This window comes from Citrus sinensis, chromosome 5 (assembly GCF_022201045.2).
Source record: "Citrus sinensis cultivar Valencia sweet orange chromosome 5, DVS_A1.0, whole genome shotgun sequence".
In the NCBI taxonomy this organism is placed as follows: domain Eukaryota; kingdom Viridiplantae; phylum Streptophyta; class Magnoliopsida; order Sapindales; family Rutaceae; genus Citrus; species Citrus sinensis.
In genome coordinates this window covers 36,752,024-36,875,738 of record NC_068560.1, presented here as the reverse complement: position 1 = coordinate 36,875,738, position 123,715 = coordinate 36,752,024, and the positions used below count along the sequence as shown (strand labels likewise).

The following is a 123,715-nucleotide window of genomic DNA, read 5'->3' as shown; positions in this document are numbered from 1 at the left end:
TTTATTCTAGATTATAATAAAATTTAATTAAAACTGTAGTGTAATTTTTTTGTCCTTTTTTTTTGCAATTTTCATCAAGAAAGAGTTCTAAATATAAAGAATGCCGTTTTGTAAAAATTTTAAAGGAGTGTTAGAGGGGAAAAAAAAAAAGCTACAACGAGACAAAAAAAAAAATCATCTGTTATAATTTTGAATTTTTTTTTGGGATATCATTATTATGTAAAAATAGCATTTTCATACTGGTTTTCATGGATAAAGCTTGTATAGATGATACTATTATTATTAGGGAAATTATCAGTCATATACCATTAAATGACACCAGTATCAAACATACTATAACATTTTTTAAGTGTATCACTCATATACCCTAAGTTGACAAAACACTTCTGCCGTCCAATAATCCGTTAACTGCCGTTTGCGAGCGCTGACATCATAAGGGTAATCTAATCTTTTTAAAAAACGACATGTCATCCCATTTACTTAGTAAAAAATGACATGTCATATAATATATTTTGATAAAAATGACATGTCATCCCGTTTATCGGATAATTGTTAATAATTACTAAAAAAAAAAACTACTTTACAATTGAATCTACTTCTCCAAAATTTAACCTAAATTATTGAAGATCTACTCCTCCAAGATCAAACTTGAATTTTTTATGGTATAATATGTATAATTGTAAATAATATGTTGTTAATAATTTTTTATGGTATAAGATGAATATTTTTTATGGATAATTGTTAATAATATGTACCATTAATAATTCATATTTTTTAATAAAAAAATGTATTGTTAATAACAAAATAAAAAAATTGTGTATTGAAAGTTTACATTAATTTTCAAGGTAAATTTATTTATTTGACCTCATTTTGAGTTTAAAGGGTAAAATAATCATTTTGCTCAAATTCTGTTAAGTTATTAATGGTAGTAAACGAAAAAGTGGACGCCAAAACTCTTTTGTCAATTTAAGGTATACGAGTGATATAAGCGAAGTGTTGTAACACGTTTGATACTGGTGTCATTTAAGGGTATATGGCTGATAATTTTCCTTATTATTATAATAAATAAAATTGAAAGCATGGTTTTTTAATCAAATAACGAAAAAGGATTTTGGCATGATCGAGATTAGAAAAGAGCAGAATATCAGGAGTTTTCTGTGTGTGCTTAGATTATTGGGCTGTTCGAGGTTGGAGTTAGGCAGGATTTTACCTAATTCATACTTGTCAATTTATTGAGTTCGGTCTGCATTGCTTTTAATGACATACCCTTAAGCTAAGGTCAAAATTAAAGCAGTCCGGTTTAGCAAGTTCCTAACTGATCTGTTATAATTTCTTGTTAAATCATATACATAATAATTTAAATTTTTTTAAAAATACTAGTGTTAAGTATGATGTGGTATTCATCTTTTGGATAATACATGTTAATTAATTAATTATATATGTATAGCTTTGTTTGATCATATAATTGTTTGAGTCCACAACGGAAGCATCCTTACAATTAATATTAATCCGTCCACCGATGCCCGTCTACATAAATTAATAATATATGAAGTATTTTTCTGTCTGCCAAGAAATCCAAAAACAAAGAATCAACTATTATCGCGGAATGTGGACACACACATCAATAGGCAAACGACAACACGTACCACAAATTCTCGCTTCTCGCACAGTGCATCTTCTATTTTAAATAAGCCAATATTAGTAATACACAATTTTTAAATATTAATTGTCATGCTGTGTCAAGAAATATTTTCGTAACCCAGTGGTCACCCTTCCTCCACAAAGAATAAAAGCAGCTCAATGACACCTTGGTGCCGTGCGGTTGGACCATGCAAATTTGCGTGCAGTAATTGCAAACAATTAGAGACTTACTAAACCAATGGATATGATTGCCGTTGTAGCACGGTTCAAATATCTATTTCTATGATAAAGAGAAAACTAATAATTCTTTTTTTTTTTCAGGGAGAAAATTATTTCTATTTTAGAGAGACTTATAGAATTAATCCCTACAGTTACAGAAAGAAAACTGTTACCACTGGGTTACGAGGCTCAGTGTGCAAACATTGTCTAGTTTTATCTTAACAAAATTCGCTGCCATATGCCGACCCCTTGCCTTGAGCTTCAAACTTTTAGTAGCAGATGGCACAACAACCACCCCAGAAAAGAATTAAATCTCACATCTTATACCAGTCTCATAATTTTGCATAATGTAGTAGAAGTTAGGTATCTGCCTGACACCACATTTTTTCCATTTCATTTTATTAGGTTCGTCAAACTTCCTTATCCTCATTGGCCTTTTCTACTTTTTGTATATATTGCTGCAGTCGGTTCTCATTATTTGTTGGGCGATCGAGTGTAATCATTAGATTAGCTTCGCTTTTATTTGAATCGATACTCATTGGTGACATAATCTAATATAACTCTTGTGCTTGATTTATCATTAACGTAACATTTAGGTGGTCTATATATATCTATATATATATATATAGCAGCATCGAGTGTTGCACTGCATCACAGAACGAAATTAATTGAAGAAAAACGAAATGGACTTTATTGGATATTTCTCGATCGAGAGCTCATTGTGCTGAATTGAAAAGAGGAAGGAAGCCAGCAGACAAGACACATCAGCAATGCCACGTCAACAATGCTGAGTCGGCCAATTCTATTAAGCAGTGATGAAAGTAGTTAGTTAGACTTAAATTCTTGATGAATTGCTTGAATATGCAAGCAGCAGAGAAACAAACATACCTTTGTTTTATTAAAGGAAGCTTAAAAATGAAATACAATTGTTTCAAATATTTATACATAAACTAAAAACAACGGTTGCTGGCTCAAGGTGCAGCTGAAAATGAATAAGACAAAGAGTGACAGCTGCACAACCAATCATTGAAAACATTCTAGAAATTTCCAGCTTGCAGAGTTCACATGTTGATATTCCTCACCATAACAGTTTTGCCAGCTCATAGGATACACCTCACCTTCCTCATCAGCTGCTCTTTGGAAATGGTTGCTCAGGTGGCATGCCAGCAGGGCCTTGGGATCAAATGCTGGTTCTTCACAACCTGAATTCTCAACACCCTCTCTCAAACTTAAGGTCTTGTCAAAGACATTGAGTTTGCTTCGAAATTGACTGAACTTGTAGTAAGGCAGTGGTTTGGTCAAGACATCTGCAATTTGGTCTCTGCTGGCCACAAAGTTTATATCCAGCTCTCCTTGAGTAACTTTATCTCTAATGAAGTGTAAATCTATTTCAAAGTGTTTTGTTTTTGAGTGATACACAGGATTTGTGGCTATTGCTGCTGCACTTGTGCTATCACTCAGAATCATTGGAGTTCTCTGCATTTCAATCTTCAGCTCATCAAACAGAGAGTTAATCCAAGTGATTTCAGTGGTGCATAGAGCCATGGCTCTGTACTCTGACTCTGCTGTAGATCTTGCCACCATTCCTTGTTTCCTTGAGCTCCAAGCTACCAAATTATCTCCTAGGAACACACAATACCCACTTATTGATCTTCTGTCATCTGGATCACTTGCCCAGTCAGCATCTGTGTAGGCTACTAAATCAAGATGTTCTGATTTTTTGAATTGTAAACACATGTTACCAGTGTTCTTTAGATATCTCAACACTCGTTTGCAGGCTATCCAGTGAGGCTGTCTTGGGTCAGACATGTATTGGCTCAGCTTGTTGACAGAGTAGGCAAGTTCTGGTCTCGTTAGAACAGCATACTGCAGGCTTCCAATAACACTTCTGTAGAATGAAGGGTTATCGAGCTTGGCACCTTCTCCTTTCTTCAGCTTTTCTGATGTGCTGAATGGAGACTCTATTCCTTTGCAGCTCTCCATCTCAGTTTTAGTTAATAGGTCTTGGACATATTTAGCTTGAGAAAGCAGAATAGAATTCTGATTTCTTATGACCTGTATCCCAAGGAAGTAGCTCAGATTTCCTAGATCTTTCAATGCAAAAGCTTCACTTAGCTTTCCTATCACACCCTCAATTCCTTTGTTATCACTTCCAGTGACAATTATGTCATCTACATACACAAGTATAATGACCATCTCAGCATTGTTCTTTCTAAAAAACAGTGAGGTATCACACTTTGAATTGTTGAACCCCCAAGAGTACAGAGCACTCTTTAACTTGTCAAACCAAGCTCTAGGTGCCTGTCTCAAGCCATAAAGAGCCTTCTTGAGTTTGCAAATGTGATTTGGCTTTCTTTTGTCTTCAAACCCTTCAGGTTGTGGCATGTACACTGTTTCTGTCAACTCCCCATTCAGAAAAGCATTATTTATATCAACTTGCCTTAACATCCAATCATTATTCACAGCCAAAGTCAGAATGATTCTAATGGTTGCAGCTTTGACCACAGGGCTGAAAGTCTCATTAAAATCAAGTCCTGGTGTCTGTAGAAAGCCTTTCACGACAAGTCTGGCTTTGTATCTATTTATGGTACCATATGGATTCTCCTTCACTTTGTACACCCACTTGTTTCCAATAAGTTTGTAGTTCTGGTCATGTGGTATTAAGGTCCAGGTTTGGTTTTTGATTAAGGCATTGTATTCATCTTCCATGGCTCTTCTCCACTTAGGGTCCTTCAATGCCACAATTGAGTCTTGGGGTAAAGAGGTTTCAGGTTGAGTAGATGTTTGGTAGACTTTTGGTTTAAAGATTCCTGCCTTTGATCTTGTGATCATAGGATGTAAAGGTAATTCCTTTTGAGTGTTGGAGGCTTGAGTGTTTGGTTCTGTTATTGCTGGCAGGTTGCAGTTTTCTTCTGTGGAGTTTGATGGGAGTTGAGCAGGGGATTGGTTGGCTGACATATTGTTGAGGTTCAAATTCTCACATGCTTCATCTTGAACAGGATTTGAGAGCTGTTCTGAGTTTCCAGCAGTGGCCTGAGATTGACTATGAGCTGATTTTTGCTGTGCTGACTCAGAGGGGACACTTGTGGAAAAAGACACAACTTGAAACTTTTCAAGGACTGTGGGGGACACATTTTGGTCAGTGAGCCTGTACTTGCAGAAATTTGAGTCATTTTGAAAAGGGAATGAGCTTTCATTAAACTTGACACTAGCTGAAATGTAGACTCTTCCTGAATGATGCATGCAAACATAGCCTTTATGACTGATACTAATACCCAGCAATATGCATTTGGATGTATGGAAGTCAAACTTATGCTTGTTGTAGGGTCTCAAGTATGGATAACATTCACAACCAAAAACTTTGATTTGTGAGTAATCTGGTTTGGTGAGATATAGTAGCTCAAAAGGAGTTTTGTTTTCGAGTGTAGGTGAGGTCAGTCTGTTTATGAGATATGTGGCATGGCTGAAGGCTTCTTGCCAATACTTTAAAGGCATTTTTGCTTGAGCTAACAATGCTAGACCAGTTTCCACAATATGTCTGTGTTTTCTTTCCACCTTTCCATTTTGTTCATGTAAATATGGGCATGAATGTCTTAGAGCTATTCCTTCTCCTTTTAGATATGGTTCAAATGTTTTAAACTCTCCACCCATGTCTGTCTGTAAGGCTTTGATTTTCAGATTTAACTGATTTTCTATTTGATTTTTGAACACAATGAATGTGTCAAGGGCCTGTGATTTTGCTGTTATAGGAAACAGCCATGTGTATCTAGTTCTATCATCCACAAAGGATATGTAATATTTATGTCCATGGGTTGATGGGATAGGTGCTGGTCCCCAGAGGTCACTGTGAACCAATTCTAAGGCTGTGCTGGTTTTGGTTTCTATGCTTTTGAAGCTTTGTTTAGCTTGCTTTCCATACTGACAGGCATTGCAAAATGAAGGAAAAATGTTTTTATTGATATTGAGCTGATTACATGAAAGTAGAGTGTTTCTTAGGACTGACAAATTTGGATGCCCCAGCCTATAGTGCCAAAGATCCATATCATTGGTTCTAAGGTTCCTACTACTTGCTTTATCAGCCTCACTAGACTCAGCTATACTGGTACTGACAGACTCATTACTACCAACACTGAAATTGAAACACATCATTGACATAGGATTGCTAATGTAGCTTATTGACTCAGACTCTGAAAAGGAAGATAACTCAGCAGCATATGTGACCTTGTTGCCACTCAAATGAGTAGGCATGCATAGTAGCTCGTATAGTCCATCTCTAGCCACTCCTTTCACCAGAATTTTCCCTTGGCTCTTGTCCTTGATGAAGCAAACAGATTTATGAAATTCAACATTAATATCATTATCAAGAAGCAATTTGGAAACACTAATAAGGTTCTTTGCAATATCAGGTACACAGAGAATATGGTTTAGTTTGATGTGCTTGTGTGGGTTGTAAGTAGGTAACATAGAGTAACCAATGTGAGAGATGTGAAGTTTATTACCATTACCAACAGTGAGCTTGTCATTACCTTGGTATTCTGAGTTCAAGTTCATGTTCCCAATGGCATTGGTTACATGGTTTGTTGCACCACTGTCAAGGTACCAGGCATTGCTGCTCTGTCCTTCTGCTGAAGCCATGTATGCCCCTCTTCTCCTATTTGGTTGTGGCACATAATTTTTCTTGAACCTATGCCAGCATTCAGCAGCTGTGTGACCCATTTTGAAGCAAATCTGGCATGGACCCTTTGACTCAGAGCCCTCATTTTCAGCAACAGCCTTGCCTTTCCCTTTGTCTTGAGCATTTTGGTTTGTCTGACCAGGACCACCACTTCCACCATTTCCAGAGCTACTACCAGGGGTTCTAAAGACTATTCCAGGTTGCTGTTGATTACCAAATCTTTCACCATACCCCCAGTTCCTTCTACCATTTCTCATTTGTGTGAAGTTGGCCTCAAGTGACCCTGTGCTGAGGTTCTGTTCAGTTCTAGTTTCTTGGCTGAGGAGCATTCCATACACTTCTGATAATGAAGGAGTTTCTGGCATGGAGTTAATATTAGTGACTACAGAATCATATTCAGGTCCTACTCCAGCTAAAACACACATAATGAAGTCCTCATCAGTCATGTTATTTCCAGCTGCTCTAAGAGTGTTTAGGATAGTTTTCATTCTGGAATAATAGTCATGAATTGTAAGGGACCCCTTTTTGGTGGTTTGAATCTGTGTTCTCAGGTATAGAACTCTAGCTCTTGTTCTTGCACCATATTGATTGGCAAGGGTTGTCCATACTTCACATGAAGTAGAACAATCCACCACAGTGCCAAGCACTCCTTCACTGAGTGATGAGAGCAACCAGCTCAGAAGAATGTGGTCTTGTTTCTTCCAGATTTGGTATTCTGGATTTGTGGTGGTGATAGTAGTTTGATTAGGTCCAGGATTAGTGAAGCATCTGGGGGGACAAATATGGCTCCCATTTATGAAGCCTTCGAGCTCATTTGCTCTTATGCTGGAAATCACTTGTGATTTCCAGAGCATAAAATTGTTCTGTGTTAGCTTGATAGGATTGGTGAACACATATGTGTTGCTGGTGATGTGTTGGGTAGGAGATGCATTCACTAGGGTCATATTTCTGGTGTTGTTGTTTGGATTCTGGTCATCAACATTTTCTGGTTGATTCAAGTTTTGGTCGTCTGGATTTTCCAGTGTTTGATTCATGTTTGTTTGTGAATTTCTGCTGCTTTCCATAGCTTAAAGTTGCTCTGATACCAACTTAAATTCTTGATGAATTGCTTGAATATGCAAGCAGCAGAGAAACAAACATACCTTTGTTTTATTAAAGGAAGCTTAAAAATGAAATACAATTGTTTCAAATATTTATACATAAACTAAAAACAACGGTTGCTGGCTCAAGGTGCAGCTGAAAATGAATAAGACAAAGAGTGACAGCTGCACAGCCAATCATTGAAAACATTCTAGAAATTTCCAGCTTGCAGAGTTCACATGTTGATATTCCTCACCATAACAGTTTTGCCAGCTCATAGGATACACCTCACCTTCCTCATCAGCTGCTCTTTGGAAATGGTTGCTCAGGTGGCATGCCAGCAGGGCCTTGGGATCAAATGCTGGTTCTTCACAACCTGAATTCTCAACAGTTAGTATCAGTTAGTCATTTACTGGTTTGATTGGTTAATTTTTTATGTAAATGCAAAATTAGTTAGTCGTAGCTCTTACTAATCATCATGTATATATATAAAGTCTGTTATGAGACAATTACGATTGAATGAATTGAAAAATAGATATAGAATGTTCATCAATTTTCTCTGAGTAGTTTCTCAGCAACCAAACAACCAAATTCAACTCTATTGCAGTTTCTTTTCATATGTTAATGAGAAAAATCATATCTTTAAATATGGTATAAAAGTTAAATATTAAAGGAAGCTCCGCTTGACTGCTTCTGCATCATCAGCTTCACCATCACAATGCTGGCATCCTTTTCCCCGTTCAACTTGTCTTAAAATTATAGAAAAAGTTGCTCAAGCTTCCGGCCGTGACACTACTAAATAGTGCCTGTCCTGTCTAATTAAGTCATTCCACAGATATACATTAAATATCTTGACACTAAAAATTAAAAAAACATTAAAAGACTCCACGTACGATTATCTTTATAAACAAGTGTGGGGACAATTATTTCGTTGTGATTTAAGATTTGCTGCAATTTCAGGATGCAACATGGATTAAACTTTCTTTCTTCAACTAAAATCTACTAAACTTGATGTTGACTTGTCGAATCAAACACCTTCTTATTTGATTATAGATTTTAGTCCTCTTTATGTTTTCACCAACTCTGTAATCTATCTAGCTAGCTAGATACCATCTCAAATATGCTTATCCGGTGTTTGCGTTTCTAAGATTTAATGGTTTATAACTTTACACCCCCCCCCCAAAAAAAAAAAACAAATTCTGAATTAATCCCAAGTATAAATCCTGTACCGTTAGAGAGATTTTAATGTAATATCCACTCAACTGGTTTTATTTTTGCCCAGCCCTAAATGTTAAAGGCTGCTTATGATGAACAGCAAAGCAGGCCAATGGTTTGCGCCTTTGTGAGAAGAATGAGAAGAAACAATTCGGTTGTTCCTTGTTGAAAGAGAAAATTGGTGGCAAGTGCTTTTGGACAAATGACAGCTAGTGAGCATATAAAAGAATTGAAAATTCTGAGGGTCAAGTATGGTAGCTGACTAGCTATTATTTGCTCCAATATGCGACAGCTACTGTGATATAATATATGTTATTTGTTCTGTTTTATTAGTTTATCTTTTCACTTCTTTTCAATCTATAATAGTGTTATTATTTACTAAAATAGTGTCAACTCACATTGGACTTGAACCAGCCTCCTATCAGAATAACAGAAGTCTTCATCGCCACATAAACACAACTTTTAATTTAAGCCAGCAACTACATAAGCAAATACAAATATCGACAAAGATAGTTGTTTTAAACTGCTAACAAAGAGGGGTACAGGTTTTTCAATATATAAGTAATTTTTAAAGATCAGATCACTTGGTTTTGTACAACTATACATTTTAAACAATTTTACTTAATCTTCATACGCTCTCCTTCTTTATTTACTCTTTCTTTTTTTGGTTCTCAGTTTGACATCACAATTGACTTATGGGAAGTCTAAATAATAATAAGAAGAAGAAGAAACCGCAGGCATTCACCCACGAAAATTTAAATTTCATGTATCTATCTATCCACACGTACTGATGACGCTGTTGTAGGGCTAAGAAAGACAGAGAAGGTAATATAAATATTTCTGCATTATAAACAAAGGCTATGTAAGAAATAGTGGCATGAAGTGAAGGGGTCGGATAAAACAATGAAAGCCAGCTGAAAAGTTAGCATGCATATTAAAACCCTACCCTGCTAAAGGGCCAAAGGACTATTTGTACGATCTGCTAAACAAATTATTGAGTTGTTATTGTATTGAACAATTAATTGTTGGTGCAAAGCTGCAAGTGCCAAAGGAGAAACAACAAAAGAGAAAAAAACTGCTGGTGCTCATATACAAGAGAAACCCTTTATACCTTTTGTATTAGTACTGGCACAACAAGTGGGTAAACGCAAAGCTGCTTCATCATTAGGGATGGCAATGGGGAGGGGAGGGGAGGGGACCAATTCTCCATGTACCCAGTTCTGATATTTTGCGTATGTCTCCGTCCTCTCCCCATCCCCGTCAAAATTATTTAAGAGAATCTCCATCCCCTCCGCCCCGAATAATAACAGGGGATCCCCGAGGGTCCCCGATCCCCGAATAACTAATACATTTTTTTTGTTTTCGATTTTGAGTTAATTATATTAAAATAAAAAATTCAAATAAAAGTAAAGTTCAAAATATATCTTACATTAATATCCATTACAAAAGTCACATACATTAAATTAATAAGTAACGCAGCATGCAAGGGATACAAACTATCATGAACAAATTAATAGCCTAATACAAAATTGTTACAAATAAAATCAAATTTAAATTCAAAATTAACTTTTCAATGGTGGCGTGGGCACTTTATAAATGTGGACTATTCTCTTTACAGCACAATAGTTAAGTCGAAGTAAATCAAGAGCAAATATTATATTAGATTAGATACTAAAATTGTGATTTGCTGTGGGCAATTATAACATCTAAAAATAAATAAAAAATAAATTTAAGATAAATAAAAAATAAATTTAAGTTTAAAATATTTAATGAATATTAAAATTAAAACAAAAGTTTTGGGCTAATAGAATCTGTTCGGTCTTTTTAATGTCCTAAATAAAAATTTAGGACTTTAATTAGTTAATTAGGCCTAAAAGTTTAATAATATAAATATTTTGATATTTTTTTATTTTTACCAGTACTTATAATTTTATAATTCAAATTTTATAATTTATTTACTAGTAATTTTAAAAATTAAAAATTAAAATGGGGAAATGGGTAGGGAATGAGGATTCCACCTCATCCCCGTCCCCTCCTCGAATAAAAAATTGGGTAAAAAAAATTTTCCGTCCCTTCCCCGAATAAAAAATTAGGTATGAAATTATCCTCATACCCTCCTCAAATGGAAAAAATCCCCGAGGGTATCCGTCCCCGTGGGGATTTTTGCCATCCCTAATCATCATAAAGAAGTCACTACAAATTACAAAATACTAATAGGCCAAGGCCCCACCACAATTATATATATATATATATATGCATGTATATATAAAATGTAACAAACACTACTGGCCATTCCCTTAAAACTTTCTTGGCCACCCCCACAACTCTTTTTTCCCTTCAAAATGGGTCGCCGGAAAAGCAGAAAATAAGTTGAAAGAAAGAAATAATGGGAAAATGAAAAGAAGAATGGTAATTGGAATGTAATTTTTGACATGTCGCTACCAGAGAGGCAGATCGAGACAGCGGAAGTGGTAACCTTGATTTGCATGCGTAGAATATCATTTTCTTTTCTGAATCCAGAGTAAAATAAATTAAAAGTTTCTCAAACAACCCACTTAGTGTAGCTAATTATGACTGTGGCCCAGTAAAGGTATTAAGACAAAAGCTTTCTAATTGCTTTAAGTTAGTCTAATGCTCCAGAGAGTAGCATGCCTAAACAGACAGAGCAATAGTGGCTTTTTCTTATAAGATGATCAGAAGATTACCATAACTTTCATTAAATTAAAAAATAAAAAATAAAAATCACATCCTTTCTGCATCGTTAAAAGATAGGTTCTATTAGCACTTGAAAAAAGCCAGAAATTTTGGGTCATAAGGAGAGGCAATCAATCGTGTTGAAATCAAAATGATTGTGTAGTAATTAATAAGCTCTCGTGCCTTGATTTCACTATGTTACGGAGTCTTTTCACGTTCCGAGGACTACAAAGCTGAAACAGCAATTGAATGAATCTCATTAAGGGGTAAACGAAAATGAAGCTAAGAAAAATAAATTAGTAAAATTCGGGGAGACAAAGCAAATACTCCACAAACTAACCGTGGCAAATAGATAAGGACAGGACAACGCGAACAGTCCTAGTACACCCAAAATCTCGAATCTGCTTTCAAGATACATATATGTTATCCTCTATATACCTTATTACCATGCAACGAACAAGTAAAAGATCCTGCAAATGAACCCCATATGCATGAGTCGTGAGTGGACCTGACCAATCAACTCACCTCAGTATCGCACACCACCCACGAAAATGCGTGTCAGATTTCAAAACAGCACAAAAATAGAAGACACAAAATGATATTGGAAAAAAAAGCCAGAAATTGGATAACGTCTTTTTTGCCTCTAATTCCTCGTAAAGGGGAATTATACCATATCACTGTACATCCCATGATCATAAAAGAACAGTTTTAAAAATAAAAAAAAAGGAAAAAAAGAAAAGGAAAGCACCGTAAAAATATTTGGTTTTTTCCACGATATTGTTATGCACTTGATCCATCCTTCCTTAATTAGTTAACAGCACTCAAAGTGAGAGCCAAGCTTTGTTTATTTTCAAGCTTAAGATCAAGCGTGTTCTCTTCAATTAAAGTTTTTCTCTTGGAAGCAATGAAAGTCTCAATGGTCATCCTGAACTCTTCACTGCTCAAATCATCCATCTCACTCGATCTCCTCCCCTCATTATCTTGATCCGCACGCTTGATCAACGTCTCTGATCTTCTCAACACCTCCCGCCTATTCCCCTTCCTATCAAGCCTCTCAGATCGAGTCCTCCTGTACTCCTTCGCCTCAGTCACTGTACCAACCGCAGAAACCGCACGCTTCGGCAGTTCACAATCCTCCAGTGGTTCTGGAGCAGCAGCCTTGGCCTCAACTGGTGAATTTACCACATTATCCACGCAAGCAATTTGATTGTCCGAGACAGTTACTTCCGGGGCCGGTTTTTGGTCGTCTTTGGCTGAGGTGGCGGTGGAGCTCCGGTTGGTGATGCTGACGTACTCGTCGTAGAAATCTTGTTTCGCGGGTTTCTGAAGGGACAAAACGGAGATGATTACAATGAGCATGTTGACGGCGATGAACACGTAGAGAGGCTGGCCGAAAACGGCGACGTTGTGGCGGAGGAAATCGGCTGAGATTTTAACGGCGACGGGGATGTAATTATAAGAAGACCAAGCCATCAGAGCCAAAGCCGTGAAAACTTCTAGTTTTTTGAGGATTTTTTGACGGTTAAAGTTTCTCATGGCTTTGGCTTTCTCGGCTTTGACGTTGTTGAATTTGAAGGGATCCATGACTAAGATAGAAAAATGAACGAAACTTGAGCGGCAGGAAAGATTAAAAGAGGTGGAGGAGGATTTTCCGAGAAAATAATCGGCGAGAAACTCAGGAAATTAATGAGCTTATGGGTAAGTTTTTATGCGCTTGTCATTTTTAGGTGGGTTTTCGAATGGAAACTGAAGATTTCAATAGACGTGTTGCGCCTTTTTATAGAACTTTAAAAGAGATTCCTTTTCTGTTTTATAAAAATAGACTAAATAAGCAGGATAATAAAATTATTATAAATAAATTTTTGAAAATGAGGCTGTCGGAGTAAGTGAGCGTACGAAGCCCCCGGCGCACGCTTGGACCGAACCCGGCCCGGACCAGGACGAGCACACGTGGTTGCAGTGACTGACAGAGGCCAAACCCCAACAGCTCTGCCAACGTGGATTAACGGACATGTCTTCTTTTAGGTATGTTCTTGGCTTCTTTCTCTCTCTCTCTCTCTCTCTCCCCACCTACAGTTAAAATAAATAATTTTCCCCCTTTTTTATATTTTAATATTTTCTTGAAATGGAAAGGGGCCCACTTTCTGTCTCTGTTACTTACATTTTTAATTAATTGTTTAATTTCTCAAATTTGTTGAATGTGAAAAAAAAAAAGTGAAACTTGTTTTATCATTTATGATGGCCCATTAGAACTAATTATAATTCTGATTACTTAAAAACTTCCCATTGGCTATAATTAATTTGGAGAATTTAATTATATTTTGTCGGCAAGACTTTCAGGTCTCTTCGGCTATGTCTTGGGTATTGATATCACTCATCAATATTGGTTTTTGGAGTGATGATCTATCTGCACGTTCCATGATCAGTACGCAAGAAGCTACTGTAGTTTTGAATTGTCTTGGACAATTTTTGTAACCTTAGGCTAAAGAAACTTATAATAATTTTGTATTATTTGGTCAAAATTTGTGTACACCCACCACGTGATGTGGAAATTCACTGAGTAATAAGTAGTTTGTAACTAGCTAGCTTCTTAGGACAATTGATTGATTGATTATGATTATGATTACACTTGATTGATTATGATTATGATTATGATTATACTTTCTTCTCTCGTTTTTTAACATGACTTATGTGATGGTCTTTTCGTTACCAAAACGATGTTTTGAAATCAATATAATTGCACCTCCAAAGAGTAAACTTTCCGTGGTTATTATCATGCTGTTGAAAATGGTTACTTCGAAAGCAATAATTAATTAATGCTGAAAATTTTAAAGTATATCATATAATTCACACCCTTTATTAATATTAAAGTGATTAATCTTTCACGTGGAGCCCTTTGGCTCTTTATCCAGTATTCCCCCCCCCCCCCCAAAAAAAAAAAAACCAATTTCATACTCTCAACTACTCAAATCCCTTTAATTAATCGGGTTCGAACCACAAATTCACGAGTGCCATTTGGGAAAATTAATCATCCTACTTCTAATTGCCAAAACTTTACAACACAGCAAAGCAAATTGGTTGGTGTGAACTGTTAAGGACGTGAATCTTTGCTACTGTTTTTTCTTTGCATGGGAAAATCATGAGCTTACAAGAAAAAGGCTCAGGCACTGAAGTCTGAACTGATAGTAAAATTAAGATATATGCTAATTGCTCAAATGGCACTGTTGTGATTAATGATGAACCCATGAAAGTTGAAACATTCTTTGATCGATTCAAGAAAGCTAGTAAAATCGACTTGCCCAGTACTGAGTCTGAGACCAAATTTTCACGCCCAGCTCCTGCCCTTGCCCTGCTGTGCGTACGGAAGAAAGAGATTTCACGTGACCCTGAACTAACGACACCAAAGCAACTTTAGAAAGAGAGTTTGCTTTCACTGTGGGAAAATCATTATATATATATATATATATATATTTTTTTTTTTTCTTTCGAATTAGAATTAAGACTGTCTTCTTCAGTACTGACCATAGGGCAATTCGATTTCCAGGCTCCGTCAGACACGCGATATAGCCTGTTCTTCATTCAGATTGCGCATATTGCACGTATTTACATTTGGTGAATAATTATATCTGTCTACTGATTTTCGTGCCTAATGACCCATTAAACGAAAGCTGGATAATCTCTTTAAATCTTTTTTTAGAGTATAACATCATTAATTGGAGATTTAGAACGATAGTGTGATGTAGGTTGAGCGTCCGTATCATGTTTCATGATTCTTTAAATCTTTTTAATTGTTTCAGAAACGGCAGGTTCTCTTTTATGAATAGTTATTAAACCTTTAAAACTCCATTTTTAAATGGTTAAAGTAAATCCATAGACGTTAGATGAGAATCATGAGCCAACTTAGGCTGATCTCATCTTCCAATTGCAAACTCCCTCCAGAATATATATTGTTCGTAAGTGGCATACATGCTGCATAAATTGCCTCAAGCCTAAGTATATTACATGGTATGTAATATGAACTAACAGGAGTGAAACACTAAATTGATGTGCGCTGGCCTCAAAGTAAAAAAAAGATTAGTTACTAATCTGCTTTAATCTCTCTGGGCTCTGCATAACTTTCTGCTCCCATAATATGAATAATGATATAATTAAGATTAGGTAAAGGTGATGTTTGATTGTTAAAAGTTACAATTTGCTTTAAAAAAAAAAAAAAAAAGAATAGAAAACTTACAATCAACTTGGGTCCCGGAGAAAGTAAAGGCGATAATAATGCACCTCTCTGGGATTTATTTGGATTGAGCGAGTGCCTACCCAACCTATTAACTTTGATCAAACCCTTTTCTCAAGCCAACATTTCTGGAGGATTTTAATCTCAATCGTGGTTATGCAATCATTTTGCTTCCCACTTTGGACCTTTTCGCTTAGTTTTTTTTTTTTTTTTTAATATCTAAAACACTAGTGGCCTTGCACTAATATTATTTACATGCTACTGGGTACTTATTAATCACCCATTTGGTTAGAAAAATTAAGCGGATAGGGTTAAGTTTAAGCAAACTTTTTCCTGTTATTTCCTTTTATTTGTCCTGATACTACAACATTTGATGCTTCATGTGATCATGTCTCTGTTTTTATGCACATACACTTGCCAATTTGATCACTTCATATCACTGTCTTGACTTGTGCACAGTGTGATCTCAAAGAAGATTGCATTAGATATTTTCAGATTATTTTATCGTTAGTGAAAGGACTATATATCAACTTATAGTATATATAAATCAAGGCATATTATGTCAGTAAACAAAAAGCAGGGTTAAAATTTACGAGATGCCATATAAATAAATTGTTACGATGAATCTTATCCAAAGCATATCTGACTTGTGTCAATATTAAGAGGCTTGCCTCCCCTAAGAAGAAAAGCGAAAAGTTCATGACTCGTGTCAATTAACTGATAACGGACAAGAACACATATTACGCACGCACAGTGCATATGGATTACCAGAATTTATGGGTTTTTTTTTCTTATACATGAAGCAAATCAACCACATCAACGAAGGAAAGTAATAAAATGATCGCGTTTTAGCCCAAAAGAAAGGATGGATAAGGACAAATAGGATCCTAAACCTTTATTTTTTTTTTTAACGTATTTTTAAAAGTATTTGAAACATGTTGCTTTGTACAAAGTTATCTCATATGCACCATTTCGACTAACACTTCAATGTCATTTTTATATCATATTGAGGACATAAGTTCGAAATGAACAGGGCTTTTCTTTTTCTTTTTTTCTTTTTTTATAAATAAAAGTAGATTTCTCTCCTTATATTACGAATAGTAGTGGTGGACTTTTAAATCTAATGCTCTGTAGATCTTTGGACAACAGTAGAAACAAATATCTATATCCAGTCCCTGGTTGTATATAGCAATGAAACAAAAATAAAAAGGTTACCCCCCATTAGCGATGTCCCTGTGCCCTCTCAACTTTGGAAGTGTAAACTATTGCCATTTGTTAATTGCGAGTGGTTTTAAACAGAGCCACGAAAAGTTGGAACAAGAAAGCGTTACTTTTGCTGGGCCAAAGTTTTAAAACCCAGCGCAATAAAACAGAAGCCAATCTTTTTCATTTGAAGCCACGTGTGCACTGGTTTCCCTTTGTCCTTCGATGCCAGAGATTCTAGTCCAGTGCCAACCGCAGCCAGCATCATTGTCGCCTATTAACGCCAATTCTCATGCATCCAGTTCTCAGATCAATCATGTTATTGTTTTTTTTTTTTTGGCTTTCAACAAACCATTAAGGTATATAAGTTTGATGTAAAGGGGAAACTGGTGTTCCAATTGCTGGGTCCATCTCATTCGGGTGGTTTAAATTTAAAGTTTAATAAATTTGAACAATTAAATAATTAAAGAAATTTGAAAGAGATAAATGAAATTTGCCATGAAATTTGTTTATAAAAACAAGTGAAAGCCGCTGCCCTGGAGAGCGTCTGCGTGAAAAAGAAAGTGGGGGGGGGGGGGGGGGGGGGGAAAAAAACAGTAGAGGTTACAATTTAGGAATAATAAATTCAATTTTTAATTAGATACTCGGAAGGTGAAATTAAATTTGTTTTCTCTTAAATTTTGAGGGTAAATTTCTAACATCATCCTTTATAATTTTATTGGTCTTAAATTTAATTTTATCTCTCTTTGGCTATTATTTAAGATATCTACTTGTTAGAGCGACAATTATGAGACTGTTACTGTAAAGTGTAAACTAATAATATTGAGATTCTTGATGTTGGTAGCATATGGTATTATCTAGAGAAAAATTAATGCTGTAATCTCATTAATATAGTAAAAGATTATATCGGACTATGGTCCCATAATTTATTTCACTTTGAGTTTTCTATATAAAATTTGTATCTCTTATGATTGATTTTTACTTTAAATTTATTATTTTATTTTTATAACTATTTATTTAGAGTACACATCCTATTTTAATCACAAAAAAAAAATTATTTTCGTTTAACTTACAACTGTTTGTGATAGTCACTTTCGCAACACTAAATTTAGAATCTTGTATAATCTTGAATCACTTTAAATAATTGTACTGTCAATACCGCAATTATTGTATCGCTTCTTCTTGGTTTACGATAAAACAAAACAACAAATGCTCCTGTCATTTGCCATGTTGAAGGTGAACCAGTCACATGACCCAACAGCGAGCAGAGCAACTCCTCTATCCATTCAAGCAATTGACGAACAGATAAAGATCGAGACTGTACTTTAACAACTCTAACATATACAAGGGGCCACTTGTTTATTTTGGAGACAATCAAATTCAAGATTTTGCTTTGAGGGTAATTATGCGTTTATATTTAAAGGAGGTGGGCATATATAAGGGGCTGGGCGCCATTGGCTGTTGAATTTATGCCGTCCACATTTATTATTTTGGGTCCGACTATATTAGAATTGCTCGGAGCATTATTGATGATCATATAATCATTAAGATAAATAATAAATATGTATCTATTTTTATAATCCGATGTAAAACAGCTCCACCGTAATTACTGCTATTACTTTTCGATACATTATATAGCTATCAAAAATTTCCTTGGTAACAAGAAATGTATAGATAAAGAGTAATGATACAGCCACAAACTCTTGTACAAATTTATTTTGTACAAACTGACGTGGAATTAATTCATTGGTTGAATGAAAATATAAATTAATAAAAACAAATCATGTGGGCCAAGTGATATTTAATTCAAGCAATCTTATTATGCCACATCAGTTTGTACAAAATAAATTTATACAAGAGTTTGTGACTGTATCATTACTCATAGATAAAACGGAGTGCCAAAAAATATGCCCGACAACCAGAAGTGAATATTAATTAAATAACTCAAAGATTCTGGTAAGGATCAATGTTGCATAGCTTTCTAAAGAAAACAGTTCGAACGTGGCAGCCAGACAGTATACGGAGGTTTCTTTTTTTTTTTTTCCCCTCTTTATTCTTTATTCTTTTTTATTCTCGGGCAGGGTAATTCAAATTTGTTGATGTAAAGATGTTGAAATACTGATGGGTGGATGACGATGTGCATTAAATAGTGAATTTACTTTGCATAGATAAAATTTTTCTAGCTGGTCCGATTTTGAGCAAGTGTGATTTTCAATAGGAGACGTTGCCATGGATTTTTGGAGCCATGTGATTTAACTTATTATCATGATATTTCTCTTGCCATTAATTACCACACCGACTTTCATCTTTATAATGACACGTAACAGCATTTAGACAAATTTTCTTTAATTAATTAATGCAGAGAACTAGAAAATGTCAATAAAGTGTACAGTTCTAAATATTTGCTGTCCAAGCAAATTGCAAACAGGGAATTGTGTTTAAATGAATTTGGTTGAAATTACGGATGGTAAAAATCCTTACGCGGACGGGTATTTTTAGAGATTTTTCTCATTTGAGAAAGGTATGAGAATAATTTTATATTCAATTTTTTATTTGGGAAAGAGATGGAGAAATTTTTTACCAAATTTCTTATTCAGGAAGGAGACGGAGATGAGGTGGAATCCCCATCCCCTACCCATTTCTCCATTTTATTTTTTAATTTAATTTTTATTTTTTAAAATTATTAATAAATAAATAATAAAATTATAAGTATTGGTAAAAATAAAAAATATCAAAATATTTATATTATTAAACTTTTAGGCCTAATTAACTAATTAAAGTCCTAAATTTTTATTTAGGACATTAAAAAGACCGGACATATTTTATTAGCTCAAAACTTTATTTTAATTTTAATATTCATTAAATATTTTAAACTTAAATCTATTTTTTATTTATCTTAAACCTATTTTTTATTTATTTTTAAATGTTATAATTGCCCACAACAAATCACAATTTTAATATCTAATCTAATCTAATATTTGCTCTTGATTTGCTTCGACTTAACTATTGTGTTGTAAAAGGGAATAGTCCACATTTATAAAGTGTCCACGCCACCATTGAAAAGTTAATTTTGAATCTAAATTTGATTTTATTTGTAATAATTTTGTATTAGGCTATTAATTTGTTCATGATAGTTTGTATCCTTTGCATGCTGCATTACTTACTAATTTAACGTATGTGACATTTGTAATGGATATTAATGTAAGATATATTTTGAACTTTACTTTTATTTTAATATGATTAACTTAAAATCGAAAATAAAAAAAATGTATTAGTTATTCGAGAATCGGGGACTCTCGAGGATCCCCTGTTATTATTCGGAGAGGAAATGAGAATTCTCTTAAATAATTTTGACGGGGATGGAGAGGGGACAGAAACATACATAAAATATCGGGGATGGGTACAGAGAGATTGGTCCCCTCCCCTCCCCTCCCCTCTCCATTGCCATCCCTAGTTGAAATTCACCAAAACAATGTACATGGGTCGAACTCGAGGCTCAAAGAGATCAGTCAAAATGCAAAGGCCCATTCTGGCTCAGGTCCTTGGACCTGTCATATTGGGAGGATTAAAAAAATAGCGCCATGAGAGGATGACGAGCACAATTTGTTTTGCACGGCGAGTCACACAGCCATTTTAGTTGAACATGTTCATGTTCATCATCTTTTAGAAGAAGCATTGTCCAACTTATTGACTTGGTTCTCGTTTTTTCTTCAATTTGAGCTTACTGACATACTACCAACAGGAAATTCATCTAATCATCCAGACGAGTGATATCATCAACTAAAACAAAGGATAACAATGGTGAATTGAGCTATAAATAACAATGAACTACCGGTCCAAAAGGGAGACCCTACTTATGATTTTCAAGAAAGAGAGAGATATGGCTAAACTTATCAGTCATCCAGCTAGTTACACCCTCTTGTTCATTTTCTTCTTTCTCTTTGTTTCCACTGGTATGCCATAGCATCTTTCTTATGTATCTTCATATGATTCCACCTCCAGAGAGGTCTGTGCATTGTAATACATGTGTGTGTGAAATAATTCACACAACTGTGGAAGCAAAAATCTGCGAGAGGCGAAGCAAAACGTGGTCAGGATTTTGTGCATTGTGCAAACTCAGGAAACTGTAATCATCAGTGCAGGAACTGGGAAGGTGCAAGTCATGGAGCTTGTCATGCACAATTCCCTGGATTTGCATGTTTCTGTTATTTCAACTGTTGATCCAATTATCAAGCACAACTGCATCAGTCTTGACTGAGAAAACCATCTTTATTATATCTACAACATTACTGCTTCGACTGTCCGTTTATTGTCTACTAAATAGATCCTCTATATACTAAGTGTCTGCGCCCAGATTTGTGTGTAAACATGTTACTGGCTGTTGCCCTCTGCCGGGCTACGAAATAAGCCATCCATGACTGGCGAGTAGCACTTATGTGCACAGCATCATGTACTAGGGTGGTCTACTAAATAAGCCATCAAGGCATTCTCAGGTTGCAACCATGTGCCTGCTTTAAATGTAATCTATGTCCATGAAAAATTAATCTGAGTAGAATACAGCAACTTGATTTTGGATGAACTTGCTACACCACAAGAAACACGCAATCATCACTCAGCATTATAGAAGTCCTTCCACTGTAAGCTTTCTCAAGCCACTAATACCATATGGATAAGGGGTTAAGGATGAATCATAGCGAATAGTATCATCATGCTAGAGTCATTTCTCAGTATGAATAAAATCAGCGTCAAACTGGCAGAGAGATAATTTCAGAGCAACCAAACGCATGAAAAATATAATTTGATAATAATGTTTGTCGTTCAAATATCAACACATCATTCGATCAAATAAAATCCATCCACTCACAAACATTCCCCAATTACCTCAAAACAACGCCGTACCAAATTTCTACTTCTTCTTGCCACCTTTAGCGGCCGCGGACTTGCGCTTAGGCGGCAACACAATCTCTCCTTTAAGCACGGGAATTTCCATAATCTCAGACAATCCTCCGAACTTCTGACGGAACTTCTCGACTTGGTCGGCGTCGACGACAACAGCAGAGCGGCCGCCGAGGTAAAACGCATGGTTTCCCGACCAGACATCCACCACGTACTCCTTCTGGGTCCCACCCGTCGTCATTACGAGCTCACCGTTACAGTACACTTTTGCATCCTCGTAGAATTGAGGGTGTATGTCCTTCTTTCGACACGTCACCGCCCGGGTCCTGTAACCACTGCCCGTTGCTGCACAGTTCTTCACCTGAATAACAGTCAAGTAGAATTAATCAATTTAAAAAATTGGGGTAATTTCAGATGAAGAAAAATAAAGTACCTTTCTGGTGGGGAGAATTGGAGCAGAGGGTTTGATTTGGAAGAATGTGTTGGGTAAAGTCTGCGCCATTTTCAGTACTGTGCGTTTATTGCGAGGGCGAGTGTGAGGATTAGAATTGTTGTCGTCGATCAAGGATAAGCGAGGGACATGACTGTGAATCTGATGATTGGATCCAAGTATTGGGCTTTCAATTTTTGGGCTAAAATGGCCCAGTTTTTGAATCAATGATTGCCAAAAATGGGCTTCAAAAGAATTGCACTTCACACTCTGCCTAGTGCCTATGCCTCTCAATTTGTGATAAAGATTCTCTTTTAATATGAGTTCTTATGAGTTTTAAAAAATTTTATGTTATGTGTTTTTAACTGATAATGTATAGATAAAATTTAATTTCTTTATCTTCTTTATCTATTAACTACCAATCATACACATGTATTTTTTTTTTTATCAAAAAGAAATCAGATTAGGAGATAATCCTAATCCCTAATTTTGAGATTTTTTTCATTAATAATGTCCTTTGCCCGTGCCGTCCTCGACCAATAATAAATCAAAAGAAAAGGACCCGTGCATCGTAATCCCATTTAATTTTAGTCTATTTTGTGCAATTTGTTTTTTCAAATGTAAGTTCCGTTAAAATTGCCAAGGTTCAACAATAATATATCAAAGTCACATCGAGATCACATACAGTAGACGACATCTGACTCAAATAATATTGATATTTATCGTAAAGGTGACTCAAATTTTTTATTAGAATAACACTCGAGAATTTAAAAAAATAAAATAAAATAAAGCAGAAAAATGTAACTCAATGTGTACATTTAAAAAAAGAAAAAAGAAAAAAAGACTCCACATAATGAAAACGTTTATTTTGTCCACTTGCCTAAGTTCTTTCTTGACAACTTGACTCTTTTCTCGTTGGATGTCACTTGTCTAAGGGCTGCGTTAGTGTTTGGCAATGAATTTCAACATTCAAGCGCTTCACCCTTTCTTGTCCACACACGTGTATAATTGCACGAACGAAGTAACTTTTTGCGGTTCGTTGTCACCCATCTGTAACCGTCACTTTAAACTCAAAATATTCAACGGTTATCGCAATGACTCACTTCCTAGCTTGCCCCAAATAATAACATCCTCGTTAAGTTCCTTACAAATCAATCATGGCCGTTGATCGGCTGTCTCTGAAGCTCCCTCTTGGTACACGTATGGTTGATTTTTCCTTATTACGATCGAGTAGTAACTAACAAGGTAGTAACGCACGCTGATTTGGTTACAGAATCCAAAAGGCTAAGCAAAAAGTAGAAAATTTGAAAAAACTGTTATCATTTTCATTTTATTTGCCATATTATTAAATTTGATACTATTGCTAAAAAATTGCAAAATCTTCATCATTAAATTGAGCTTTATTTATTTATTTATTTATTTATTTTTTCCCTCTTGAGTACAAAATTTGAATTTGATATGACTTGCCATCGTAGCATCTGATGTACTAATTGGTTTTAAGCGAAGGTGTACGCTGACTAAATTAGTAAAAATTTGCATAAAATTTTTACAACTAATCTTTGACGTATTTGAACAAATAGGGGGGCTAGCGGATCCCGGTTGCTAGGGCCTTTTCCTATTTTAAATTATTTAAAATAAAAGAAAGACTAATTCAAATTTCAAAATAATCACAAGTTTGTAGCAACTACAGACCCGGAGACACCCAGATTCAGATTGAAAGTCAAATAAATGGGAAAACATTGCTGAAACAAGACCAAGTGCCTTCCCGTGACGCTCAGTAGCCAATAAAACCAACCACGTCACTCTGTTTCTTCTCTTCTAGTTCATTTTCCCTTCTCAGCTTCCTTCCGTAATCCATTCTACTGGTTACATTTCTTCACTACCCATTTCGTTATCTTTCTTTTCTCAAAGATCTTGCCGATCGAATTGCATACTAGGATTTTCAAAAGAAAAAGTTGATCTTTTTTTAAAAAAAATTTCTTGTCTGGGTACTTTTGATTTCTTTGATCCTGGTGCAATTCCTTGTGATACTTGCTAATGTTACTTTTGGTGACGTTTCAAAATTGAGACATTAGTTTGACTTGAGTTTAGTTTCATGGTATCACAGTGCCACTGGCTTTACAAGGTTCAAGATTCCTTAAATTTCAGATTCTAGATTCACCTTTCAAGTAGAACCTCCGCAGGCTCTTTGTCTTTTTAGCCAAAAAAAGAAGAGGTTTTTTTCGAGAATGGATTCTTGTTGTGCTGCTGCATTGAAGGCCAATGCTCATCCAGCTGTTAGCAATAGAAATACTGGATTTTGGGGTGGAAGTGTCAAGGGGAGTCTTAAGAGCGGGGACTTGAACTTTGGTTCCCGTGTGTGGAAGAATCTGAGAACTGAAAAAATAAATAAAAATGTTACCAAGCCTGGAGTTGCCTACTCAATTCTTACATCGGATACTAACAAGGAGACTGTGGTAAGTACCCGTCACGCCTTCAACTGATCTTTTTCTTTTCTTGGTTTTGTAAGAAATAAGCCCTGCTTTTCTAATCCACTGATGATCTGAAATTTAATTCAGACGTTTCAGGCTCCAATGTTTGAGACTCCACAAGCAGATCCCAAAAATGTGGCTGCAATCATATTGGGCGGAGGTGCTGGGACTCGCTTGTTTCCTCTTACCAACAGAAGGGCAAAGCCAGCGGTAAAGTAACAAATCACTAACATGTGTTTACTCAGCTTGATTGTACAACTTCTCTTAAATCCAGGAAATGAAATTGAATCTTATGTTAATTTGGTTTGATCTTCAGGTTCCCATCGGAGGCAATTACAGGTTGATCGACATCCCGATGAGTAATTGTATCAACAGCGGTTTCAATAAGATATTTATTATGACACAGTTTAACTCCTTTTCCCTCAATCGTCACTTGGCTCGGTCGTATAATCTTGGAAATGGTGTGAATTTTGGGGATGGGTTTGTAGAGGTAAGATGATTGTGCTGAAACAAGTATTCTGACATGTGCATAATTGATAATTTGATATCGCTGATGGTTAACTGAAATGCATTGCTTGAATTGAAGTTATTCTATTGAGAATTGGGATTTTTCATGAAATGCATATTGCTATCAGAGTCACAAACTGCTAAGAGTTGCCATGGTAATTTAAATGACTTTCATGAAGGTTTTTGATGAATCCATATTTGCCCAATAAGCAGGTTCTGGCTGCTACTCAAACTCCTGGAGAAGCAGGAAAGAAGTGGTTCCAAGGGACAGCAGATGCTGTGAGGCAATTTATATGGGTCTTTGAGGTGAGTAGAGTTTTTAGTTTGCGATGATATTATCTGAGTGACTGGACTAAGTGGGTTTATAATGTGATTCACGCAGGACGCCAAGAATAAGAATGTGGAGAATGTTTTGATCTTGTCTGGTGATCACCTTTACCGGATGGACTATACAGAGTTTCTGCAGGTATGCATTTGAAACCTTATTGACTGAGTTTCTCACCCACTAGCCTTATTTACATGCTCATAATATGGATTTAAAAAAAAAGTGTTTGGTGATTGGTACCATTGTGCTTGCAGAAGCATATCGACACAAAAGCTGATATTACAGTCTCATGTGTACCAATGGATGACAGGTATATCTCACATATTTTATTTTTCATTATTGGATGTCACATGGAAAGCATTTTAAATAGTTACCGATAATTTTACTTGTACTACAAAATTGCCAATGCATTGTTAAGAATTTATATTTATTTCCTAATTTTTCAATCAGGATCCTCTGTTTTGTTACTTCTAATCCACAAAGTAATCCTTCATTTTGTGGAACCAAAAACATTTTTTGTTCCTTCCATTATTATTAGGTTATTATAGATTTTTTGATTACTTTTTCTAATTTATCTCAATCTTGTAATCTCACAGCCGTGCATCAGATTATGGACTAATGAAGATTGACCGCTCAGGGCAAATCATCCAATTCGCTGAGAAACCTAAGGGCCCTGATCTGAAAGGAATGGTAAATACTGTTGCTTGATCTAGATCTCCTTTGCTGGTAGATTTCTGTCTAATACTGGTTTTGTTGTTATGCATTTGACTGCAGCAATGTGATACTACTCTTCTTGGTCTATCTATGCCAGATGCTGTCAAATTTCCTTACATTGCATCAATGGGTGTTTACTTGTTTAGAACTGATGTCCTACTAAATCTCTTGAGATCTAGCTATCCCTTATCCAATGACTTTGGCTCTGAAATTATTCCAGCTTCTGTGAAGGATCACAATGTCCAAGTAAGATAGCTAAGATAGCTGCCCAAACGTGGATGATTCCACCCTTTTTGTTCCTTGAATTTTCTATTCTGTGGTTTTGGTTATGTTTATGTTGCATTTAATCTGATGATCAAGCTGCTAAGCTTTTGAGTGTTTCTTGTTGTAAGGCCTTTTTATTCAATGACTACTGGGAGGACATTGGAACAATAAAGTCCTTTTTTGATGCCAATTTGGCCCTCACAGAACAGGTTGGCATTACCGTCACTATAATTTTATTAGTTAATTGCTGTTTACTCTATTTTACATTGTTAAATCAATTAACTGGAAAAAAAAATTAATTTTTTTGGGGCAGCCTGCGAAGTTTGAATTTTATGATCCCAAGACACCTTTCTATACGTCTGCTAGATTCTTGCCACCCACTAAAGTTGATCGATGCAAGGTATGAGCATGTGCTTATATTACTACGACTTCTCATTTGGCTGTTTCTCACATCTCCTGAGTCATAGCTCAATTGTTCATGCAGATAGTGGATGCCATAATTTCACACGGTTGCTTCTTGCGAGAATGTTCGGTGCAACATTCCATAGTAGGCGTGCGCTCACGTTTAGAGTCTGGTGTTGAGTTTCAGGTAACCCTTATGATTTTCTTTTTCCCCCAAGTTTCCTAAGAGTCAATTACGTGCCTGGGAAAATCACTCGTTGGACGTGGAACTAAGACTATGCAAGCAGATGCTTAGGGCCATTGTCTTGTACATATTGGTATATTTTATGGTAGCTATTCAGATTTTTGCTTCACTGTTAAATTCTAACTATGTCTATACTATGTCTATATATAAAATCCAGGATACTATGATGATGGGTGCAGACTACTATCAAACTGAATCTGAAATTGCATCTCTACTTGCGGAAGGAAAGGTTCCAATTGGTGTTGGACAGAATACAAAAATCAAGTGAGTGCCCTCTCTCTCACTGACACACATTGTACAGCGAAAGAATAATTTTCACTTACTTCCCCATCAAGGCAATCATACATGTGTATTTGATATTCGTATAGACTTTCATAAAACAATGCTCAACCGAAGTTTTACAATTTTTGTTTTTTTCTTTTTCGAAGGAATTGCATCATTGACAAGAATGCCAAGATTGGAAAGAATGTGATCATTGCAAATGCTGAAGTGAGTATACCCTATATGTGCGCAAAAGTCAATTGATGCTCTTGGAAACTTTCTAGCAACTCAAAATACTATTTCATTTTTGTCTACTCCCATCTGCTTATTAAATGCTTTGATTTCTCAGGGTGTTCAAGAAGCAGACAGACCAAATGAAGGATTTTATATTCGGTCAGGGATCACAGTCATTCTGAAGAATGCAACAATTAATGATGGAACTGTTATTTAACTCTTCCAAGTCAATTCTTCTGGGTCACACTATGTAGTTTATAGAACTGAGAGAATCTGGGCTGCTGCCTTTCACTAGTTTGCCGCGATAACGTAGCATTACTTTCACTAGTTTGCCGCGATAACGTAGCATTAACACTTATGTGTAAATTAACAGGTTGCTTCGATGTAAGAGGGGTCTTCCAAGAATGTTATTTGTAGTTCTTAAATAAATGCAAGTGCTTTTATTATCTGGTATGAAGCTCCATTTTATCATTCTGAACAGCGTCAGCTAAAATAAAAAAAAAAATGGGTAAACTCGCATACAATTTATAAATAACACAATCCAATTAATCGTACTTTCGATAAACTCGCATAGAATTTATAAATAACACAATCCAAATCCATCTCTAAGAGAGAATTCACTTCCTCAGGACACTGAAATTTCAGTAGCATTCAAGTTGGAAACATCAAATTATCAAGCCTATTTGTTTTGTCAGTTGCCGGTGCCATTGCTGCCGTTCCCAGCCCACCATTGAGCTCTTCTGATATCCCTGGCTCTCTTCCATTTCTGAACGTTTCTCAGTCTGACATACATCTTTCGAAGTCGATTGAGCTTCTGAGATTGGTCAGTGATGATGGTTGCAGTCGAGGGGTTCTCACTGAAGATCACCTCATACCCATCACGGTAAGAGTCTAATCCTTCGGTAAAAAGTTGCCAGAACATGCCACCAACAGCTGCACCGCCACTCCTGGCTGACAAATAAATTGCCGAGTAGACCGTATCAAACAGCTGGTCCCTTTGGTTGGCACCAGAGGTTTTCAAAGATTTTCCAAACTCCGCTAAGAGAATTGGCTTCCGAAGAATGTCCTGTGCATCTTGGATATGATTGTCGAGCCAATTGTTCAAGAATGAAGTTTGGCTTTCATCACTGGAGCTGGGAAGCCTGCACATCAAGCAATTGTCTTATCTTTAAGCAAAGGTGGTGATATCAATGTGGCAATCTTTTAAGAGAGAATTTTCTGCTGATAAATTACCATTGATCTGGATAAGAATGAAGTGTAGCAAAATCAATGCCGGGAATTTGATTGTTTGCAATGAAATCTGTTCCTACTTGAAAATTTGGATTGTATTGCTGCTTCTCAGATGACGATGGTCCATAGAACCCTTCTAAACCAGCTTCTAATAAGTGATTTCCATCAATTGATTTTACATAAGAAGCCATCTCTGTAATCCAAGCCTGTAGTACAATCACAACCAAATCAAACCAAGTGATTGTTTTATTCTAGTTAATATTATGGGAGCTTATAGAACCAAAGTTGTGAAGTAGGTAAAGACTAGTTGAGTAATTAAAATGACCTGCTATGTACAAAAGTCAAATTTCACTTTTATAGCTCATAGGTGAGGGATTATAGCAGGCCAGGCTAGCTGAACCTATCATATACATAATTAAATTTACAGGTAACAGAACCACCAACTCCATTTTCAATGAACATTGAACAAGATTGGTAACGGAGCTGAAAAAGGAAATTGAGGTAGCGTGACAAATAATTATGGCAGAAATTTGCAAAGCCAATAGTGGAACAAAATGCAACTATCAAATCAAAAGAGATGGTGAAGTTGCTCTGCTCTGAGTCTGACCTGAATGGTTTTTCCCGATGGATCTGCATAACATCTTGGCTCATTCATAAGCTCCCAAGCCATAATCGTTGGTTCATCTTTGTAAGCAACTCCGGTCACAGTGTTTATTCTCGTAAGAACAGTCTGTTACGCCAGATTTTTTTTTTTTTGAAAAAAAAAAGAAACAAACTCAAAAGTTTAATAGAAAAATTTGATCTCGGACCAGATCAATGTCGTATGAAGAAAAATAAAACAACAAACGGCAAGAACAGGACTGATGAGTGCGAGGGGTTAAAAGTGATCACCTTGATATGATTCTTGTAGTATTGCTTCACCACAGAGTTGGTAAAGAAGTCATCATCACTTGAAATAGACTGCCCCTGACCTCTTGCCCAATTCACATACTGCTTCTTCCCTCCAAATTGATCATAATTATTCACCATACTCAGTACTAGCTTAATCCCATATTTCCTTGCTTCAGATATTACAAAATCCAATCCCTTGGAGACACAAAATGAAACAAAAATCATCAAAAAATAAATTAAGATAATAATAAACAAACTGAAAGAAAACAGAAATATAAAAATTTGTCACCTGGAACATTTGCTCGTTATATGACCCTGGAGAGTACTGCAGGGGGCTGTCACCACCATCACTAAAAGCCCAAGTTCTTGCCATTGAGAGGCCATGCTCTTTTGCTTGTTGAAACACGGAAGAAACTTTGTCTTTCAGATATGGATTAGCCCCAGTGTTCATGAGCCAGTAAGCATTGAATCCATTTGCATAAAATGGACTTCCATTTAACATTAGGTGCACTCCTTTGGCTGTGATGAACCCATCATCTGCTTTCACTTGGATCAACAAAAAGATGAAGAAAACCAGACTCCACTTCTTGATCATTTCTTTCTTCTTCTTCTTTTTTGCTCCCTTTTTTCCTCTCTTCTTCTTCCCACAAACAAACTAACAAAGATTTTCAGATGCTTAGCTTGTGTAGGCTTGTATAAATGGCTGTACTTTTTAACTTATTTAACTACAAGAATAGTAAATGTAGATAGGTGATGCTGCTTCGATGGTAGTTTCTTTATTTTCCATTCGTTTATTGCCCAATATTTGGTGCATGGGGGTGACTACTTTCGGTAAGGAGCATTGAAATGCCAAATTTGGCCTTGCTTTTGTGGTTCGAATGCATTACTCCAGCTATAGTATAGGGGTCTTATTGTCTAAGTACAATAAACAGGGACACAAAAGCTAACGCATTTACAACATGGCTGTCCATATCACCGTTGCAATCCAGATTCTCCCTGCAGGGTGAAAAAAAAAAGAGAAGGAAAATGGGATGAGGTAGAATATAATTTAAAGTTTTTACTTTAAGCCGCAAAAGCACTGTAGAAACAACATAGGTATAAGTAATTTTTTCACGACAATTTAAGTTCGTATTTTTTATTATTATTATTATTTTTTTTTTTCCCCGAGAGAGACTAAATAAGTTCGTATTGATCTGAACGTGAAGGCATATTTTTTGGTTCTGGGGTGCACAGACCGACAGCATCATAGCATTCTGTGTTTAGTTCTTCAACAAAGAAATTGAAATTACTATTATTACTCTTCTGTCGGGACTCAGGACTCAGGACTCGGAGGGGGATAAATTTGCCCACATTCCCATAACATTTTCTTTTTCCTTTTCCAAGGTGAGAGTGCAAATATCTGAGTACGGATAAATTTTAGTATATATCTATTGCATTATAATTAATTAATACATACATGACATGAATAATTGAGTTTAATACAATAACTATTTATATGATAGTTTACAAAATAAATATACACATATCATGATATTATTTATTGTTATATGACTGATATAGTACAACAGATGTATTCTAAAATTTCCCATGCGTATGACTCTGTGAGTGGAACATTTTTTTCTAATTTAGAACAGATTTTTGGGCTGAATTTTAAATGAGCTATATGATTACATGTTTTGACAAACTTCTAATTTGTAATATTAATAGGGTATGATTATATTTTTATAAAAGAAAATAGGGCAGCTGCACACGACAATATGAAGTTTCAATTTTAAATTGTAACATACAAGAAAGTAAAGCGAGCTAAAAGCCTTAAATCATTCCAATATTTAGCGCACATCACGGCGAAACATTAGATTAGAGGTAAGGTTTCATTTGGGATGTGACTATGTGAAGCAATTTCCTCGGAATACGCTGAGGATTCAACACATTTGCATTGAAAATGAGTAGGGATGGCAAAATCATCCACGGGACCCATGGAACCCCACCTTAAATGAGGAAAATTTTTAATAATTTTTTGGGAATGGTATGGGGAGTGGGGGAAAAATAATCCCCAATTTGTTAACAGGGTGGGGTTTGGTATTGCACTCCCCACCCCACCCCCACCCCAATCCCCATTATATATAAATATGTTTTTAATTCTTATTTAATAATTATTATTTTATCAACTATAATGTTAATTAATAATTTTTTTTTAATTTTTATGTAATATAAATAGAATATGAATAAAAGAAAACACTACAATATTTTTTAACTTTAAAACATTATTATATTTTTTTTCTCTTTTAAGGAGCTGCTCTCTTTAAATATTTTTCACTTTTAATATTATTTTAAGATATTGTTTCAAATTTTTAGAGATTTTTTAAAAAAATTTCAATATTTTATAATATCGTAATGATTTTATTTTAAGTCTCTAATTTTTCATTTACTAAAATCATATTTTTATATCAACTATAAAATAAGTAAATGGGGAATGAGGTGGGGATGGGGGAATCATTCTCCACGTGGAGATTTCCCATCCCCAACCCACTAAATTTATTAGAAAATGAGGTGGAAAATAGAGGTAAAAATTTTTAATAGGGTGGGAAATAGGGTAAGCATTCCCACCCCCACCCCGCTCCATTGCCATCCCTAAAAATGAGAAACGAAGCTTGAGAAAGAAGCCTTCTGATTTGAGCAATAGTGATCCAATAGCATCAGGTTGTTCCACGTGGAAGTCTCATGTAAGCTACGTTGGCATTGCCTTTTGTTTCTTATTAATGGAGACAAACCTAAGATTCAAAAGTGCAATGCGAAGTGAGAACCCAACAAAGCAAAGAATAAAGAGGAAGCTTGGAGAGCGCATAGACCACCACAAGTAAACCAACAAATGATTCAGATATGAGAGTTAGGAGGACCACAAAAAAGAATAGATATAACTGCATAAAAAAAATGGAAAATACATATATAAATGATAGGTACCACGTCAATGAACTCTAGTTTAAACCTACCTATTAAGATGTAAAATGTGTTGGGTACATTTTAGAGGACATAATTTAAGTTACATATGTTTATTTTAGACGTATAATATATAGTTTAGAAATTTGAGATGAGACGGACAAAAAAATATGTATATCACTCTAAAAAAATGTCTATTTTAGTGCTGCACTTGTTGCACTAAAAGATAATTTCAGTGTGATTGTCTTTTAGTGTTACATGTGTGTGCACTCTAATTCAAAAGTGAGTCAACTTTATTATTAGTTCAACTTTTACTTACTCTTGTGTGGGGTTGAGACGGGGTTTAGAGTGAATTCTCTTTGTTATTACTTTTAGACACTGTCTATTTGGTTTTGAATTTGGATAATTATAACTTAGAAAGATATAACGCTAAAGTATTTTATAAACATTAGTTGTTGACGTTTGACTTGTATGATGAAAAACAAATAACGTTGTTACTATTTTTGTCACAATTATTATTTAAAAGTCATATTTACTATATATTATTAATTTTTATATATTAATTACAACATTTTCACTAACTTAGAAATTATAAAATTTTAATATTAAATAGGACCTTATATGTCAAAAATAAATTTTAACCCTAAAAAGAAGTCATAAAAAAAACTTGAAAAAGGTAAGTGATGCCACATGGCCGAAAAGAAAAATGTAGAGTAGCGTCAAAATCCTCTCCGAGTGCTCGCTTAAAAGAAAAACCATAAATTTATAAAAATTAGACCAAAATTAAGATACTACCAACCCATTAAATACAGACATAATTTCAAGTGTGACTATGGTATATCAGTTGCACCCTTTATTTGGACTCTTTTTTTTTTTTTGTTGTTATTGAATATTGATAATAATTTTTTCATCATTGATAATAAGTTTTTCCTTGTACATACAGTTTATCAATTTTTGACATGTGTATAACGAAATATTATTACATATAATTTTGATATAGTGGCTATGAACGAAAAAATTGTTACGGTTGCACGTTGCAACTGATGCACCGTAGCAAGACCCCCTTCCATGTGCATATATGATAAATTAATAAAAATAAATAATCTGTCTTTAAAAAAAAAAGAAAGAAAAAAATTGCAACCAGTCACGGAAAGCCCGGCTCCACTGTCACATATATTTGTTGCCATAGATGTTGTCAAGACTGAAGAGCGAAGGAGTCATATGATTCTCAGTTTGCAATGCAACAGCTTGTTTATTGTCATTCATTTTCGGCCACTGATCTCTTAATATAAACAGTGACCCTGAAAGTAATATTTATCTTTTCTTGATGATGACAGATAAGCAATGCCATACGCACCGACGCGTTTAGCGTAATTTGTGCCAATTGTTGTAATCTTTAAAGGACGGCCAAAGGGTGTCGGGTGGGTCTCATGCATGCTATGCCATGTCTCCTCCTTTTAACGACAACGCGTAATTCAATTGATTTTAATTTCATGCTTGCACATACGACGTTTACTGCATTGCCATCTGTTTCTGAATCGGACTGCCTTCAATTGATTTGAATTATTGAGATTTGAGAAGGATACGTTTCTTTAGCTGACCACATTGATCTTGTATACTGAATGAGATAGATTTATTATTATTATTTTTTTTACCCCAACCCAACGACCCAGAAATATTGAAGATGAGACAGCTGAAACCTGAGACCCTGACTCTGGAAGCACTGTTTTCTTTTGATTTGGGGGCCATGGTGTCATTATCATGTCTCGTTAATTCACAAGTTCACCATTAATTGCTCAATGTCTGTCACCGTGAGAGGGCGGAGTTACAAGAATTAACAACCGGCTCAGGCGATTAACAACTGTATACAACGGACGTTGATCTATTCTTTTGGACTTATAGAGTATAGACTAGTGAATAACAATCGCTCGTCTAAAGGGTTTTGGGTTTGGGTTTGGAAAGTAAACTGTGTGAGCTGAGCTTTTAACACCCCTTAAAATTCTTATGGAACCCCTTTCAAATATTTTTGTTTTAATACCAAAAGTACCCCTGCTGTATTAAACCTCATCTGCTGCTGTTCATAGATTTGTTCTCTACCCTTACCAAGACCAAAATTTTTGAAGTTAGTATATTAATGATTTTGTAAAGAAAATGAAAGAAACAAAGTTATCTCAACTGAAAAGCAGCGATTCAAAATTTTCAAGTCACAGTAACTAGTATTTATCAAAATTTTCGAATCATAATAACAAATATTTATCACAAACACTTTAATATTGTAACTTAAACGTTACAGTTCTCTAATCTCAATACTAAGTATGTTTTTACAATATAAGTTTGAATCAATTTTTTTTAGTTTTCACTTCTATAGCCTAATAATCATTGATTCAATACTCAACAAAAGATAAGTTTAATATTGAATTATTGTCTACTCAACTAACTTGTACACTTATCTCTTATCTACATTAATTTGAGAGATAATCTCACAAGTAAATGATAGAACTACAAATTATTTTTGATAATTTAATGTGGCATAATCATTTTGGTTAGATGAACAAAAATATTCTTAAACGGCATCGATATTTACGAAAAGTTTGTGAATAATACAAACTCTCTTTGATTCAATAGCTCGCTCTTTTATCTAGCTCTTCCGCAAGTTTTGCAAGTAAGGCCTTATTCTTTTTGTTATTAAGATCGAAGGACTGAACTTCCGATGTGATCAGAATCATGATTGAGCGTTCATAAGAATGACAAGTAAAGGAAATTGGGTTGTTGTGCTTCATAATAATAAAGGACGTTTGTGTTAGAATTAGTGGGGAAACGAGTTTGGAATTTACGTGTGCTGCAAGATTTTCTCCCTAATAGTAACACAAGCAACCCAAAAGTAGGCCCAAGTCATATACCGTCCGTCGAGGGTCAAATATTTTCGGCATGTGGGCAGATGACAACTACCACGCACGTGCAAAAACGGTCAGTTGATCACGTGGAGGGTAATTGGAGCTAAAAGGGGGCGTGTTAGTCTGTTAGATGAAACTACAACATCTACTATTATATACATAAACAAGCCCGGCAACGAATGAACTTCAACTGCAAGAGTTTCGAAATTCCTTGATCAAACATTTAGTATCAGTAGTCCGAATTTTTTTTTTTTTTAAAAAAAAGGTCATGGGCTCTATAGCTGAGACTGTGTGCGTGACTGGCGCTTCTGGGTTTATCGGTTCATGGCTCATCATGAGATTGCTCGAGCGTGGCTATGCTGTTCGTGCTACTGTTCGCGATCCTGGTCTGGTTCATTTGCTGATCTTAATTAATTTTTGTTAAACATTATCATAAATTTGCAAGTTCAACAGAATTTTAAAATGACTGTGGGCTATACGACAGATAACAAAAAGAAAGTGAAACATTTGCTGGAGTTGCCGAAGGCAAGCACTCACCTGACTTTATGGAAAGCCGATTTAGCCGAAGAGGGAAACTTTGATGAAGCGATTCGAGGCTGCACTGGAGTTTTTCATCTGGCCACGCCTATGGACTTTGAGTCCAAGGATCCTGAGGTATCGGTATCATCGTTACTCTTTAGTCTTTAGTTTCTTTTGAATAATACCAATAAATATTTATCCCGTTCATCGCAGATTTTTTTTTTTTTTTTTTTAATATTGAATGAAATGGACTCAACTCAAAATGAAGAACAGCCGCATAACATTGATCCCTGCCTATTTATACATTAAAAAAGAATGAAATGTGCGGAATTGGGTTTCACAAAGAATCACGATTAAGGAACAATGCTAGGTGCTGAGCATTTTGCAAAAATATAAAATTGATAATTATTGTGTTGTTAACCCTTCACAGAATGAAGTGATAAGGCCGACAATAAATGGGATGGTAAGCATCATGAGAGCGTGTAAAAATGCGAAGACTGTGAGGAGGTTAGTGTTCACATCATCAGCGGGAACTTTGGATGTTGAGGAGCACCGAAAGCCAGTTTATGATGAAACCTCCTGGAGTGACTTGGATTTTGTTCGGTCTGTTAAGATGACTGGATGGGTTAGTGTTACGTTAGTTCCGTTAATTGCAAGCTCCGTCTCTTTAGTTTCTCTAACATTCCTGTAACCTGTTACACTTTCAATTAATTTATCAGTTTCTTGATGCGACCAGATGTATTTTGTGTCCAAGACACTGGCAGAGCAAGCTGCGTGGAAGTTTGCTGAAGAAAATAACATTGATTTTATCAGTATAATCCCAAGTCTTGTTGTTGGTCCATTCCTTACGTCGTCAATGCCACCCAGTCTCATAACTGCACTCTCGCCCATTACAAGTTCGTTGATCTGTGCCCGCCCTTGCTTTATTCTGTTTCTTATTAGTTAGTACTGCTGCATAAGTCTTCAGCAAATAAATATGTAAAGACTAGAATCTGATGTTTTTTCCTTTTTCAAATTCGTAACTAAATGCAGGAAATGAAGCGCATTATCCAATTATAAAGCAAGGCCAATTTGTGCATTTGGATGATCTCTGCAGTGCTCATATATTTTTGTTTGAGCATCCTAACGCGAAGGGCCGCTACATTTGCTCTTCTCACCCGGCAACCATTCTTGAGCTTGCAAAATTCCTCAGGGAAAAATACCCCGAATTCAATGTGCCCACAGAGTAAGCCCTGCATTAAAATTCGGTGTCTTACTACAATTTTCATTTGCTGGATTAACTAAACTAACTGTTGTTGCTTAGGTTCGAAGATGTTGATGAGAATATGAAAAATATGCTCTTCTCTTCTAAGAAGCTGACAGATTTGGGATTTAAGTTCAAGTACAGCCTAGATGACATGTTCACAGGTGCTGTGGATACTTGCAGAGCCAAGGGATTGCTTCCTCTTCTTTGTGAAAATCATGTCAGCGAAGTATCCATATAAATGTGCGATTTTGTGGGTGCTGAACTTTATCGGCTCACTCTGTGACATGTAAAAGTTCTATCTTCCTTGTTTCAGCAACTATTTAAGAAGTGTGCCTTATTTTCGTTTTCGCTTTTGTTACTAGAAATGAAAATTAACGCAGGTAGAATTATTGTGTTACACCCCCACCATTTTTTAATACAATCACGCGTAAACTTATTAAATTTAAAAATACTCATTAAAGCATTATGTACTTATAGTGGCATGCAACTGTTTAGTGGATTGATGACGTGGTGGCATCAACAACACCTTAGATTTTCTCATAGTTTGATCCTGAGTGATGAGAGAATAAGAGCCCAATTCAACGTGGATGCGCCTCACGCAAATTTACCGTTGTTGTTAAATGACATCGCCAGTGGGTTAATAACAAGGAAGGTAAGTGTGTAATAAATGAAATATCAAACATGCCATCTCACCTGATTATTAATTTTCACTGAAGGGGTGTCAAAAAAGCTCGCCTGAATCGGACAAAACCCGGACCGCATACACAAAAAATGAATTCGAGTTTAAAAGTCTTAAACTTAGACATTTTCGGACCTGGGTCCGGGCTCAACACTAAGAACCCAGACCCGATTTTTTAATAAATTTTTTTTAAAAAGAAAATATAAATATATTATATATTATATATAAATATATAATTATGAATTTATAATATGTTGAATGTTATTTAGATTTATTTTATGATTGTTGTGTTGTTAAATTTAATTTCTTTTTATATAAATTGAATGAGTTTATGTTAGAAATTGGATGAATTTGGGTATTAGAAAGTAAATTGAAATAATTTTTATTTATTATTTGTGTAAAATTTGCATTCTTAGTATGTTATATATTTGTATTTGACTATTTTCTTTTTTAAAGCTTGAGATTGAATGTATTGTTCTTATTAATAGTTTTTAATTTACATAATTAAAATTAAAATTAACAAAAATTATGATTTACAAAATTAAGAATTTTAATAATTATTATTAATAAAAATTTATATTTCAAATATATATTTTTATTAATTTTATAATTAAAACTTATAATTCTTTAAATAATGATAAAATCATAATTTAAAACCATTTATTCTTGATATAAGACAAAATAAAAACATAAATTAAATTTTTATTTCGATTCCTTACCCCCTCTAAGTAAACAACGTTACGTAACTAGAGAGTAACTAATATTCCACAGCGAGCGGTCCCCACAGCAGGGGCATTTACGTCAACTGGGCCTTACTAATTAATTAGTTTAGCCCCCAAAACAACAAGAGTCTAGTCTCAACTCTCAAAGGAAGAAGGGGCTTGTTACCAGTTCCCACCAAAATCAATGGCGGCGATTTCAAGTTGCTGTACATATCGATCGGGCAAAATGCCTCTATCCGCTTCTTCTTCTTCTTCTTTCTCCGGAAAGTTTCTCCCGAAACAATCGCGATTTCCTGCCACGTCGGCGTCTGCTGCCCTGACATTTCCGGTCCTCCGAAGAAGCATCACGTGCCAGGCATCCTCGGCCACGTCAGCTCCTAATTCCATCCACGGCAAACGTCTGTCTTCACTTTCGATTTTTAATGTGCTTTATTTCATGCATCTTTAAGTGCTCTTGTTCTTAATTACAAATTCAATGTGAGGTCTGTAGATGGTTCCTTCAAATGTTGAGTCGCTACGAAATTAGGGATTATAATTTGGTGTGATATTTAACTGGCACTGATCATATGAGTGATAATTTTTATGATTATCTCTTTACATAATCATAAAAAGTATGATTTGAAAAATGAACGTTTGTAGTCATGACTATGGATTTGTTTGTCAAATGAGTGGCGAACTCTGATTTATAGAAAATTATTCTTCTTGAAGGTTGTAAACGAAAAATTATAATCCCTTTTCAGATTGGATATTGCAAGTTCAAAACATCAAACGCTAATAAACATTCACATCATAGCATTTCTCAATGGAAATGCAAATGTTGTAACCAAAGAACTGGTGAACAACCCTACAACTAATTTGTCTTCTTTATTTTACAGCAAAAGCAGAGCAGACGGATTTTCTGCACATCAGCGATTTTGACAAAGCTACCATAATGAAGATTTTAGACCGAGCTGCTGAGGTCAAGGCACTACTTAAGTCAGGGGATAGGTCATTTTTGCCGTTTAAAGGGAAGACAATGTCTATGATCTTTGCAAAGCCATCCATGAGAACTCGGGTTTCATTTGAAACAGGGTTTTCCTTGTTGGGAGGCCATGCTATATACTTAGGACCTGATGATATCCAGATGGGAAAGAGAGAGGAAACACGTGACGCTGCTCGTGTTCTATGTCGCTACAATGATATTATTATGGCACGTGTTTTTGGTCATCAGGTACGCTGGTGAGTTTCTTATGTCAGGGTCAGTATTGTTGTATGCTTGATTAAAGATGTTAAACAAATGAAACAATTTAAGAAAATAAGTCTATGTATACTGTCATCTCACAATTGCTTGTGAAGTTTCTTGTTCTTGTTTCTTACGATCATGTTGCCCAAGACATCCAATGTCAATGTCCAGATTTAATTTCTTGATGTTTATCTTGGTCAACCTCCTTGGCATAGATCCCTGGTTCTCACCCACTTTAGGTTCAATGGGAGCTCCGTGAACTAGCAAATTCTTGACAATGAATTGACTACCAAGTGTGCCTAGTTATCTTTTACCGAGCTTTGATATCTCAGCTTGATTCTGATTTTGAGTATTATCTTAATTTTAACATCTAAGTTTTATAGAGCACAGTCTAGTTAATGATTCAACAATTTTACATTTTCTGTTGCAGGACATTCTTGATCTCGCTAAATTTGCAACTGTACCAGTTATCAATGGCTTGACAGACTACAACCATCCTTGCCAAATAATGGCTGATGCCCTCACCATTATTGAACACGTTGGTCGTCTGGAAGGAACCAAGGTTTGCCCATCATTCAGCCAGTTTCATTTTATTTTTACTTTATATATTTACATTTTTTTTGCCTGTAATCTTGTGACAGCCATGGCTAAATATTTGGTTGTACCACAGTCTAACTGTTTTGATCTCCGTTGCAAAATTCAGGTTGTCTATGTTGGAGATGGAAATAACGTAGTGCACTCTTGGCTTTTGATGGCATCAGTTATTCCTTTCCACTTTGTTTGTGCCTGCCCCAAAGGTTTTGAACCAGATAAAGAAACAGTTGAAAAGGCACGAAAAGCAGGAATTAGCAAGATTGAAATTACAAATGACCCAAAAGAAGTTGTTCAAGGTGCTGATGTTGTGTACTCAGATGTGTGGGCCAGTATGGGGCAAAAAGAGGAGGCTGCATACCGCAAACAAGCATTTCAAGGCTTTCAGGTAATTTGCTGGCATAACTTATTATTTCAGTAAGTCGATTGTGCATATGTTACACTGAAATAATGTATACCTCAGTGTATCTCAGAGCTGCTATATTCATAAGATATTGCCGTGGCCTGCTGTCTCGCAAAATCTCTGCAATATTATTTGGTACTGATGGATACCATCCAAGCTGTTCTTGGTTGATAATGATGCCCTGAAATTTTGGCTTATGATTTTTTGCAGGTGGATGAATTTCTCATGAAGTTGGCTGGCCCTAAAGCTTATTTCATGCATTGTTTGCCGGCTGAGAGGGGAGTTGAGGTTACTGAGGGTGTTATTGAAGCTCCTTATTCTATTGTCTTCCCACAAGCAGAGAATCGTATGCATGCACAGAATGCTATTATGCTTCATGCGCTTGGGTTATAATCGTGTCAAATCCCTTGACTAGAGCCCACAGAATGGAAGCCATTCAATCTGCGACTGTCTTAGACGTTAGATTTACAATTTCGTATTCAATTGAGTTAAAAATTTGTGGGTTGAGCCGTTTTCTTTATCCAGCTTAAGATGTCCTCTTTTCGCAGTTTAAGATTGCAGACATTTGGTCTTGGGTTGATGTTTTTATTTTAACTTTTTTTTGGGGATAAGGTCTTGGTTTGAAGTTGAATCATGACATTATTTTCCTGGACTTTATCGTATTACCTAACAAACACGGATTAAAACTTTTATCGCATTACCTAACATACACTGGTGGTAGGAATTGTTAAAGCTTACTTCCGACTCGTAATCAGAATAAAGTTAAATACAAATAATGTTCTAAGAGTACAGAAAATGTTTTGTTACGTACAAATGGGTCTGAAAAGAATGGTTGGTGAAGCTTCGATTCCTACTTTTAGTTACAGGATACGGTAATAACCTAAGAAAATGCTTGGCTGAAGGAAACCTGTTTATCGTTCCTCTGCATTGAATCTGTTCCAAGCCTCCTGCAGCCAACAAAATAATGAGATTCAGGGGACCATGATCAAGAATGAAAGAGAAGGGAGCCTCTAAACACAGAAAAAGTAATGGCCCAATAAGATACGGACCGAGTGTTGTAAAACCCAATTGCAGTATCGTATATTAATGGTGACTGAGACTCTCAACCGTTAAGATTACTTTCTCATTTTAATAAACACTATTATTTGAATTATATAGAGCAGTATTATCATCACCAGGCTAAGACCCAATCAATTTGCTAGTATATCATTTAGAAACCAATTAATTGTCATGAGATCCCAAGTTCCTTTAGAAACTAATTATACCAAATTTATAAAATGCTAATTTAAAAAAGAAAGAAAGTTGCACAACACACCTTTAGAAGATCAAAAACCTTTTCACATGTGTACTTCTGCTGTATACTTGCACCTCGCTGCTGTAACTTGTCGGGATGAACAACAAGTGTGGCCTTCTTGTATGCTTTCTTCACAGCAGCAGTTGCTATAAGATCTGTTAGTGGAATTGGCTGCCAACCACTATCAGGCCCAAGGATCTGCAAGTGTAAAAAACCAGTTAATACCAAGTGCGGGAGAGCAGTTATGCAAAATTTATCTCATTGGAAGGTAACATCTCTTTATAAAGAAATTGTGACTGGGAAGGAGGGGACCAGTAGTGGCAGATAAAGATCAGCTGATCTATGATAATTCACATGAATAGAGCTATACACCCTTTTGTTATCTGATTTCTGGTATTACAATGTTTTCTAGTAGCATGAAGGCAGGTGTTAATAGTTGGTCTCATCTTATCACTTTAGAATTTTTCTTGGATGCAAAACCATAAGTCAATCTAGGGTCTAGTCCAGACTATCTACATATAATACTAAAACTTGATTTCTGGAAGCAATGAGAAGCATGAAGACAGAAATTCATGAAGAAACATGCTCAGTACGGTCACACATACATATTGTAGCGTTGAAAGCAGCGCACGCAAGTTTCCAGCCTTCCCACGTGACCACCTTTTGACATCAGCATCTAGAGCTTCTGCTAATCTCTGTCAAGGATAAAAGAGTAAGAACAGTAAGAACAATATTTCAAGCCCTTATTGAATTGCAGAAAATTTCCACCAGCATATTTGCTTTATTTTTACATTTCTCTCAGCTTGTTCTTTCTGAGCAAGTAGATCACGCATGTTCTTCTCTGCAAGAGCTTTTGCCTGAAAGAGACCATAAAGAAGCATGAAGCAACCTTTACAAGTTGAAAAAGTTCATAACCTCACATCACCAAAATGAAGAGGCATACCGCGCGCTCTGCTATCCGCTGATGACTCTCCAACCTAGCTTTATGTCTTTGAACTGGTTCACCATTAACTCCATCAAATTTCTCTGTGGAATGAGGAACTACATGAATACCAACAAAATTGTTCCAGTAAAGCAGTAAGAGCAGTCTAATCTCCTCGATAAAACAATAATGATATTAAATGCCATTGTTACCATCATGACTAGAATAATTAGAAGATCTTGAACCTTTGGTAGGACCTGAGCGCTTGGACAGTGAATCCTGCAGGAGATTCTTTGAATTATTAATTTGCATGCCACTAAACATAAGAATAGTAAAGACTAACAAGGGGTGGAAAAACTCACATTGGAAGCAGAGCCATTTCTCATTCCATTTTCTCTGTAAGGACCAGAGGATTTTACAGCCTGATTTCTTCCCTTGGAGGCAGCCTTATCAGAGATTGCTTTTTCTAGGGCACGCATCCTGGCCTCTGCAGTTGCCCTCTCCACAGCAGCACGCTCAGCTTTAAGTCTGGCTTCCACGGAAGTTTTATCTGTTGATGACTTGTGATTCACCTCTCCAGAAGCCTTCTCTAACATTTCTCTGGCCTCAGTCATTGCCCTTCGACGTGCTTCCGCATTAGCTTTCTGTACAGCAACCCTTTCTGCCTTTTCTCGGGCTTCAGTAAATGCCCTTTCACGAGCTTCACGAATGGCACGTTCCACAGCTATTCTCTCCTTCTCTCTTTCTATTTCCTTCTCTTTTGCAAGATCTATTTTCTCCACCCATTCCTTCTGTAGCTCCACTTCTTTCTGCATGGTTCCTTCAACTTCCATCCCTTCGGTTTTCAGGGATTCAGAATGATTCTCCTCGTACTGCTCCGTACTTTGGCTTGTTTGGGTATTCTGTGTCATTTCTGTGCTTTCCATATTCTCCCCATTGTCAACCAACCTCTCCTGATTGGAAGATTCAGAGTCACTCTCATCTTTTCCCAGATTAATTGAACCTTCAACCTCCTCGGCATCCTCAAATTTTTCTTCTGATTCTGAAGCCAGCTCTTCAACACCCATACCAGATACTCCTACATTTAACCCAATATATTCAAAAGCCTGAGCCTCAGTTGCATCTTTCACTTGCTTCTCTATCACATCATGTTCAAATAAAACTTGAGCAATATCAGCTGTTTCAACCTCAAATATCCCTTCTTCTTCCTGGTCATTTGCCAAATCAACTACGATTGCTTCTGTTTCCATCTCTTTATATTCAGATGAAGCTTGAATTCCTTCCATAACCCTGCCGCTCTCTTCATGGGAGGGTACCTCCAGACATTCATTATTTACATCATCTATGGAAGCTTCCAGGGTCTCACTTTGAATTTCAATTTTATCCTGCGTATATATATCATAAGCTGCCTCAAGATTGTTCTTGAAGTGGTCACAAGCCTCTTGGGTTACTTTCATTTTCACATCTTCTTCTCTCTGATCAATCTCTGTTTGTAAATTTTCAGTTTCCCCCACTTCACAACTCTCTCTTAGTCTCTTTTCAATTTCTCCCATCTGATTAGCCTGTTTAAGCATTGGCTCATTTTCTTCAGCCTCTAAAAGCCTCTCTTTTGCTCCTAACCCTACATGCTCTTCCAATTTCTTCCCACTTTGTTCCACGCTAAGGAATTCATTAATTCTCACCTTAACAGTTTCCTGCTCCAGAGCTTCAGCAGATGTCTTCTCAGCACCTTCTCTACCATTGACGCCTTCTTGTTCTTCGTCATTTACTTCCAACCCGCAACCTTCTTTTTGTTGCTTCTCAGATTCTACATTGTCACAAGTTACTCCACTTCTTTTCCCATTTTCTTCATAATCAGAAGTTTCTGATAGTTCTGCCCCATTCTCTTCCCTCTCAAGAACATCTTCAGATCTGATAACAGTTTCTTTTTGCTCAAGTACCTCTTTCTGTTTCTTCTCATTTTCCAACCACACCTGCTCATCTTTTAACAACCTAATCTTCATATGCTCATTGTCTTTCAGTTCTTGCATCAATAGCTTATTCTCATTTGCATTAGGTGCCCAAAGCCTTCTCTGTTTCTTTTGATGAGCTTCTACCCCGAGGGTTGCTTTAAATGTCACCTCTTTTTCTTCCTGCAGCACAGCAACCATCGGTTTCATTCTACCTTCTTCCTGCTCCTCCAGTAGGATTTTCAGCTTAGTTTCATTTGCGTTCCGTTCCCACTGCTTTCTCTGTTTCTTTTCACAAGCTTCTACTCCATGGACTGCTTTAAATGTCACCTCTTTTTCATCCTGAAGCCCAGTGACCAATAATTTCTTTCCATATTCTCCCTGATCATGGGCCCCTTGACCTGACTTCTGTTCGTAGGCACCTTCTTTAAACTCGCAAGCTCCTTGCACTGTGTTCAACTTCTTCTCAACCTCTTCCTGAGTGAAATTCCTCTCAACCTCCTCCTGAATGTGAGGCTCTTCAAAAGCTTTAAAGTTCTCACTATTTTCATCTGGCTGCTCAAACATTTTCATAGTCAAAATTCTCTCTTTCAATTCAAAATTTTTTGCTGATTGCACCTTTGTCTCGATGCCTTCCCCTTTGTCTGCTTTCAAATCCTTCATCTCTTCTTGCCCATGATCCATTAGTGTTGAATTATGTTTGTCCCCTTGTGTTCCAGCTGGAGCTTCTATGGCAACAAAAAGATCATCCCTTTCTCTGAAGTCTGGGGGAATTTCGCCTGCCTTCTTTGCATTTTGCATTCTTGAGCTGCCAAAAACTTGCATTGGAGCATCATCTTTTGCACATTTCCGCCGCACCTCCTCACTGAATTTGTTTGTTTTATCTGTCAACTTACCTTCTCTTCTCTCCTCAGTCTTTGGACCATCATTAAATCTCATTTTCACATGATCTTGAAGACCATCCTTTTTCCTTTCCATTATTTCTTTTGCCATTTTTATCCTTGCTTGGGCCTCCTCTATTGCCTTTAGCACAGCAGCTGCAGAGGCAGCAGCAACTGAATTTGTGTCTACTTCCTCTTCAAAATAAGGTGGTGAGCAAAATCCAGCAGCATCTTCAAAAGAATTACTCTTGGAAGCCCGCATCTTCGAACCCATTGATGTGTTGAAAGCCCCCCTGTTATTGCCATAGCTGTCTGACAGACTTGAAGGCAGTGGCACTTTTGAAGGGTGAGTCCTAGGGCCAGATTCACATTCTTCAAATAACATATCATTTGAACTGGATCTACTGTGATTGTATTTGCTTTGGAATTTAACACCATCTCTAGAACCCTGTTTCCTAGCACCACCGGGTGAAGGGACTGGTGAAGCTTTCCTGCTATGTTTGCCTTCCCTTAACTCCCCGCTGAAGTTATTATTAAGATGAGTTCCATTTAATGCTGATGACAATGGCTTGTCACCCTCAGTCATCCGGGAGGGAGAAAATCCATCGATTAAACAAGTATAGCCTGGAACAGCATGGAGCTGAGTTACATGTGTTGTCCCAGTTGTCTCATTTCTTCTTTCTTGGTTGGCTTTATGATAAGACATTTTGAACTCCTTCACACCATCAATTGACTGGTAAGAAGCTTCACGAGGCAAAACTTTATTTTCCACTGAAAAGTTAGGGGGATATGATCCTGTCTCAGCTGCAGTCCTAATTAAAAAAAAAAAGAAGAAAAAAAATATATATATATATATATATCAAATGCAGGAAAAAGGCACATCAATTTACTAGTTTTTGTAACTAAAAAACGGCTTAGCAGGAAGCACTTTCCTGTCAAGCATTAAACAGCCTACTAAGTTCTCATTTTTATGAAAAAGACACCATTTTCCATCACCAGTTGAAGAACCCCCCCCCCCCCCCACCAAAAAAAATCACACTAACATGAAGAGGGAAATTAAGCAACTAACTCACCGAGCTTCTTGAACAAAACTGTCTTTTTTCTTTGATTTACCAGAGAGCTCCTCATGGGAAACTGCAAAATCAAATTCTCGAAAACCGCCAAAAATCTTCGAGTAATCAAGCTTGGAGCTTTTAACATCAACCGTAATCTTTCTCTCATTCAGCTCAGGAACATCAAGGACCGGAATCGAAGAACTACGTGAGCCACCAAATATCTCACCGTAGTCTTCCTCTATATAAGAGGCAACCTTCATTGGACCACTGAAAACGCCGTCGTAAATACTCGTTCCACTGAAGCTGTGGCTATGCCTCTTCGTGAACTTCTTAGAGAACGAAGCAGAGGAGACTTTCTGGTATTCCATATTAAGTTTTTTTTTTTTTTTTTGGGTTATATTCTCTTTCTTCTCTTCAAATGTGTTCTTTCTTTTCTGTCCTTTCCTTTCCTTTGCAGGAGTCAAGGACACGGAGGAGAGAAGAAGAAAAGTCTGAGAAACTGAGAGAGGAGAAATTGGAGATACAAAACCAAAAAATAATAATTTTTATTTTGTTTTTATATGAGTAGTGTTCCAGAGTACGGTAGTAAAAAGGGTGAATCAGCGATTTGACGCTAGCGGTTAAACGGATCTGCCGATGAGTGACCGGCGAAGCCGGTGACCGTGAGATATGAGCTTTGGCTTTGGCCATCGCCTTTATCGAACGGGCAAAAAAAAAAAAAATCGGCTTCTCTGCTGTCGTTTCGCTGTATGTTTTTTCATGTCCAAGCTGTCACCAATCAGCGATGCCGACGCGGCTGCCTTCCAGGGGTAGTTTAGGCAGTTCGCGGCATCGTGTAGGAAGTACGGATGGTTGTAATTGGTGAGTCAGCGTTTCAAAGTTACAGCTGTGGGCTTAGTGCCGTTGCTAGTTGCTACGATACGCCACACGTGAAGGGGTGAAGCGACACTACCCTTTTTCTGAAATGGGACGGTAACATTTGGAGTACGTAAAAAAAATTGTTTTAAGGAAAGACACAGTTAGTTTATTATTAATATGAAACAGACCCCTAACTTGCATCTCCTAATAAATGACTTATTAGGGAGAAATGCTCAACTAGGAAAAATATTAGGGACCCGCCGTGGGTGGACAAGTAGTTGAACTTGGTCAATTTCAGTCTTCTTTCTATAAGCTATGCCTGTGTGGGCCTTACATGATTATATTATACATACATGAATGAATTGGATTTGTGATATCGTGCTAGTTTGATGGAAAGGACTTTGAAGCACTCGGCAGCAGCAGTACCATCAGATATCTTACTTGTAATGATTTCCGAATTAGATTATAACTGGCTCCAGTTGGGTGAAGTTTGAAGCTGTCATTTGACAAAGTTCAAAAAGAATATATTATATTTCTCTCGTTTCCTTTTTTTTTTTTGTTTTTGATGATTATAGCTAGGGATTGTCTAAAGCAAAGGATTTGGAGCTGGAGGGGCCTTCGTGGTTGATTATTAAGTAAAAGTAAGGAATTATGCATGGCTTTTACTCTTTGTCGTGATCATTAGTGTCTTTGTCTCAATTATTTTTTTATTGGAGAAAACTTTTATTTGAGGGACACAACGTTCCCCTCCTTTAGATTCTCCTTTGATTAGGTCCCACAAAATTATAGCTGCACGTCTTTCCCGGCTTCCCTAGCTATATATTATTCTACTAACAAACTTAATTATTCTTGTCACAAAAAAAAAAAACTTAATTATTGAAAAATTAAATTAAAAAAATGAGCCCGATTATACATATGCTAAATGTTATATTTCTCTATAAGTACTCACAAAATATTAAGTTGCCTACTGACGATCTTTTTCGGTTTTAATTTCATGGCCTTTAGCTTTCCAGCTTTGGTGTGAGATCAACCTTTATAGAAAGCTTGGTAAATAATATGGAACAGGAAAACTTTTAACTGCAAAATATATCAAGTGTCCGTTGGAAATTAAACTACTCGTGAATCTACTAAAGCAGATTTGATCTAAGAAGACTAGCTTTTTTTTTTTTTTTGTGTGCAAAGCAATCAGAGCTCTTTTGATCTAATCTAATGACTGGTGAATCTGATCTAATAATACCCTCCAAAGCAAGCATAAAAGCAGATGGGCTAATTTATACTTGTCCTTTTGCACGACCTTTTCTTTTTCCTTTTCTCACTTCTTTAGAAGACTCACTTTTTTCTTAGTGACTACCAACGCAGCCCACTCAGCAGCCTTAACCTTCCGATGAAGCTTTCACAGCTTACCCTTTGAAGCCAGCTGACTTTCATCTAAAATTCCTGTTGTAGCTTTCGGAACAGACCATCTGCTACAAATTTTTTCACGTAGCCCGTAAAAGGAAAGCGAAATAAAGGATGATGATCTGCCCCAAACGGCCAAACCAAACCACGAAGGCAAATGCATTGAGATTGACGTAATCAACATCGTCATCACTGTTTTTTTCATAAATAGAGGAGCAGCAACATGTGCCGCTATATGTCTAGTATTTGATGCACGACTTTAATACTATTCACATAATATCAGAGGACGACATAAAAACCTTAACCAAAAAGAGTAAGATTCGGATTGAAAACCAAATTATAAAGCACTACTAGCAAGGACATATCCCATCCTATCTTGGAAATGAATGCTATTGATCTCAAAGGGAGTACGATTCATCATAATATATGGCCTAAATTGATTTGATCGAAGCCGCTAATTTTAGATACAAAACTTATATGCTTTTTTCTAAACGGGAAGGATAATTGTTTGAATAGAGGCTCGAGAGGCAGAGCTATTCAATCCCAGCATCGCCCATTAAGTAATAAAAAAACTTATAAACGTCGGGGTTAGATTCAATGACCTAAAGGCCCATCACTTCTGGGAGTCAAATTAAGGCCCATATCTTGAATCCAAAAGCCCAATTTCATGTTTAGAAGTCTTGAAGCGGATCGATTGACCACTATTTATTCAGTGCTTTAGAAATAACGTACAACCGGTTGCGCCCAATCACTCCACGCCTGAAGTAAGTGATCACACTTCCAAAACCCCCCTCCTTGGCTTGAAGAAAAAGAAAACACTTTCTACTATTATTATTATTATTATTATTATTATTATTATTAAGACGGCTTTTGGTTGCAGTAGATTTACTTGCAGCGTTTGTTTCATCGCGAAATTAATACGGCACGAAAGATTAAACCCTAAAAATGTTTAGGAACCAATACGACACCGACGTGACAACATGGAGCCCCGCGGGCCGATTATTTCAAGTGGAGTACGCGATGGAGGCCGTCAAGCAAGGCTCCGCCGCAATTGGGCTCCGATCTAAGACTCACGTGGTCTTGGGCTGCGTTAACAAGGCCAACTCCGAGCTCTCGTCTCACCAGAAGAAGATCTTCAAGGTCGACGACCACATCGGCGTCGCTATCGCCGGTCTCACCGCCGACGGCCGTGTTCTGTCTCGGTACATGCGATCCGAGTGTATTAACTACAGTTACACTTACGAGTCGCCGCTTCCTGTCGGCCGCCTTGTTGTCCAGCTCGCTGACAAGGCTCAGGTCCGTCACTTTCAAAACCATACTTTGTTTCAGTTAATGTAATTTTTTTTTTCTACTTGAACTGAGTTCGTTAAGTGAATTTAGTTTAAAATTGTGTCTGTCGAAGAAATTAGGTGTCCAGTTTAGGATTTTCCAATTTGTGAGTTAACTTTCTGGATTTTTGGAAGGTGACTGTTCAGGTTAATTGATTTAATTCGACATTTTTTTATTTTATTTGGCTGAAGTAATTGCAACGTATGTTAAACAGAAAATAATTATCGGCTGCAAATTTTTTATTTGAAGGATTTATTTTTCTAATAGATGCAGCTATAGCTATTGCTTGTGTTCATGTTTCTTCATCTATGTCAAGCACATTGTCTGTCACTGGAATTCAGGCATTCTATTTGTGATGTCACCAATTCGTTGGAGCCAAGGTTTCTGCAATTGTTTTACTTGTCATTCTTTGTGAGTTGTGATGTTCACCAGATTTTGTTAATGATTGGCAATAATAAATCAAGTTCATAACCATTGTTGTAAACGGAGGTTTAGAGGAGAGTGTAGTCATGTGCTTGTGATTGACCTTGCATAGGACAGGCTTAACCATAAATATTTCATTTGTGGTCCATGGACAACTTGCCAATGTCTTTAAGGAGTTGCTTTGGATAAAATCACTTTGTAGATTGCAGAACCCATTAATATTTGAATCTTGTCGAGGTTGAGATAATTGAGATAGACCTCTTAGAACTTTAACTTCATAATCCCAGTTGAGTTATTAGGAAAGATTTGGTATAGAAATTAAAGTTTGTTACTATAATTGAGTTGTGCTCTGGAGCTTTACCATCTTTTCGTATTAGTTTAGAATGTTTTGTAAATTGAAGTCGTGAATTACTACGTAGGTTTTTAGTTTCTCCGAATAAGCATGCACAGGATAAATTTAGTCTAGTAGATGTTTTGTTAAATTTTATTGGTTAATGAAATTTTTAATTGGGGTTGGAGGAAAGATCCCATCACACGTGCTAGTCAGCTAATTGGACATAGATACGTTGAATAATGAAAACTGTATCATGGATGCAGTTGGTAACTGAGCTTTGATAGTCCACTCTCTGTGGATTTTAAATATATTTCTCCATGTTGTTTATTTCATAATTGGCGGCCCTCTTCTCTCACAGTTCTGGTTATTGGACTTAGTTATGTTGAATTATGAAACTGTATCATGAATGCTGGTAGTAGATGAGTTTTGTTAACACCAGTCCATGTGCATTTTAAAAATATTCTATGTTGTTTATTTCATGATTGACATCTCTCTCCTCTCACTATTCTGGTTATTGGTCTTGGTTGTTTGATGATGACACTGTATCATAGCAGGCAGTAACTAAGTGAGCCTTATTAATGCCACCCTCTGTGGATTCTCTCTCTCTCTCTGTCTCTCTCTATCTATCTATCTATCTATCTCTCTTTCTTCTTTCTCCTTTCTTTTTGTATTCACCTATAATTGGCAGTTCGTGTTAGTTTTGTTTTGTATGGAGTATGTGATCGTGGTTTAATTATTATCTAGTTTTGTTTGGTTGTTACACATTAATCCTTATTTTTCCGGTTTTTCCACTTACAATTTTCTGTTTATTGCCTTATATGTGCATGTTTTTCAAATATTAGCATGTAACTGTATCAAGTTGAAACCCCTACCTTCCTGTCTCTGTACACACACATATTTTATATTGTCCTTGATTGCACTGCAAAGCCACGCTGTTAATTCAGCATAATTGCGTGCCTTGCCTCATTCTCAAAATGTTAATTGTCTGTGTATAATTTCAAATTCTGTAGAAAATTTAAATATTTGAATCAGTTGCTGAAAATTTTGTTATTCAGCTTTTAGATGTCTCAATGAAAGTCATAAAATGATGAGTGGATTGCTTTAAAGTAATGGTAAGGTTAAATTAGTTGGCATTTTTTGTTTAGTCTTAACTCTTAATGATACCATGTTTTGTTGCTTGTGTGAAGCAACTCTGTTATTTAGTATGTGCTTGGTTGCTTAATACATTCCAATCTTGTTTGAGACTTTTCAAACATTACAACAAACGAGAGCTAGAAGGGAAAAGCAACTTAACATCTGTGAATTTTCATCTGTCGTTATATGTAATACATATTTGTGTGACAGGTCTGTACCCAGCGCTCATGGAAACGGCCATATGGTGTTGGCCTGCTGGTTGCTGGCTTGGATGAAAAAGGAGCCCACCTTTATTATAACTGCCCAAGTGGGAACTATTTTGAGTATCAAGCATTTGCCATTGGGTCCCGATCTCAAGCTGCAAAGACATACTTGGAACGCAGGTTTGAGAACTTTTCAGAATCTACAAGAGAAGATCTGATCAAGGACGCTCTCATGGCAATAAGGGAAACCTTACAAGGAGAAACACTAAAGAGTTCTATTTGCACAGTTGCTGTGGTAGGAGCTGGGGAGCCATTTCATATTTTAGATCAAGAAACCGTACAAAAGTTAATTGATTCATTTGAGATTGCTGGCACTGAAGAGGGTCCTGCTGCTGCACCAGATAGTGCTGCAGAAGGAGGCAGTGCTGCAGAAGGAGGCGCAGCTTCAGAACAAGGTGCTCCAGCAGGCGAGGGTGTAGCTCCAATGGACATTTGAGGATGCAAGGACCAGAAGTCAGCTTCTTCGTCTTCGTCTTTAGATGAGGAGTTTAAGCATGTGTTTGATGGGTTCCATGGAATATGGGTTGCACTTCGGGAAATCATTCTGTTGGACAATTTATTTTTCCGCTTATGGTGCAAATTATCTTGCCTTATCAGTACAAACATTTTAATAGTATCCTTTCCTAAACTCCAAACATCTTGCTTTAACACTTTAGATACAGTGAGCGAACCCGAAAATGACATTTTGTCTTGTGTTATTTAGTTCTATTTCTGCTACATTTGGTGTTTGTTTCACTTCTGTACACATAGCTAACTGGCATAGACTGATATGAACGATTTACGTGCCAAAGGTTGCTATTGAATTTTGCATGTCATCATGAGAAACTAGATGAAGATTAGCATGCATCATTTTATCCCAAAAAAAAAAAATTACATCAATTCAAAATTAGTAATTAGTATTGTTTTTGTACGACTCAATTTCGGTTCAAACAATCAAGGATCGTGGGAAACAACTCAAAATTAATTATTTTTTTTATGACTTGATTATCAAACAAGGAGCTTACTGTGTTACAGATTCTGTAACATACAGCACCTAATGCATGCACCACAGGTGTCCTGCTTATGGATAGAAAAAGGGGCAAATGCTTTTGTCTGGTAGCTGATTAAGCAAAATCTGTAAGTTACAGATTCTGTAACTTAGCCTGCTCCATCAAGCAATTATGGGCTTATTGGAGACTGATTTTGTGTTAGGAGTCGCAGATAATGTAACTTAGCAGCTGTCATGTTCGCAAACTGAAGTTGAAAATCTTCTGGGTTCTTATTTAGTACAAGGAAAATGGGGCAGTAGCATGGTTAAAATCATCCTACCACAATTGCTTTCATTTTAAAGCTTTGGGACTTGCCCATTAAGAGTCTGTGAAGTGTAAGCACTAAGCAATATCACTCTCTGTTTGAATTTTGAAGAGAGTAATTTACTCAAATAATGTCCTGCAATTAAGACAAAGATACACTTTTGCATGGGCTATCCGTTTTTGTTGCGTCAATGTGGATAAATCCACCAGTGGTCTAAAATCTAAAAAGACACTACATTTCTTGGAAATAAATTTAGCGGCTCGACAATATTAATTTGTTTTTCCTTTTTCCTTCCGTGGAGGTGGAGGTTCCAGCCACTTCAGAATGCAAGTCGAAACAGCCCTAAAATGCAACCACAGCTACCCTTTGTTGCAATGAGAAAAATAATTGCGATAGATGAAAAAACAATCGCCTCAACAAATATCAGGTACGGGTATCAGGAATAGGCAGACCCCTGATCTGCATCTGCTTACGCATCCATTGCCAATTCTCTGGGGTGACCTCACCCCCAAGTGATCGAATAACAGACCCCCCACTGCATGAACCTACTTTGCAACATTCTTCCAGGGATAATCCCTTCACTAATCCATACAAAAACCCACTTGCAAATAAGTCCCCAGCACCAGTCGCATCAATTGCCTTTGCCTCTCCTATGGCTGGTACTTTGACAATCTGAAACAGTAAAGACATTTAAGACGATGGGCAATAGAAGGAAACTATAAGAGAGTAAACATTCTTCTGGTTCCACATGTCCAGCTTAAAACTTAAGAGTAAATCAAGGTAGTAGGTATTACAGCAAGTGGGATGACGAATCAGATAATATGCCACCAGAAGGAAAGACACAAACAAGGATATATCTAACCAACCTCTTTTCCATGCTTTGCAATGCATCCATTAGGACCTAATGTAACCACGGCCCATTGGCAGCGTTTGGCCAGGAATTCAAGTGCAGCCTCTGGATCTGCATTTTCTTCACCTCTACAAATATTGAAAGAGAAATAAATGCCAGCAACTAGAAACTGCTCCAAATGTTGAAAAATAAAAGTGAAAATCTTCACAACTCAATTGTATTGTCTCCAATTATTGTTTTGACAAGTTTAGCTTATGATTTACAACCAAATTACAGTTACCTCACTAACTCTGCTGCTTCGTCCTCATTGGCAAAGCAGAGATCCACATCCCCCGACTCCAATAACTGTAGAAGAGGAGTTCTAAAATTCCGAACCATCTGGCCAAAGGTAAAGACTATATAAGATAACACAATCACACCTGAAAAATTGATGCATTAACAAACAAGTGCCAATTAGAAATGATACACTTCCACTCTGCTTACGCATCAATGCACAAGTCTACAGCTCTACTTTCACATAATCAATGGTAGAAACTCTAAACATCATTACTTTCACATAATCAATGGTAGAAACTCTAAACATCATTGTTTCAGTAACATAAAAGACCACTGCACACGTTAACACACACTCCGTTGCATCAAACAACAAGAAAATGAAACGGTTTTAAAAGATATACCTCAAAACTTGCTAAATCCATGGAAACAGAAAGACCCTCTTGTTTGGCAATCCGAATAGCTGCTTGAATAACTTCAAAATTGAACATCCCAAATCTTAGAACCAACCACTGTAACGAAAGATACATTAGTAACCACATCCACAATGTATCAGTAACCACATCCATAATGCATCAGTCTTTAGAAAGCTACAAAACTCTGACAGGTGACAAGACTGAGGAAGTTGACGGTTTGAATGATATTGTGTTGTAAACCAATCATAATTTCTAAATTTACATCAAAGAGAGTGTCATACACGACAATCTGTAGTGAGTTTGATACAAATTACCGCAATTTTAAATACAAATTACAGCTTTTTCCAACTTAAGGGAAAAAAGAGAAAAAAGTAATAATAATACTGTAAAATGAAAAAGAAGAAAGACTACCACGAGCAAAGATTAAACAACAATTTTTTTTAATATAGTGCAAGATGCATAACCTTAGAGCCTTTAACGTCCTCTGCGATTAGTTCATCTGCCTAAAACACAAGAAATTCACACCATAAGGGCAAAGGCTAAAAGCCAAATGCGGTCAAAAATCAAAGGAATGCAAGTATAACACAAGCACCTGAATCTTGACGGCATTTGAGAGGCAGGGCCGCATGGTCCGATTGCCAGAAGCATCAACTAGGCAAACACACTGCGGGCATAGCATTTTACTGATGAAATTTTGGCACTTAGCCACAGACAGTATAGATCAAAGAATAACCATTCAAATAAAGAATCATAAGTAATCACCTGGCCAGTTGGTCCCCTCTTCATTCTTAATCTAGAAACATCGACTCCACTGAACTTCATGTTACTAACAAATAATTGGCCTTGTTGATCGTCTCCATACGCCCCAATCAGCCCACAAGAAACTCCAAAGCCTACGCTAAGCCCTCGAATAGTATTGGTGACACTACCTCCAGCTATGGTCTTTATAGGAGAAGGCTCATCCAGAATGTGGGTTTTCACTTCACTCAATATATGCTCGAGCTCGTCAATTGCAACCTACACAACATTTTTAATTTGGATTTTTCCTTTCTAGCCACGAAGAATTGCGTGTGAAAAAAAAAAAAAAAACAAAACAAAAATCGTTAAATTTGAGGATTACGGGAATGGAGCCACCGCGTTCACCGGGAATTTGATCAAGCAGGGACCAATCGACACGTGCCACGTGATCAATGAGGGCGGCAGGTTGAAGTCCGAGAATTAGAGCAGCCTGAGAAGCTTCCCGGTTGATGATCAAATGTTCTGCTCCCATCTGTTGCCCTGCAGTGGCAAAAGTTCTCTGTTTTTTTATTTGTTTATTTTTAAACAAACAAATTAAGCGCAAGTTGCCCCCTGCCTGCCCTCTCTTTACTTTGTATTTATAGACTTCAGCACACCAGCTGCACCGTAACAAGAGCGGACTTTTCCAAATTTTTATTTATTTTTACTGTTTACCCCAAATTCCCAAAAAAAAAAAAAAATGATTTTATGGCTATATCTTGAAATTTTCAAATTGTTCGATTATTGCGTTATCGGAATCGATTGTAGTTGTATCAGAAACCACACTATTGTTTACTGTTCTGAAATTTCCAACCCTCAAAGCTACTCGAATGATCCAAAGAATGTGATGTATTCTTTAAAAAAAGAAAAAAGCTGAACATTACATAATGAATTACCCATTTTGGAGACATAGCCACTACTTCATTAAATAAAAATGATCAGATTTTACAATTTAAAGCCAGTGCTTTCCAAAATTGGCTGCAATTTCTATCTAATAAGTATCCATAAGTTTAATTAGCATCGTTTTCTGGCGTGAATGTGAACAGAATGCTTCAGAAAAATGGTTCACGTACTTGGCCCTACCTTTGATTTAGCTAGATATATAGCACAAACAGGTAGCTCCAATCGTGGCCGTATGCTTCCACTAGAGGCTTCAAAAATATATCAACGAATTATGAATTCCACAACCGAACACTTATATCCATGATTCTTTTCAAAAGCAGTGAATAACTTTTTCTTGTTCCATTATCTATTCTTCATTTAAAATTCCCGGACAAATCCTCTGCTCTTGAGTGCTTGCAAATTGCAACCTTTGATTTGCTTTAAGCCAAATGTATCTATCTCCTCAGCTTTTGCTCATTAATTAGAATAACGTTATCTTTTTAATAAAAAGTTGGTTGAGAGAGGGAAACAAACAAGGGATGAAACAGCAATGGAAACCAATTGAAAAGTACATAAAAACAAGAGTACAACATAACGAATATATGGGGATATAACAAACATGATTAGAGAGAGGTGACCCTTCTTGTCGTTTCAACCATAAGGCAAAGTCAGCAGCTGAAATCACGGATAAATGCATCTTTGGCTTCTGTAGATTCCGACTCAGCCTACAAATAAAGTTGCAAAATAGATCTGACAATGTGGCACCATTTTTAAAAGACGAGTAGCTCTGTTTATTAAAACTTGCCTAGGGTTCTGATTGAGGATTTGGCACGTGGGTTAGGTTCCAATAGGTTGGCATAATTGCGCTTACGTTCACCATTCAACAATTACAGCGCCTGCAAATTTTTTTCTTTTTAAATTATGCAAAGAACATGCAAGGAGATTCAACTTCGACGGTAGTGTGAAGCACCCGGCAAGAAGCAACAGAGTATAAAACATCAAGAAAAGAATCCAAGTTTCGTCTTCATATGCAAGGTCCCCAGAAAATTCTGATTCAAGTCATGCCCAGTAATGTCCTGAAACTCAAAGGAAGGTGGCTTGAACAAAATCCAGAATCTTAAATTCATGGATGAGAAAACACCAACATACATGATGCTGGTGGCATTAGTTTCGGGCAGAGAAGAAAATAGAGTTCTTAAACAGTCACAAGAAGGGCGGAGCTGAAAGCTAAAAAGGAGCCACGAATCTATTCTACATGTCTGGTATTATTGGGAACAAGGATGACCCCCTTCTTCATGTATTTGCACGTAACAACAAATATTCCTTGATTTCAAATCTCCAGATTCCAACTCAGAAAAAACTACCTAGGAAAAATATTATTTCTGCAACGACTTTGGATCTTTGATGCTATCAGGAACAATAATTTCTTGAGGAGTTTCACGAACAACACCGAGCATTGAGTCGTATTCCTCATCCCGACGTGCAAACTTCTTGCGAAGAACTTTCTCAAATTCAATCTCATCGAAGGACTTCGCATTCTCAGCTGCATGAACTTGTGCCAAGTTGGAATAATTGGTGGCTGACTGGGAAATAAAGGCTATTTCTTCATCAGTGAGCTTTCTCAGGAACTTTGCTGGATTGCCTCCCCATACCTGTGACAGAGAGATTACAAATAAGACAGGCAAAGGATTCCTGTTCCAAGTTATACTATCGGGAAAAGCAACAATCAAGGAACGGTTGAGAATCTCAACTCCAATCTGAAATTCACCCACCTGGGAGAGAGAATTTATAGGACTTCTACTTGCCCAGAAAAGATTGAAAAAACTCACTTTTTTAACAAGAATTAATCAACTAGATGCTACCCTACTGAATTATACATGATGAACTCATTTGAGCTCTGAAAAAGAAGTAACTATATGACATTTTAACATTTTGCCAATTTTTTCTAAAAGAAAACACAGTTACGAAATCCCTTGCTTCACCTTGTTTGAACTTCAGGTATTGGTAAGGAGTCAGGATCATTTCACATGAGCAGGAACTCAGCAGCAGCATCCCATCTAATCCACTAATCAAGATCTCATGCCTATCATAATTACAATTTGATTTATTTCCAACTTCACCCACTATGCAAATAACTAACAGCAACAGGTTCAACCTCCACTTGTTTCAATGACTTCGTTCTAATCTTTGATAGATCTCAGATCCTAATTACTCCATGCGTACTTCAAAAAGCATGAAGTTTTTCCACAACAAGGAGAATCTGCCTAAACTATCTTGAGAACATTGTACATAACACCAAGAAATATGAAAAAGAAAATGAAAATAAAATGGTTGAAAGCTAAATTTAATCATTTTGACGTGAATGATAGATGGACAGTCAAAAATTGTCATAAAAAAAAAAAAAAACACTACCTCAGTATCTTTCCAGGGTGAGAGAGAGAGTGAAAGTGTGCTAATATACCTCTCCAGAAGGGATCCTGGTATTCTGCCTCACAAGAGATCCAGCAGCAACCATGCCATGTCTCTCAACAACAACACCATCAAGTAGTGTTGCTCCCATGCCAACAAAGGCCTCGTCCTCAACAGTACAGCCATGTAAAACAGCACTATGGCCTGCTCGGTTCAAATACTAATCATAATCCAGAAAATGGAAGGACCTACGTCAGCTGGCGCTTATAAAGTAAATGACCAATATGAGACCACTCACCTACAGTAACATTGTCCCCAATAGTAGTCGGTAGCACCTTCCCACTTAGATTAGACTTCGCAACATGCACAAGGGAGTTGTCCTGTATATTTGTTCCTGATCCAACACTGATGCTATTCACATCCCCTATGCACAAGGAACATACACAAGATTATTAGCAATATACTAACACTAGTAGGACCTTGATAAATTAATAGAAATATAGCAGTGAGACCAAGAAAAATTTGCTAATTTTGTGAATATTAATTAATTGAATTACAATATAGCAGATTGCCGCCAAGTCAGGACGGGCAAAACATATTATTTAATCGGGGTTTTAATTCATTAAGGTACTACTGTATAACCTCCCAAAGAGTTTCCATCAATAAACCTAAATTTCCTATTGAGTGGACCAAATGGCAATGAAGAAGAATCTAAAATGCCTGTACATATGGAAGAAAGGGAAGTGCTCAAACTGAATGGAGCTTGCAAATGACTCGAAGATAAGGTTGTAACTCAATAATAAACCCGATTTATGAAGATTGACAAAGGTTTTCATAGCTGGTTTCCCATATTTACATTTTATGAGTTTTAAGGAAGCAGTGTAGAAAATTAGCAGACTACTTAGAAACTAAACCACAGAACAAGAAAGTCATAAAAATCCAGCTGAGAAAAATTGGCTATAAAAATCACAGCTCAGCAATTTTGGAGATTAAGTTATATGATTTCTGGCATTCCCAGAAACAACACTATGATCATAATGCATCAGTACAATTGGCATAGAAGTCAAAACCTAGCATTGCAATTTCTTAAGTACAGAACTGCAGTAACTGTATTTTCATAACCGAGAGAGAAAGAGAAGGAAAGAAAGAGTTGGACGGGCATCAGTAGGCCTCAAGTATTTTCATTCTTAAACAAAAATCCATTTTTTGAATTCTCTCAATCAATTAAAAAAAAACATATGAAAGAATATATTCTTGATTCAGAGAAAATGCAATAGCAGATTTTAGGTTAAATGCATCTTAAAAACATTAAGTCTTATAAAATCACCTTACCTCTCAAAACACATCCATACCAAATAGATGACCCTCTTCCCACTTGAACATCACCAATGATAGAGGCACTTGGAGCAACAAATGCATCCTTGTCGACTGCGGGAGCTTTATCAAATATGTTCATCAGAGTTCGATGCCTAGACACTAAAACAAGAAAATAAATTAATTAGATTGTTAGATAGACAAAAAGAAGATAGAGCAGAGCAGCAAATCTAATTGTGAATTACAACTAGCAAGTCATGCATTAACATGAAATGCAAAAATCAAAATAGGAACATTTTAGAAAGGTAAGAAAACCCTTAGCATTCAGCTATTCTTCCTTAAAGAATTGATGCATCATGTTCCATTAGACCTCACTGATTAAGCACACTTGATGTTTAGTCCTCTGTTTAAAATTAAGTCCATCAATTATGATTCCCACATCTTCTCATCATAGTCATATAAAAATTCTAACATCCAGGAGCGATCAAAAAAAGAATTACTAGCAATGCCATAGCTTCAATTGTTTATCATAATCACAAATCAACTAACTCAATATCTGCACAAACACGGCTCTCTTTTCAAATGTTTACACGCTATCTACATATCATCGTTTTGAACCTGTGCACATTTTGACCTAACGTAAGCTAAAAGTTCATCCAATGTTCACGAAAATCAAACGCCAGATTATATTAATCAAACACATAATCCACCAATCCATATCGACCAGGAAAATTAAAAAACAAGCATTAATAAATTTTCTACTCTTAATGCTTCAAGCAAAACGTTATCTGCTCGTCATTTCTTAAAAAAAAAAAACCAAATCATTTTCAGAAAATTAACCTAAAAATAAAGTCTACAATTGTAAGAGGAAACGGGTTTTTAAAATTATTAGAATAAAGAGGAAAAGAGATCTAGGATTAAATAGGAGCTCACGTTGCTCTTGGAAGTAGTAGTTGCCTTGGAGACGGCAGCCGAGGCGATCAAGGGCCTGACCGGTTTCGCGAATCCAGAAGCCAACGGTGTAAACTGCTCGCCCTAGGGTTCCCATCTCTTGTTGGCTTTGGGGATCGGTGACTGAGTGTCGATACTTTTGGAGCTCAAGTTCAGTGAGGTTTTGGGTTTCTTAAGTTTGAGCGAGGTGTGTCGTGTGTGTGATGACTGACTGATGAGGAAAAGAAGCTGGAGCCAGAACGGTACCGTTCGGTTAGGGCTGAGAATAATCCCAGTCCGTTGGAAGGGCAAAATCGGGTTTTAGTTCCGGCTTTGTTTGCTGTTGATGTTGTTGTTATTATTATTATTATTTAAGAAAATTACAAGATAAAAATTTGTACTCCTTTTAAAACCAAAATGTTCTTATTCTTGTACTTTCGAAATAGCAGTATGCATATATTTTATTGTGATAAAATATGAGGATTGGGGTCTTGGTTTATATTACTTAATTTACGCATGATATAACAACTTTAAAATTTTCTTTTAAAGGAATAACTAACATTTCATTCATCCATAAGTAAAAATTAATATATACCAACAATCTTAACAAAATATCTATTACAAATATACAATTGGTTGAACCAATGTATTTTCACATAGAAAAAATGAAATTCACTGGTTGAAACTCTTTCATAATACCCTCCATATGCAAACTTAGATAGGTAAGGGGACATGGAATCCAAATTCTAGCACAATTGAATAATGGTACTATATCCACATTATATAATCTACATAGCATACAATCAGATTAATCAGACATTATAGATTTATAATTATGGTGGACTCCAGATACATAAATATTAGACATAGAGAGAAAATCTCTCACCTTATAAATAAAAACCATGTTCAACCCACATAGGTGGATTAAGAATATGGCAAGGATTTGTTTCAAAGAATCGCTCAATGTTTCCATCTTCCATGTTATAGATTCTCATATCTGCACCTCCACCTCCACCTCCACTTCCTGTCTGTTTGTTAATGATATCCATGTACGAATAAGACTTAGGAAAATCATCAGTAAAATATATGCAATTGGATTTACAATGAAAATTAGTCGATGCGTCAATAGACATGGAAGAATTATGACCCAAAAAGAGCGATCTAGTACCCAAACTCTTGATAGGGGTCCAATTACCAATGCTTATATTGAGCTCCAAAGCAACAAATTCATTAGTTCCATAAAAGCACTCATCTTCAGCCCCATGTTTAGTATTTGGTCGCAAATCCAATTTCGACCCCCCTTCGTGAAGCCACCAATAACGCTCCATCTGACTCTACCAAATAAAAGAGTTGGACTATTGGCACCCCTCTAATTTTCTGATAAAATCCCTCTTCTAAAAGAACTTTATTGCTGATGGAAAGAATTCATTATTTATAAGCACATTTATATTCTTCCAAAGTTACCCCTGAATCAATTTCAGTAAATCGCTTCTTTCACTTTGTGAACAAATTCAATTTTTTTTTGAATTAATACTTCATCAAAAAAACAAAAAGAACATTATATGAAAACTAAAATTTCCAATGAATGATCCAGTCAATTAGAAAGTCATCATTTCAACGTATACTCAATTTTATCAAGGTTTAGAGGAGATTTCAAATATTCATGCCAACATTTTAATAAATGTCGGTGACTCAACTTCTAGAGGCATGCTTAATCTCATTGCTTTTGTTAAGTAAAAGGTTGATCAGAAATTTGGGTATTTGAAATGATGGCTAGTCGTATATTTGGTTGAGGGATGAGCTTATACAAATTGCAGTTCTTTCTTGAAATGTTTTCTGTTAATGCAGCATTAACTTTTTTCTTTTCTCGAAAGACATCTTTCATAAAGAAAGAAGTTGGAAAAAGATTGAATTAGGGATAATTTTGGAAGAACATAGATATTCTTATAAATAATGAATTATTCTAGTTAAGTGATGGGGTTTTTTTAGAAGAGGAGCTTTATTAGAGCTTTAAAGGGGTGCTAATAGTCTCGCTCCAAATAAAAATGCTCCGCAAAATAACTAAATTCAAAAGGATACCGACCCACCTGCCGTCCAACCTTACCCGGTATGGCATAAATTTGACCTGCGTGACTAATAGCACAAAATTGATCTTTGTAATAAATTACATCCTCAAATGGGCCTGCACATATTTTCACTGGTCACCTGGCCTGGCCCAGGCCAATCTCCGACGGAATCCATAAATAATCATCATAAGTGCTGGTGCCGAACCCGAATCTGGCGGATTGGACGACGGCGATGGTGATAAAGCGCACTTGCGTACACATCGACAATAGTATTTAGTAATATCTCTATTCCAAATTTCAAGGTCTCTATTCATGTCTGGGAAGGATTTGATTCTGTTCTCAAAAGCAAGATTCTTTAAGTTTGGGAACCAAAGTTGTTGAAGTTGAAGAGGACGGGAAAAAGGGTGCAAGATACAGACGCTGAGATCAGGGGAAATTTTAATAAGCCAACCCCGTGAAGATAAATAGCGTGTATGGTTAGCGGATTCTGGTAAAGTAACTAGGCGACTCATGCCCCTTTGGAAGACTGAAGAATTTAATCACTAGATTATCATTGTGATATTCTTCTGCTAATGAATGATACTTTTTGAGGAAACATAAGCCAAGGATTTGTACCTGAAATTGTTTTGAAGATCTGCTGCCTCCGATCTCCACGATGTGCAAACCCCAGCAAAACATACAAAATCCTCCCAAATCTCTATGGGAAATTTACGAAAATAACCATAAAATTTTTGCTATTTTCACAATTAACCCTCTCAACTTTTTTCTATCAACATTAGCCAAACACACGCTTTTCTCCCCAAATTACCCTTCTTTACGAACGAAAAGAAGCTTGGTGCGACATGCCCAAGTCTTGGTGCGACAGGCACCTGTCGCACCAAGCTTTGGTGCGACAGGCACATGTCGCACCATGCTTTGGTGCGACAGGCACCTGTCGCACCATGCTTTGGTGCGACAGGCACCTGTCGCACCATGCTTTGGTGCGACAGGCAACCTGTCGCACCATGCTTTGGTGCGACAGGCAACCTGTCGCACCATGCTTTGGTGCGACAGGCACCTGTCGCACCATGCTTTGGTGCGACAGGCACCTGTCGCACCATGCTTTGGTGCGACAGGCACCTGTCGCACCATGCTTGGGGGCGACAGGCAGCCTGTCGCACCAAGCTTTGGTGCGACAGGCACCTGTCGCACCAAGCTTCGTGCGACAAGTTGCCTTCTTCTACCTCAGTATTTGTTTGTTTTCGCCAGTCCTTTCGTCTTTGTTCGTCTCTTCTTATTCGTATGTAATATCTTCTTCTACCTCAGATCGAATCTCATCCGACAACCCAAACAACAAAACAAAATTAGCTTTTTAATTCTCCAAAATCCAATTTCGGAATTCAAATTCCCCAGGATTTTCCATCAAAAGCCACGTTGCGAAATGCTAGGCGAGTTGTACGGAGACCTACCTCCACCCTTCGATGAGGACAAACCCACCAACACGACCACCACTGTCTGGTCAATTTTCGCACCACCACAGACCATCCTCAAGCCCCAATCCAAACCCAAAACCACCCAAAATTCTCTCCCGACTAGACCCCATTCCTCACCTACAATCGCACCTTCCGCCGACGACGTGGTAGCGCTGCCGCAACCGGCATTGGTCGACGTCACTTCGACCGTAATCGAGGAGCACGACCCCGCTAGACCGAACGATTACGAGGATTATAGGAGAGAGAAGAAGAAGAAAGAGGTGGATGCTGAAATTAGTAGAGGAAGGCAAGAGGAAGAGGAAAGGGAGATGAGAGAGAGGGGTAATTTGGTCTCAACGGTTCTTTTATGGCTAATGTTGATAGAAATTTGTTTGAGGGGTTAAGATAGAAAAAACTAAAATTTTTATGGTTATTGGTGTAAATTTCCCAATCTCTATGCTACTTGCAATTTCAGCCAGCAGATTGCAATCAAGCCCCGACCAATTGCGACTTTTGGTTTCGGCCATGGTTGTTACTATTTGTCTGGGAATTTTAAAAAATCTAATATGTGATACTTTTTTCACAAGCAAAATTTTAATAACTCTCAATCTCTCAGCAGACTTTCTCTTACGGTAGAAATTGTCGACTTGTAGAGAACCGATTATTGTGTTATTTAAATAAACAAACTTAATTTCTCTATAAATAATAATTATTTCTTGTAGAGAAAGTAATCATTTTCTTGTACTAATAATATTTCTTTTTGAATAAATTAAGTCTTGAATAGAAAATTATTTATTCTTTAAATAAAAATTCTATTAAAAAATAAAATATATTAAAAATTCTTATTGAAAAATAAGACATATTTCTTAACATTATTAGCTTTTAAATTTTTTTATGATATATATATCATGATTGTTATATATAATATATAACAACTTCAAATTACTTAAACTATTCCAATTATATAAATGTAAATATTTTCATAGAAATTATTTGTACGATTAACGTAATCCATCTACATGTAAATTAAAGAATTTTTTTTTTCAAAATAATAGCCATGTGACATATGGATCCTTGCTTTTATTGTAGAAATTAAATATGAACTATCTTTTGAAGATATTTAATTAGATTTAAAGTTTGATCTCCCGCTTCCTTAATCTTTAAAATAAATTATTTCCTATTTAGTATCAAGTACCATTTTTTCATTATCCACAGTGTACCAAAAGAATTAGCAAATGGTATAAAAAAATAAAATTGTCTAAGTAAATTATAAAAATCCTTATTAAATTTGATACCGCCTTGCTATTTTTGGAAATAACCAAGTGAAAAATTCTTAGGAAAAATTAGCCATAATAATGTGAAATTGGAGGTAAGTTTTAACTAAAAACGGATAAGTTTGACTAAAGTCAAAACCACCCTTTGAGAAATTATAATTCGCGTAAAATAAATGCCGGAAAAAGAATTCATCTAAACGAGTGGGGCCATTACCCGCACGCTGCACCTTAATTCTTTAATCGAACAAAATTGTAGTAAGAAGATTCACATTCTGCAGAAGCAGGTCCGTCATCTCATATCCCGTCGGTGCCGTAACCCTAAATTGGCGTTTCGTTAAGGTGAGTCGTTGTTTTGCTCTCTTAGCTCTCGTCGTCTCCATGCTCTATCTAGATTTGCATTTATAGGCCACCCTAATTTTGCCAAAATTTCTGGATTTACTTTTCCCTTGCTTTAATTAAATTATAAATGGAAATTTAGTTTCTCTGTTTTCTAGAAAACATTTTAGCTTCTAGTTATCGTTGCTCGTTACAGAGTTGCCCTTTCTCTCTCATGATTTTGAATACAAACAAAGTCATGCTTAATGGAGCCTTGTTAAACCATTAGCCATAGCGGGTTTGATCTTTATTTTTATAGCCAAAGCAACTGAGTTTGTGAGACACAGTATAAACATTGCTTAACTGTATTTTGGTAATCATGGATGTAAAAGGAATTTGTAAGCTTAAAAAACCATGGAAGGACCAGGGGCTGATGCTGCTTCTGCGGTGGCCCCCATTGCAAAGTGGAGAAGTGATTTCTCGAGGATGTTTCAGTACTATCTGGATCGATCAACCCCGCATCCATTGCAGAGGTGGATTGGAACTCTTGCCGCTGCGTCGATTTACTTGTTGCGTGTTTACTGTGTTCAAGGGTTTTACATTGTCACATATGGCTTAGGAATCTATATTCTGAATTTGTTGATTGGATTCCTATCGCCGAAGATTGATCCGGAGTTTGAAGCCTTGGATGGAGCTTCATTGCCAACTAAAGGGTCTGATGAGTTTAGGCCATTCATTCGCCGTCTTCCTGAGTTTAAGTTCTGGTAATTTAAGAACTTCTCTTTTCCCCAATTATTATATGCTAGTGTGATGAACTCTATTCCTTCTGTTCCATAATTTTTCTTTGTTATGATGTCAAAGTGTTATATTCCAGGGTCTAGCAAGCACCATCATGTGTTTAAACTTATTTTCAAATATTGGGATTCATCACATAAAAGTCATAAATCTTGATAGTTTTGGTTATTGCAAATACTTTTCATAGGTTGCTCCATTCTTGGCTTTTCATTGAAGTTGATCTTCTTATAACTTTTGAAACACAGATGTCATACTTGTGCTTAACTAATGATGGACACTTTGTTAAAAGAGACTCTCCTATCCAAGAGGGATCCAAAATAATTGCATGCATGTATTCTGCTCTTTGATGTGCATTCTTAGACAGTGGCCGTCGGGCAAGTTAAAATACTACTTTAGTATGACTACAAGGGAATGAATGATCACACTGAACAGAGTGGCACATTCTTTAAGGTAGCCTGAAGAATGGAGCATTCAAGCTTGCTTGGGGCTCCTTGGGTAATGATATAGAACACTGAGTTTCACGAGAAATTCAACTGATTCTCTACAGATATTCTCTGGTGATTTTTTTCTTTTTCTTCAAAGTATCATTTTAGCTTCTCCCCTTCTCTAGTGCAGCAACTTTGAATCCAATTTGCGTATTTTACTGTAAGAAGAGTAATGGATTATTCAGATAAGTTAGCACTGATCTTAGCAGTTGAACGAGATTTTGAATAGTTGAGAAGAATCATCTAACAAGCATGTTGTTTATCAGACCTTATTTTGTGTTTGTTTAGATTGGTTTCCCAACAATCTCATACTTTTTTACCTAATTCGGCTCAAGATTAAGTTAATTTTTCAATTGTTGTTTCAGGTATGCCATCACAAAGGCTTTCTGTGTGGCTTTCCTTATGACCTTCTTTTCTATATTTGATGTTCCTGTCTTTTGGCCCATATTGCTGTGCTATTGGATTGTTCTGTTTGTCCTTACAATGAAGCGCCAAATGATGCACATGATTAAGTATAGATATATTCCGTTCAGCTTTGGGAAGCAGGTGAGCGCTTTGAATTGTTGTTTTAGTGTCTTCTTTCTGTCTTCTGCCACTATTATGAATCTACACTCAGTGCTCTATTTGAATTTTTGTTATTAGCGGTGCGCTTGGAGGCATTTTTTTTTTTATCATGCATTATGTTAGTGAAAATTAAAAACTTATCTTCTTGATTTCTAACAGAAGTATACTGGGAAAAAGTCTGCTGCCAGTACCAGTGGCTCGCCAAGGGACTAAAGTGAAGTGGTAGGCAAATATAGGATAACTGGAAACTCACAACCTTCCTATACTTGCTCTTTTAGATTTTTTTTTTTTTTTTTGCCCGTTTAATGAATTGTTTAATTTCAGAAGGAAAACATGTTTCATGTCAAATACAAATGCAAAGTTCAAGTGTATGTTCGGAGGTTCCATTTTGGTTTGTATTTAGAATGAGATAGGGTTCTAACCTTTTTTTGTGGGACCCCACTTGCTTGCAGCCTTTTTTTTTTAATACCCTTAAAAGTATATAATTGTTCTGTTGTTACGTAGTCATCAATATTGTACCGGGTTCTCGAGCATGTTTAAGACGTCATTTTGGCTTGAGTTGAAGCGCAATCCCGTTTATGCATGCTTTTGTTACATTACTAATGTGTGCTCAAATCATATCATTTGCGTATATAATCACAAAAATGATATGATCGGGGTTGGCAACTTACTCCATAACTTGTGGCACTGTTAAGTAACGCTCGTGAAAATTATTGAAAGCTGTGAATTAAACAAAACAGCATTATCATAAAGCAACCTCGGAATTCGGAATTCTTAATCTCAGTGTAATTCGTTCACACATCATTCTTCAATCAGAAGTCACGTATTGAATGACTAGTCCACGGGCCAATGGAGCCTAGATGCATTTTCTTTTGCGCAAACTTGAAGTTCCTTCTATTATCATATAAGATTAGATGGAGGTCCGGATACATTTTGTATGCAAGTTCACGGGGTGTCAGCTTGACATCAATCGCTTGAAACGTAAGAAACCTCTTGTGCCACGTTAGCAGCAATGAATGTAACCAATGATTTGAGCCCCAAATCGGCGTCAGTAATTGGATGGATGTAATAGAGGAATAATCACTTTAGAGAAGGCAATTGCAGATATTGACTTGGGCATGAATCATTACGATATGGATGTCTAATCACGCAACTAACAGGCCTAACAAATCTTCAACAACTGAACAATGAAAATCACAATGTTTGTTAACAATAGCTTGACTTGAATTATAAAAATATATAACAATAATAATAATACAAATTGGACAATGATTTTTTTATTTCTATAATACAATTGTTTGCAAAACATGGCCAGCTATGTTGCTCAAGTTCATGTCTTATAATATATGTTATCTCGGTACTTCTTGGGATAATATAAAAATCAACATCCTCGAAAGCTGTATTGGTTTCCGCGAACAAATGAACACAAGAGCTTTTGTTCTCATTTTCTTCTTCTGGGCTTTCCTCACCATCATCACTCCTACTCTTATTCTCCTGTCAGAGTCTTCGAAAACCGATTTGGATCAGAATGGTAAGAGGCACTTTTAAATGTACAAATTCTCATCTAAGTTTCAGGATTGTTGGTCACACGTATAAATATTATTAATGGTGGGTTTGTTTCTTAACTAACGTGTTGCAGGGAAAGTCAGTGAAGGAATGAAGCCTCGGAAAATGATGACATATTCAGAGAAACATCCCCCTAGTACCCCGATAACTCCGCCTGCAAAGAAGGTGCCACTGACACCGACGGCGGCACCAGTTGATCAACCAGCTTTCAGAATTCAAAACCAGACCAATGATCAAGTCAATATCAGGAGACTACTTAAGAGCGTGTCAATGAGTTCCTGGCTGATTACAATGTGTAAATATGCGACGTGTGCATACTGAAACAGCTGCTCTAAATTTAGTTTCAAGGTTAATTTATGTACCATTATTGGGAAAAAAAATAAATGAGCGAGATGTACAGTGATTAATGCATGCACTACCGATATTTTAGTTTTTTTTGATTTGTTAATTTAAGAAGTGTGCGATTGATCGTTGTTTACCTTTCTCTTCAGAATATAGCAGTTTCGTCTTCCTTTTGCTAACTAAATGATGTAACTAACTAATCACGAAATATTTAATAGACAAATAAAATTCTTATGCTTGTTGAACTGGCCAACTGTATTAATTTCTCATATTATAATTTGTTATTTATCGACTGGAAATGGTTGGTGCACTTGCCAACTGACCAAAACCATTTTCCAATTTCATATCATGTAAACTGGGACAACCAGAGTCCAGAGGGCAGGGCACAGTGTTGCAAGCTTGAATATGGGAATGCTGAATCAATTTTGCAGCCTAAATAAGTACCAATAATTAGGACAGGGAATTATTAAGTCAATTGTATTAAACTAGTGCTCCTCTTTGGGCATGACATGAGCACCATGCCATGTCGTCGATTATTGACACGTGTTCCTGTAATCATCAGTAATCTCAAAGATTGAAGTTGAACTTCATGATGTTTGTGGCCCTCTCTCAATTAATCATAAGAATGTTAATGGATCCAATATGGGTTTGACAATTGGACACCACAAAGAATGCAATGCCCACCCACTTACTTTGCTTATGGTGGCCGCAACATTATAAGTTTCCCGTAATTCAATTATACACTTTGCCAACGGCTAACAAAAGCGTAATTGAAGTAGTTGAAGTTATTGTACGAGTAACCGGGTCAGAAAAAAATGCCATCCGCCTGTCTGTATTCGAACCAGCAGTATCCCAGTGAGAAAATAACATCCTTCCCCCCTCTCCTTGTGTAATTTCAACCTTCAATTGGAATTCTAAAAAATCAGTAACCAATCCCTTTCGCAATATCCAACAGACAAACAAGAAGTTTGATCAAGTTAGTGGGTGGGTCTAATTGTATAAATTGAAGAAGAATTAAGCATCATTGCTGAATTTGGATCGACAAAGAGCATGCAGCAGAAAGTGGTAAAACTAAAACCGTTAACGCTGGCTTGAATCTTTCAACCGACATTTCATAAAACTTTTAAATATTTAAATGACAAATCATACTCTTTTTTTTTTTTTTTTTTTTTTTTTTTAACTCGCGATAAACAGATATTTCGCGTAAATACAGAAAACTTAGATGATGCCATGGCTTATTATGATTTATGATATTGCTGTTCGCATCGTCATAAATCTAAGACCACTGTCGACCACCTGAGATTCACTGACGTTATCAAAGAATTCATTTTCAGTTACTTCAAATACAAATTTGGGTGTTCTAATTTCAGCTACCGAAATCAAGTTAAAATACGGTATGATGAATGATGATGTTGAAACAATGGTCATATCCAAAATTCAGAGAGAGTGTGTGTGTGTGTATATATATGCCATTAATTTATCCAGTCTTTGCCTAGCTAGATGGTTATTAAACTAATGAAGGGGAGAAAGGTACGTCTGGGATTATAATACGTGAAAAGATGATGAGTTGCCTTAGAAGTTGTTGATCTTGATGTCCATGTACATGTTAAACTACATATATAAAGACGCACGGGAGAGAATGAATGAAATGGTAAGAACAACAATACTGTTCTCAATATGCTTAACATATATAGATAGAAAAGAAGAAATCTCATTATATGAGAGCACATAAAACACTTCCCTCTGAAATCGCACGCGACAAATCCCTTATTATAATTAAAGTTGATTACAGATATGGATGATTTAATTAATTATATTGCTCAAACAAATTGGTGGAGGTATTCTTCCACAGTGGTGTACTTAACATCAGGGTATAGCTCCGAAGCCTCCACTCCAAAAGACGGCTCGATGGCAAAGTTGGTCTGGTCACCATTCACAAAGACTGAGTGATTGATTGCTAGCGCAATGTTCAGCGGAAGTGGAGCCTCTGCAATACATATTTATAACACATATGCACATTAATGACTATTGAGGACGTTGCATTGTAATAATATTATATATAGAACGCAATATCGAATTATTGATAGAACTTTAATTAGAGAGGGTATGATGACAAGCAAATGATTATTAAGCGAAGTTAGGGGGTAGCTTATAGGTACCTTGGATGTTCTTGAGAAGTTGGTCCTCTGGAACATAGACTTTGTCAAGAGTTTTGCCAATCAACTTCTCCCAAAGGGCGACGAGCTCGTTGAATGAGTAAGTGTTTTTAGGAGGTCTGATGTAGAGGACCTTGTTCAATGTTCTTGGATCGTCCACGGCTTTGATGGTAAAGGTTGCAATGTCAGTTTCCTTGTTGAAAACGGCTGCAAATTCATAGACAATAAAATATATATTAGCCCTAGGGAGAGACTAGTTAATAATTAATTATGAAATGGTAAGAAATTAATATATTTACGTACCCTTAGCATTTCCATCGCCGAGGATAGTGAGTTTGTCTCTGGGAGGAACACTCACTCCAGGCTGGCAAAGTGTGGGAAGAAAATAGCCGGCAAAGCAGTTGGAGGCCACGAAAGTGTGGGGGATGCCTTCAGCCTCCACAGCACGGCGGATTTGAGCCTTGATTGAGAATGAACTTTTTGCCGGCTCCACGGCATTCACACGATCCACATCGTTTCCAAATTCCGATGGAAAAAACCTCTTTTTGAAATTGAACCATGTATTATACCAAGATCAATTAGTTTAGCTAGTTTCATCTATTAATAAAGCTACCAACATTTGTTTTAATCTTGTCTTATATATTAATCATATGCACTTAATTAATTAGCATTTTTATCAAGCAATATACATCAATTAATGAAGCTTTGTTACTAGGCCTATGTATGTATGTATGTATGTATGTATGTATGTATGATTCAGCAAAATTAAGTGGTGGTCCGTTGTTAATTATGATATTCGATCGATTTCAGGGTATATACCAATGGATATGAGTGCGTGCCATAATATTGCCATTATCTCAATTTCTCATAATTTGCTGCAGACAGTACAAGATTGATCTAAAGTTGACGGTGGTCGTCCGCCAAAAGCATGCTCGATTGATTCGAGAATTGATGGTAACAGGCTAACAGCCAACTGCCTTTCACGCACGCTTAGATCACTTTTTGTTGCAACAATTCATTATTAGTTAGGACCTACATATATATATATATAACGAAATATTTTGGAAACTATATGAAAAACTTCTTTCGCATTAATGTAATGCTACCTAGAACCACAAACATCTTATATAAATAAGTGTATATAAATTAATGTGGTATGAATAGATTAATTGTATAAAACTATAATAGGCTTATATAAACAAAAGTTAAATCCTGATTCAATTTTATTACCAAAATAAGAGTATATATGTGTGTGTATGGAATTAGTTTAAGTGCACACATATACAGGCAAACATGGACAAATTAAGAAATCAAATTAACATGGCCGCACCAACCTTAACATTGCCAGCTTCCTTAATGGCAGTGATGAGCTTGGTCTGATCTGCTAGCTGCATGTTGCCAACCGTTGATATCACCACATCCACTTGCTTTATGGCTTTCACCAAGCTCTCGTGGTCGTGCAGATCACCCTGCACACCCCACCCAAGGTTTCACAATTAATTAATTAACTAATTCTTCATGGACTGGGCATTGGCAAATAAATTAACGAAGAAGCAATGAATATACTTACATGGAGCAAAGTGACGCCTAAATTCTTGAAATCCTCAACAAGTTTTCCCTTGACAGGATCAGATACAGTGTTCTCTCTTACCAAAGCAAAAGTAGGATGGCCGGCCTTTACACTAGCTTCTACGATGAACTTTCCTATATACCCAGTGCCTCCAACGACCAATATCTTGCTTTTTTCAGCCATTAGTTACTTCAAATTTTCAGCGAAGACAATTTTTCTGTGTGAGAGTGATTAATGGTGGACGTCCGAAAAGCTGATACAAGTTTGTTAAGGAGTTTGTGCCCAAGCTACGGCACTATATATGGATCAAATGTAGGCATGTGAAGTCGCTAAAATACCCTCTTTCGGTTGGTGGGTTTTGTTAAAACTTAGATGTCAGGAGCTTCATTATTACACATGTAAGCAGGTTTAACGATTTTAAAGAATTACTCTCCACCTCTAATTTAAGTATTATCTCAAATATTTTCATCCATTAGATTATTAATTTCATAATTTATAAAAAAAAAATTTTACCCTATTTTGCCATCAAATGGATTAGATATTCATTGTGGTTGGCAAGTAGAAAAATGATTACTAAATTCTACAATATGATCAACAACTTTTATTTTTAAAACTTGATACATTTTTTAGATTATGCCTTTGAATTTTGGCAAGTGGTTTTTTTTCTTTAGCAATCCCATCCTTAATCCTTTTTTTCTTTGATATATATATATATATATATAATGGCAATTCCTAATTCTTATATTTTGGCGAAATTTCCGATTAAGAAGCTTGTCCTTAATTTTCGGTAGGTGCATTTACTCCAAACCTCAAAAGTATAATGATTCGTAATCACAAGCCAAACTGTAACATTAATATATGATTGTTTTGTTTGGAATAAAGGTGGTTAGATAAATATTTTATATAAAAACATGATATTATTGAATTAATTAAAGTTACAAAAATAATAAATTTCTTTTTTACTCATTTATTCCCCCAAAAAATTACATAAGAAAATATGGCACGGTATTGTAATTCAAAAATATATTTTTAAAAAAAAAATTATGATATGTTATAACCAACTTGGATTAAATTATATCATTGTCCAAAATTTTCTTCTAATATCGAGATAGATCACTTTACCTCACAGTTATAGAAGAGATGGGTAGTGTTAGTCTACCCCCTACTCAGTTCCCACAATGTGTTTCCCTCAATCCTCATTCATGGTTGGAAGGAGAGTTCTAGAGCTTTTGATGGACATCCCCGTTAATGGCGGGTAGGTTCATCTATTGGTTTAGCTGTCTATATTTTCAATAGAACAGACGTTCAAGTTATAAATTAGGTGTTGATGTTCCCCACACAACCACCCGTCACCACTTCTAACAATATGTCAATATTATTAACCTAATCAATAATCCTCTACGATTTTTGATCTCGTAGCGACAAAATTTTCAAAAAAAAATGCTGAAGATTAATTATTCCTCGTCTGTACAATCAGTGTATGAATTTGATTGGACTAGTGAACCCATCACATAACTCTGTACAACGTTTTATCAATGGTGAGAGGTGGCGCCAAGTAAATGGTAATTGTGCTTTTCAGATGAGACGAGATGAGATGGCAACCCACTAGAATGATCCACGGTGCGACAATGGCGAAAAGTAGTCTTAAAAGGATGAAAAGCCATGATTTTCATGAATGGCGACAATGGCGCAACCTTTTGTTTGTGGCTGCTGCCATGATTTAAGTAAAGCAGGATTGAATGATTATGTTTTAGTGAAATAAATAAATAGATAAACGATTCTTCTGGAAAGAAAGTAGAAACAAATGGAAAGTCTCGGGCCCTCGCGATGCATTACAGTGAATTCTCGCTTAGTTGAATACACCCTTCAGAATCCCCAAATACACTCACCAAATTCTATCATACATATTTGTACCCGTTAAAGATCGCGGTGTCGTGCCTTTGCTCGCTTGCTGCAAATTTAAGTTTAAAGTGTTTATCCCCTGCTCGCGCGCGTACACACACACACATATATATATATATAGACAAAACTATAATACTATAATTGTATGGTACCACAGCTGAATTTAACTATTGAATTTAATCTACAATTATCATCATAACTAAATTCAATGACTGAATTTAACTGTAGTACCACAATAGTACTAGATGAACCATATATATATATATATACACATATATAAAGCATACCAGTAGGGTCGGTTGTTAAAGCGCGTGGCAGGTAAAGAACACTTTGCTTGGAGGTGACAACATTAACAATGGTTACTTAAGTATCCAACAGTCACTTTCGTATGTTAGATTTAACATAGAAGCATCCAGCAATCCTGCTGAATAAAAGACAAAGACTGCGGCACGGTAGCATAATTACGCCATCCGTAGACCCCACCTTATCCCATACTTTTTAATTTATACTTAGAAGGGAGGGCTACCTTATAGCTGTAAGGTACTTAAGCCCACAAATGACTGTTTATACGAGAGGATTGTACCTTATAGCCGCAGCTGTAAGGTAACAACCTCCTGCTTCCCATGTAAATAGAGATTTTATTGATTGGAAGACTCGTAAATGAAGTTTTGCAGGAGGAGGAAAACATAGTACGAACTTCGTCAAAATTACCGAGGTTTTAATACATGCATGTAGAAAATTACAAGCCACGAGATTTACAATCACTCTGAATCTTATCTATATCTATATCTATATCTCTATACACACGCGCCCACACCCCCCACCGACTTAAAGCAAAAAACGCAGTCGTACGGTAATTAACAACCACCACATCCACAGGAGCTGCAGCTTAGAGCAATGTCCTGTCTAGAATATGTAACACACAGCTCAAGTTTAGAAAGCAAGTTAAAAGATAAAATTAACAACAACATTACAAGCCACTCCATAAGGAGCTAACAGGTACGAATTCCAGTATCCGCGTCGGATTTCGAGGACGCTGCTGCAAGATTGGCAACATGGAACTGAGCTGCATAACTCTTTGAACCGCCCTCTAGCACGGGAGGTTCATTCAGAAATGCCGACGTGCTCCTCGTCCACCTGAAACCACACCACCACCAGTCAGATACATTTTAAATCACATTCGATCGGTTCGTTTTAAGCAGCTTGTAATTAAATTAGCTAATTTTATTTACCAGCCTTGTTTCTTTATGAATTTCTCCAAGCTTGTTTCCTCATCCACCTCCATCAAACCCGTCTTGGTACTGGCCATAGGCAGTGAGTTTGATCTCTGATACTTGATTTCAGACTCGTTGTTTGTGCTAATTTCCTGTCATATTTTGTCACAAATTATGGTCTAATTAAAATTATTCTCTGTTAGTTTTCTCGTCATCACATAGTATCACTGACGAAAGTGGGAGCACAGAATACACGGAAAACACACCCACCATAAAATAAATAAATAGACTTCGTGTTTGAAACTAAACCTGTTTCTGTACGCTGTCCGACGGACTAGAAACGGCCTTGAGATGCTCCTCTTCAGTTTTCTTCTTTGCTCTCCAATAAGCTTCTATTTCGTCCTTGGTAAGTGACTGATTCCTCTTTATTTTCTCTGAAAAATAAAAAAAAAAATTAGAAATACATATACAAAATTAGCCTCTGAGATTAAATTGTGACTTGAGATGATCGAATAAGAAAAGGTTATGAAAATTATTACGTAATTTCGGATCTGATGTAGGAGAATCCCATCCTGCCATTAGAGAACCCATTTTTAATTTACTTCAACCTTCAAGTACTGCAAGATCAATCAAGACAATATGTTTAACATTTTAATCTCTTTGATAAATTTATTTATAGCAGTGCTTTTTGTCACCTGTTGGCACCGGTAGTGTGACACACCCTATCCTTTACTTTGTTCTTATCCCCAAATGATAGATTTTAATTTGAGATAGGACGAGACAAAGCAAGTTAATTTCTATGACTCGATGTGATGCCAATATTGTTGGTCGTTTGATTGTGATAAGCACTGACTTTAGTGCATAATAAATGCTCTATCAGCCCATAGATTTTTTATTTTATTTTATTAATATATTGTTCGGATTTTTTGCCCTTTTTTCTCTGATAAAGGTTTTGCCGGTTCCAGGTTTCCAGCACCACAGTCAGCCCACAGATTATAAAATGTAAATGGTTAAAGAATAGTTAGTCAGGTAACCACTGATTTATCGGGATGTGACACGTCTAATGTTTATCCTCTGTTTTTAATACGAAATATGACAAATATTGGCACCCTTTATAAATTTAATAAAATCTACCCTTTTTTCCCCCTTGTTCCTACCATATATTATATATATTTCTTATAACAAAATAAAAAGATTTAATTTTAATTAAAATCATTTCTCACGAAACCTCAATATTTTTCAGTTTTCATTTTTTTTTTCTATTCTCACTCATGTCCAATAAATTTTTATCTTCTTAAAATAAACATTTTAAAAAAAGTTTCTCTACAAAAATAATCACCGACTTTGAGTGCTCGGACCCAACCTTATGATGAGATTCTTTTCCTTCCCAATTATGTAATAATTGTTGAGGAATAGATATCTCTCCCGCGAATTTCTACCTTCATAATTTTAGGGTTTAAAACATGGGAGAGGGTTTATAACAAGGGTGTTAAAATTTTGTTAAGAATAATGAATATTACCTAAAACATGCTTGTGTAAAGAATTTTTAGTGAAATAATGTATTTAATAGATGAGTTTAATTAGATATATTGTCTTTCAATGCAATTTCAATAAAGACTAAAAGCGTAAAAATATCTAAAAAAGAAAAAATTATGCTGCATTTACTTATCGGATTAGAGAATCAGAATTATTGACAGTGTTTATTTCGCAAGATAGAGTTAGAAATCAGAATCGGAATCGGAATCATGGGGCCCATCACAATTTGGGAATGAGTCTCCCATTCCCTGAATTGACCATTTTACCCTCCCAAAATTAATAATGCTCACTTTGTCCTCGTTTATAATTAATTAATAGATTATTGTAATTAATTAATAGATTATTGTAATTAATTAATTACAACAATTAACAAAGTGTATTTTAATAAATTATTGATGATATTATTTTTAATATTATTATTATTAATCATTTATATAATAATAAAAATCACAAATAATGACGATGACAATAGTTATTATTATAATTAACTAAGGGCTTTTTAGTAATTTTAAACAATTCAGCTTATTTCGATTCCGATTTCAAGATAAAATAAACACATCAATGAGATTCCAACCCATTCTCATTTCGATTCTTGCAGATAAAGTAAATAACTTATTATGATTCTCATTTCTTATTTCTATTTCAGCTCATTTTGATTATAACTTATTCCACAAGTAAACGTAGCATTAAAGGATTTTGGGTAAAAGCTCATTTAGTCCCTGTATTTTAAGATTAGTGTCCATTTAATCCTTATATTTTTAAAAATGCCTCGAAACATCCTTGCTGTTAAAGTATTGATATCCTTACCGTTACTTTTTATTTCTTTTGTCTTACTTTTACAATATTACCCTTTTATAATAATTTTTTTGTTTGGACATTAATAAAAAATAATAATTAAATTATCAATTTAACCCTAGAGAATAAAAAAATTATATTAATTTTTTTGCAAGCACCATTTGCACACTTGGTAGTTTGCATACAATTTTTTACAATTAAAAATTAATATAATTTTTTATAATTTTTTAGGGTTAAATTGGTAAATTAATTATTTTCTTTTTATTAATGTCCAAACAAAAAAATTATTATAAAAGGGTAATATTGTAAAAGTAAGCCAAAAAAATAAAAAATAACAATTTAATTTTTGACAATTAAAAATTAATATAATATTTTTTATTTTTTAGGGTTAAATTGATAATTTAATTATTTTCTTTTTATTAAAGTCCAAACAAAAAAAATTATAAAAGGGTAATATTATAAAAATAAGCCAAAAGAAATAAAAAGTAACGATAAGGGTATCAATACTTTAACGACAGAGATGTTTTGAGATATTTTTAAAAATATAGAAACTAAATAAATACTAATATTAAAATATAATGACTAAATGAGTTTTTACCCAAGGATTTCAGTAGGGCCAATAGTCCAATTTGGCAAGATTGTATCCATCTACATATTGGGCACTGTGTAGGCTAACTTTCACAGATTTGTATTTGGGCTCATGCTACAGAGTCTTAAACCTGTGACGTTGGGTCCACATAATGACCACAAACAATAGCCACCACAAATTTTTACCCTATTTCTCCACAAAATACCCGTGGGTAGTGCTTTTTACACCCCTCCAAAATCCTTCTTCCCCACATTTGTTGTTATAATAGTATTGTTAGACGAAATTACATAAAAAGACAAATAAAAATTTAGCTAGATCGAGATATTTTTACACTTATAAATCATGAACACTCCCATCTTTAAATGATATAATAAATTATTTTAAAATTAAAATAATTTTGAGGTAATAAAATAATAAATGGTATAATAATAAGATTTCATTATACAAAATTATGTCTAATATTTAATTCAACTTCATTATAACCTTTTGTCATTTTTTTGTAATTTTATCAAAATAAGAGCTATATGTATAATAAGTGGGGTTTCATAAGAGCTTCACTTAATGCCCATAAGCTAGACCAATGACCCCAATTGAGCCTAATTTTGTATCGCTTCGCAATTTTTTTTTTTTTTGTAATTACTAATATGTAGTGTACAATCAAATATCTACTTTTACTAATATTTACATTAGATATCTACTTGGATCAATTATATAACTACATCTATTCTATAAGGACCAACTACAGCTAATTTCACCTACAAACTAATGGAAAAAAAAATTATTTACCTTTGTCTAAATTTTATTTTTAAGGAGATACATAGTCCCCTAAAGTCATGTTTGAGAGTTAGAATTAAGTGTATGATTGAACTAATTTGTGGACAAAATTTGTCCAGAACAAGTTACTTTAGTTGTTACTTTACTTGAAATACTTTTAATCAAACATTTAGTTTACTTGAAATACTTTTCCAACAAACAATAATGATCATAGCCCACGAATAGAAACAATTACAAGCAAGTCAATAAAGCAACAAAAGACAAAACAGACTAGGAAACAAAGAAATTCAACTAAACAATCATCAGGTACAAACTGCAATTGCATTTAGCCTCACAATCTCAAATTTGCTACGTGCTTTGATATTTCCTGTACTATTCTTTTGGCCCATCCCAAAGAAATCGGATAAGACCTATACAATTGCAATTGCAACACTTTCCCCCTTCTCTTGACTGTGCCAAAACATCAACTTGAAATCCAGAATTTGACAAACTTCCCTTTGTTTACTGAAGCATAGTATTTCATAACGGAGGCATGCATTTTATTATTTAATGTCTTGTAGAACTGGAAACTCAAATCAAAATTACAGAATTTGAGACAAATGAACACAACCCAGAAAATATATATCATAAACACAAACTTTAAGAAGACAACCTATACCACTCATAAGTGCATACTATATATTTCAAATGCCACATGAACTCTGCTCAAAGAAGTTTGAATTGGATTTTTATTAGGGGAATTTCATCAAACAGGGGCTGTGCATGTCTACTAAAAACAACTACAAAAATAAAAACTACAATAAAAACAATGGTTACAAGCAAATAAATCACGCATGACCCATCACCCATCAATTTATTCTAAACAAAAGCCCCAACATTTTATGAATGAAAAGGAAGAAAATGAAAAATTGCATGTAATAGAGTAAAGGAGCACTAAAAAATGAACAAGAAGTAAAGGAAAATGCACCACTAACAGAGGCGTATGAGAGTGGCCGGTGTCGGAATCGTACTGATGAGAATTTCGGTGTTGGAATCGCATCAATTGGAACTCCCACAGTCGGAATCGTGCTGATAAGAATGGGTGTTTAGGGTTTGTTTAAAAAAAATCGATTTGAAATGAAGTTTAAAATTGAGCAGGATAAAATTAAAATGAAATAATATATAAGGCTAATTTAGTAATTTAACTTGCAGTTGGGAAAAAAAATATGTCAAACTGTCAAAACCCAGCTATAAGTGTTACCAAACACTTTAGTAGCTGAATTTTGACAGTCCAGCCACCTCACCACACTCCCAAACGGCTCCTAATCTAATTCAATTATAATATTTAGTCTAATCCAATCATATGTGCTGACTTAACTTAAAAGAACTTGGACAGCGCGGCAGCCTCTATACCAGATTTAAAATGCAAAAGGCCGGGGTGGACGTGATTTCAAGCAAGTTTTAAAGGTCAAAAAATACTTCTACTTTATTATCATTTTCTCGTTGCAAGAAAAGAAAGCTGATCACTTTCTTCCAAATACAAAGAGCGTGCATGGCTGTTGGCTGTAATTATTAGTAAACATCCCGGGCTCTCAGTGGCACCTAAATTTCAATATCACACAACTCGAGGACTGTCATGCCCTTACCCAAAAAGGAAAACTTTTCTTAATTTGTAGTCAAAGTTACAATCATTTCATCATTGACTGCGCTGCACTCCAGGATTTCACACAATCTCTTCGACTGTAGCCACCACAATTTTCACACGTAAAATCTGATTTCTCCCCAATCAAAATTCGAAAAAATCAGAACGCGAGGTGGAAGTGGGGGCAACGACACGCGCGCGCGCGCGCGCTGTTGATGATGGTAAGTACCTATGGCCTAGATCGAAGTTGGCAGGAACAGCAACACAAACATAGGTGGCTGCATTGCCACCAAAATTATGAAAGAGGTACAGTACGTATAATCTAACTAGTGCTGCTTTGTGGCGGCATGAGCCAACCTTATCCACGTCGAAGATGCTGATCAATTCTGGTTCCGTCCGGCCTTGTTGGCATTTTACTCAGTCCGGCAAAACAGCCAACTAAAATTGCGCAAGCCAGAAATGTGACTTGGGCTCCACATTTCACTTCACTCTATATTATATCTATCTATATATGGATGTATCATGATGATCTGTTTGAACTTGTTTTCAAGTTAATTGGAAGGAACCATCCCTTTGTTTTATTATTCTAATAATTAACCATGCAGATGTACAAGTACAACTGCCTTTCTTTACCTAACTCCGCACTTTGCTTTGCTTAAACTTTTTTCAGTTTTGTTCTCTATCGCTTAATTCTAGTGTCTAACAAAGGCTTAAAGCATGTTATTGTGTAGCTCCCCATACTACATTTCTTAATTTCTTTAGATATACAAACACAGTATTGATGCAATCTCAGAGGAGTGTGCCTATATTACAGTCAGCCCCATTTATAAGTAGATGATAAGTTACAAAGCTCTGGATCGACTTTCCTATGATATCGGTAATATATATATATATATATATAAGAAATTAATTGAAACCCCTTATTATTCAAATGTATGATAATAATATCAATGGACTCCTAGTCCATTTATAACGAATGTCCTTAAAAATTTTGAGGGCATGGTTCAAGCCCTAATTATATATAGTATCTCTCTTTAAAATTTAAAATTGGATAGAAGTGTTATCTACTTTCTTATATTAGTATGGATGAGGTAGATTTCATCTGACATTTGTGAAAGTAAAAACCATGAATTCTATTGTGATTGATTATGAATATCAATAAAATTCTAAAATTCTGATTATGAGTGTTAGAAAAAAAAAACGTATGGCAAAAATTATTAAAAGAAAAGAAAATTAAAAGATATATAAACCCTAATAACCTATAATCATTATGTACCCTAACGCCTATAATCTTCTTTTAGGATTTATTAAGTAGTGTGTGTACATATATATATATATATATATATATGTATACATGCACATGGATACTCATCCGATGCAGTGATAAAGAGAATCTATAAAAGAAACAGTCATGATAACTTGAGGTCTAGGCGTATATATTAACACGTAATGAATGAATTAATTAATACACAGCATTCGAAATGAAATAATTGAAAAAAGAGAAATGTTTTTGAAACCAACCACGGGGTTCCGCTAACAAAAACAAAGGGCCAGATTCTATTTTGCAAGCATCCTACTTGGAATATAGCCTCATTGTGTTACTCAATGAAGAAAACGAAAAAGGCTCTCACACAGTCGCAAGTCGCAGCTACACTTTTAAAGCTAAATAGATGGCCCATGTGGCATCTTCCCACATGCATGCCTTCACAGTGAAGTTTTGTTGAGAGTTGAGACCCTATTTCTTTTACAAGACAAAATAATTAGATATTTGTAGTAATTAATTAAATTTTAAAAAAATCTTGAACACGTGCGAGTGTGACTGTTGCTGGCCACAAATCTGACACCGATTCGGCGGTCAAGAATTGGTTTTTTTTTTTTTTTTTTCCCAAAATGACCAAGAACACGAATACAAACGGAACGCACACTGTTCAGTTCCGCTTCTCGTACGCAACGACAATGTTCCGTTGGCATAACATTCACACACGTACCCCCAATTTTATTGCTAATTAATTCCTGGCATGGAGGAAAGAGCAACCACCATTGTATAATAATGTATGCAACATACAATCCCTTGCCTGATATTATATATGCATGAAAACAGTGTTCTAACTCACAGTGAGCACTTGGACTTATAGTTCAGTGGTGAACTATTACCCTTAAAGTTAAGTATGACTATGATGGTAATGGTTCGAGTCCTCACGGACTCAATCTCCTTTAATTAAATATAATTGTGTGGAGACTACTTATAACGTCTTTCTCCCTTGCGAAATACGAGTGGAGTAAAGACATCCCTCCTCCGTGAAGGATATTTGACTCGACATGTATTTCATAAAATAAAAATGTAATAATATAAGTCTCATGTATATATCTAATTGTAAATATCAGTGTAATAATATTTACAATCAATGTAATGACTTGTTGTCATAACAGTTGTATATATCTCTAGTAATCTAATGTTTAATCAACAAAAAAAACTTATAGTGAGACCCTTCACACTTGACCGTACACGTGTGAGTGGCCCGCACATTACCACGTATGTCAGCTCCAAGCATCTATGCATGTTAAAAGAGTACGAACTATAGAACCAACAAAGTGTTGGCTCTACAGGCAATAGAATCTCCTTAAGTGACTTGACTGGATTTGTTCCCCAATTCGAATCGCAGGAAAATCGTTTTTTGTTGGGAGAACTTGTGCCTCTCGATTCGAGCGGGGACTTCTAATATGAGTTATGGTACGGGTTTAAAGGTGACTCCCACAGTTGGAGCCCTCCTCAAAATACCTCATAGTCAGAAACCAAAAAAAAAAGTACGAACTATAGAATTAAGAACCCTTCACATTTTCCGAAGTCATTAATGAAAATAGCAATTTTGAGAGGGCCCTAACGTAAAAACAGTATATGCGTGGGGCCCTCTTGGCTCTTCCATTGTCTTTTAGCTCTTTCCTTTCTATATCGGATCCCTAGATTTCCAGATCTCCTTAACAGACACCTCTGATCCGTTGCGGTTTCTACAGGAATTTGACTACTACTTGAGGCTTGAGCAGCTCTTCTGCTCTCTAACTCTGTCATGTCAGCCTTGAAAATGCCCTTGGATCCACCCATTTTCATGTTTCGAATTGCTTCATCGTTTGAGATTTTTTTTTTTTTATACACACGTTGCCCGATTCTTTATTCATTATGTAAACGTCTTTCTATTTCTCTTTTGGTTCCTGACCTTTTTGATGTGACACAAAACCTTGGCTTAACGGGTCGTTGTTTTTTCATTCGAGTAAACATCCATGCGCAGCGATGACTTTTTGTACTGTTGGACTTGTGAATGTGCGATATGTGCCGTGTGCGCAAAGCGCAATCAAAATTAGAGGGGTAGGAAAAATTGAAAAATTAAAAAAGAAAAAAAGAAAACAGAAAAAGAAAAGAAAGATTGAGCTCGTGCAATGATGTATCCTCTTTTCACGCTAAAAAAGCAAGATCAATTAATACAATCTCTGAGTAGCTTCAGTAAACGATTTTACCACGAGATAATTTATTATTTATTTATTTTTAAATTGGAGTATCATCATAAAAGCAAAGAATAATAACATCTAGGTCCCTGAATTTTAATAATTTTTGAATTAAGGGCATCCTCTTACATTAATTTAGGCACTTGGATCACTTTATTTACTTCAGAAGAATTAATGTTGTACTTTCCATTGGATAGTTAATTTCTTAACGCACAAGAGTATTTATTTGTTTATCTCATTATCTAATAGATGAATGATATCATGTTTCTAATAACAGTTAATAAGTAAAGAATTTTTTTTTAATTTAAATGGACAAACACATAGTTTGAGAAAATATAAAACTAAAGGAGCTAGATGTTATTATTCTATTTATAGTATTAATATTAGCTCCTATAATGGTTTGTAAAGTAAATTGTGAATTAGTGCATAGATTGTGTAATCTCCGTTTAGTTCAATACATAGCCAATATAATTTGGGGGGTGGAATAAGAAAGCCAATCACTTTTAAGCTACATTTGGTACAATTTTTCAAGTAGATTTTATTTAAGTAGAGTTCTTATTCATAGAACTTTTATAAATTGAGTTTTTACCTAAAAAAATTTAATTGTTTAGTTATCAATAATAACTCTTATTAAAAATTATAAAATTACTTTCATAGATAAGTTTTTTAAAGTTATATTATAAAAAAATAAAATAAGATTATCAAATAAGTAGAGGATATTTTAGGTATTTTAATATTTAAAAGAAATTATTCAATCTCTATTATCAAAAATCCAAAATTTGAGTTTTATAAATAGAGATAAAATAATTTATTTAACTTTTAAAAGTTCTACTAGAAAATCAACCAAACAATTACAAAAATTTTGATAAAAATTTATACGATTAAATAAATACTTATAATAATTAAATAAATTATACTAAACAGACACTTAGTTAGCAGTGGAGTGTAAGATCAACCCACTAAACAATACTACGAATAATAGGAAAAAGAATTAAAAAAAGAAAAAAAAAAAGTAACAGCGAAAGTTAAAGACGTGGAGTGCTTGTAAAGGCACTACTGCCAAGTGCCAACCATGATTAACAGCGGACAGTGCTTAGTTAATCAAAAAGGCGTGAATTAGCATTGTTTTTTGTTTCCGCACTTTTTAGTTTTCAGTTTTTCACACTTAAAAAAAAAAAAAAAAGGGACTGAAATGAAACTTTATTATTATATTAAAATCGCACAAATCGAAGTAGACGGTTCTGTATAATACAGCCAATTAATTTTAACGGACGAAACGAGACGAAAAAGAGAGGTCAAAATTTTAAAAAAGGAAAATTCGTTTAAATAAGATGAGAAATCAGGATCCGAGAAAAGCTTTTTGAGTGGCTCGTGGCAGTTTGCTGGGCAGAGCAGCCTCTCAGGTCAGGTCAGGGCAGGGTAGGTGGTGGTGACTGCGGTGACGGGGAGAGAGAGAGAGAGAGAGAGGTATGCGAAGGAGACGACGACCTGAAACGGCTTTTTGGTGAGGACTCGCTCGGCATTTTTCTATTTTCTCTTATAGCGATTTGTTAAGAGTTAAAAAAGTTTTGTTTCGTTCAAGTTATCGAGAAATTTGTCCAAATTGTCTCTCGTCTCTCTTCCCGATTCGCTATTTATTTAGAGAATTCGAGATCTTACATGAATTTGTCTCTCATTTGGTACATGAATCTGTCATCTCTATCGTTTACGTGTTAGATCTGGAGTTTATAAATTTATTTCCTTTTTTTTTTCAATTCTTAATTTTTTTATCTAATTAATTGTCTATTTATTTGTTTATACGCTTCAAATTTTCATTTTTGCGATGACGCTGGTTTTGTTATAGTTATATACATATAACGGAGATATCGTTAAAATCATCTTGTAGGCCAAAACGTTTCGGAACTTATAGAAATTTGTGCTTTACAAGTGAAACTTTGAGCTATATATATGATCGAGCCTTCATTTTTAGTCATGAATCTCAATCAAATTATAATCTTTACAAGGCAGCAAGCCATGATCTGTGACATAAACTGAAGAATAGAAACATAGAAGCTTATACGTCATGTAAACTTAAGCAATTAGATGTAAAAAGATAGTAAATCTGTATGAAATTGTAATTATTATTTGCAATTGTTTCTGTAGTGAAAATTGCTAGTTGATTGAAGATGGCGTTGAAGAACATTGTTAAGGAAATGCGAGATGGTATTGGTAACATATCAAGAAGAGGTTCAGAAAGAAGATGTTCGGAGAATGGGAAGCATAATATGCGACGCAGAGGGCGTTCTTATATTGCTCCTGAAGGTTCTTCATCGTCATCCAAAATAATAGTTGAGCAGAGTCAGTGGGCAAACATGCCCCCTGAATTGCTGCTTGATATTATTCAGCGCATAGAAGCTAGCCAGACCTCTTGGCCTGCCAGGAGGGATGTTGTTGCTTGTGCTTCTGTTTGCAAGTCTTGGAGGGCTGTTACAAAGGAGATAATTAGGACTCCTGAGCAATGCGGGTTGCTTTCTTTTCCCGTTTCATTGAAGCAGGTATCTTTTTGGTTATAAAGTTTCTTCTCTTTTTATAATGTTTGTTTCTGCATGCATCTGAATTTTGAGTTTTTGGATTCTGAGTAGCCGGGTCCAAGAGATGCTCCAATTCAATGCTATATTAGAAGGGAAAGGCCGACTGGCGCATACAGACTTTATCTTGGTCTCAGCCCAGGTAAAATATTGATATGTTTTTATTTTTTTATCTCTTTTTCCTTTTCTTCTCTGGGTTTTACTAATGGATTTGAAACAAATTGGTCTCAGACCCAGGTACTTGTTGCTTTTTTTTTTAATTAAATTTTTTCCCTTTTCTTTGTTGGAATCAACTTGTATATTTTAAAACTAACAATTTGGTTAGATAAACCGCTAAATGTACTTTTCTTTTTCTAATTTTGAGGATCAGTTTATTTAGAGTCCACTGAGGAGAATGCTTCATCCAGTCATACAATTAGTTTTTATCTTCAAATTGCTTATCAAATCTGTGGCGTGATTTGTGGTTGATACTCTGAATATTATTGAAACATTAGTTGATCAATGTAGCAGTACGTTTGATATAACATGTTTGAAACTCATATAAGAACTTAGCTGTGGTCTGTGGGGTTATCATCTTATTTGCAACTCTCCAGGGATCCAATTGTTGAAATCTCACATTTTTATTTCATTCTATATAATTTTCTCTGTTGTTGATATTACACTTGATTATTATTATTATTTTTTATGTTCCACTCCTGATGATTTCTTTAATATCAGATGATCAAGAGGGATAACAATCATTTGTTTCAGTTGCTGATATACTCTGCTGATAATTTTAATTAAACAACAGCTCTTTCAGGTGATATGAGTAAGTTACTGTTGGCTGCAAGGAAGATCAGGAAGGCAACAAGCACTGATTTCTTGATATCCTTAGTTGGAGATGATTTCTCTCGAACAAGCAATACTTACGTTGGAAAACTAAGGTGAGCTCTAGCACTGCTGGATTCTCGTCCTTGTAGAAAATGCATTATTGTTTCATGCAATTAATTAGCAAAACTCTATACAGGTCTAATTTCCTTGGAACCAAGTTCACAATTTATGACAGTCAGCCTCCATGCGACACTGCCATCCACTCCAATTCTAGGTCACAAAGAAAAATCTTTCCAAAGCAGGTATCTCTAAAAGGATCTAGTAGTAACTACAGTGTGGCCACCATATCTTATGAACTAAATGTCCTCCGCACCCGCGGCCCAAGGAGAATGCAATGTACCATGCATTCAATTCCAATATCTGCAATTCAAGAAGGGGGCACTGCACCTACTCCGATAGAGTTCACAAATTGCTGTGAGGAGCAAATTCCTTCTTCACCTTCACCTGTATCTAAAGGAAAGAAGCCACTTGTTGAATTCAGCTCCACTAGCCTTTCTGGGCCACTGGAATCATTCGGAAGCGCTGGGGATCCACTGATTTTGAAAAATAAAGCCCCTAGATGGCATGAGCAGTTACAGTGTTGGTGTCTAAATTTCAAAGGACGAGTTACAGTGGCATCTGTGAAGAATTTCCAGCTGGTGGCAGCTGCAGAGCCAAACCAAAATGTTTCAGTGGCAGAACAAGAGAGAGTGATTTTGCAGTTTGGAAAGATTGGGAAAGATATTTTTACTATGGATTATCGATATCCCCTCTCTGCCTTGCAAGCCTTTGCAATCTGCTTGAGCAGCTTTGATACCAAGCCGGCTTGTGAATGACCTTTCTGTTTTACCATAAGGAACATGATCTTGCTAGTCTTCCTCCAATTTAGTTGTACATATTTGTTTTGATGGAAGCGCCTTATCTTTCCTTTCGACTCGAATGTTTGTATACTGCAGGTATCTCTTTTGTGTAATGACAGAAATGCAGAGTGTAATTTATATTGCCAAACCAACTTATCTGCAGAAAAGGCCATTCCATGACACATTTCTCTTTTGAGTATGTAGCTTCACTTTTGAAAATTTTATCTATAATTTTGCGGGGACTGGAGATTGCTTCTCTTAATTGTATATTAGAAACGTTGTGTAACTGAAACTGAATTTGAATGAAGTACACGGTACATTTTCTTTTATATGATATGCACAAGTGATGTAACATTCAATGCATACTACATGGATGATACGGCATCCTTATTATCACTATGTTTTATCTTTAGCAAGCAAATCTGCTGGTATGAGCCGGTACTGTGAAGTTGCTCTGATTTGTATAGTCAAAGCACCCTAATGTCCTTATCCTTGCTCTTCTCCCCACAGTTATAGAGGCAACCGTGACGCCGAGGCTTTTCAGGATTATCCGGGTCTGAGTCACTTGGTTCCATGAAAAGCCCTCTGAGACACCGTCTTCTTACTGTGGGTTGATAAGTAAGTTTTTCCGAAGGGGTGATGGTAACTTTAGCCTCGTGGCCATGGGTCTCAAGAGTCTCTGGTTTTGTAGCTGGCTTGGTGGGCTCTGCTAGATTGTGAGAGAATACCAGATGGACACCAGGATTTCTCTCATTGACTGAACTGTTGAACATAATTGAGTTGTTGATGCTTTGTATGTTACTGTTAATGCATGCCGTTGTTGCTTGATTATTCTTGGTTGTGGGATCCCTAGGGCTTCTTCCCTTAGAACTTTCTTCTCCATCCGTGGTAGTTTCAGCGATCTCATCTGACTTGAGCTTATAACCCCGGTGAATGGGGACAGATCCTCCCTTTTTGGCTGATTCCGCCCCTAACTGCATGGACGCTCCTCTGTTTTCACCTGCAACAGTTATTATACTTACAGGTCTATCATCTACAGGCTGCTTTGAATGCCCTATGGCCAACTTATGAACAAATTTTGAGATATCTTCCTTGATCTCTTTGTGCAGAGGAGTTCTATCCCCGTTGGATACACCAGGCTTCTGATGATTACCTATGATGTTCCTGTCCTTTGCATGTGTTGAACTCACCGTCTTGATATGTTTTTCCTCAGATTCAGGTGTTGACTGTGGCTTCTTTCTTTCGAAAATTTCATGCTTCTCCTGTTTCCTTTCTTCTGTTTTAATTTTAGCACCAAATAACTCTTTACTCCGTGTTTCTAAACCCGAGGCTGCGGTAAGAAGCTCACTGATTGTCCTCGGCATCTGTTCATCAGCTGAACCATTAGTCTTTTCGTCTTTCACAAGTTCTCGTGCAACTTCTTTTCCATCTTGAGGCTTTGCTTCATTCACGATTTGTTGCATATCTTTCTTCCTTTCGACTCCCTCTATCTTTTTCTCTGATTCTGTAAGGGGCAGCTTTTCGCGTGCAACTGGTGCTCCTGGAGTTACTGAAGAAGTTGGTGGAATTGTTGTCCCCAAGTCTGATGCTTGTGTTGTCTGGGCTGCTGTCGTATCAGGTTTAAATGTGGTCTCACCTCCAGTTCGGTATTGAGATTCAGAGTCAATCTCTGATTTGATTTGTGTCTTTGGTTGAGGTTCTTGCAGAAGTTGCTTGGATGCTGCTGGCTTTGACTCTTTCTCTGGAGAAAGAGAAGAAAGCGGATGAGTACTAGTAAGAGGAGGCTGAGAGGTCTCTTTAGTTTCTTTCTCTTCAGAATAAGAAGAAAGGGGATGAGTAATATTTAAAGGAGTCTGGGAGGTTTCTTTAGTTGATGGTTCTGATTGCTTTTGGGGAGAGGGGAGCTGAGAAACTGCTCCGGCTGTTGGCCGCACCTTAGTGGCTTTGCCCATTGGAGAAGGGGATCGTGACGATGTTTGGCCTGTACTCTGGGGGCCCAAACGTGATGGCGATCGAGGTTCAGCGGCAGCTTGTATTCCCGGTTGTGTCCAAGCAGTACGAGGTGGAGATGGGGGCACAGAGGCAGCCCTTGCTTGTGGGGCTGGACGAGATGGTGACCTTATTTGGGAGGCAACGGGTGTTTGAGTTCTTGCGCGAGATGGTGATGCCGGCTGAGAAGTGACCCGGCTTTCTGGTGGAGGCACAGATGCAGCCTGAGTTTGAGTTGTTGCACGAGGTGGTGATGTGGGTTGGGAAGCAACTCTTGATTCAGTAGCTGCACCAGATGGCGGTGGTGGCTGAGGTTCTGTTTTTATTGTTGTCTGGGCCTGGGGAGGGGGCTGTGCTGGGGCTATCCCTGCAGGCCGAAATGGAGGGCGCTGAATGGGGGTGGTGATGGTTGGCTGGGCCGGGGCTTGAATTTCAGGAGTGGGACGAGAGGGTTGCGGCTCAGGCGTAGGACGAGGGGGAGGAGCACTCATTGTCGATAGCCATGGAAGTCGAAAGCGGAAAGGTTGCCTTTGGTCTGCCATAGATAATTAAGAGAAGTGAAAATACGCGGCAATGGAACTGGATAATGCCCGGGGTATGTGTGGGAGGTGATGCTCTTGATATGATGAGAGGTATGCTATATATAGATTGACCGTCTCCGCTGCTTCCTTTCCTTTGAAAAGACTGGAAAAGGACAAACCTTTGAACATGAGAAGAGAAGGATTCTTTAATCAGATGTTCCTTGAATGTCAGGTTTAGCATCTCATTTTGGTTGCTTCAGGTTTTCCATTTCTCCCTTGGCAACTGTTTTGAATTTCATTCTCCGAACGATACTTTTTTCCTTTTAAAGGCATTCTAAGTCCAAGCATATACTTTACTGAATGTCGTCGTCAAGAGTATAGACTCACGCGATACACGAGTTATCTGATTGGCTTGATTGTTTTACTCAAGGTTACACTTCCAGGTACTAAAAAAAAAAGCGAAGAAGCTCCTTTACAAGCTCTGAGTATCTTCTTGGGCCATTCTCCATTCTCCAATAATATCAAGAAAAAGAACCAAGAGAAGGAAACATTTCTTTCCCTTTGTCCACACACTCAAGGAAAGAACTAAATGAAACTTTATCTCACAAGTAAATCTTCAGGACAAGATATTCTTTTCTGTTAACCCTAGATATTGCCGCTGATGGGGAGAGGTCGTTGCTTCACCATCACAAGAATTTTAGTCAATTCCAACCTGTCTCAGTTCATTTTTCAGGTATGGTCTTTAGCTTTCTTTTCATTTAAAAGGCACCAATAAGATAACGAAACTATTCTTGGCATTTTCTATGAACAGACACATACAATGCAAGGAATGATTAAAGGAGTACGTACTTGCCAGGAAATTCTGAAGGGTGCAATTTTGGAGCATCACCAAGGGAGATACGTCGTTGAGGGGAGAAAAACATGCTCACGTTTTGGATGTGTCATCTCCTCTTCATCTTCACCAACCGAAGAGAAGGGACTAGAGAACATATCGGTAGCTGAGGTTTTGATGACCAAAGGAGATGATAAAGTTGGGTCCTGGCTTTGCTGCCGCTCAGACGACACTGTTGAAGATGCTGTGAAAAATGTAGAGTTCCACCGAAGTGAAATTTTAAACCTAATTTTTCTTGATTCAGTTTAGTCGTGCATGCATATTTCACGGAAAATATCTTTGTGACATTGCAGATGGCGCAACATAATATTGGGTCACTAGTAGTACTGAAACCAGGAGAGCAACAACATATTGCTGGAATTTTCACGGAAAGAGGTAACCGTTTGTTTCTCTTTTGTTCATATTCCAAAGCCAAAAATCCTTCATTTCTGTATGCCCATATTTTCCATACAACAGTATAACAACTAAAGTCATCAGAACGCAATTCTATTACGACCAAATTTGTCAATACCAGACATCTTCTTGACTCAGAAAAGATAAATAACCAAAGTATCTGGTGTTGGAAATGGTGGACTAGCAGACTATCTGAGGAAGATTGTTGGACAGGGAAGATCCCCTAAATACACGCGAGTTGCAGAAATCATGACCGATGAGGTAATACAATCTAACTCTCTGTCAGCTGTTGGATTACTCAAATTCGACAATTAGCTGTTCTCCTATAGAAAACATGACATTAAATTTATAACTTGAACAGAATAAGTTGATTACGCTGCCATCCGATGCAAACATTCTTCATGCAATGCAGCTCATGACAGGTAATTAGCAAAATAGAACTTTTTCTCTTTTGTATTTTTATTTGTAGCAGAAAAAGGAAGGGAATTATTGATAATTCTGTGGTGTTGACAGACAAACACATTCGACATGTTCCAGTAATAGATGGGAGAATAGTTGGGATGATTTCCATTGTAGATGTGGTCCGTGCGGTGGTTGAGCAACAAAAAGGGGAATTGAAACGATTGAATGAGTTTATAAGAGGAGAATACTATTAGAATCTCACAGTTCTATGTATGATGAAACCATCCTAAGAAGGGAACCGTGATTAAGATCTTGTACAACATCCAGCTTTCTAGTCTTTGTTCTATGGTAGCATGTATCCAAAGATTTTTTTTCAGGCCAAAACTTAAGAAATATGGCATCAATTAACCTGAAGCATCTATTGTCAAGTTGATCAATGGGAACCAAGTCAAATTAAACATCATACTCACCATTGTCTGTTGAACATGTTGATAATTGGAAATATGTACTGCCAAAATTCTCCATATCAATTTTTGGGATGCCACTGATTTAAAAGTATGTACCTCAGAATCCCATGATATAAAAAAATCATCAGCATCTTCAAGCTGTAATTTCTATATTAAATGGTCAACGTGTTTCCCTCTGGGAAGAGAAAGGACTTATGCGTTCACACTTTAAAAAAATAAAAAAATAAAAAATGGATAAAGAATAAATTATGTTTCATTGTATGCCGCCATCATAAAAGCGATGTAAGTCAGCTATCCAGCACAAAATAGATACTCTGAAAAAATCATTAAAACGAATTGTTTTACCCTCTTTCAAGTAATTATTAAAAAAGACCAATGTATCGTGGTCCAAAAAACAAAGGAAGATAGAAATGCATTCTATTTGGGCACGGAAACACTAGAAATATTGACACAACAAAATAAGGTTGAGATGCTAATGTAGGTAAAAGCTCAACTCACTCCTCTATAGAGAAGATCCCACTTGTTCATCAAATAAACTGGTTGATAATATCATGTTCTGGCTAGAAAATCATTTTCTAGGGACTACAAAACTATCTTGTTGGTTGTCTTTGGCGGTTAAATGTTTGAGATGATATTAGGGCTACCTTTAATCTCTCAGATGCAGCAAAACCCTGTGCCTCCATCAGCCCATGTACCCTTTGAGCATCTTGCAGGAACCCACCTGCTAAAAGCCCATTTATAATCCTCTCAAAGTCATCTGGACCCATTTGCTCCTTCTTTGCTTCCAGAAACCCTAAAGCCTGAAGAGCCTTCTTCTCAATCCCTGCTCTCGCATACATGTCACAGAGGCTTACTTGAATCTTAAAAGGAGGCGCCTCACCCAGCTCAGAAATCTTGCCCAACAGCTGCTCAGCTTCATTGATCAACTGCAGCCTCCCCAACCAATCCACAAGAACAGTATAGGTAGCAGGTCCAGGCTCAAAACCATCCTTCTCAAGCTCTAGTAAGAGATTTAAGGCTTTATCTAATAAATTCTTCTTCCCGTATGCTGCAATCATGCTAGCAGTGCATCTATCATCAGGCTTGTGCCCAAGTCTTATCATGTAATCAAAGTTGCTCCTTGCCTGATCAGGGTCACCGGCTTGTCCATAAGCCTCCACAAGCAAGGTACAAGACTCTAAAGTTGGCTGGAATTCTTCTATCCGCATGATGTTCGTAATTTGTCCAGCTCCCCTAACATCACCACATTGGGCAAATGACCGAAGTAATGCTAAGTAAATCTCTTCTGAGCGTTCTATGCCGCTTGTGATCATCATATCAACCAATGACATACCCAACTTGGGTTGGCCAGCATTTACATATGCCATGATCATCGAGTTGTAAACCTTTTTGTCCGGTTGGAATCCATGGCTCCTCAAACTCTCAAATGCTTCCTTAGCACGGTCAAGATTGCCTGCCTTGCTGTACATGTGAACCAGAACTGTGGATGTCACAATATCAGGGACGATACCATTCTCATTCATCTTTTTAAGAATTCTCTCAGCATCTTCCAAGCAATTCTCTTTAGCATGAGCATCAATAAGCTTGGAGTAATCACGAACATTTGTCTGGAAAGATTCTTCACTTAACACAAGTTCTGCTACCTACAAAATAATTCATTCAACATTCACCACATCAAAATAACCAAAACCAAAGTAATAGTCTCCACTAACTGCACTTTGTTTTATATATCTTAAAAGTCTGAAATTCAGGTCTTCATACATATTTCTATATTTAAGATGTAGCACATCCTTTGATGTGCACCATAGCTCGTAGAAACAGAAGTAATACATGAATAAAAAACTTCCAAAAACCAAAAGGTAGTACATAAAACAAAATTGATGCAACAATAAAAAGCTAGATTTGGCTTTCCATATCACATTCATGCTTAAAACTGATGAACAAAATTCATCTCATATTAACATTCAAATCCCAAGCAGTAGTTTCATTCAGATTTGACCATTTACATCTAACCGGAAAAAAAAAAAAATCAAACGAGCCAAGAAAGATTCGTGGTCGTATTAGAATGAAATATTTAGATTTAAGCAGACAAAGCGTAAGGAGACAATTACAAGGCCAGGCAAGTGCAAATAAGTGATTTGGTTTCTCTAAACAGTTCAATACGACCATGTTAAAAGGAAATTAGTTAACCATAAATATTACAAAACCAAGCAAAGATATGGAATGAAGAAATTTTAGGACCAGAATACCTTGAAGTACAATTGAGTATTCTGTTCCCGCAATCTATCGAGCAGATTGATCCAATCAATCCTACTTGGCTGTAGAAGCTCCTTCCACTCAGCCAGCAAAGGAGAAGGGTCTTCCTCCTTTTCTAAAGAAAGGATTTTGTCTGTAATCAACTTGCATTTCCCAGTTATAGGCTTTGGTTCCTCAGGCAAAATCATCTCTCCTCTCTCATGGATCTTCTCGGCCACTTCAGCCCACTTTGGATCTGAAAGATCAAGTCCATAAATCTTGTACTTTATCTTCCCATGTCTCTTTGGAAGAGTGATAACCTTAGGCTTCTCCTCCACCTCGGCACACTCTGCAGCAGCCTTGCCCTCTGCTTTCTCACCCATTTCTTGTGCGTTCGCCTCTTTTCTAAGTCGTTCCAAACCCTCATAAAACTCACTCTCCTCCATTTCCTCGCGCGCCCACTTAAACCTAAGCTCTCGCAGCATATCCCCGCGAATACCAATTTCACCGGCAAACCTACTCATTTCCTTGACTTTGTCGGATTGCAAAAAACCCTTCATTTTCTCCTTCTTCCTTGCTTTTTCCATATCCTCCAAAACCAAATTACTCACTTCCCACACCGTCCTCCACAAATCCTCACTAAAATCCTGAGAAGGAGATGCTGACGCTGATTCAATCATCCGCTCAAGACCGCCCTTTTCCATCTCAGACACAACTTTACCAACAATCATCAATAACATACCATCAATTGTTTTCTTATCACTATCCGGGTAAGCATCAGACATCTTCCCTCGCATTATCCAGACAAATCTAGACAAAAACTCATTCATGTCTCTATCCTCTTCCTCCTCAGAATCGGTTTTCGGGCCAATACTTGAGGCGATTCGTTCGGTTTCTTGATTCGAAAAAATATATCTTCTGAAAGACAAACCGGGTTTTGCGGTTTTAGGGTTTTGGGAGAGAGTGAAGTCATGACTTTTTGGTGAAGTGGAAGGTAAGACTGGGACGCTTATGGTGGATAAATTTCTCTGACAATTAAATGAAACCCCTTTTAACTTTGATAAATTTTTGGTAATTTGCCTAGACAGCAAGTGCTTCAAATTCATTTCCACGAAGAAACAGATAGTCAAAGCCCTCTCAAAAGTGTCTCAGCAACAAAGGGAAAACAAAAAATATATAGATTATATATTTGGGCAAAATAGTAAATGAACTTCCGACAACGAGAGTTTGGAATTGAAATGTGCCTGAAATGGAAATAAAAGTATCAGGGACGAATAATGAACTGACTGTTATTTCAGGGTTTAGTGAATGGAGTGGAGTAGAGATGGAGAGGGACGAGAGTTAGGGTTTTTCTTACTTGATGACTTCGATGGAGACTACTCCATACGACAACGTATTAGCTATTAGGGCACTATCAACTAGTTCACCCCACCTAAGGATGGCAAAAATCCTCACGGGGATGGGTACCCTCGGCGATTTTTCCTATTTGAGGAAGGTACAGGGATAATTTTATACCTAATTTTTTTTTGGGGAGGAAACGAGAAAAATTTTTTACCCAACTTTTTATTCGGGGAGGGGACGGGGATGAGGTGGAATCCCCATCCCCTACCCATTTCCCCATTTTTATTTTTATTTTTATTTTTATTTTTAAAATTACTAATAAATAAATAACAAAATTATAAATATTGTTAAAAATAATAAATATCAAAATAGTTGTATGTTGGGAAAGTGGTCACCCTTTGCCGGGAATTAGTTGAAATTATTAATTGAAGTTTTCATCAACTGTTTATTGCTTTGATTATATTGGTAGTAGTTCTTCTACTAGATCTATAGGGGATTCTTATAAGAAAGCAACCAAATGGATGACAGGTTTTGATAATTATGTAAACAATGGAGATTGTGCAGTTGTTTCAGATGAATTAGATTCATATTTGGATGAGAAAGTTATATCTCGGATGGAAGATTTTAATATTTTGAGTTGGTGGAAGACAAATGCTAATAGGTATCCTACATTAGCTCGAATTGCTAGAGATATTTTGGCAATTCCAATTACAACAGTTGCTTCTGAATCAGCTTTTAACACTAGTGGTAGAGTTGTGAGCTCATACCATAACAAACTTCATCCAAGCACATTGGAGGCCTTAATGTGCTGTCAAAGTTGGTTACGAGCTTACAATAGCGGTATGCGTTTATTTTAATATGATTAATTTAAAATCGAAAATAAAAAAATGTATTAAACTATTAATTATTCGGGTACCGGGGATCCTCGGGGATCCCCTATTATTATTCGGGGAGGGGATGGAGATTCTCTCAAGTAATTTTGACGGGGACGGGGACATATGCAAAACATCGGGGATGGGTATAGGGAGATTGGTCCCCTCCCCCCCCTCCCCATTGCCATTCCTAACCCCACCCAATTAGATTTATTCTTTTTTTGCCCCTTTTTCTGGGTAATTTTGATATCCTCTTAACTTCTAGGAACTAGCTACATAAATCTAATTTCTAAGGGTTGGAAAGGTCATATGAAAATTTTAATTTTCTTTTATTTCTCTTTAATAACAAGACTTAATTATCTCTAAAATGTTCATTGAATTTCTTGATTAAGAAAAGGAAAAGAAAAATAGTCCTCCTATTATACATACACATCCATCAAGCATGAAGAACAAGTTCAAAACTGTGATTTTTGCTGAAACAGGTGTACTTAATAACCAATCTCAATTATATGCGTAGATACGAATGGTAATTTTTTCTAACATCAGAAAGCTCTATGTATACATGACTAAATTGAACTAGAAAATAAGAAAAAAGTTTAATGCTTCCTAGTTACTACAAATGCAGCAGAGAAAAATCTACCCTACATTCCTTGATCATGAAGAATGAAAGCAAAGCTGTGCACGCAGGTTATTGTATTTCTACAACTACGATGGCTGCCCCCCTCATCCGTCAATGAACCGAGTGGGCAACAGGAAATTAGCCATATCTAACTTAGCAGAGGACTAAAGAAAAGCTAATGATTGGAACGTAAAAATCTTGCGATTTTCCTTCCAAGGAATCTAGATGCCACAGAAGATGTCTTGTTATCTGTATGGTGACTGGAAGAGTCGTGTAACATGTCTGCTCTTAAAGTTGAACATTCTGAGGCATTATCTTCTTTACAATGATCCAATAGCATTATCAACTCTTTAGCAGTCTCCTTCCCCCTAGAATTACCATTCACACAAATATCAACTACACATTGAATGATGCTCTCTGTATTGGCCAGCTGACAATACTTGGTGTGCTCATGACATAGAGATAACAGAACATCCACTATATGTTCTTGTTCCTCTCTGGTTCCAGTTTCCAGTAGCTTGCCAATGGAATTGATACATGGATTGCTTTCAGCAACTGCAGCCCTAGCCTCAGATGTGCACAAGGCTTTGATAATCTTGATGCAATAGCTTGACAGTATCGGATCTTCCAAAAGACGCACCAGCTTTGAAGTGCAATCCAAGTATAATATGTGGTAAACAATGTTGTCACCACTGGACAAATTACATAGTATCTTGATAGCAAGCTCACGGGATTCTCTGGTTCCAGTGTCAAGGAATTTTATTATGGAAGGTATAATCCCGGATCCCACAAGTTCAGATGCATAGTTTTGTTGGTGGGATAATACTTCAATGATTTCAAGGGCTTCTTCCATGATTTCAGAATCCAGAAACAATGCAAATGTGCATATTTCATCTTTATGGAAGAGGGGCATTTCATCTCTATGCAAAACAGCTGATTTCGTTAGAACAGAATCAAGTTTTTTTACTTTCCATCAGTTCTTGTAAATAAGAAAAGTAAAACCTCAAAAAGAACAATGGTAGAATTACGAAAAGTAACAAATTGCAATTATAAAGATAATATTCATCCCTCCAGTAACAAATGCCATGGAGCAGAAAACAGAAACAGAAGTGGATGCCTCATAAGAAATCTGGTTTACCAAATATAGAGAAATTATATACTTTAATCTAATAAACTGGCAGTGTCTTTACTAGTTTAATGCAGTTGCAGCACTATAGTTCTTTCACATGTTTAGCATTCTAATATGTTTACTGATTAAAACTATCGATTCCCAGCAAGTTCTATAGTGGTCGCTCTTCAGGAGTTGGTTCCATCATGTTATCTAGTTACCAGATATTACTTTTCAGAACCATTACCTTCACCCTTCGTAGTTTGTACAAACAAATCTAAAAAAAAGAAAAAATTTCTGATCAATAATACATGGCCAAGTGGAAGTAGTACCTGCTTTGACTCAAAATTGCCAAAAGCACCTCAGCTCCATCTTTTTGAGCTTTTGCATCACATAAGTTGTGTGCATCCTTCAGAAACTTTATCAGTGGTTTCACATAGCTATTCAAAAATGCCAAATGACGGGACTGGCCATTGTCTTTCAGTAGCTTTTTAATGTTTTCCACAGCATCACACTGGGAACCCCATGGACGAGAAGCAAGTTTGGAGAGAGAGGTTAAATCAGTGCCATGCCTTATCATAGAAGATTGGTATCTGTGAGAATTTGCATTCTTAAGAGGTGACGCGCAACTTAGACCATCATCAGTCTTGCCATTTGATGGATGTAAATCATGATCTGTATCTGAAGAGGAAAATGACACATTACTAACATGAAGGCATAAATCATCCATGGAGCTGCCAAAGCTAGCAACAGAGCTGGAGGAGGAAGTTTTCCTTGAGGAAAGAAGAGCAGGCATTGGTTGTGAATGTGGCTCTGGAATACTGATTCCATGCTTCAAACACCACTGTGAAATGAGTTCTTTGATTGCCACGTTCGGAGTAACGGACACATTATCCAGCCTCATATGAGTCTTGGGACATGTGGTGTGACCAGCATTAAACCATTTCTGTATCCACACCCGTTCAAATGTCTTTCCAGAAGCGATAACAACAGGATCATACATCAGCCTCAAAGAGATGGAGCATTTGAATTCCTCAGGAGGTTCAAGTACACCAGATTCATTAACTGGGTTCTCATCCCACTCATTTCCCAGTTTTGCTTGTGCCTCAATGGATTGGTGACACGGCTCTTTGGGCACAGCATGTGTGCTCACAGTTTTGTGTTTACAAATTAGTTCCCCATACTTCCTCAAAAGATACAAGAGGCACTTCAAAACCTTCTTCCTGGTTGTATCTGTATCACAAATTTTCTGAAGTAGTCTTTTAATAGATCGTTTCTCTATCAAAAGAGCCAATGGGGATGTAATGTTCAGCCTTAAGGCAGCAAGTTGAAGAGCCTCAAGCTCTAACTGGTTTATGAAACTAGATGCAGAAATGCCGCGATGAAGTAATGCAAGTAGAACCTTCCCAGCCTCATCTTCAGAAGGTTCTAAGGGAAACTTTGCATTCCTAATATCATGAATGATATCAGAAACCTGCAGAAAACAAATTATGCTCAATGCTAATTACCAAGGAAAAAAAAAGTTAAAAAGGTTCAAAGAGAAAAGTCAAGGCGTACAACAATGATAATTGGTAGGGGCAGTAAAAGAATGAGGCAGTTATATCAAAATAAAGCTGAATAAAGCTGCCCAATCCAACTACCAGCATTCAATTTCGAGCAACAGACCTTTGCAGCCAGCAACGATGGAACAATATTTTGAATTTGGCTCAAACACAGCTCCAAAGTGTTCCGCACTCTTTCAAATTTCATCTGTATCCTATCAGCTGTTATTGCCTGAAAACATGAATATGTTATACTATAGGATGTACATTTCTCTGGGGATAAGCTAGAGAATGTAAATTAAGAATCTTGGAAGCATGAAGGCAGCAGCATCAATACCAAAGTACTATAGTGCATAAATTACCAAAACGAAAAAGGCAAAATGTTTGACTTTTGGTACATGAATATCGATTCAAGAAATATTAATGTGCTTGTGAAGTTGTTTTCGGGAAGAAATGCTGAGTAGTGCAGGGCAAAAAGATTATAAGTTGCTAAAATTGTGCATTTAGAATAAAGGGAATAAATCTGTGGCAAGAAAATGCAATCAGTTCAGAAAAATTCATCTTCTGCATACTTGCAGAGCTTTTCAAATTCTAAGACCTAGTCTTTGGAAATATGAGCCTCAACAAGTGATGGTATTACTAAGCAGATGTTTTCACAGAAGAAAAAAAAAAAATCTTTTATCGATATCATACGTACAACTATTATGCATACCAAGTAGAGTTTACTACTCTCGGAACAATACTGAATAAGTAACTTGGATTTATCTACTGCAACATGAAATGAGCAAAGGGCGTGTATCCCTGACGTGCATCCTGGCCCAGCAGATTCAATATCCGAATGTATGTGTGAGATTTTATTAATTAACGTCTTCAGCTCGAGACACATCAAGCGATGCACCTGCATTGTTCCAATTCATCATATAGATATAATATAGTTGCAATAATTTTCATGCCTCAGCTGTCAGCCCCCAGCATCCCCTTCTTTTTCCCCAAGAAAATAAAGTATCGGGAAGCCAGTAAAACATAGCAACATTTATAAATTAGAATCCATAATTTCAAATGTAGTCCTCCATATTTTCAAATGTAAACCTCCAATAATTGGGGTTATTGGCCAAAAACAACAAATACAAACAATTTGAAAAAACTTGTATAGGGCTAATATTATTGTTTCTGTTATACCAAAAGTACGTTAAAGAATTTCCAGCAGCTTTTCCCCTAATTAAGCGTGGACGAGAAACTCTACATCAGGTTGTCATTTTTGTTTTCAAATGCTACACTTATACTGAATACAAAAGGTTACCATAAAATATAAAGCTACTGGATTAACTGAACTCCACTATGAAAGTATGCCATGACTATCATGGTAGAGCAAATGACAAAAATATATAGTTTCTAAGATTAACAAAGAGTCTGATGTTTACCTTCACTGTACAGTAAAATGGAAGTTCCACAGATTCAGCAACATCAGACCCCATCCAATACAAAAGGTGTCCTTAATCTGCACATGTACGTAATCAATTTGAGAGCCTAGAAAGAAGACTTCCATCAGAAAAGTTCAACGAACTCAAGTTTGCTTTGTTCAATCATTATTAGCAGCAACTCGGACGTTTTAGGATTGTCATAGATCGAATCCAGATCAAAATATGAATCTTAGTCAGAGATAACAGCACGACTCCTAGAGTATGTTGTTAAAAGTATTCGGAAGATACCTACTTTTACAATTTTAACTAATAAAACCACTCACACACAGTTATGTAACTTTAAAAATTTGTAATATCCTCTGTCAGACTGTCACAAACCCAATTGCTAATGAATTTAAAAATATTGGCAGAAGTAACCCCAATAGAAAATGGAGACCAAGTTCAAATGAAAACTTCTGTTAGACATGCTCAGACCCTTTATTCTACAAAGTTAAAAAGCCATTATAAAACTTTCGGAATCAATCAAAACTCGCCCAGCAGCAAACACAAAGAACCCAGTACAGAACAGAAACTATGTTGCGACAAGATGGCATCATCACTTACTCAACAAAAAGGGCAGAAACAACTAAGTAACAACGCGGAAGCAAAAATAAAAATAATCTTCTGAAAAAGTTTAGCAGTTGTGCAAGCCACCTCAAGTGAACATGGAGAAGAAAACGAAAATGGAAAACACTATTATTAGTTACTACTAAAGAAAGATCATTTGTATATAAAGTCTCCGTTTCTCAAGTGGAACAAGTCTTCCTTCACAGGTTTGTAACTCGTATGCATGCTTTTTGGCCTTCTCCGAGGGAATAGTGAAAAATGATGTCTCTTTCTGTAAACAAATATCTTCCTGTGCCCGTTGAATCTCAAATTCAAGTCAAGAAAAGATAAATAAAATAAAATACAGAAATGCAATGGTCATCATCCCACCCGTTCCAAACTGTCATAAAGTAATCCAGTATTATGACTAAATTAAAAAAAGAAAAAGAAAAAACTTATTGAAATCATCTCCTAATTGTATAATTTTACAATATTATCATTGTTTTTAAATATAATTTTATTTATATGAATTATATATTAAATAAATTATATAAATAAAATTAAAAAAATTAAGTACTAAAAATAAGAAATATATTTTTTAATGTAAATAAAAAATTAATAATTAATTTTTTTAATTGTTTTTATGCTTTTTATTATTTTAAATAGTTTCAATAAATTTTATATTTTTAAGATAACTTATTAGGTAAATAACTCGTTGGTAACTTATTAGGTAAATAACTCGTTTATCCTTTTTTTCTTTCAAATTTTTAGATGCCTGAAAATTTTTAAAAGAGTTGGACTATTAGCATCCCTTCATTAATATCATGAAACCCTTATCATAGTACAATTATATTTAAGGAAAAATATAAATAGAATTAAACCATTTATATTTTCTTTCTCTCCTCAATTTTATTTTGTTTGTACAATATAAATTTTTTTATTATCATTAAAATAATTTGAATTTAAAAAGTAATCACCTAAGCCAAAATAAAATTCTTGTAATAAACATAACAACTTAATTAAGATACAACATAGTGGAAAAATAAATTAAATAAAATTTTATCCCATTGCAACTAATTTTTTAAGGATTCTCAAACTAATTGTTGAACCCAATGAACCCAAAATTTATAGGTAGGATAAAATTGTATTAAACCCAAAAAAATATTCATTATTTTCTAAGTATAATGTTTTTCTTATTTTTTCTTTTAGATTTTTTTCTTTAGAAATTAAATAATAAAGAAAGTTTGAAAAGAGGAATATAAATATTAAGGTTGACAGAGGGAGAAAATTATTAGAAACTTAAAAATTCATAAATAAAAAGATTGTTCATTTAGAAAAAAAAAAGGTATTTTTGGTATTAAATGAAAAATAATTGGAAAAGGGGTTTCAATAGAATTTTAGAGGGGTGCTAATAGTCTGACTCTTTTTTAAAATACCAGGAAAATAATAAAAAAATGTGGCATATATTAATTTTAGTATAACAAACTGATAGTTTCTCCGTAATATAATATAAGAAAATACTTGGTGTAGAGAAATATGAGAGAATAAAGAAGAAAATGGACCAATGGGCTAAGCTTTGCATTTACAATGTTGAGTGTAAATGTTCGAGCCTCCATAAAAGCTTTATGGAAGTTAATTTCAGTACTCCTTCAATCATCAACATAATTAAGTGGAGACAGTCTTTGCCTTACGAAATGTGAGTGGAGTAGGCACCTCTCGAATATTTGAAAGGATTTAAAGTATCTGGACAAGTGCTTCAGTGTGTCAATATTTGACGGCGATTCCAATTGTGTAGTATGATTGTAAATATTAATTATAATATCTGATATAATGTGAGTAACAATCTATGTATAATATAATTTTAAAAAAAAATGAGTGTGGATGAGTAGAGAGAAAAGACAAATTTCTCTCTTCTTTCTCTCATATTTTTCTACACCTAACTCTCATATTTCTCTGTAACTCTCCCTACTCTATAATATAATCGTTGTGTTCGGTTGCTGACTTGGTGACATTCATAATCATTCGTCAGTCAAAGCCTAGTACGTACGTAATAATGCTAAGGCGCGAGTGATGAAGACCACCGGTTCGTGGAACTAATTAGAAGATTAAAAACAACAAAAGCAACGAGAGATTCCCTGCGACGACTTTAGTTGCATTCGACGACTAGCTTCAGTCCAACAGCGACGTCTGTTTCAGACCGAACAAGAAGAGAGGGGGATCATTATCAAAATTATGGCCCCACGCCACCACATTGTTTGGCTAGCATCATTCTCATCCTATTACTGCTACCGTGACTCTAATGGATTCGTTCATTTGTGCGTATGGAAGATACGATCAACTCAACTTTCGAGTTTCAGTCCCAGTTTATTATCATATAAGGGCATGTTTGGATGTTAGGATTAAGTATAGGATTATATTAATTTTTAAATTAAATATTTATCTCATATTTAGTAAGTTTAGTTGTATACTTGTATTGAATTAAAGGCAACTAAATTTGAATTTAATCCTAAAATTATGAGATTAATAACACTAATTTACACATAGGCTTAGATGGGATAAAATTTAGAGAAAAAATTTCTCATTCATGAGACTTTTATTTATATCTTTTTTTATTTATTTACACCTAACATTAATTAATTAATGATTCACTTAAAATTTATTTTTATTTATTATTTATGATCTAATTAAATTGATACTTTTACTTCTATGGACCCTTGAGAATAATTTTTTATCACTTTTATATTTAATAATTTATCGATAAAATTAACCATTTAATAATTTATTACATTATTTAATTGTACTAAATTTAATAATCACTAATATAATATTTTAAATATTCATGAAAATTAATAATACCATTAATTAATTGATTTTATATCATATTTTTAAATATTCGATAAAAATTAATTAAATATTTAGATTGTTTTATTTATTTTTATTTGATTACTATATTATGACTAGCCAATAACTTATTTACAATACATTTAATTTTCTTATTAATTACTTTTTAAAATTTTTTTAATCATGATTATAAAATTTCTTGAATAATTGATATTTATATTTAAATATCAACTTAAATGCTATTTAATAGTATGTAAATATAATTTAACATAGCCTAATATGATACTATACCAAACATAGGACTATATAATATAATCCAGTCCAATCTTAATAATTAATTCAATTCAATCCTCTATGTCAGAAGTATCCTAAGAGTAGGGCTCTTGACACCCCTCTCATTAGACCCCTTTCCAACTAAATTTACCTATCAGAAGATTTATCTTATTTCTTACTTTTTAAAATAAAAATTTAATTCAACACTTCAATAAATTATTCTTTTAATAGACTTTTTACAACTACCGTATTTTATGATTTATATTTACATTTTACCTCAAATTACCTAAACAACCAAAAATAAATTTATTCATTTCTTATTTTTTGAATGGAAATTCAATTGAGCACTTAAATAAATTATTCTTTTAACAAAAATTTTCACCTGTTCTACTTCATAATTCGTACTTACAGTTTAATTTTAGTCAAAACTTTTTTTTTGTTTTTAAGAAAATTATAAGATTTAGAACAATGGAGGTATAAACTATATAATAAGAAGAAAATAATCTAAGATTTTGAAATTTATATATATCTTATAAATATATATTTTTTTAAGGAAATATTTTTATGAAGAGATGATTAATTCTAATATATGAATATATATTTTATAAATTAAACTTGGGTATTGTATTAATATAATTCTACAGTAGCTTTTTGGGCATGACCATAATAATTTACTCTCTTTCATAGGAGGAGACAGTGAAAACAGAGAAGCAAAAAGAAACTCCAGAAATCTTTGAGGTATTGACGTGACCTGCGAAGGAATATTATTCGGCTCTAGTATAAGTATTTGTTGCACGCATCTAATTTGCGCGCTACTTTTTCCTCCGAAATAAATGGCAACCCCTAAGTTACGTTTTGCGTAACATACAGCTTGGCAAATCTTGAGCATTCAATGTGCCTAAATCTAATCTAACGGACGACATTAAATTAGCGGAAAGTAGTAATAAGCGACACACCAGCTAAACTGGTTGTTTCAAGTGATGGGCTACCCGTCCTTGCCTTTCTCTTACGAATTTAAGTTAAATCTAACCAGCGAAGAACTTAACTTTGAAATCAACGAGGAAGGACCGGTCATCGGAGATGAGGTAGAGGTGGCGACATCCCAAGCAGCATTGATTTGTTGAAACTCAACGAGACACTGATTCACTGCTACGCTGTTACATAATTCGTTCTTGTGATTAAATCTGTAAACAAGTTCTGCCACCTAAATTTGTAAGTTCATCCGCATCAAAAGACCCTTGGCTTGTAGAAAATTCGGTGGCCGATTTTCAGGAGGATGGTCTTGGAGAAGATGAAACTCCTCTTGCTTAACGTTTTGGGTCTTCTTCTTAATTTTTTTTTTCAGACAATTGCAAATATTTGTAATTCATTTCTTTCACTAAGATCCACTACAAAGTCCTCTGATCTTCAATACCCGCTTCTTTAGGGAGATCTTTCACTTAACCAATCACAGTAAAATGTCTCTATTTAAAGTTCAGGAAAGGTACAACCGCCCAAGGGAACATTAAACATAACCAACCACAAGAAAACCCAATTTTCAATTAAATGTTTAAAATTCAACAAATATAAGAAAACATGATTCACTCCTTCAGGAATTGCACCCCTTTTCAATCAATCTTTTGTCCATGCATAGTTCAACCTAAATATGTTATTCAACACATAAAAGCTTCCTTAAGGTGTTGGCATCAAATGGAATATTTGGCTGAAGTTCATCGGTAAGTTGATTACAGGAGACAAAACAAGCATGCCGCAAGCGGGACCAGAGGGCTGGTAATCGACGGTGGTGAAGGAGTGCTGGCACTGTTGGGAGGGAAGGCTAGTGAGCTTAGCAGCGAGATTTTACGAGTCTACGCCTGCCTTTCTTTTCAAAATTTGCATTTGGTCGAGACTTGCGTCAACACGAGAGAGAGATGGGGGGAGGGAGAGAGGCGTCTTCTTAATTTATTATTTAGAATTTAATTGCGAAACGACATCATTTTTCATTTTCCAACCGGCTATAGAAAGTACTTTTTTGGTTGACTCTTTTGGCGATCGGTCTCTAACCGTTTCAGTCGGTTACAATTTCATTAGTTTTACGTACACGTGGCATATTTTTATTGGTTCGCAAGTTAAATCACGGGCTGTATCTTACGCAAAACGTAACTCAGGGGGATCCGAAATAAATACTCTCATCAGAATAAAACTACGCAACGTCATTGGCTGAGCTCTCTTATATCTATTGAATGAATATGCGCCCCCCAACATGCTAAAAATATCATTATCACCTCAAAGAACAAAATTTTACAATTGGACGTGGATCCGATTGGTTGATACGTGACCTCAAATCTTTTATCTTTTGGCACATCCCATCAGCTAATTTGGTCTAAGCACAGCACCCTTCACTACTTTCTTCGATTAGATTAAAAGAAAACATGATTTCTTGGGTTTTTTATTTTTTGCACTTAGGTGACGAAGATTCATTTATTAGTGAAAACCCCCCTTACCGTCAGTTAATTTTTGTGACTGATTGTTAGTGAAAGTTAAAAATTTTAAAATGTCCCTGGTTGGATTTGTACACATCTGAAATATTTGGCGCCAAGTTTATAACAACCATAATATTACTATTATACCCTTAAATATGGATTATTTACAATTGAATTCAACAAATAAAAAGACAATTGTAACCCTAATAATAAATCATATAAACCAAAATACTACTTCAACATCATAATACACCACACTGCAATACCATAAAATAACATAAATAAATGATACATATATTAAAGAAAAAGTTAAAATGTAATAAATACCAAATGCAAACAATATGTTACTATAATAGCAATGTGCAAATCAGCCTAAAACAAGTGAGAAGATAATTCATTAATTACATTACAACATTAAATAATATTCAAGGGTGTTTAGTATTGTTTCTCAAAGTTAGTTTTCTATTTTCAACAAACAATCGTGAAAAAAATAATTTCCGAAACAAATATTTTATAAATGACTAAGTACATCTGGATAAGTTTTTTTTCTCGTATTTCTAAATAAAAGTTGAAAATATTTTTAACAGTTTCTGGACTTATAATATTGTTTGATAACATATGCTATGATAAGAGTATTATTACTTTAAAGTAAACAAATTTACTCCACAGTTCTACAAATCTCATCAAAACCATGTCAATTAACAAGAAATCAAGCACCCACTCGACATTTTTCATTTAGAGTAGTATCAAAACGCTCCAAAATTAGGCCAAAAAAAAAAAATTGTAAGAGACTAACCTTTTATTGGCTTCAACAAAGTGATTTGGATTCCTGGAGCATCGGCGAAATTTAGAGCGATATATAATGCAGGTCTTGTGTTTCTTATTCACTTTACACAAGTAATGGATACTGGAGCTGGCAAAACGGATCATCGGGTCATGTTCGTGTCGTGTCAGCTTCGTGTCGTGTCAAATTTAGGTCGACCCAAACCCGACCCATTTAATAATCGTGTCAAAATATTGAGACCCAAAACCCGACACGGAAAAATAATCGGGTTACCCAATAACCCGTTTAATATCTATATATTGAATAAAAGTTACATCAAATATTTACATACTATCATACATACGTATGTACATACATACATACATAATTTATCGATATTATAAAATATACATATCTACCAATATATTACACATTTATACTATTGAGGTTTTAATTATATATATATATAATATTATATATCAATATTATAAAATATACATGTCTATCAATTTTTACACATTTATACTATTGAAACTCTAAATGTATTTAAAATTTTATAAATAAAACATTGTGTTTATATTCACCCTTTTAAAGAATAAAAAAAAGAAAATTATCTCTAATATTTGAGTTTTAATGATAAGAATATATAAATTATTTTAAAATAGAAAATATAATCGGGTCATTGATCGGATAAATGAGTCAAGAATTTTAACCCAAACCCGACACGGAAAAAAATTGTAATAACTCGGACCCGACCCATTTAATAATCGTGTTAAATTTAACGACTTATACTTATTTATTTATGTCGTGTTCATGTCGGATAATCGGGTCGTATCAAATTTTACTAGCTCTAATGGATACAGCTCTACAACAAAGAAGATTTTTTTACCTTCTAAACAGAGTTCTTAACCGTGCTTGTCAAAAAAGAAAAAGCCACAACCGTGCTTCATAAAAGAGAAAATACCACTTCGAATTGTTTTATAAATTTTGCTTTGTAAATTATGACACAATTTTTCAAATTGATTTGACAACTCACTGGCTCATGTCAACCAAAAAGTGTAAAACTTTTACTTGTCAAATGAAATTACCAAAGTACCCACAACTAACTACTAGAGAACTAACGTTTGCAATTTGTAGGGGGGTTTTCACTAATAAACGAATCTTCACCATCTAAGTGCAAAAAATCCAAAACTCAAGAGAGGAAATTAAAAATTACCCTTTTGTTAACCAATAATTTTCTGTTCTTTCAACGATTCCCCGTGGACCATGTACTACTTTTGTGGACATGGCTGCCGCCACTCTTGAGAAGTCACAGATTCTTCTTGGTCTTTGGCCTTTTAAACCAAAACAAAATTGGAAAAATATAAAGCAACTTGTATGATGTAGGTGTGATTTTTCAAAGTCTTTTGAGTAAATTAAATGAGAAAATGAAGGGACCAAATTGACGTAACTTTCCTTGATGTGGACTTGAGATAATGATAAGGATTCTAAATATCAAAATTTCGGTATCCTTTTTAAAAGATTCCTAATGCATTTACTTTAAAATATCATCAATTGGGATAGGAGGCAACTGTGGATAAAATGTGTTTTATCAGATTCTTGCTGAATAAAGCTCCGCCTGTATGAAACAAAATCGGATTATTATTTTACCAACTGTCATTAGGATTTTAGCATTCTCTACTTTATTTTGTAATGCAAGTGATTAAGGAATATAATACCTCAATCGACTGAAAAATGCATAGGCCTTTCCACATAGAGAAAACCATCAAGGTATATTCACTAAAAAAAAAAAAAATCAATATAGTTCTTTGAGAAATACAATATAAATCACCAGGGGTGTGTGTGTAATATGGCCATTATCATTTACAACGGCCCTATTCCAGTAAAAAGTTCTAATTCCCAAGATTGTGTATTTTACATATAATTTCGTAAATTGAAGCTGAAGCTGATATGAAAAGAAGAAAAAAGTTATAATTATAAAATAAAAATTAATAATATATATTAAATATGACTTTTAAATAATAATTTTGATAAAAATGATAAATATATTATATGTTTTTCGGACTCAACTAGCTTGCAACAGTTGCAAGGTACCACTTGCTTTTTGTTTTTTTTTTGTGGTTTCAATTATTGGTCATTGGATTCAATAAAAAGGTAGATTTAAGGGTAGAGATTCATTTATTTGAATATTAACATTACGCTCCCTGTTATTTATCAAAAACACAAAAGAGTTGAAGAATTAAAACTTTTAGCACATACATCCAAATTGTTTAAAATTTTATGTTGTTTAATTAGTAGCGAGTCTTAAAAAAACTAATATTATATATTTTATTTAAAAATTAATTTTTAATATCATTTATTTATTGAAAAATATTAATTAATATTATATATTCTCATTTCATTTAATACTATTTATTTACAGGCTTATTGTTGTATTTAATCTTTCAAAAAATTAACAAAATTTAAATAAAATAAAATAATCAGTAGCGAGCATTAAAAAATAAATATAATTTTTAATATTAATTTTTTTATTTTATTTAATATTATTTATAGTATTTGTTTTTGTTTTATTTAATGTTATTTAGTTATAGAATTATTATATTTATTCTTTAAAAAATAAATAATATTAAATAAAATAAATAATCAGTTGTGAGTCTTAAAAAAATATAATTGTTAATTAATATTATTTATTTTATTCAGAAGGATAAATTTTTAATATTATTTATTTTATTAAAAATAAATATTTTTTAATATTATTTATTTGATTTTATTTAACGTCATATAGTCATAGACTTATTAGCATATTTATTCTTTCATGAAACTAAATAATTTTAAATAAAATTAAATCATCAGTAATGAGTCTCAAAAAATTAATATTATTTTTAATAATATTTATTTTATTTTATTTTATATTATTTAGTCATAACTTATTATTATATTTATTTTTTGAAATTAAATAATATTAAATAAAATAGAATAAGCAATTGTGAGTCCTAAAAAATAAATATTTTTATTTTATTTAAAAGAATAAATTTTTAATATTTTTATTTTATTATTTAATATTATCTAGTCATAGGCTTATTGTTATATTTATTCTTTTAGAAAGTTAAATAATATTAAATGAAATAAAATTACATTTCAGCAGATCACTAGCCAAAGCACATAAATTTATAAATAAAAAAGTAAATAATATTAAATAAATTAAAATTACATTTTAAAAAGTCACTTGTCAAAACACATAATGTTATAAATAAACTATAAATACAAAAAAAGGTAAGGGGTTAAATGAAATTTGACATCACAAAAGACAAAAATAAGTGGTACCTTGGAGCTGTTGCAAGGTAGCTGAATCCATGTTTTTCACTCATATAAGTGGTGAATTAGATCAATTTAGCTTTTAAAGTACAACAATTATTATTTACCAAATAGTTTTAGTACTGTAATTTTAAAAATACAATTGTTGAATCTCAATACCAAATAAGAATTATAAGATCTGATTGTCAAAAAAAAAAGAAAATTGTAGAATGTGACCCATAACTTGAATATTTTAAATTCAGAGTTTAGGACTGTAACTGATAAATGGTTGTGCAATCAGTATTGTAAGGCCCATTTATGTTTTTATTAAGATCATATTAATAGAGGCAAAGGCGAAGCAAATTTCTTGGTAAATAGAAATAAGAATGGGGATGTTGTCACAGGGCAATATGGTAGTAATTCAAGTGTTTATCCATTGTTCTCAGCTGAAAATTAAACAGCCACAAATGCACCACTTCTTACCCAAAAATCTGATACAGGATCGTTTGACAGAGCAACGGCTAGCTATTGAATCTACTGATACAACCAACCTCTCATAAAATACCAAACTATTCTGGCTATCACTCCACATCTCACAAAGCCAAGAACCCTTTGGAATTTTGCTCATTAATCTCTGTATCCAGAAGCTGATAAAACACCGTCAACAATTGGTGACTCACTAATTTGACGGATAAGCTCGGTTAAAAATTAAAATTAAAAGATGTCGGTACATTAATAATTATTTATTTATTCCTTCCGAATTCTATAGATTTGCGGCCCCTCTCTGAATTTTCCAATGAGCCACAGACCTGGTAACATTCTATTAAATTTTGGTTAATATCCATATTTCAGGTTGATAAATATCTTTGAAGAGAATTGAATTTCTAACTTCTAGTTATCATTCTATGATAGACATTGTCAAAAAGTCATTCATCTCACACTCCACAATTATGGATGTTTAAAGTAGATTTCAATTTTATTTGATGCCAAGTCTGTGATAGATTATATATAAATCTAAACTTTCAATTGGCCCAAAAAAAGAAGAATAATAATAATAATAATAACAACTTGAATGTTGGATCATTAATTCTCAATTAGAAAGAGAATAACCACATGCTCCTTAGAAAAGGGCATATATTACAAGTTGATCTATCAACTGAACAAGTGAAGGAAATCCCTTAGTCCCCACATAAGGGATAAGTAGAATATCTCTCACTGTGGAGTGTGGATTTCTGCGGGTACAAAAAGATGCGGAAAGAAAATTAAATCAATTCATGTTGTATTGGGCATCTATATCGGCATAATATGCCGTTGGGGTGGACTCAATGTTCGGATTGGGATCTAATCACCACCAGCTGGTACAAATTCTCTTAAAAGATATCAATTCACTGGCTGATCAAGTGATGATGATTTATTAAAAAGACAAGAAAAAGACTTTATATATAAAGTAAGACTCTGACACTGGATTCTCTCAATTCCATTGTAAGCTTAATAAAATAAAATTTCGCCAACTTGCATAAGCATAAATGCATAACCCACCACCACCTCTTGTTCCTGCTTATAAGGAGCAGGCTTGCCAAAGCTCTTGCCCATACCAATACCATCCCTTGACATTGGTCAGTCTCTTCTTGCTTGACTGAGTTTGTTAGTTCCCCCTTTCTCAGAGAATATTAATAATAAGAGATCAAAGTATGGCATCAAGCTCTATCGCTTCGTCGCGTCGTGTTGATCAATCCACATGGACACCCGAGCAAAACAAGAAATTCGAAAGGGCACTGGCCGTGTATGACAAGGACACGCCAGACCGGTGGCAAAACGTGGCCAGGGCTGTGGGTGGTGGCAAGTCTCCCGATGATGTCAAGAGGCACTACGATCGCCTTGTTGAGGATCTCATTTTTATAGAATCTGCCCAATTCCCGCTTCCAAATTACAAGAACACTGGCAAGCAACTGCATTGGCATTCTTGCTGATGCGCCAAGGTATTACATGTTTCACTAGTAACTCTTTTTCACATTGCACTGCTAAATTTTCAATGCCTCCAAATTATCTTGCACGCATGAAACACCACAAAAATCACAACAAGGTAATAATTTATGTTAACTTCTGAATACTACTTGAATTGAAGAGACTCTACGTAACTCGTCCACGATGCCTCCGACATGTCATACTCTCTCTCTCTCTCTCTTATTATTATTATTTTTTTCCCTTCCATATATTTTCTGGTTAGCTACACTTCAAACTACACACCGACCTTCGACATCCTCCAATTAATTAATTATTTTATTGGCTTCCATGATGTATCATGTATACCCCATAATCTAAATTGAACTTCCAAAGAGAAAGCCCACATGAAATCTAATCTTGTTTTTTATCACATTCGCACATGCACATGGCCACAATAGATATAGAGCATAAAAGATAAAGTATAAAAGTATTAATTATAAAAACATATGAGACGGAGCAATATATAAGACGGAGCTTCAAGTATAAATAAATTAGAGAATCATCATCTCTTATTGAATCACATTCCTCTCTGTAACACTTCATTAATCCCTAGGCTTTCTCTAAACTAAGGTTCTTGGATCTAGTTGAAACTTCAGGCAGCGACAGTCAGAAGCTATTAAATTCAGAGAAATTTTCACGTCTGCTTAAGATTCTATAATGGCTAATGTTGCATTCTTTTATGCACAGGCTTATGAAGAATCTAAAGCTCTAATGAAATAGTGGAAGGTGCTCAGCCATTTTGTGTCAGAAGATCTGTAAAGAAAGTGTTGACATGCAAGTATTTTAAAAATATATATATACATGTAACGGCTAATGTTATGTATATTGTGGGTTCACTGCTTGCCATTGTAATAATTTTCTAATGGAGGAAATTATTGTGTTTGTGCTTTATAAATTTTACATTTATAATCTAAATGTTTATAGATTAAACAAAAAATAAGCAAAAATGGAGATGCGGGGTATCGATCCCCATACCTCTCGCATGCTAAGCGAGCGCTCTACCATCTGAGCTACATCCCCTCTCATTTGATTTGTGAATTCAGATTATTTATTCTTATCTTGCACTCGTTTATGTTAAACAGAGAGAAATATTATACAATATTTATTAAGTGGGTCCTTCTATCTTACATGCATGTAAGATAGGGTTTAACTTATTAAGTAATTGTGTGGTAAGAGTTACCCATTAATCTCCAAACTTTTCGATGTTGGGAGAGCATGGATAAATTGAATTAGAAAAATTTTGAGATTGAGCGAAAAATAAGACCAATAAAATAGCAAGGATGACACTAGTGATTTGACATGTATTTAGTGATGACTATAATATCGGACAGGCGATAGCTCAGAATAATTCTCAATTTGCATCCAATATAGCTTCGTCTCAAGCACTATAAAAAATACAACACCAATACGATCACCATTTAATTTGTATCATTCTTCAAATAATTTTAAGCAATTGCAAGAATTCAAAGATGGCAAACCCAAGAATTGCTTTGGCAATAGCACTAGTGGCGGTGCTTTTAATCAATGCACACGCAGCGTCAGCAGCAGTAGCAGCCCCAAGTCCCTCCGATGCGCCAATGGGCTCTCCAGCCCCCGCCCCCGCCACCGGCTCATTATTCGATTGGGCCAAAAATAAATTTAGGTAATTTGCATTTTCTCATTTTCATTTTTGTAAAAATTATATGAATTTAATGTGCGGAAGGACTAATGTTTTTTTTTTTTTTAATTTTCTGGGTCAGCGGTTTGTTAAGTAAGAGAAATTTAGCGAAAGCACCCACAGAGACACCAATAGAAGCACAGGCATAAGATTTGGATGATGCCACCCCCAAATCAGATTACCCTGTTGAGGGTCTGCAAGAGAGCTGGATAACTATTATTGATTCCTCCTTCAGACTTCCGTCAATTAGGTCTCTGAAGATTCTATTGTATGGTTAATTATTGTAATTGTTGTTTGAATAAGTGTGTAATTTGATACCATGTATCATTTAGCTATGGCCAGAAACAAAAATGGCTCACAAGTGATTAAGACTGTTTTTATTATACAAGTGACCACATCGTTATAAATCGGTCTTATAATTTATCCATTATTTTAATTACTTAAAAGGAATATTATTAAGTAATGACTCACTGTATATTTTATCTTATATTGTATTAGAGTATGTGTTTTTCTTGTTTTTTATTTTATCCATTACTTTAATAACTCAGGTGATCTCTCATTGAAAAATTATATTCGCATAAAACTTCTCAGGTGTGGATGCCTACATATGGATTTGCTATTACGTCACATCTATTTGTGTTTATTAACGATAATGCCATATAATTTAAGAGTAATAATATAGGTACAAAATCTTGTACAATTTTTTTTTTATATATAAAATGATGTGGTATGATTTAATTGGTTGGATTACATATTTCTTGGACCATATAACTTATTTTTATTCAACCAATTAGTTAACATCAAATCAATTTGTACAAAAGTTTATAATTATATCATCGCTCATAGTTTAATAGCCTACAAAATCTACATTTAAGCATCCACGCCTATGAATAGAAATTCCTTTTGAAGTTTGAATCAATCAATTTCTCAAGTTATCTTCCAATGAAGTCCAATTAAAACCTTGATACATTTCCATAGAAATCTAACCTGAATCAATTTTGTTGTTATATTCGGAAATGTCACTGCAATCACAACTTTTAAGAATTAAATCGATACTAGTCTGTAAGGTATCGGAGGACCCCATGATTGTTTGTTATCTTGACCAAATTAATTAAAGACGAGCTTTGCAAAGGGCCAGCTTTCCCTATGCCTAATCAGATTTCGAGCAAAATGCGTATAGTAGATAAAAGAATATGTACCCTTGAAAGGCATACTTTCTCTAAAAAAAAGAAAAAAACAAAGGATAAAGAGTAGGTGCAGCCGTGCAGGCCTCATTAATATCATGCTCCAGCATTGGAGCCCTTGCTGGAGCCCAATTTCTGCCTTAGAGTTAGTGAAATTAATACATATTATTTTATAATATTTTAAAAAAATTAACAAAAAAATTTAAGAAAAAAAAGAGAGTAATGAATCATTTACTTCATATTTTATTTTAAGAATATAAAATAATAATAGTATAAGAAATTTTTTTAAGAAATATTTGATTATTAATTTTTCATTCACATAGAAATCAATATTTCTATTTTTATTATTTTAATATTTTAATTTTAATTTCAATTTATATGATTTATTCAAATTATAAATTAATGTTAATAAAAGTGTATTTAAAAATAAAAATAATATTATAAAATTATAGTGATATTATAAAAAAAAAAAAAGAGAGTAAATAAGTGATATTGAAACTGACAATCTCCCGTACAAAAAAATTGTTTTTGACAAAGAAAATCATTTTCTGATGGAACAGCAGGCAAATAAGCCTGATTCAGGCTGGCCATGCAATTCAATTTTTCTGCGAAACAACTGATGTTCATGCATATATAGACCCAGAATTTCATGAAACTAGCCTTAATTTTTAACTCACCCATACTTTCAGCGACTCGCCCTTTTCATCCTCATTTTTAGTGTACATTGTTTCATTTTTCTTCCCCTGAAAGCGTTTTCAGAAAGTTAAAAGGCAGCAAGAACCATCCAAATCCAATACTGGATTGATAAATCACTTTCCTTTTCGCCCATAGGACGGTATCACAAAATAGCTATGAGAGGTTATTACTTACTGCAATAATCAGAAAAATAATATAAATAGCGAGGATAAGAGAAACTCACATAAACTAACAAAATAAGAATACTTTGCTTAGAGCTAGCAAATTGATTAAGAGATACACAAGGCTTAAATCTGAATTAAACATGCAAATCATTCAGCATTTAAGTCCTCTAATCTCTATATTGTCTATAATTAATTAATTAATTAATTAATTCTTAGCTCACATATGTATATGGCCGCCTTACACGGGGTCAGCAGCAGGTTCTTGCTTATTCTTGACAATATTGTTCTTGTTATTGTGCATCCAAACTTTGAAGACATGCCTCTTAATTCCAACTTCAGCACAAAACTTGTCAACTTGATCATCGTCTTGCTTCTGAAAGCGCCACCCAACTTTCTCAGCAAACTCCATCATCTTGTCCTTTTGCTCCTGCGTGAACTTGGTTCGGAAGCGCTTCTTTGACAAAACAAAAGGAGGTGGCGGTGGGGGTGCCGCTGGTGGCTGATGCTGTAGCACTCCCTCAGAATGAAGCACATTACTAAGATCTTCACTTGAAGACTCACTAATCCCACCACCAAATGCCACATTCATTGGTGCAACAATTGCACTTGATGGGCTCATCGTGTGCCTGCTTATCGAATACTTCTGATGATGATGATGGTGATGCATCATCGTCGGAGATGGCAACGGTGGAGGAAGCTGCAGTGGATTCAGCATAACAGCCGATCTTCTACCGGTGCTGATCAATTGGGCAGTCTCCCCATCGATCTCTTTGCGGTGAAAGTTTCTGTGGCACTCACAAGCCGCGCATTTCAAGGCTTCCAATGTGCCTTCATCCCCGCTAGGCATGAACTCACCGCACCCATCGAAGATGTTGCCACCAATGCAGGCTGCGTGGTTCTTGAGGCATTCTCGATACCGGATCACGTTAATGGGTGGTTTGGAGTTGGATCCTGCGGAGATTGGTGCAATTGCGGCACCAATCACACTAGTAACTCGATCTGGGTTTGGAGATCTCGCTTGCTGCTGCTGCTGCTGGCGTTGTAAATTATGATCTAGGGTTTGATGAGTATTGAAACTGTACACTGCGGTACCATTGTCATTATTCCCATCTCTTCTTGGAGTTTTTGTTTCGTTTTCTTGCTTAATCTCCATCATCATACTGCTACATACAAACCCCTTAACCCCGACCCTCTCCAATTCTATATACAATTAATGTCCTGATCTGTTACGCTAATAACTATTATTGTGGTGCTGCAGCTGCACCCACCAACCAAATGCCTCCAATTTCAACTGATTTATTTTGAATATATAATAGCAAAAACAAGACATCAATAAAGTTAAAAGGAACAAAAATACTCACAGTCACAGCTGGAGAGAGAGAGAGAGAGACACACACACACACACAAGCAACAGCTAGCAAAGCATCAGCAAGGCAGCAGCAGCTCCAGCTTTATTTATACCCATCAGCAGCAGCATCATCTTCTTCTCCAAAGGCTCTAAATTATAGCAAGAGAGAAATAAAAGAGAAAGCGGGTGTGTGTTGTTGTGAGAACTTTAAAGCTTAGGTTAATGATTTGTGCTTCAGTGCCACCAGCAAGGCAACTACGTATCCAACAAGAGACAACTTGGTTGCTTGTGATGAGGCCGGGGAGATAACTATGAGGGGTCAACTTTTAGAGAGAGAAAAAGAGATATATAAAGATTTATAGGGATTAAGAACTTTTAAATAAAAGAAATAAATTTTTTTTAAAAAAAATTCCGACAACGTCATGTTCGTCCCTCCCCCACGCCCTGCAAAATTGGGACCCAGTATTTCTCAGCTTCATTATTGCTCTTTCCTTATTTCTTATCTTAACCCACTTGATGACCCTAGGGCTAAGCTCCAAAAGGCGACCAAACACTATATGGTTAAACAGTACTCCAGACCACTCCTCACACTCAAACAGCTTTTATGATGCGACGTTGCTTTGAATAACTGATCATCCCTACATTGAACTAAACTCATTCTTGATTTTTTTAGCTTCATTATATGTATAATAATTAATAAAACGTGTAACAGCTAGGCCTTTGCGCGCTAATCAAAACAACATTAGAAGCTCATTACATTTCCATATCTAAGTCCTTTATGTTTGCTGAAATTTCACTTTATATTTACGCATAATTGCATTCGTTACATTTGGTACTTAGATACTAATTTTTACAAGAAGTTCCATAAAAATCCTTAAACTCCATTGAATTCATGAACTTATTTTATTTATTTTTTTATTTTTTATGGTGCTCAAAACTAGTAGTGTTAGAAGACCCTTATGCTAAAGGCTGTAAAAAGAGGAGGGGGGGGGGGGGGGGGGAATGATTGATTGAAATAAAAATTAATAAAAAGTTTAAAATATAAAAGATTGGCCATACTTACGTAACTCAAAAGATTGAGCTAGTTCAGATTATGATGTTATTGTCAAAGTTCATTAATTAGAAAACTTTACTTTCTCATAAAAAAAGAAGAAGAAGAAGATTGAGCTAGCTTTCAAGGATGGACTTGATGCCGGCATATTAAAGATGAAAATTTATATTTATTATGGAATGAACTCTGAAGTTAAAGTTTGTTAGTAGGATGTGTTGTTCATAACTTAAACTCATATTGAACAAGAATTTACATGGGTGATTGGTGGTTAAGTACGTTGAGGAGAGGTAAGAAGTAAAAAATGAATTAAAACTTTACCCACGAACCCCTACCTTTTAAACAATAGAAAAGGGTGGGAAGAAGATTATTATGAAGTGAATGAAAATGCATTATTAGGGAGTTAAAATGAAAAACTTTTTCAACACCATGGGTAAGCAAGAAAATATCACCTATGGCCATGCAAAACAAGAGAAAGAGATGGTCCATGCGCTGTAGAAAAGAGTTGTCATGTAGTGTTAATGTATGAAACTCAAACGAAGTTATCAGAGGGAGGCAGAGGCAGGGGCAGAGGAGGTATTGTATTGTATTGTAAATCAGTAAATGAATGTGTGGGCACTTCCGTAAGAAAAATATCTCTGGCAACCTGCGCTTGCACACAAGCACTGTCTAATGTCCAATGTCTTTACCTTTCCGTGATGCACTCGAAGGCCTTTTTATTCGTCTCAGTCTCCTCCTCTCCACGTTTTTGCTTTGGTACTTGTTTGTTTCACTGTCCACTGTTC

General features: G+C 35.6%; 22 protein-coding genes and 1 non-coding gene across 30 annotated transcripts; 10 read left to right on the top strand and 13 right to left on the bottom strand.

Moving 5' to 3' along the window:
• Positions 1-12,123: 12,123 nt before the first annotated feature.
• On the bottom strand, positions 12,124-13,301 carry LOC102620144 (hypothetical protein). Its single transcript, XM_025095985.2, has one exon. It carries the CDS (start codon positions 13,106-13,108, stop codon positions 12,332-12,334), a length of 777 nt encoding a protein of 258 aa, XP_024951753.2. The 5' UTR covers positions 13,109-13,301; the 3' UTR covers positions 12,124-12,331.
• A 7,640-nt stretch (positions 13,302-20,941) lies between these two features.
• On the top strand, positions 20,942-21,303 carry LOC102619584 (defensin-like protein 19). Its single transcript, XM_015528913.3, is given in 2 exon segments — positions 20,942-21,061; positions 21,063-21,303. Coding segments are annotated over 2 exon segments (234 nt in total). The 3' UTR covers positions 21,177-21,303.
• A 435-nt stretch (positions 21,304-21,738) lies between these two features.
• On the bottom strand, positions 21,739-22,450 carry LOC102619872 (50S ribosomal protein L31, chloroplastic). The gene is made up of 2 exons (XM_006473473.4): positions 22,285-22,450; positions 21,739-22,212 (listed from the first exon to the last, which is right to left on the bottom strand). The coding sequence occupies exons 1-2, from the start codon at positions 22,351-22,353 to the stop codon at positions 21,862-21,864; spliced, it is 420 nt and encodes a 139-aa protein (XP_006473536.2). The 5' UTR covers positions 22,354-22,450; the 3' UTR covers positions 21,739-21,861.
• A 1,484-nt stretch (positions 22,451-23,934) lies between these two features.
• Positions 23,935-28,151, top strand: LOC102618987 (glucose-1-phosphate adenylyltransferase large subunit, chloroplastic/amyloplastic). The gene is made up of 14 exons (XM_006473471.4): positions 23,935-24,737; positions 24,840-24,962; positions 25,069-25,242; positions 25,473-25,565; positions 25,642-25,725; positions 25,839-25,894; positions 26,181-26,274; positions 26,359-26,544; positions 26,691-26,771; positions 26,876-26,962; positions 27,047-27,151; positions 27,366-27,472; positions 27,637-27,697; positions 27,819-28,151. Exons 1-14 carry the CDS (start codon positions 24,510-24,512, stop codon positions 27,918-27,920), a joined length of 1,581 nt encoding a protein of 526 aa, XP_006473534.2. The 5' UTR covers positions 23,935-24,509; the 3' UTR covers positions 27,921-28,151.
• A 57-nt stretch (positions 28,152-28,208) lies between these two features.
• Positions 28,209-30,613, bottom strand: LOC102619294 (mannan endo-1,4-beta-mannosidase 7-like). Its single transcript, XM_006473472.4, has 5 exons — positions 30,114-30,613; positions 29,825-30,019; positions 29,541-29,663; positions 28,937-29,139; positions 28,209-28,845 (listed from the first exon to the last, which is right to left on the bottom strand). The coding sequence occupies exons 1-5, from the start codon at positions 30,417-30,419 to the stop codon at positions 28,395-28,397; spliced, it is 1,278 nt and encodes a 425-aa protein (XP_006473535.2). The 5' UTR covers positions 30,420-30,613; the 3' UTR covers positions 28,209-28,394.
• Positions 30,614-35,923: 5,310 nt separating this feature from the next.
• Positions 35,924-37,658, top strand: LOC102578060 (dihydroflavonol-4-reductase). The gene is made up of 6 exons (NM_001288931.1): positions 35,924-36,041; positions 36,140-36,309; positions 36,605-36,799; positions 36,911-37,070; positions 37,207-37,399; positions 37,478-37,658. Exons 1-6 carry the CDS (start codon positions 35,924-35,926, stop codon positions 37,656-37,658), a joined length of 1,017 nt encoding a protein of 338 aa, NP_001275860.1.
• A 1,280-nt stretch (positions 37,659-38,938) lies between these two features.
• On the top strand, positions 38,939-41,689 carry LOC102618690 (ornithine transcarbamylase, chloroplastic). Its single transcript, XM_006473470.4, has 5 exons — positions 38,939-39,219; positions 39,697-40,031; positions 40,474-40,605; positions 40,747-41,022; positions 41,248-41,689. The coding sequence occupies exons 1-5, from the start codon at positions 39,006-39,008 to the stop codon at positions 41,428-41,430; spliced, it is 1,140 nt and encodes a 379-aa protein (XP_006473533.2). The 5' UTR covers positions 38,939-39,005; the 3' UTR covers positions 41,431-41,689.
• A 63-nt stretch (positions 41,690-41,752) lies between these two features.
• LOC102618223 (auxilin-like protein 1) lies at positions 41,753-47,770 on the bottom strand. Of its 3 annotated transcripts, none has more exons than XM_015528865.3 (8): positions 47,157-47,770; positions 43,616-46,895; positions 43,466-43,532; positions 43,275-43,372; positions 43,123-43,188; positions 42,937-43,026; positions 42,353-42,529; positions 41,753-41,984 (listed from the first exon to the last, which is right to left on the bottom strand). In XM_015528865.3, exons 1-8 carry the CDS (start codon positions 47,504-47,506, stop codon positions 41,949-41,951), a joined length of 4,164 nt encoding a protein of 1,387 aa, XP_015384351.2. In that variant the 5' UTR covers positions 47,507-47,770; the 3' UTR covers positions 41,753-41,948. The 3 variants fall into 3 exon arrangements, with proteins under 3 accessions (XP_015384351.2, XP_006473532.2, XP_006473531.2); XM_006473469.4 differs by having other exon boundaries at positions 43,275-43,357; positions 43,499-43,532; XM_006473468.4 differs by having other exon boundaries at positions 43,275-43,357; positions 47,157-47,769.
• A 2,365-nt stretch (positions 47,771-50,135) lies between these two features.
• Positions 50,136-53,594, top strand: LOC102617944 (proteasome subunit alpha type-1-B). The gene is made up of 2 exons (XM_006473467.4): positions 50,136-50,690; positions 52,825-53,594. The coding sequence occupies exons 1-2, from the start codon at positions 50,340-50,342 to the stop codon at positions 53,311-53,313; spliced, it is 840 nt and encodes a 279-aa protein (XP_006473530.2). The 5' UTR covers positions 50,136-50,339; the 3' UTR covers positions 53,314-53,594.
• Positions 53,595-54,234: 640 nt separating this feature from the next.
• On the bottom strand, positions 54,235-57,097 carry LOC102617665 (uncharacterized). The gene is made up of 8 exons (XM_006473466.4): positions 56,830-57,097; positions 56,472-56,726; positions 56,302-56,373; positions 56,174-56,212; positions 55,698-55,805; positions 55,301-55,398; positions 55,037-55,148; positions 54,235-54,842 (listed from the first exon to the last, which is right to left on the bottom strand). The coding sequence occupies exons 1-8, from the start codon at positions 56,977-56,979 to the stop codon at positions 54,594-54,596; spliced, it is 1,083 nt and encodes a 360-aa protein (XP_006473529.2). The 5' UTR covers positions 56,980-57,097; the 3' UTR covers positions 54,235-54,593.
• Positions 57,098-58,466: 1,369 nt separating this feature from the next.
• LOC102617367 (gamma carbonic anhydrase 1, mitochondrial) lies at positions 58,467-62,351 on the bottom strand. The gene is made up of 5 exons (XM_006473465.3): positions 62,025-62,351; positions 61,110-61,253; positions 60,076-60,201; positions 59,830-59,981; positions 58,467-59,020 (listed from the first exon to the last, which is right to left on the bottom strand). Exons 1-5 carry the CDS (start codon positions 62,137-62,139, stop codon positions 58,745-58,747), a joined length of 813 nt encoding a protein of 270 aa, XP_006473528.1. The 5' UTR covers positions 62,140-62,351; the 3' UTR covers positions 58,467-58,744.
• A 4,633-nt stretch (positions 62,352-66,984) lies between these two features.
• Positions 66,985-69,548, top strand: LOC102617064 (protein RER1B-like). Its single transcript, XM_006473464.3, has 4 exons — positions 66,985-67,151; positions 67,520-67,891; positions 68,773-68,953; positions 69,131-69,548. The coding sequence occupies exons 2-4, from the start codon at positions 67,542-67,544 to the stop codon at positions 69,182-69,184; spliced, it is 585 nt and encodes a 194-aa protein (XP_006473527.2). The 5' UTR covers positions 66,985-67,151; positions 67,520-67,541; the 3' UTR covers positions 69,185-69,548.
• Positions 69,549-70,262: 714 nt separating this feature from the next.
• Positions 70,263-71,115, top strand: LOC102616769 (uncharacterized). The gene is made up of 2 exons (XM_006473463.4): positions 70,263-70,502; positions 70,611-71,115. Exons 1-2 carry the CDS (start codon positions 70,289-70,291, stop codon positions 70,856-70,858), a joined length of 462 nt encoding a protein of 153 aa, XP_006473526.2. The 5' UTR covers positions 70,263-70,288; the 3' UTR covers positions 70,859-71,115.
• A 1,404-nt stretch (positions 71,116-72,519) lies between these two features.
• Positions 72,520-74,878, bottom strand: LOC102616478 (eugenol synthase 1-like). The gene is made up of 5 exons (XM_006473462.4): positions 74,606-74,878; positions 74,370-74,504; positions 73,339-73,576; positions 73,039-73,242; positions 72,520-72,866 (listed from the first exon to the last, which is right to left on the bottom strand). The coding sequence occupies exons 1-5, from the start codon at positions 74,786-74,788 to the stop codon at positions 72,700-72,702; spliced, it is 927 nt and encodes a 308-aa protein (XP_006473525.2). The 5' UTR covers positions 74,789-74,878; the 3' UTR covers positions 72,520-72,699.
• A 2,326-nt stretch (positions 74,879-77,204) lies between these two features.
• Positions 77,205-78,507, bottom strand: LOC102616188 (hypothetical protein). The gene is made up of 4 exons (XM_006473461.4): positions 78,261-78,507; positions 78,031-78,155; positions 77,740-77,873; positions 77,205-77,644 (listed from the first exon to the last, which is right to left on the bottom strand). The coding sequence occupies exons 1-4, from the start codon at positions 78,310-78,312 to the stop codon at positions 77,500-77,502; spliced, it is 456 nt and encodes a 151-aa protein (XP_006473524.2). The 5' UTR covers positions 78,313-78,507; the 3' UTR covers positions 77,205-77,499.
• A 9,262-nt stretch (positions 78,508-87,769) lies between these two features.
• LOC102615700 (tubby-like F-box protein 5) lies at positions 87,770-91,139 on the top strand. 3 transcript variants are annotated; one of them, XM_006473460.3, is made up of 5 exons: positions 87,770-88,038; positions 88,677-89,068; positions 89,156-89,243; positions 89,901-90,024; positions 90,108-91,139. In XM_006473460.3, exons 2-5 carry the CDS (start codon positions 88,700-88,702, stop codon positions 90,784-90,786), a joined length of 1,260 nt encoding a protein of 419 aa, XP_006473523.2. In that variant the 5' UTR covers positions 87,770-88,038; positions 88,677-88,699; the 3' UTR covers positions 90,787-91,139. The 3 variants fall into 3 exon arrangements, with proteins under 3 accessions (XP_006473523.2, XP_006473522.2, XP_024952577.2); XM_006473459.3 differs by having other exon boundaries at positions 87,772-88,038; positions 89,892-90,024; XM_025096809.2 differs by lacking the exon at positions 87,770-88,038 and adding an exon at positions 88,085-88,213 and having other exon boundaries at positions 89,892-90,024.
• LOC102614710 (uncharacterized) lies at positions 91,098-93,341 on the bottom strand. Its single transcript, XM_006473455.4, has one exon. The coding sequence runs from the start codon at positions 93,339-93,341 to the stop codon at positions 91,278-91,280; it is 2,064 nt and encodes a 687-aa protein (XP_006473518.2). The 3' UTR covers positions 91,098-91,277.
• Positions 93,342-93,408: 67 nt separating this feature from the next.
• Positions 93,409-95,789, top strand: LOC102615013 (CBS domain-containing protein CBSX3, mitochondrial-like). 3 transcript variants are annotated; one of them, XM_052440379.1, is made up of 7 exons: positions 93,409-93,552; positions 93,764-94,053; positions 94,132-94,407; positions 94,506-94,587; positions 94,793-94,866; positions 94,967-95,027; positions 95,119-95,789. In XM_052440379.1, the coding sequence occupies exons 2-7, from the start codon at positions 93,982-93,984 to the stop codon at positions 95,259-95,261; spliced, it is 708 nt and encodes a 235-aa protein (XP_052296339.1). In that variant the 5' UTR covers positions 93,409-93,552; positions 93,764-93,981; the 3' UTR covers positions 95,262-95,789. The 3 variants fall into 3 exon arrangements, with proteins under 3 accessions (XP_052296339.1, XP_052296338.1, XP_006473521.2); XM_052440378.1 differs by having other exon boundaries at positions 93,444-93,580; positions 93,751-94,053; XM_006473458.4 differs by having other exon boundaries at positions 93,458-93,580.
• An 8-nt stretch (positions 95,790-95,797) lies between these two features.
• On the bottom strand, positions 95,798-99,098 carry LOC102614427 (protein NUCLEAR FUSION DEFECTIVE 5, mitochondrial). The gene is made up of 2 exons (XM_006473454.4): positions 97,724-99,098; positions 95,798-97,117 (listed from the first exon to the last, which is right to left on the bottom strand). The coding sequence occupies exons 1-2, from the start codon at positions 98,813-98,815 to the stop codon at positions 96,065-96,067; spliced, it is 2,145 nt and encodes a 714-aa protein (XP_006473517.2). The 5' UTR covers positions 98,816-99,098; the 3' UTR covers positions 95,798-96,064.
• A 1,312-nt stretch (positions 99,099-100,410) lies between these two features.
• On the bottom strand, positions 100,411-105,478 carry LOC102614144 (U-box domain-containing protein 5-like). 2 transcript variants are annotated; one of them, XM_052440480.1, is made up of 6 exons: positions 105,215-105,478; positions 104,612-104,688; positions 103,903-104,088; positions 103,315-103,422; positions 101,982-103,123; positions 100,411-101,461 (listed from the first exon to the last, which is right to left on the bottom strand). In XM_052440480.1, exons 2-6 carry the CDS (start codon positions 104,663-104,665, stop codon positions 100,717-100,719), a joined length of 2,235 nt encoding a protein of 744 aa, XP_052296440.1. In that variant the 5' UTR covers positions 104,666-104,688; positions 105,215-105,478; the 3' UTR covers positions 100,411-100,716. The 2 variants fall into 2 exon arrangements, with proteins under 2 accessions (XP_052296440.1, XP_052296441.1); XM_052440481.1 differs by having other exon boundaries at positions 105,305-105,478.
• A 10,899-nt stretch (positions 105,479-116,377) lies between these two features.
• LOC102613839 (protein RADIALIS-like 6) lies at positions 116,378-117,731 on the top strand. The gene is made up of 2 exons (XM_006473452.4): positions 116,378-116,808; positions 117,521-117,731. The coding sequence occupies exon 1, from the start codon at positions 116,521-116,523 to the stop codon at positions 116,797-116,799; it is 279 nt and encodes a 92-aa protein (XP_006473515.2). The 5' UTR covers positions 116,378-116,520; the 3' UTR covers positions 116,800-116,808; positions 117,521-117,731.
• Positions 117,732-117,780: 49 nt separating this feature from the next.
• TRNAA-AGC (transfer RNA alanine (anticodon AGC)) lies at positions 117,781-117,853 on the bottom strand. The gene has a single exon. It is a non-coding gene; the product is annotated as a tRNA-Ala (tRNA).
• A 2,736-nt stretch (positions 117,854-120,589) lies between these two features.
• Positions 120,590-122,229, bottom strand: LOC102613540 (zinc-finger homeodomain protein 5). The gene is made up of 2 exons (XM_006473451.3): positions 121,896-122,229; positions 120,590-121,792 (listed from the first exon to the last, which is right to left on the bottom strand). Exon 2 carries the CDS (start codon positions 121,691-121,693, stop codon positions 120,773-120,775), a length of 921 nt encoding a protein of 306 aa, XP_006473514.2. The 5' UTR covers positions 121,694-121,792; positions 121,896-122,229; the 3' UTR covers positions 120,590-120,772.
• Positions 122,230-123,715: the final 1,486 nt, after the last annotated feature.

Coding starts and splice junctions, on each gene's coding strand:
- LOC102617665 (XM_006473466.4), bottom strand. CDS start 56,979: ATGGGAGCAGAACATTTGATCATCAACCGGGAAGCTTCTCAGGCTGCT. Junction 55,806..56,173: donor AGGACGTTAAAGGCTCTAAG/GTTATGCATCTT, acceptor CTTTCGTTACAG/TGGTTGGTTCTAAGATTTGG. Junction 54,843..55,036: donor TTGCAAAGCATGGAAAAGAG/GTTGGTTAGATA, acceptor TTACTGTTTCAG/ATTGTCAAAGTACCAGCCAT.
- LOC102613540 (XM_006473451.3), bottom strand. CDS start 121,693: ATGATGATGGAGATTAAGCAAGAAAACGAAACAAAAACTCCAAGAAGA.
- LOC102614144 (XM_052440480.1), bottom strand. CDS start 104,665: ATGGGGTCTGATGTTGCTGAATCTGTGGAACTTCCATTTTACTGTACA. Junction 103,124..103,314: donor CATCGTTGCTGGCTGCAAAG/GTCTGTTGCTCG, acceptor TGTTTTCTGCAG/GTTTCTGATATCATTCATGA. Junction 101,462..101,981: donor GCAATTTTGAGTCAAAGCAG/GTACTACTTCCA, acceptor TGTTTTGCATAG/AGATGAAATGCCCCTCTTCC.
- LOC102616188 (XM_006473461.4), bottom strand. CDS start 78,312: ATGGGTTCTCTAATGGCAGGATGGGATTCTCCTACATCAGATCCGAAA. Junction 78,156..78,260: donor TACATCAGATCCGAAATTAC/GTAATAATTTTC, acceptor TTTATTTTTCAG/AGAAAATAAAGAGGAATCAG. Junction 77,645..77,739: donor TTCATAAAGAAACAAGGCTG/GTAAATAAAATT, acceptor GTGTGGTTTCAG/GTGGACGAGGAGCACGTCGG.
- LOC102615013 (XM_052440379.1), top strand. CDS start 93,982: ATGGGGAGAGGTCGTTGCTTCACCATCACAAGAATTTTAGTCAATTCC. Junction 94,054..94,131: donor TGTCTCAGTTCATTTTTCAG/GTATGGTCTTTA, acceptor TTCTATGAACAG/ACACATACAATGCAAGGAAT. Junction 94,867..94,966: donor CAGAAATCATGACCGATGAG/GTAATACAATCT, acceptor TAACTTGAACAG/AATAAGTTGATTACGCTGCC.
- LOC102618987 (XM_006473471.4), top strand. CDS start 24,510: ATGGATTCTTGTTGTGCTGCTGCATTGAAGGCCAATGCTCATCCAGCT. Junction 24,738..24,839: donor ATACTAACAAGGAGACTGTG/GTAAGTACCCGT, acceptor AATTTAATTCAG/ACGTTTCAGGCTCCAATGTT. Junction 24,963..25,068: donor ACAGAAGGGCAAAGCCAGCG/GTAAAGTAACAA, acceptor TTTGATCTTCAG/GTTCCCATCGGAGGCAATTA.
- LOC102618690 (XM_006473470.4), top strand. CDS start 39,006: ATGGCGGCGATTTCAAGTTGCTGTACATATCGATCGGGCAAAATGCCT. Junction 40,606..40,746: donor GTCGTCTGGAAGGAACCAAG/GTTTGCCCATCA, acceptor TGCAAAATTCAG/GTTGTCTATGTTGGAGATGG. Junction 41,023..41,247: donor AAGCATTTCAAGGCTTTCAG/GTAATTTGCTGG, acceptor GATTTTTTGCAG/GTGGATGAATTTCTCATGAA.
- LOC102620144 (XM_025095985.2), bottom strand. CDS start 13,108: ATGGATCCCTTCAAATTCAACAACGTCAAAGCCGAGAAAGCCAAAGCC.
- LOC102617367 (XM_006473465.3), bottom strand. CDS start 62,139: ATGGGAACCCTAGGGCGAGCAGTTTACACCGTTGGCTTCTGGATTCGC. Junction 61,254..62,024: donor CTACTACTTCCAAGAGCAAC/GTGAGCTCCTAT, acceptor TTCTTGTTTTAG/TGTCTAGGCATCGAACTCTG. Junction 60,202..61,109: donor GTATGGATGTGTTTTGAGAG/GTAAGGTGATTT, acceptor CCTTGTGCATAG/GGGATGTGAATAGCATCAGT.
- LOC102613839 (XM_006473452.4), top strand. CDS start 116,521: ATGGCATCAAGCTCTATCGCTTCGTCGCGTCGTGTTGATCAATCCACA.
- LOC102617944 (XM_006473467.4), top strand. CDS start 50,340: ATGTTTAGGAACCAATACGACACCGACGTGACAACATGGAGCCCCGCG. Junction 50,691..52,824: donor AGCTCGCTGACAAGGCTCAG/GTCCGTCACTTT, acceptor TTTGTGTGACAG/GTCTGTACCCAGCGCTCATG.
- LOC102618223 (XM_015528865.3), bottom strand. CDS start 47,506: ATGGAATACCAGAAAGTCTCCTCTGCTTCGTTCTCTAAGAAGTTCACG. Junction 46,896..47,156: donor AGTTTTGTTCAAGAAGCTCG/GTGAGTTAGTTG, acceptor TTTTTTAATTAG/GACTGCAGCTGAGACAGGAT. Junction 43,373..43,465: donor TAATTATTCTAGTCATGATG/GTAACAATGGCA, acceptor GTATTCATGTAG/TTCCTCATTCCACAGAGAAA.
- LOC102616769 (XM_006473463.4), top strand. CDS start 70,289: ATGTTGCTCAAGTTCATGTCTTATAATATATGTTATCTCGGTACTTCT. Junction 70,503..70,610: donor AACCGATTTGGATCAGAATG/GTAAGAGGCACT, acceptor AACGTGTTGCAG/GGAAAGTCAGTGAAGGAATG.
- LOC102616478 (XM_006473462.4), bottom strand. CDS start 74,788: ATGGCTGAAAAAAGCAAGATATTGGTCGTTGGAGGCACTGGGTATATA. Junction 73,577..74,369: donor AGGAAGCTGGCAATGTTAAG/GTTGGTGCGGCC, acceptor AATTTCAAAAAG/AGGTTTTTTCCATCGGAATT. Junction 72,867..73,038: donor ACTTCTCAAGAACATCCAAG/GTACCTATAAGC, acceptor TATGTATTGCAG/AGGCTCCACTTCCGCTGAAC.
- LOC102614427 (XM_006473454.4), bottom strand. CDS start 98,815: ATGAATTTGAAGCACTTGCTGTCTAGGCAAATTACCAAAAATTTATCA. Junction 97,118..97,723: donor ATACTCAATTGTACTTCAAG/GTATTCTGGTCC, acceptor ATTATTTTGTAG/GTAGCAGAACTTGTGTTAAG.
- LOC102619872 (XM_006473473.4), bottom strand. CDS start 22,353: ATGGCGCAGACTTTACCCAACACATTCTTCCAAATCAAACCCTCTGCT. Junction 22,213..22,284: donor CAATTCTCCCCACCAGAAAG/GTACTTTATTTT, acceptor ACTGTTATTCAG/GTGAAGAACTGTGCAGCAAC.
- LOC102614710 (XM_006473455.4), bottom strand. CDS start 93,341: ATGGCAGACCAAAGGCAACCTTTCCGCTTTCGACTTCCATGGCTATCG.
- LOC102578060 (NM_001288931.1), top strand. CDS start 35,924: ATGGGCTCTATAGCTGAGACTGTGTGCGTGACTGGCGCTTCTGGGTTT. Junction 36,310..36,604: donor TTGAGTCCAAGGATCCTGAG/GTATCGGTATCA, acceptor AACCCTTCACAG/AATGAAGTGATAAGGCCGAC. Junction 37,400..37,477: donor GAATTCAATGTGCCCACAGA/GTAAGCCCTGCA, acceptor GTTGTTGCTTAG/GTTCGAAGATGTTGATGAGA.
- LOC102615700 (XM_006473459.3), top strand. CDS start 88,700: ATGGCGTTGAAGAACATTGTTAAGGAAATGCGAGATGGTATTGGTAAC. Junction 89,069..89,155: donor TTCCCGTTTCATTGAAGCAG/GTATCTTTTTGG, acceptor GATTCTGAGTAG/CCGGGTCCAAGAGATGCTCC. Junction 89,244..89,891: donor TTATCTTGGTCTCAGCCCAG/GTAAAATATTGA, acceptor ATTAAACAACAG/CTCTTTCAGGTGATATGAGT.
- LOC102617064 (XM_006473464.3), top strand. CDS start 67,542: ATGGAAGGACCAGGGGCTGATGCTGCTTCTGCGGTGGCCCCCATTGCA. Junction 67,892..68,772: donor CTTCCTGAGTTTAAGTTCTG/GTAATTTAAGAA, acceptor TTGTTGTTTCAG/GTATGCCATCACAAAGGCTT. Junction 68,954..69,130: donor CGTTCAGCTTTGGGAAGCAG/GTGAGCGCTTTG, acceptor GATTTCTAACAG/AAGTATACTGGGAAAAAGTC.
- LOC102619294 (XM_006473472.4), bottom strand. CDS start 30,419: ATGATCAAGAAGTGGAGTCTGGTTTTCTTCATCTTTTTGTTGATCCAA. Junction 29,664..29,824: donor ACTACAAGAATCATATCAAG/GTGATCACTTTT, acceptor CTGGCGTAACAG/ACTGTTCTTACGAGAATAAA. Junction 29,140..29,540: donor CATCGGGAAAAACCATTCAG/GTCAGACTCAGA, acceptor ATTGTACTACAG/GCTTGGATTACAGAGATGGC.